We start from the raw sequence: 144,179 nt of genomic DNA, 5'->3' as shown, positions 1-144,179 counted from the left end.
TGAGGTGCATGTGCACAAACTATTGATGTTCTTTCCTTTTTTGCAACTATCTTATTTTAATCTTAATTTGCCTTCAGGGTGTCTGAGACTGAAGAACAAGAAACAAGGGAACCATGTCATTAACAGCTGGTTTGAAAACTGATTTTGAGCGGTTGCTTCTGCGCTTTCAGCAGACTGAAAGTGTGCGCTATGAGGAGTTCTCTGCGATCTGGCGAGACATGAAGTTCTCTACTATCTTTTAGTAAGATTTTTTTAATACAATGCAGTTATTAAGGTGTGCACTTCATAGGTGTTGGTTATCCACCTGTGCCCAAATGGCTAAAGTGATGACAGTTGCAAATATATGTTGCCATGAAATGCATCGCATATGAGACTGATCCAGTCTGTGCCTATTCCTACTGAGCACATTTTAACACTGTGTAGTACAGTAACAACTGGAATAACTCAACTGGCTAGGCAGCATCTCACTGAGTTACCCCTGTCCTTTGTGTTCTATTTAAGATTCCAGCATCTGCAGTTTCCTGTGTCTAGATTTCATTACTGGACTGGCTTTGTGAAAGAGAAATCGGGCATGATCAATTGAAGTTTTAACATGTCTGTGGATAGAAGAGAACAAGTAGAAAGCATTTGATAATGTGTATAAAAAAGAAATGATGCTGGTTTAAATGACCTAAATTGTCACCCATTCATTGTCTCCAGAGATGCTATCTGACCCTCTGAGTTATTCCAGCATTTTTTGCCTGCAATTGATAAGGTGTTCCATCAAAAGCTTTAGGTATGGGAGGTAATAAATTAGCATGGGTAGAAGATTGGCTGGCCAGCAGGAAAGAGAGAATGGGAACCCAGTGGGTCTTTTTCTGGTTGTCAAGATAAAATTAGTGGTGTACTCGATTCGATGCTGTGCCCTTAAATTTTTACAATTTATAGAAGTGACATGGTTAAAAGCGCTGAGGATATGATTGTAAATTTGTCAATGTTATAAAGATAGTTGGGAATATAAGTTGCATCCTGATTGTATTTGTGTCTTTCAGTGGGAAAATGGGCAAAACTGATAGCAGGAAGTTCACCAAGGAAGCACTAGCTATGGCAGGTCGATACTTTTCCCCTCCTTACAGCTTTCAAATCCGATTTGGAGGCTTATACCTCCTTTATGGGCTCTACAATACACAGCTTTGTCAGCCTAAGGAAAAGGTATGTGCCGCACTTTCTTTAATGTCAATGCAGTTTTGTATCTATTGCCCTATCAGCTATTCAATGTGGAGATATTTCCATCTCGAGAGAGCCTTGTATTCTTGTCATTAAATATAAAATAGTCACCAATAAACACTAATAGAAAAGAAAAGAGTTTATTCATAGCAGGAAATAATTGCTATGGTGGGCAACCAAAGAGGATGAATAGAAGAGAATGTAGACACAGTTCAAAGAATGGGGATGCGAGAAGGCTTGTGCGGAGTTTAAATACTGGTGTGTTCCTTTTGGGCATTTTAAAGTTCTATTCATGTTATATATTCAAACCGCTTTATTGGTGTGTTGCTGCAAATAAACTGATTGATGTGCCTTTGTCTCCTCACCATCAAAACGAGGGATAGTGAATGGGATACGTAAGAAATTTGGAGATCAATGCTTTTTTTTCCCCTGAATTTGTTGCCATGATGGAGTTTGAACAAAATGCCTTAAATTACATTTGGATATTGAGCACTTGGGATTGTTTTTTTTAACAGATAAGGATAGCATTGAAGAATTGGGATGAGGTGCTCAGTTGCCAAGAGGAAATGGTGAACGCAGAACATTTTGATGCTGTTTATATTCTGAACAAACTTCTAAATGACAAAGCCTTCCATTTCACAGCAATGCCAGCATTGGTAGGTACCAGTTAAGGGTCTATTGTTTATCAAAGTTTGAACTCTGCAAATTGGTATTGGTTTATTATTGTCATTTGTACAGAGACACATTGAACAGGTCTTGTTTTTAAGTGTTCTCGGAAAATCATACTATATGTGAGTACAATCAATGCACATACAAGTACAACAGTTGTTGCAAAGAGAAAAGAAAGAGAGTGCAAAATAAATTGAAGAAATGTAGATTAATATATTTCTAAAGGTGAGATGAGAAAGATTCAGATATCAGGACTACATCCTTGGCTACTAAGAGGTATTGTATCAGGATTTAAAGAAAGGCAGCAAACTCCTATCTGTTTTAATGGAAACATCAAGCTCATCGACCTCATAGAATCATAGAGGCATACAGCAGGGAAATAGACCCTCAGACAATTCTGTACAAGCTGGTACCGATACTACAGGTGCACAACCTTTTATCCGAAAGCCTTGGGACCAGACACTTGTCGGATTTCGGACATTTTCGGATTTCAGAATGGAAGATTTTTAGCGTAGATTAGGTAGGTAGCGCGGGTGGCTTGAAAAGTCTGGAGCAGCTGCCTCCTCCCCGGAGACCGGGAGAATCATTGCATAAATGTTAGTTAGTTAGTTAGTTTGTTGGAAACGTTTAATCATTTCCCCCCACATGTTTTTTATATTTCTCATACACATTTACAGTCCCATACCTACCTGGTCTCCCAAAGGGGCTCTGTCCGGACGGGCGGCTAGATGCAGCTCCGAAGCAATTGTTCCCGATGCAAAATCCAAGCTCGTACTTCCCACGCGATAATTAGGGAAATCCAGGACAAGCCGGGTCCCCAGCGAGAATGTCGGGAGTCGGCGGCATCGCAGCGCTGGGATATCCGGGGAGCGGGCAATGCCTTACCGAGTCGCCGTGCGGCAAGCTCCGGAGCGCTGTGGCCGCCTTTTCCAACATTCGCGGAGCGTCGCTGGATTTGGAGCCGCGGAGCTGGAACTCGTCGGCCGCGGGCTGCGTAGTTGAGCTCCGACCCGTTCACTCTGGCTGCGCGGCTCCAAATCCAGCGACGCTCCGCGATGTTGTGTGTAGCGGCCACAGCGCTCCGGAGCTGGCCGCACGGCGACCCGGTAAGGCATTGCCCGCACCCCGCTGGTATCCCAGCGCTGCAACGCCGCCCACTCCCGACATTCGCGGAGCTGGGGCGTCCGGGCGCGCGCTGGATTTGGAGCGTCTCGCAGCCATAGAGTTGAATCGGAGCTGCAACCGGCGCGAACCCCGCTGCCCCACCGCCACAGCGCTGCGGAGCTTACTGCCGGCACCCGGTAATTTGACCGCTCCCCGCCTCTCCGTTTTAGGGGACTAAGAATCAAGTTTACCCGTTGACCCCCCTTCACATAAAAGAATCCAAACTACTGACTAACATTTAAGCAATGAGCAGGGAAATCTCCCGGTCTCAGGGAGGAGGCAGCCGCTACTGTAGTACAGACCTGGGTTGACCTTGGGTCGTTTCGGGTCAAGTTTGGCGCCAAACGCGAGCTTTGGTGTGCAGACGACATCTGGAAAAAATGGCCGGTTTTCGGAGCTTTTCGGTTTCTGGAACACCGGATAAAAGGTTGTGCACCTGTATTCCCATTATCCAGCAATTGGCTTTTGTCGTCTTTGCGGTAACTTATCCAAATGCTTCTTAAATTTGTACGAATACTTGACTCCCACTTCAAGCAGATTTCTAGATTTCAAACATCCTCTTGGAGGAAAAGAAATCTTCATATTCTCTAAACTCACGTTGCATTATCTTTAAACCTCAACCCTTCATATATAGACACCTCATTAAAGGTTAGAATAATACAGCACAGATCAGGCCCTTCGGCCCAACTTGCCCATGCTGACTAGGACGCCTGATCTGTACTAGTCCCACCTCCCTGCGTTTGGCTCATATCCCTCTAAACTTTTCCTATCCATGTGCCAAGAGGAATGTACCCAGAAATAGTTTATTTCTAACTTCATGTCTCATATCATTTTGTGCACCTCAATCAAGTTCTGCACTTCAACCTATTCTTCAGTGTCGTTAAAACAAACTCAGCAAATCCAGTTCTCTCTTCAGAACTGATGTGCTACATCCAGGCAACATCTTGGTGAATCTGCAACCTCACCCACGGAGATACTAGAGCAAGAGCAAGATGGTCCACTCGGCGAAAAAGCAGTAGTAGGTCATGGGTAATTTTAGCGCCATCTTGGAAATCGGCTTCCGTCATGGCGTCCACATCTACAAGCATAGCGTGCTGTTCTGCTATAAATTGCTCGAATCGCCAATGTAGGCGACATTACCTCTCTTCAGGTTTCCCACCTGTGATGTGATTGCTGCAATGGGAATCATATCTCACTTTTTGCAGTGAAGAGGAGAGCTACAATTGGCACGGGTTGGACGTTTATTTGTGACATGGTTCTGCTGTATGCGAGAATGTGTCGATTCTGAATTAGAATTCACAATATATCAATTATAAAATGTAACCAAAACGGAAAACTCATGGGCGCAGTCAAAGGGAAGTTTTTATTACTGGCTAGAAAGGGGGGGGGAGCGTGTATTGATGCACGGGGTACCGTCAAACAAATGTTCGTCGATAAGACACAAAAAGCTGAAGTAACTCAACGGGACAGGCAGCATCTCTGGAGAGAAGGAATGGGTGACGTTTCGGTCGAGACCCTTCTTCAGACGAACAAATGATAGTGTCCCCTAAAAGGTTACAATCATTCGCTCATCTGATCGTATCAGATCATCGGTCAAAACAATGAATTTCCTGATGAGGATTTTCTCTTCACCAACATATTGCCCCAACACAGCGAGGAATATCGACACCATAGAGCGACCGTTTTTGTTTTGTCCAGAATTAGTGGAGTTAAAAGGGTTAAAGTTGTTCAGTTCTTGCAATATTTGAAGCGTTTGTGTTAAATTGCTTCCCATTCATTAGAGCAACAGCTGAGATGTATCATACGCACCCGAGTGCCTATTAGATTGGTAGACGGATGAACTAATGTGCTAGACACAAAATGCTGGTGTAACTCAATGGGACAAGCAGCACCTCTGGCAGGGAGAAAAACATTTAAAAAGAAAATTAACAAAATTATGAATTTTGTAGATGAGCGATATCACACACACACACACACACACACACACACACACACACACACACACACACACACTGTCCCCCTATAACACTGATTAAACCAAAGATCATAGAAGGCTAAGATCGACCACTCTTGCGAAATCCAATGGACTGACGCGAATTAAACTGCGAGAGGCTTAACGGAAGTAGGAGTCGAATTCCAAAAATGGCGGAGGTTCCGCTCCGTTGTGTACTACAGTCAGTCCATTGGATCTTAGCCTTCTCCGATCTTTGCTCACCAGTGCCACACTACAGGAAGGGCATGGTTGCATACAATACTTTATTGAGGAATTCGGTCTAGGAATAGTAAGTCTTCATATACTTATCAGGTTCTGGTTATTGCTGCTGATCTTTATCTTCTTTCACTGGTTCTTTTCTCAAACTGGATAATAATACACCAGTATACAACTAGGTAAGATAATTTTAAAATACTCCTTGGGGGAGAAATGCTGAGAAATTGCTTTTCATTCCTATTTTTCAGCTCATTTACAATCGAAAGAGAAAAAAAATTCCCAATGAAGATGTGAATGAGAATTTACGGGAAAAGTCTAATCTGATATCTGAACTCATTAATGCCGAGGCTTTGGAGGTATGACCTTAATGGGGAATGATTTGGGCTGAAACTGGAGATTACAGTTTGTAAAAAAAAAAAATACAAGGCAATAATTGCAGATGCCGGATTACAAAAAATGACACAAGGTGTTGGAGTAACTCAGTGGGTCAGGCAGCATCTCAGGAGAGGAGAACATGGATAGGTGAACTTTCAAGTTGGGACCCTTTTTCATACTGAATGAGGTGGTAGTGGTGGGGGGGGAGGGAAACTGGAAGGGAGACATAGCCTGATGAGTGATAGTTGGATACAGGTGAGCGGGATTTTTGATAGGCAGATGGTTGGACAAAGGCCAGAGATGAAAAGGCAAATCGTGTGAGATAAGGATAGAAGAGGTAGGACTTGCAAAGCCAGAGGGCGGAATATTGGTGGAAGAAGGTAGGGGAGAAACAGACGTAAGTCCAGGTGGGGTTGGGGGCGGGGATGTTTGTAAGTTAGTTAATATAATGTCATTATGGATGCAAGTGATCTGTAGTTTTCATTGCAATGAGAAATGTGGACAGTTGTTGAGAGAAGGAACACAATGACATTTTTCCCTGGACAGGGAAGGGAATTTTTTTAATCTTCTGAACAATGACATGGAAATAATTAATTTTTCCCCTTGTTTCTGTTAAAGGAATTAACAAATGTACATGAACACTATCAAGCCATGAAGCATACGATCTCTGCAAACAAAACACAGCTGGACAAAGCACTAAGTTTAATTCGAGGGAACTTTGTGTCTGATTTGAAGAATATTGCATTGAATTTTCAACAGTGGCAAGAGAATAAGGTAAAATTATTTGTGCAATTGTATGCAGTATATACTTTTTTCAGTACAAGGTACATTAAAACTGTTTAGAATTGAACAAGGTACAACGAAAGCAGAGGTCGATGTTCATAGGCGACTTCTTTGTATCCTTGGCGTATGAAGTGAGAAAACAGAATAATTCTTTATATCTATGCTCCCACCTGAATCACAGAGAGATAAATGCTACAGCACAGAAACTGTTCATCTGGCTGACCAAATGAGTCATTGTCATGTCTGAACCAGAGCAATTAAGCTTGTCGTTCTCTCCTCCCACCCCTTCCCCACTCTCCCTGAGGCTTTAGAAACATTTTTATTTCACAAATTCATTCAGCACTTTTTGAATGTTATAGTTGAATCCTCTTTCACTTCTCAGTGCATTCCAATTTGAAATAAACAACAATTGTTATGCCTTTTGAGAGTTTTTATTGATCATCTGATAATGTTGACCTTTCCAGCAAGAGATCTTTTCTCTCTACTGTGCCAAAACCCCGCATGGTTTTGAATATCTCTTCTCAACCTTCTTTGTTTAAAAGAGAGCAACCAATTTTTCTTGTTAATTCATACACATAAGGTCCTTTATTCCTGGAACCATTCTGATAAGCTGATTCTGCAATTTCTAAGTACTTCACATTTTTCCTAAAGTATGATACAGAGAACTGTACACAATATTCTAGTTATGGTCAAACCTATGTCTTGTAAACGTTTATTATGACTTTGCACTTGTGCTTTGTCTGTTCATGAAACCCACCACTTTTTTTGATTTTAACCTCTTTCTCACTCTGTGCGGCGGCTCCTACATTTTTTGCTATCTTCCTTCCTGTTAGGACTTTCCTTTTTTGTTTAATTTCTTCTTCTAGTTTTCTGTTCCTTAATGCGGTTCATAAGATCCCTGTAAAGATGTGCATGTGAGCATTGATGTACAGAGGTATCTTGGGCAGAAAGTCCTAGACTCTTGAAAGTTGCACAACAAGTAGATAAGGTAGTAAATAAGGCATATGATATCTGTTGAGTATAAAAGTGGAGAAATCATATTCTATCTAAAACATTGGTCAGGCCATATTTGGAGTATTGTGTGCAGTTCTGGTTGCTGCATTAAAATAAAGATATTGGCACCTGGTACAGTGTGCAACAGTCAATTTTGCTTTCACAGTGTGGAAATGCTTTCAAGAGAGAGCTAGATAGGGCTGTTAAAAATAGCGGAGGGGATATGGGGAGAAGGCAGGAACGGGGATGATCAGCCATGATCACATTGAATGGCGGTGCTGGCTTGAAGGGCCGAATGGCCTACTCCTGCACCTATTGTCTATTGAAATATTCAATACTAGAGTGCATTGATTTAAGGTGAGGGGGGCAAGTTTAAAGGAGATTCATGATGAGTTTTTTTTATACACAATGGTAAATGCTTGGAATGCATTGCCAATGAAGGTGGTGAAAGTTGATACAATAACAACATTTGGACAAGCAGGGGGTAAGGGGATAAGGACCATGCACAGATAGATGGGTCAGTTTAATGTTGGCATCATGGTTGACACAGACATCATGAGTCTCAAGGCCTGTTACCGTTCTGTACTGTTCTATCTTCTAAATTTAAAAAATGTGGAATTGTTTAGATTCTGTAGTATTGCCAGTCTGAAAATATGTTGTGCAAAATGCAGCATTCAGTACGACTACTTCTTATCAAACCAAATAAAACTCTTTTCTCTTTGAAATATCGCAGAACATGAACTTGACTGACCAGTCAGGAATCCCAGTCTCAAAATGTGAAGAACCTGAAGAAGAAAAGGTGAGAATGGAACAACTAAATTGAAAACTGTGGTGTTTGCATGGAGATTTTGAATTTCTCTGATTTCTTGTTACCAAAGGGTGATCTTGTATGGTATCAGAAAATTCAAGACTAGAATGTATTAATTTCTGGCCCTGTGGAGTTATGCCAAATTATTGCATTGTCTCTGTCTTGGTAGTAATGTAAATTATTCACAAATCCTTGCTTTGCTGAATAAGTGGAAATCGGATAGGTTGGTTAAAACTACTCGATTCTTTGCATTAGAAAAATGTTCATTGTATAATTGAGTTTCAAATATTCCATCTTTGCCACTCATTAATAGCTTTTTAGTTATAGTTGTGGCTTCTAACCTTACTGTAAGATCAATGATACAGAGGTGATTTGTATAGTAATTAGTGCCCCTTTGTTTACTTGGCAAAAGTATTGCTGATTGATTTTTCATGACCTTCAGTGAACAGTGTATATAGGATTGGCCTGGGCTAAAATTCGTGTCAGTTCTGTGCTTCATATTCGGCACTTGGCATGTAGAGTTTTGTATGAGTTTAAATCTCAATGAAAATTGAGTTCCACGAGTAAATGAAAGACGCTGAGACATTTATTAAAAGAAATTAAACCTGAATTTAAATGAATATTGAATATACTGCATTGGATGTAGCAAGAGAGACAGTTGTGAGAAAAGCCAATCATGCTTACTATTTAATTAATGCTTTTGATTAATGTTTATTATTAACTAATGTTTTTGAATTTGAATCATAAATATAGGCTCATTATCAAAGCAGTTAAGATGCAGAATTGATAAGATCAATCAGTTGGTTGCAATGTGTTAATTTTGGTTTAGTTATGTGGTCCTAGTATTCCTCAAAAACTGCGGATTTTGACCTGAACCACGGTATCCATTGCCCTCCCTGGCCATTGAACAAAGCTGCGACATGCAATCTCGGTGAACTGAGCAACTGTCGAACTCTGACTTTGCTCACACTGCAGCTAGCTGCGTGCAGCTAGCTGCAGTGTATTTCTATAGCAGAAAACCTCAACCCTCATAATTTTGTTGCCTCTTATTTAGCCCTCCATTTGCTTTAACTACTCAAAAATTGCCTCCATATAAGTGTATAAATCCCATTTACCTATCTGCCTTGTAGAGTTTTCACTAAGGATGAAAATCCATGTTATATGATTAATATTAACCACATGGATAAATATTTACACTTGCTCAACGTCCTTTGATTGTTGGGCTACCAATTCTGACTGTCACTGTAGCAGACAGCAGAGTGGCTTGTCCGTAGTGATTACGGTCATATTATCTTCTTTCGTCAAGATAATTAGTAATACACTATCCCTGAGGTCCCCTAGCATGTTCTTCTCATCCATGAGTTCTGACGTTGTAACTCAGGTTTGGCAGTTCAACTGGCTTGCCACCTGTTCCCGGCCAGCAGTTCTTTCCTATACACTTGTTCTCGAGGCCTTCTTTATTAAGTTGACATGGAGTTTTGATCAAGAGTAAATGGGATTTACTTGCATCAAGGACAGAATCACATTGAGAAGTTGTTTGAAACATCATTCTAGCAGGTAGTGACTTTCTCTGTCGTTGATAAACTCTCTTCCATTCCGGACTCTGGATGAACTTAATATCTCTGAACACACAAAATTGACATTCAAATTGGTGGAGTTCTGGACAATGAAGAAAGCTGTCAAATGATACAATAGGAAATAGTTTGTGGGCAGAGAAATGGTGGACTATGGCATGTTGCACTTTGCGATGTCAAATGTTAGGGGAAAGTAAACAGGACCTCTATTGAAGTATAGAGGGATCCATGGATCTGGAAGTCCTTGACTCTCTGAAAGTAGCCACGCAAGTAGATAATGTGGTAAAGGAGAATTATGGTATGCTCGCCTTCATCTGTCGGGACATTGTGTAGAAGAGTCAAGATGTAATGTTGCAACTTTATAAAACTTTGATTATGCAGCATTTGGAGTAGTGTGTGCAATTTTAGTTGCCCCGTTACAGGAAGGATGTGGATGCTTTCGAGAGTGCAGAAGAGGTTCACAATGATGCTACCTGGATTAGAGGATATTAGTTATAGGGAGATGTTGGACAAATTTGGATTATTTTCTTTGGAAGATCAGAAGCTGGGGAGAGATCTGATAGAGGTTCATAAAATTGAGAGGCATAGATAAGGAATCTTTTTTCCAGGGTGGAAATGTTAAATGCTTGAGGGCATAGGGAGAATATTTTAAAGAGATGTGTGGGATTATTTTTTAACGGTTGTGGGTGCCGTACTCGGGTGATATTGGAAGCAGATGCGATAGTGATGTTTAAGAGCCATTTAAATAAGCTCCTGAATGTGCAGAGGTTAGAGGGACATGGATCATGTATTGGCAGAAGGGATTAGTTGTGAAGGGATGTGGCATTGTGTTCAGTACAGGTATTGCGGGCCGAAGGGCTTCCTGTGCTGCACTGTTCTTCATTGTAAGAATTCTAAGACAGTTGTCAGTGAGCAGCTGAACCCCCTACACATTCTTCACCAACCATCTATGTTGAGGTGTCTCCGTCTCCCTTCCCATTTTACATATAAATTCTGTTCTTCAAAAGTATTGACCATTTTTGCCTTAGTAGACGATGTAAGGTGGAAGAACAAGATAATAAATTAATTTGTTAATCTAATCTGTATTTTCATAATTGGTACATGACAGCAAATGATTCATTGATACTTTGGACATTTGATAAATGTGGAGACAAAAGTTTAGTATAAATTTGTAGCAGTTGAGTGCAGGGAATTCCTTGAGTCATAAATGCTCCATCTCTTTCTTCTTGCTAATTTCTTTCTTGCCTACAGTAAATCTAAAAACAAATGACCAGTTTATAGACCATGAACACTCACTGCAGTATTGACTGTCCCAGACTCGCTGTTCATTTACATTGCAAATGTCTTTAAAAACTGGTTCTGGAGCTTTTCTTTTGAACCTTTAGTGCTATTGAAATTGGTTTTATATTGTGTATCAGATACTATGGCAGTTTAGAATTAAAAATGTTAGTTGCTTTCATGTTGTAAGTGTTATTTTATTTACCATTATCAGTGCCTGATATATAAACCAAGGGCTGACAATAACCACGGACTCACTGTGTCTGGCACCTGGTTCAGTCCTGACCTTGGGTGGTATCTGTGTGGAGTTTGCACATTTTCCCTGTGACTGGATGGATTTCCTCTGGGTGCTCCACTACCCCCCCTCCTTTCCATACCAAAGATGCACAGTTTAATTGGTTGCTGTAAATTGCTATGGCAGTGGTTAGTGCTGCTACCTCACAGCTCCAAATGGAGCATGCTGGGATGATGGGTGGGTGTACATGGTTCCTCGAATCAATGCGCAGAATATGCCTTTGGTGGATGCAGTTCTTCACCAATCAGTCCATGTTCCTCTGATCACTTGAGTCACTCTACCGCTCCCTTGCACATCATTGCAGCATCCGTTCATTGATTGGCCATATTGTTTGCTTACATTTTATATTACATGTTTAGTACTGTAAGGTGATAGTTGAAGCGAAGACCTTGTTGCAAATTGTGTTTGGTGAAAAAGAGCAAGGTTGTTCAATACATTGGGTACATTTCCATATCTGAATAAAGTAACTGCTGCAAATCTGTTGGTTTTTCTGTGTGTTTTTACTAGAATAGTGTCAGTGTGGTGTGACCTACAGCAAATCAGTATATTCCTTTTTACAAAGGATGATTGATCTGCTGAAGTACTGGGTGTTACGTAAATCACCTGTACAACAACAGCTTTATATGAACAAAATAGGAGGGGGGGGGAATGCAGGTTTGAGGTTACAGTTAGACCAGCAGATCTGCCAATCTTAATAAATGGCAGAGCAGACATGAGGGGCTAAATTGCCTGTTCCTGCTCTTTGTTCACATTATGTGCATGTAGCTGCAGTAAGTATTATTGACTAAATCTGTGTGGCATATAGTGATATATTTTCTTTGAAGTGAATATGAAAATAATAGTAATTTTAATACTATTTATAATGGAAGGATTTATAACAGAAGGAAAATGCACTCTTCTGATATCAGTGGACAATTGTCTCTTTACTGCCATTAGCATTAGAATGGTGGAAATGTATTAACTTTAGCATTGTTGCAAGTGCGCATGTCTAGTGTGATGCATTTTAGCTGTTTTAACAGATGTATGTACATCATAGACGAATATGGTATTGATGAATAGAAACTAACTAGCAATATTAGCTTGCTGTAATATGCATTCTCTATGTACAATGATTAATTAACGTGATTTTTGTTTCTCAAACAGGGTTTCAAACGTGCACAGACCTTAGCAGAGATAAAGTCAAAATCGTATAATTCCGCAATCAAGGTCTGTGTGCCAGAATCATTTTCTTCACCTACTTATTTATCTCTTATTTAGTAATATTTGCTTTGTAATTGCAAATATAAATATTTAACTTTACTGGATGAAAAACTGATGGTGTATTCTTGGTACAGTCATGATATAGAGTTCACCTAAGAAGACTTGAGATTGAGTTGAGAAATCAGTATTAGAATATATTTCCTTCTAAAGTCACATTTCTTATTAAGGATCTTGGGTAATTAATTTTGTTTAGAATTTTGCTTCTTCATATGAGGTACAAATTGTCTGGATTTAATGTCTTGGTACAGAAATGTTAAAAAAAAAAAACCCATCATGTTGTTGGTTCATGTGATACAAACAAAGTTATTAATTGTTTGAAAATAATATTTTGCATAAAGGTATCCAGATCCAGGCGGCACCGGCAAGTAAAAATAATACCTGACTGCACGAAAGGGAAGAAATCCCCAAAAGTTCATGCCGACAAGAAAGGTAATTTTCAAAGTATTTGAATATGTGTGTTGTCATAGAGTCATACAGCGTGAATTTGCCAACACCAACCAACATGTCCCATCTACACTAGTACCGCTGATCTGCATTCGGCCCATATCCCTCTAAACCTGTCCTATCCATAGTGTTGCAGAGTATACATTCTTTTCAGTACTGCTCTGCAATTGTAGTGACCTCAGTTGTAATATCCAGTGCCCTCCATAATGTTTGGGACAAAGATCCATCATTCATTTATTTGTCTCTGTACTCCACAATTTGAGATTTCTAATAGAAAAAATCACATGTGGTTAAAGTGCACATTTCAGATTTTAATAAAGGCCATTTTTATACATTTTGGTTTCACCATTTCAGGGCACCATAATGTTTGGGACACATGGCTTCACAGGCATTTGTAATTGCTCAGGTGTGTTCAGTGTCCGATTAGAGATGCCACTATAATTTTAGAATTGATCTGTTCCTATGGGTGGTGATTTTTTTTTTCTTGCAACTTTAAAATGATGCCCTGAAAAGATGAGTGGTTCAAAGCAAGCGGGCACTAAGAAGCTAGTATATGCTCAATGAGTTTTGGCGGGATTGCCCTCAGATGCGGTCCCGTGGGTACTTAGAGTTCTTAAGCCATGTCTGTTGTTGACTGCCATAAGTCGTGTAAGGTAGAGAAGGAAACATTATTGCCCATTAGCATGCTTTGTTTTTATAAGGTTTCAGTTGTTTTGTTTCTTCACTTTGGGTCCCGCTGTGTTGAACTTCACCCTTACGGGCACATTGGACACTGAAAATAAATGATCAAGGATGTTTATATTTGTAATTATTTTAATATCTTATTTATCCTAACTAATGTGATATGGTGATTAATTTGAAATGAACTCACAAATAGTAAAAAAGTTTAATGATATTTTATGCTCTTAGTTTCTTCCTGGGAAATGACAAAATTCCATTTAGCGTCAAAGGCTAATTAGACTGAGGCTCTTCAGTCCACCTTGTTCTTGCTGACCAGGTTACATACTGGGCTGGTCCCATTTTACTACATTTGGCCAATAGCTTCTCTTGCTCTTCCTATTCATATCAGTTCAAATGCCTTTTGCATTTCAGTAACTTTTGGGGGGAAAACAGGCCAACTTGTTAGAAAATATTCCACTAAATTTTTTGGAAAGTTTTTACATTGATAGTTGTTTATTGAATTGCGATGAATTTACCTTGAATGTAACATTTTAAAATCCTGTACATTATTGAATAACATAAAATACTGCAGTTTTCTCTTAACTGTTAATTCTAAAGTGGCTCCCAGAAAGATTGATAGCATTTCACAGAGCAGATCAGTTGACTCTATTCCCTGCCATTTGCCCCATCTTTTCTATTAAAAATCAACTTTAAAACTTGAATGGTTTCTGATTGAACCGTTCATGTCCTAACTATACACTGACCTAAACGAAAATGTAATGTCACCTGCTAATCTCTTCCCTTTAATCCTCTGGTGGTAAATTGATAGTGACGGCATTTTACAACGTTGATAGAAATTGCATCCTGATCTCAATCTTGGCATGCTGCTCGAAGAGAGTTCAATATTTTAATCAACAGAGTGCAACACTTTGAGATTTGGTTTTTAAACCTTGTATATTTGTGAAATCCATTCTAGCTTATTAGAATTGGATGGTCAGAATTGTGTACAGTCATGGTCATTGAAGATTCCATCAAATCTATATTATTTGATACAATGCAGTGGAAGAATATTGCACGGTTGCCCTGGAAACTAGGACGAGCAGGCTCAGTATGCCAGTGATAATTCAGACTCAAATAAATATTTTGAATATTAAGTGGGAAGAAGACAAGGAGCAGGAGAACCAGTATTTGCTGCTGATTACATTATCTGCACTCTTGTATCTATTTATTTACTTAGTATCATGGTTTTTTCCAATGTATTCAAAGTGAATTAATTTTCTGGCTACTTCCCATGTTTCATTTATACCGGAGAAAGTGAGTTTAAAGTGATGGTATGCATAACATTTTTAAATATTGATTGGCTGGTAAATTTAGTTATGGCAGATGGAATTTTAATCCCAATAAGTGCAAGGTGATGCACAAGGATAATATATACACTATGAATGGTGGGGCCCGAGAGAATATTGAGGAACAGATGAAGTTTGATGTACAAGTCCATAGATCCCTAAAGGTAGCAGTGTAGGTAAAGCAGTGAAGCAGGCAAGCAAGATGCTGAAGATAGACGCAAAAAGCTGGAGTAAGTCAGCAGGACAGACAGCATCTCTGGAGAGAAGGAATGGGTGAAGTTTTGGGTCGAGACCCTTCTTCAAACAAGATGCTAAACTTCATTAGCCGGTGCATAGAAAATAAGGACACAGAAGTCATGGTACCACCTTTATAAAACTTGTGTATGGTCACAGCTAGAATATTGTGCTGTTGTCGTCGCTACACAATGGGAAGAATGTGAATGCAGTGGGGAGAGTTCAGAGGAGATCCACCAGGACTTTACTTGGAAAGGGGCAACAGTTTAGCTAGGTTTGTTTTCCTTGAGGTGATAGAATGTTTTGGAGTGGAGACACAAATGACTGCTGATGCTGGAATCAAATCCAGAACAAAAAATAAATTGGAAGAATTCAGTAGGTCAAGCAGCTTCTGTGGGGGCAAAAGGAACGTGTTGATGTTTTGGGTGGAGATCATGCATTAGGAAGAGGTTGGGGGAAGATAAAAAATGATCTATATAGAGGAAGTGCAGAGAAGTGATGGGACAGGAACTGATAGGTGACATGAAATTGGAAAATTCAACCATCGACATTGTGCGATACTAGGTGAAATGTGCTTGGCCTTACTTTAGCATTTATTAAATAGGCCTTTGATTGCACAGTAACAGGAAATTGAATGAGATTGGGTAGTTTCCTATAGCTGATGTGCTTCTTTTCCCCATCAAACCATTGCTATTCTTTGTTATCTGTGGTCTTACCATCCCCCTTTTCAACACTTCCCATTTAATGGATGTTCTCTAATAAGTAGATTATTTGTTGTGCTTTGGATTGCAAAGACTGATGCTAAAATTTTGTTTGTATCTAGATACTGCACTATCCAAGAAAAGGCGATAACATTGAAGATAATGGTGAACAATGCATGTCAAATAACCAGAGCTAATACAGTAACCGCTACAGTTTCAGCAACTTCTGCTGAGCAGTCTGGAGAAAAACACTTTCGTAACTGAGTGGTTTAAAACAGCAATCCCATCAGTGCTGGTGGTTTGGATCTAAGTTGCACATTAAAGTGTTATATTGAATTTGTGCTGAAAACAAACAAATATCTTTATCGGCTTTCTAAAACAAATTATAATTAGTATATGGCAAGAAGATGTTTATCGTATCCAAATACTGAATTGTAAGAAGATTCTTGATTTGTTTTCAAGTCTTGCACATGAAATCAATGCTTTTGCCACTCGGGTTAAAGGTATGTAGGTTTTGGGAAATGGTTCACCCTGCCTCCTCTCTCCATCCTATCCCAATTTTAACACACCTATCATTTGCTTGTCAGAGTCACTCAAGTTAGAGTAAAACGTTATATACTGTGTCTCAAGATCCTCTGCACCAGATGAGTATTCTCAGTTTCGCCTGTTGAATTAAATAATAGGTGCAGAATTTCAAATTAAAAAAAAAAAAAAAATTTTAATCTGCATTCTCACTCACACTGAATAAAACCTGTTCCTATTACACATCTTCTCAAATACTCCAACATAGGCTGAATCCTAAAAGTGTGTTTTTTGGCTTTGCATTAATATTTACAACTTAATTTGGCAATGAAATAACAAGCACAGATTAGCTTTTATCACTTGTGAATTAAGTTGTCGACAAACACTCTGAAAAATAAAACGTGGAATTTTACTTTAACTAATTGCCTGTCTATTCCAGCAGTGCATAATAAAGTTGATTTTGTTATTTACCTTTAGCTCATGGTGTGTGAATACTTAGATATGTATTTGTTGATATGTCGAATGACCATATAACCATATAACAATTACAGCACGGAAACAGGCCATCTCGACCCTTCTAGTCCGTACCGAACACATAATCTCCCCTAGTCCCATATACCTGCGCTCAGACCATAACCCTCCATTCCCTTCCCATCCATATAACTATCCAATTTATTTTTAAATGATAAAAACGAACCTGCCTCCACCACCTTCACTGGAAGCTCATTCCACACAGCTACCACTCTCTGAGTAAAGAAGTTCCCCCTCATGTTACCCCTAAACTTCAGTCCCTTAATTCTCATGTCATGTCCCCTTGTTTGAATCTTCCCTACTCTCAGTGGGAAAAGCTTTTCCTCGTCGTCAACTCTGTCTATCCCTCTCATCATTTTAAAAACCTCTATCAAGTCCCCCCTTAACCTTCTGCGCTCCAAAGAATAAAGTCCTAACTTGTTCAACCTTTCTCTGTAACTTAGTTTCTCTGTAACTTAGAATGAGAACCGGCCCAAAGCAAGTATCTCTCAAATATGGCTCTTGTTAGTTGGAATCACAAGCAATTGCAGTAATTAAGATACTGGCAAATTCCCACATCCTAATGAATCCCCTGGTAGCTATGGTTCAATTTGTACTGGAATGTTTAGTGAAGAAGAGACAGTGCTGTTGGTGACAATATAGTGTGGGTGATGATAGAACAGTTTTGCTGCTAATCGTTCCAGGAATTTCAGGGTTGATGGCGATAAAAGCATATCCGTGGTCAGTTTCTCATTCCTTTGTGCAACCTAGGATATGGGCAATGAAGATTTTAGTGAATAGGATGGGAAGCAGACTGGAGAATGAATGGTTATGTTGAATTTTTTTAAAAGGCAATGAAGGTGGTTCATGAAATTGACGGGCGAAATTGATGGGTTTTGTGAATAAGTGGATAGAACATTAGGCTTTGGAAAGTATAAGCCTGTGCAATTATTTCCATTATGTTCAGTGTACGAGAGGAAATATTTACAAATTAAATAACCTTAGTGAAGATGCCCCTGGGTAGCAGTGATCATAATGTGATTGAATAATACATTCAATTTTAGTGAGATAGAAAGAATCCATGATCATAACTTTAAAACAACATGAGGGTAATTATGAGGGCATGACAGCAGAGCCAGAAAAATTGAACTGTTAAATTGAGATAAGGGACATGCAGAATCAATGTGTACATAGAAGAAATAAAAAATTCAAGGAGAATATCCACTGCCCATGTTAAAGATTGTATCACAGTTAAAGAAAAAATACACAATTACACATAACTGGGAAGCAGATCAGTAGATTGGACAGAATATTTTAAAAAAAAAGACAGCTGATAGTGATTTTAAGATTTATAAGGAAAAACACATTTGAACATGAAACAAAGGGTAAAAAATAGTTTCAGTAGATATTTAAGGATTAATTAGAAAAAGTAAGCCTTGGTCTCAAAGAGTGCAGGAATTAAAGATGAAAAATAAAGAGCTGGCAGATAAATATTAAATAGCCATATTTTTTGTCAGTCTTCACGCTAGAGGATACAAGTAACATTGCTAAAATAGCTGTTAATAGGGAATTGGAACAAAGGGAGGACTTGAGAAAATTACAATCACTGGAGAAGTGGCTGGAGCTGTGGGCTAACTCGTCTCAGGGTCTTGGTTGACTTTCTCCTAAGGTCTTAAAAGAGGTGGCCGGTAAGTTTTAATTTTTCTAAGTTTATAGATTTGGAATAGATTAGGTGATAATTAAAAATAATATATGTAACTTTTTTATTCAAAAAGGAATGGAGACAAGGCAATAAACTATAAGGCAATCAGTTATATTAGCAGGTACACAATAAAAAAAAAATCAAGAAAACTCAACATTGTTTTGTGCAAAAGAAACCTTGTTTGACCATATTATTGGAGTTCTTTGAAAAAAACCACACGATGGCTAGAAGATGATATATCGTACTTAAATTTACAGAAGGCATTTGCCACATCCAAGGTTATTAAATGATACAAAGTTAAGTACAAGGGTTGACACATCATGTTAAAACTGGACAAGTCGTTGGTGAGACCACACATGGAGTATTATGTGCAGTTCTGACTGCCTAGCTATAGGAAGGATGTCATTAAGCTTGAAAGGGTACAGAACAGATTCACAATGATGTTTGGGACATTTGAAGGCTTGAATTATAAAGAGAGATTAGATAAGCTGGGTCGAGGTACCTGATAGAGGTACATAAAATCATGAGGGACATGAATAAAGTGAATGGTCACAGTCCTTTTCCCAGCTTTCCCCTACTTTTCAGTTTCCAATTATGATCTGTTGCCTCCCTGGTGCCAGGGTTCAGGATGTCAGGAGCCGAATTCAGAACATCCTCGAGAGAGAAGGTGAACAGCCGGCAGTAGTTGTGCACGTAGGCACAAACGACATTGTGAAGAAGAGGAAGGAGGTTCTCCAACATGAGTTCAGAGAGTTGGGAAGAAGACTGACAAGCAGAACTTCTAGGGTTGTTATCTCTGGATTGCTTCCAGTACCTTGTTCTAATGAGGACAGGAACAGGGAGATAGGGGATCTGAATGTGTGGCTGAGAGGCTGGTGCAGGGAGTAAGGATTTAGATTTATAGACCACTGGGATCTCTTCTGGGGTAGGGGTGACCTGTACAAAAGGGACGGGTTACACCTTAACTGGAGGATGACTGACATTCTGGCAGGCAGACTTTTGCTAGGGCTACACGTGTGGGTTTAAACTAAATAGTGGGGGGAGGGATTGACAAATTGGGAGTATAATGATGGAATTGAAGGGGTAGTGACTACAGGAAAAATTACAAAAGATTCTCAAATTAATGGGAAGGAAAGTTTGAGAAGGGATAAAAGAGTACGGTCAGGGCCAATTGCGAGGGGGGATGTGAATACGGAGGTCAAAGTGTTTTATATGAATGCGCGAAGTATAAGAAATAAAGTGGACGAGCTTGAGGCTTAGAAATTGGCAAGTATGATGTTGTGGGAATTACAGAGACATGGCTGCAACAGTGCCAGGGCTGGGAACTGAATATTTAATGGTATACCTCCTATCAAAAAGACAGACAGGTGGGCAGAGGGTGTGGAGTAGCTCTGTTGGTGAGGAATGAAATTCAGTCCCTTGCAAGGGGTGAAATTGAAACCGGAGATGTGGAGTCAGTATGGATAGAACTAAGGAATTGTGAGGTTAAAAATATCCTAATGGGACTTATCTACAGGCCCCCAAACAGTAGCCTGGACATAGGGTGCAAGTTGAATCAGGAGTTAAAATTGGCATGTAGCAAAGGTAATTCTGATTTGGATGAAGGGATTCAAATTCAACATGCAGGTAGACTGGGAAAATCAGGTTGGTACTGGACCCCAAGAAAGGGACTTTGTAGAGTGCCTTCGTGATGGATTCTTAGAGCAGCTTGTATTGGAGCCTACCAGGCAGAAGGCAATTCTGGATTTAGTGTTATATAATGAACCGGATTTGATAAAGGGAATTGTAGGTAAAGGGATTGAGGTTAATGTGCCATTAGGAGGTAGTGACCATAATATGGTCAGGTTTAATCTACAATTGGAGAGGGAGAAGGCTAGATTTGAGGTGTCAGTGTTGCAGTTGAATAAAGGGAACTATGGGGCTGTGAGGGAGGAACTGATGAAGTTCCTGGAGAAATACTCTAGAAGGGATGACAGTGGAACAACAATGGTAGGTATTTATAGGAATAATACAGAAGGTGCAGGATCAGTTTATTCCTAGAAGGACGAAAGATTCCAAGGGGAGTAAGAGGCGACTGGCTGACAAGGGACATCAGGGACAGTATAAAAATAAAAGAAGAAGTACAACGTAGCAAAGATGAGCGGGAATTAAGAGGATTGGTTAATGTTTAAAGAACACCAGAAGATAACTAAAAAGACAATACGGGGAGAAAAGGTGAGGTACGTAGGTAAGCTAGCCAAGAATATAAAGGAGGATAGTAAAAGCTTCTTTGGGTATGTGAAGAGTAAAAAATTAGTTAAGACCAAAGTTGGACCCTGAAGACCGAAAAAGGTGAATTTATTGTGGGGAGCAAGGAAATGGCAGATGAGTTGAACAGGTACTTTGGATCCGTCTTCACTAAGGAGGACACAAACAATCTTCCTGATATAGTAGTGGCCAGAGGATCTGGGGTGACAAAGGAACTGAAGGAAATCCACATTAGGCAGGAAATGCTGTTTGGTAGACTGATGGGACTGAAGGCTGATAAATCCCCAGGGCCTGATGGTCTGCATCCCAGGGTACTTAAGGAAGTGGCTCTAGAAATTGTGGATGCATTGGTGATAATTATCCAATGTTCTATAGACACAGGATCAGTTCCTGTGTAGTAGGGCACATGGTATTGGGGGTAGCGTGCTGACATGGATAGAAAATTGGTTGGCAGACAAGAAACATAGTAGGGATTAACGGGTCCCTTTCAGGATGGCAGGCAGTGACTAGTGGGATACCCAAGGCTCGGTGCTGAGACCGCAGCTATTTACAATACACATCAATGATTTGGATGACGGGATTCAAAGTAACATTAGCAAATTTGCAGATGACACAAAGCTGGGTGGCAGTGGGAACTGTGAGGAGGATGCTATGAGAATGCAGGGTGACTTGGACAGGTTGGGGGAGTGGGCAGATGAATGGCAGATTAAGTTTAATGTGGATAAATGTGAGGTTATCCACTTTGGTATCAAAAACAGGAATGCAGATTACTATCTAAATGGCGTCAAGTTGGGAAAATGGGAGTACAACGGGATCTGGGGGTCCTGTTCACCGGTCTATGAAAGTCGCATGCAGGTACAGCAGGCAGTGAAGAAAGCGAATGGCACGTTGGCCTTTGTAACACGAGGAGTCGTGTATAGGAGCAAAGAGGTCCTTCTGCAGTTATACAGAGCCCTAGTGAGACCACTACTGGAGTATTGTGTGCAGTTTTAGTCCCCTAATTTGAGGAAGGACATTCTTGCTATTGAGGGAGTGCAGCGTAGGTTTATACGGTTAATTCCCAGGATGGCGGGACTGTCATGCTGAGAGAATGGAGTGGCTGGGCTTGTACACTCGAGTTTAGAAGGATGAGAAGGGATCTTATTGAAACATAAAAGATTGTTAAGGATTTGGACATGCTAGAGGCAGGAAACATGTTCCCGATGTTGGGGGTGTCCAGAACCAGGGGCCACAGTTTAAGAATAAGGGGCAAGCCATTTAGAACAGAGACGAGGAAACACTTTTCTTCACAGAATGTGGAATTCTCTGCCTCAAATTCCCACGGGCGGTAGAAGCCGGTTCTCTGGATACTTTCAAGAGAGAGTGAGATAGGGCTCTTAAAGATAGCAGAATCAGGGGATATGGGGAGAAGGCAGGCATGGGGTACTGATTGTGGATGATCAGCCATGATCACATTGAATGGCAGTGCTGGCTCGAAGGGCTGAATGGCCTACTCCTGCACATATTGTTTATTGTCTCTCCTTCCCTCCCTCTCTCGCTGTGTCTCTGTCTTTCGCTGGACTAACTCAGCGGGTCAGGCAGCATCTCTGGAGAGAAGGAATAGGTGACGTTTTTGGTCGAGACCCTTCTTCGAACCCTCCATAGATCCAGCCTGACCTGCTGAGTTCTCCAGCACTTTGTTTTGCTCTTAAAATAAATCCATGGTCCGCTGAAGAAACAACACGATAGACCACTCTGGAAGTGCCAGTTTTGTTGTACACTTCATACTGTACAACATATCATAATACACCCCGAGTGATTTAATGGGGTTAGATTTTTTTTTAATCTGGTGTCTAGAATTAATCGATACCCACCCTATGAACCTTATATCAGATTTAAATTGGAAATAGATTTTTTTGTTTTCCTATTTGCCAATTTTTTGTGCCCGATTATTTGGTGGCCAATCAAACGCTGTCTCTAAGGAGGTTGCGTCCAATCACCGACGAGCTTCCCTTAAAATTCCCTTCCAATCAACAAATCGGTCTCCTCCCCTCCAATCAGCCGCTGTCTCCAAGGACATTACTTTTTCTATTATCTGCCCCCAATAAAAAAATGCATTTTCAGATTAAGTGTTTCAGTTAAATTAGAATTGTGGGGAGAAAATTAAATAAGTAGTACCGATAGTTTTTTTCCAGCCTAACTCGTGAGAGGTGAATATTTTATTGTGGGTGGTTTTATTTAACAAAACAATAATGCAAGTGGAAATATTTTATTATATATATTATATAGCACTATCAAATATCTATAAATTTCAGATTTGTGTACCCCTGTGAAAATTAGCATTTTGAGATACTTTAAAAGACAGCGGAAAAAGCAGAAAGAAAGAGATGACAGAAAAAAAATGGAGATTATATACCATTATGGAGTGAAGGAAATAGGCAACGTTTCGGGCTTTTAGCCCGAAATGTTGCCTATTTCCTTTGCTCCATAGATGCTGCTGCACCCACTGAGTTTCTCCAGCATTTTTGTGTACCTTCGATTTTCCAGCATCTGCAGTTCCTTCTTAAACAGAGATTATATACCATTATGGAACATTTTGTAATGTAAACAGAGAGAGAGAGAGATGCAAGAAAGCAGCTATGACATATAATTCACAATAAACTATATTGTAAATACACAATAAACAAGTTATGTATTCTTGTACTCTTACATGGGTATGACAGCACATAAATACATTTCCCCCACCCCTTCCTTCCCCTAAGAAAGCATACCATCGCCTATACGTCCTTAGAAGGCTTAGGAAGTTAGGCATGTCCCCAACAAACCTCACAAACTTCCACAGATGTGCAATAGAAAGCATCTTATCAGGATGTGTCACAATGAACAATCGGCAATAACGGACACCATTCACTCCCCATCCCGCCCATGGTCTGCTATAGTCAAGTTAAGTCCATTTTATTTCTATAGCACATTTAAAAACAACTCTTGTTGACCAAAGTGCTTTACATTAGTGCGGGTACTAAAGTGCTATATTATACAATAACCTCGTCCTCAACTCCAAAAAGACGAAGGAGATTATTGTTGACTTCAGGCAGACCAGAGGAGGCAGTCATACCCCCATCCATATAAACGGGACTGAGGTGGAGCGCGTCTCCAGCTATAAATTCCTCAGAGTACATATATCGGAGGATTTGTCCTGGTCCCTCAACACCTCCAAGCTGATCAAAAAGGCACAGCAGCGCCTTTACTTCCTGAGGAGGCTCAAGAAAGCCCACCTGTCCCCCCGGATCCTGACCAACTTTTACCGCTGTACCATAGAGAGTATCCTGACCACCTGCTTCACGGTATGGTACAGCAGCTGCACTGCTGCAGACAGGAAGGCACTACAACGGGTGGTGAAAACCATGCAGCACATCATCGGTGCCCCGCTCCCTGCCATGGATGTCCTCCACCGAAAACGGTGTCTGAGACGGGCTGGGAAGATCATCAAAGACCCCTCACACCCCAACCATGGACTGTTTGCCCTCCTCCCATCAGGGAGGTGGTACAGGAGCCTCAGGTCACGTACTAGTAGAATGAGGAACAGCTTCTACAATAATACAATTACATTGCTGAACTCGGAGTCCCGCCGATAGACTTCTCCAGTCCCCCCGTTCCCATTGTTTAATTATACTGTATTTTTTGATTATTCTGTATCTTCTCTCTTTCTATTTTTTTTTTAAATTATTATTTCTTTATGCACAACTACTATGGACTGATGCAAAACTGCATTTTGTTGTACTCATACTTGTATTTGTGCGATGACATTAAAGTTGAATTGAGGTGCTACAAACAGTGGTACATAGATCAACGATGCATACATATATACAGTGCTCCCTCAGAGGACCTCAAGAAAGGCTTGAGAGTAGAAATGTTTTAAGTCTAGACTTAAAAGAGTTGATGGAGGGGGCAGTTCTGATGGGAAGAGTATAAGGGGGGTTTACTGTATTTCCAAATACACCACGTACATAAACATCCCAACTGCTGGAGAAACTGAGCGGGTCTGGAGAGATGCTGCCTGACCAGCTGAGTTTTTTCCAGCACTGTGTTCTATACAGCATTTGCAGTTCCTTGTGCCTGCATAAACACCCATCTCTCCAATCTATGAGTTGCTTGTTTAATAATATTGAATATCAAATTCCTAAGTCTTCTAAGGAAGTAGAGGTGTTGGTGTGCTTTCTTGGTCATAGCTTCAATGTGGCTGCTCCAAGACAAATTGCTGATGATATTTATTCTTAAGAACTTGAAGCTTTTGACCATCTTTACCTTGGCGCCATCAATGTAGGCAGGAGTGTGTGTACTACTTCACTTCCTGAAGTCACACACAATCTTCTTTGTCTTGCTGACATTGAGGGAGGTTGTCGTTTTGGCACCAGGTTATGAAGTTCTCAATCTCCCTGTACCCCTCTTGTCTTTATTTGAAATCTGACCCACTACAGTCGGCAAACTTGTAAATTTATTTGGATTGATATTTGGCTGCATAGTCGTGAGGAATATAGTAGGGGGTTGAGAACACATCCTTGCAGGGCACCAGTGTTGAGTATTATTATAGAGGATGATCTGTCACCCATCCTCACCGATTGTGGTCTGTTGGTCAGGAAGTCGAGGATCCAGTTGAAGAGGGGGGTGCTGACTCCAATTTCCACCAGTTTGGAGATGAGCTTGGATGAGATTATGGTATTGAAAGCAGAGCTGCAGTCTGTGAATAGGAGTCTGACACGGGTGTTCGTCTTACCCAGGTGTTCCTCTTATCCAGGTTGGGGAGGGGGATGAAGGTAGGGCCAGGGAGACGGCATCAGCGGTTGTTGCGGCGGCAGTTAAATGGTACTTGTTACAAAGACTTTCCCATCTTCTGCAGGGAGGCGAAACGCACTGTGTAAACGCAAGCCTCTCTTCAAGCTCTTGCCGGGGTCCCAGTGAGTGCTTCCCGCGACCCGCCCGAGACGCCCCGTTACATGGCAATAGCAATTGAAGGGTGCAAGAGGAGCGGGATTGGCGGCGAGCGACGTGCGAGGCGGAGCCAGGGAGATTGCGGAGATCGCAGCTCCAACAAGCTGCTGAAAGGCATCCGCCGGTTCCTCGGGATCTGACCGTGGAGTTTCCACCGAGCGAGGAACGGGTGGACCCGCGGGGTCACCCTCCGCCGGGTTATGGCGATTGACAGTAAGTAACCCCGTGCAAACGACCTGAGCTATCAGACAACAGTGGGCTTGGTGCTTTGCAACATCCATCCTCACGGAACCACAAAGACGAGTCTAGGCAGAAGCTTGGTCCGGGCAACACTTTGACAATTGCAGTAACTATCCCAGCAGTGCGTTGTGTCTCCAACCCTGAAGAACGCGGTTGTCTTCATCGTGTGTGTTGGTTTCACTTCCAATGCAGACGAGACGGAGACTGTTGGGACGGACCTGTTGTGGGACCGTTTCTGAAATTGATTAGATGGGCCGACAATTTCGTATAACGCTGTGCAAAGATCGCCACCTGATCCTGATAGGAGGCGTGAAGGGCTTTGGGGTTAATTGAGTTCAAGCCAATTCTGAAATGAACGGCAGAGTTTCTGTTGTGGCGCTGCAGGGACATGGGTTGCAGTTACCGCCCTGTGCCCCGAGCTGAAATCACCCATCGTCTTCCTCTTATGAAGCGTTTTATTCGTAAATTTGAATGCAGTGACACTTAATATCGTTAATGTGTGTGTGTTGAGGGCGGTGGCTGGGAGTTGTTGAGGGTGGGAGATGTTGTGGCGAGAACATACCTGGTGCCGCAAGATCATATCTCCGTCATAGACTGTAATAAACCCAAGGTGATATTTGATACTAGAAAGCCTCTTCTGGTTTTAGTTAAATATGAGGAGTACATTCCTTTACTCAAAAAAGCGTTTTCTTGCAAACTGCCAGTTGCCACCACATGTCGCATTTGTGACAACCAGCAAAGATGCACAGAAACCAGATGGGAGAGAAAGGAACACATGCACATTCTGGGATGATACGGAGGCCTCTTGGAACAAAATCAGATGGACATTTCCTCTGCTGTTAATTCCACATAGTGCGAGTAAGAGGTTCATAGGGAAAGTGAACAGTCTTTGGAGATCAATAAAAGGATGCATCGGGTCCATGTGGCTATGGATGGGCAAAGGACGCTTGCGAGGATCTGGTTCATGTACTGCCTCAGTTGGGTCAATTATGTATTCTGGGGGAGGAAATGCAGAACTGCACACAGCGGCAGAAGGGGCAAATGCTGTTGACAGCAGAACGAATGGGAACAAGTCTCGGGCTAATACAGGAATTGCGGGTTGGAAGAGATAAAGAGTAAATCCAGGCGGTGAATTGAAGTAAAAAGTGCAATTGTAGCCATTTGTCTGGGCCATGTGAGACAATTTGTATGTTCAGAATGGTAGTGGATGGGACATGGTGATCCTGATAACGTGCTTTGTCAGGGTGGGGTAAAAGGTGCCTGACAGAAAAGTGTTATAAATGCCCAAACTCATGATGGTGTGTTATATTCAAATAGTGACTTATAATAATGATAATGTTTCTAGTTTTGCTACTTCAGCAAAGCATACACAAAACTATATACTGTAACATGATCAGTCCAAAGGTTGGCTCACTGGGCCAAAAGAACACAAAGTGCAGTAGTAACTCAACGGGTTAGGCAGCATCTCTGGAGAACATGGACAGGTGACGTTTTGGATTGAGATCCTTCTTCAGACTGTTTGAATGGGGGGGGTAGGGGGGGGGGGAAAAGGGGGGGGGGGGGGGGGGGAGGGGGGGAGAGGGGGGAAGGGAGGGGGGTGGAGAAGGGGTAGGGGGAGGAGTGAGGTGGGGGGGAGGGAGGAGAAAGCTGGGAGAGCTGCAAATTGTGCAGCCAAAGGAGGGAATGTGGAGAAGGGGAGGGGAGAAATGGGTGTATAACCCAATGGGGGCACTGGGGAGGGGAGAAAGGAGGGGTGTGGGGAAGAAAGGGGAGTGGGATGGGGGGTTGTTAGAGTTTGTGTAAAATTGGGGGTTTTCAATGTTCATAGCATTGGGTTTTAAGGTGAATATGAGGTGCTGTCCCTCTACTATGTGTGGACTCACGCTGGCAATGGAGGAGGCCCAGGACGGAAAGGTCAGAATGGGAAGGGGTGTTGAAATGGTTAGCAACCAGGTAATCCAATGGGCCTTGACGAACCGAGTGCAAGCGTGCGGTGAATGGTCACAAAGTCTACGCTTGGTCTCAACAATGTACGGTAGGCCACATCAGGAACACCAGATGCAATAGATGAGGTTAGAGGAGGTGCATGTGAACCCCTATCTCAACTGGAGGATCAGCACCTCATATTCTGCTTGGGTAGCTCACAACAATGGTATGGCCATTCAATTCTCTAATTTTAGGTAACGTCTAACAACCTTACCTTCCCCCTGCTCCCCCCCCCCCCCCCCCCCCCATCCTTTTGCTCCTCCTTCCCTTCCCTGTGCCCCACCTGAACTCGCATCTAATTTTTCCCCTGCCCCTCTTTCTTCCTCTGGCTTCACAATTTGCAACTCTTCAATACAATACAATACAATACAATACCATGTATTTGTCATTTGAACCTCACATGAGGTTCAAACAAAATTTGGTTTCTGCAGCCATACAAGAAAAGAACCAAGGTTACACAAAAAAGCTGGAGAAACTCAGCGGGTGCAGCAGCATCTATGGAGCGAAGGAAATAGGTTGAGGAGAAAAGAACCAAGACTCACACCAACACAATTTACACAAACATCCATCACAGTGAATCTCCTCCTCACTGTGATGGAAGGCAAGGTCTTGTCTCTCCCCTGCTCTCCATTCTTCTCCCGATGTCAAAGTCAAAGCCCCCAGCGGGCGCTAGCAAGTCCCACAGCCACTCAAAGCCACGCGGGGCGATGTAAGGCCCTGCTCCGGGTATTGATGTTGGAGCTCCTGGCAGGCACTAGCAAGTCCGTGGCAATTTAAAGCCGCGCCGGGCGATGTAAGGTCCCACTCCAGGTCACTTTCAACCCCGCAATTCGTTGCCAGTGCCCCGCAAAGCAGTCTCCCACTGGGACCCGCGAGCTCCTGGTGTCACCATCCACCAGAGTCAAGTCGCAGCCGCGCGCCACCGCAGCTCTCCAAGATCCGAACTCCTCACACTCCGAAGCCGGCCAGCTCCACGATGGTAGGTCCGCAGGCTCCATGACTTGAGCCCCCAGGTCGTTGGAGGCCGCTCCACGATGCTAGGCCCCAACGACAACGGAGACCCGACAGAGAAAAGGTCGGGTCTCCGTGCAGGGAAGAGATTTAAAAGTTTCCCCCACCCATCCCCCACACATACACATTTAAAAGCCCACGATGTAATATTCTGCTTGGGTAGCTCACAACAATGGTATGGCCATTCAATTCTCTAATTTTAAATCGGTCTGTCTTACACCTTGCGCTTTAATCTCTGCCCTTTCTTCCTATCAACTCACCCCCCCTCAGTCTGTGTCTGTGTTACACTTTGTCCTGCTTCTCCTCTCTCCTAGCTTTCTCTCCCCCAGCACCCTAACAATGCGTCTGAAGAAGGGCTTCGACACGAAACATCACCTATCCATGTTATCCATGGAGATGCTGCCTGACCCGCTGAGTTACTCTAGCACGTTTATGTAAAACCAGGGTCATAGTTTCTTCTTTCTATGGCTGTTTAGGCCACCTAGATATGGTAGTGTCTATATTCCTCGTGCTTCATCATTGCTGAGTTCTGTATTTACTTTTCCCTCTTGTATTCATCCAGTTTCCTCCCAACCTATTTGCAAATGCCACTCCCCACATCAGCTAGCTCCAACATCTAACCATTTGCTAATATAGATTCATCATTTCCTTACTGGATATTTGTTTACATCAGCTTATTTTTGAATCCTGTCAGAAGAAATAACATTGTTTCCAAAACCTTCCCCTCATCCCATTCCTAGTTTTAAAACTTTTTTTATTATGCATCATTTTAAAATAAAGGAAAGACATCCAACGCATTCAAACTTTCTGAATGCTAGAATTCTTCAGTCCTGACACAATCCTTGTATACCTCTGTTGTACTCCTTCCATTTTGTAGTATGGAGTGTATAGACATACTCCAATTGAGGTTGGATTAAGAGCAGAGATAGTTTGGGAAAAAATCCTGGACTGCTAAAACAAGGGCTAATGCAAACTTGACGAACAACATCTCATTTTTCAAGGAGCCGGATGTAGCCTGCAGGTCTTAAATCTGAATTCTCCAACCTCGAGTAACTCGCTCTTCTTATCGGTTTGCATTCAGGTCCGGCCATTTGCACCTGCCATTTCTTTATTTTTTTCTTTCATTTGTATATTCTGGCCTGCTGGGCATGTACCATTAGACAAGACTTTACAACAATACCTGAACGTTACAATATTTGCAGCACATTGCATGGACAAAAAGCCTGACTGTTCTTATTTGGCTGCATTATTATTTCACACTATCAAAGAAATTCCATTTGTGCCACTTGTTGGCCTACCCCAACTTCTCTGTTGCCCAGCCTAACTTATTTTCTCTGTTGTAGAAACAAGTAATTGCTGATGCTGGTTTACAAAACAAGATACAAAGGGTTGGAGTAACTCAGCATGTCAGGCTGCATACATGGATAGGTGACATTTCAAGTCGGGACCCTTCTTCATATGTCTGAAGTTAAGTCCCGACCCGAAGCTTCATCTATCCATGTTCTCCAGGGATGCTGCTTTACTCCAGTGTCTTATTTTCTCTCTTTCTCAGTGTTGATAAAGGGTCTTTATGTTAACAGTTTCCCCACTGTCCGATCCATTGAGTCATTCTAGTATTTTCTGTATATATTTCAGATGTCTAACAACCATGGTTTTATTTATTTTGTGGTCTGACCAAGGCTCTGTATATTATAAATGTGACATTATTGCTTTGATTTACATCATAGCCCTCTATAAATGAACCACAATTTGTTATTTGTGCCTTTTATGGGTTGAAGCAATTTGTTCTGCTAATTGTAGGTAGCTCTCCATAATGTTTGGGACAAAGACCCATCATTTATTTATTTGTCTCCATACTGCACAATTTGAGATTTGTAATAGAAAAAAATCACTATGGTTAAAGTGCACATTGTGGGGTAGGGGTGACCTGTACAAAAGGGACGGGTTACACCTTAACTGGAGGAAGACATACATTTTGGCAGGCAGGTTTGCTAGGGCTACACGTGTGGGTTTTAAACTAAATAGTGGGGGGGTGTCTTCTCTGGTGATGCGCTGCAAGGCCTGTATTGCCGCCATCTTTAGCTTATGCTTGTTTTGGGGCTAGTCCCCTTCAGTTTTCTCTTCAACATATAAAAGGCATGCTCAATAGGGCTACATGTGTGGGTTTAAACTAAATAGTGGGGGGGAGGGATTGACAAATTGGGAGTATAATGATGGAGTTGAAGGGGTAGTGACTACAGGAAAAATTACAAAAGATTCTCGAATTAATGGGAAGGAAAGCTCGAGAATGGACAACAGAGTAAGGTCAGGGCCAATTGCGAGCGGTGCGAGGGGGGAAGTGAATACGGAGGTCAAAGTGCTGTATATAAATGCGTGAAGTATAAGGAAAAAAGTGGACAAGCTTGAGGCTCAGTTAGAAACTGGCAAGTATGATGTTGTGGGAATTACTGAGACATGGCTGCAAGAGGGCCAAGGCTGGAAACTGAATATTCAAGGGTGTATCTCCTATCGAAAAGACAGACAGGTGGGCAGAAGGGGTGGGGTTGCCCTGTTGGTGAGGAATGAAATTCAGTCCCTTGCAAGGGGTGACATTGAAACGGGAGATGTGGAGTCAGTATGGATAGAACTAAAGAATTGTAAGCGTAAAAATACCCTAATGGGACTAATCTACAAGCCCCCACCCAAACAGTAGCCTGGACATGGGGCGCAAGTTGAATCAGGAGTTAAAATTGACATGTAACAAAAGTAATGCTGTGGTTGTTATGGGAGATTTCAACATGCAGGTGAACTAGGAAAATCAGGTTGGCATTGGACCCCAAGAAAGGGACTTTGTAGAGTGCCTTCATGATGGATTCTTAGAGCAGCTTGTATTGGAGCCTACCAGGCAGAAGGCAATTCTGGATTTAGTGTAATGTAATGATAAATTTGATAAATGACCTCGAGGTTCATGAGCCATTAGGAGGCAGTGACCATAACATGGTCAGGTTTAATCTACAATTGGAGAGGGAAAAGAGTAGATTGGAGGTGTCAGTGTTGCAGTTGAATATAGGGGATTATGGGGCCATGAGGGAGGAGCTGGCCAAAGTTGACTGGAAAAATACACTAGCAGGGATGACAGTGGAACAAAGATGGCAGGTGTTTCTAGGAATAATACAAGAAGGATCAGTTCATTCCTAGGAGGAAGAAAGATTCCAAGGGGAGAAAGGGACGACCATGGCTGACAAGGGACGTCAGGGACAGTATAAAAATTAAAGCGAAGAAGTACAATGTAGCAAAGATGAGCGGGAAATAAGAGGATTGGGTAATGTTTAAAGAACAACAGAAGGTAACCAAAAAGACAATACGGGAAGAAAAGATGAGGTACGAAGGTAAGCTAGCCAAGAATATAAAGCAGGATAGTAAAAGCTTCTTTAGGTATGTGAAGAGGAAAAAATTAGTTAAGACCAAAGTGGGACCCTTGAAAAAACTGAATTTATTATGGGGAACAAGGAAATGGCAGATGAGTTGAACAGGTACTTTGGATCCGTCTTCACTAAGGAGGACACAAACAATCTTCCTGATATAGTAGTGGCCAGAGGATCTGGGGTGATGGAGAAGAACTGAAGGTAATCCACATTAGGCAGGAAATGGTGTTAGATAGACTGATGGGACCGAAGGCTGATAAATCCCCAGGGCCTGATGGTCTGCATCCCAGGGTACTTAAGGAAGTGGCTCTAGAAATCGTGGATGCATTGGTGATAATTTTCCAATGTTCTATAGACTCAGGATCAGTTCCTGTGGATTGGAGGGTAGCTAATGTTATCCCACTTTTTAAGAAAGGCGGGAGAGAGAAAACAGGGTAATATAGACCAGTTAGCCTGACATCGGTGGTGGGTAAGATGCTGGAGTCAATTATAAAAGATGAGAGAGCCGAACATTTGGATAGCAGTAACAGGATCGGTCCGAGTCAGCATGGATTTACGAAGAGGAAATCATGCTTGACTAATCTTCTGGAATTTTTTGAAGATGTAACTAGGAAAATGGATAAGGGAGAGCCAGTGGATGTAGTGTACCTGGACTTTCAGAAAACACTTGATAAGGTCCGACATAGGAGATTAGTGGGGAAAATTAGGGCACATGGTAGTGGGGGTAGAGTGCTGAATGGATAAAGAAGTGGTTGGCAGACAGCAAACAAAGAGTTACGGGTCCCTTTCAGAATGGCAGGCAGTGACTAGTGGGGTACCGCAAGGCTCGGTGCTGGGATCGCAGATATTTACAATATACATCAATGAGGTGGATGAAGGGATTCAAAGTAACATTAGCAAATTTGCAGATGATATAAAGCTAGGTGGCAGTGTGAACTGTGAGGAGGATGCTATGAGAATGCAGGGTGACTTGGACAGGTTGGGGGAGTGGGCAGATGCATGGCAGATGAAGTATAATGCGGATAAATGTGAGGTTATCCACTTTGGTAGCAAAAACAGGAAGGCAGATTACTATCTAAGTGGCGTCAAGTTGGGAAAAGGGGAAGTACAACGGGATTTGGGGAGTCCTTGTACATCAGTCTATGAAAGTAAGCATGCAGGTACAGCAGGCAGTGAAGAAAGCGAATGGCATGTTGGCCTTTATAACAAGAGGAATCGAATATAGGAGCAAAGAGGTCCTTCTGCAGTTGTACAGAGCCCTAGTGAGACCACACCTGGAGTATTGTGTGCAGTTTTGGTCCCCTAATTTGAGGAAGGACATTCTTGCTATTGAGGGAGAGCAGCGTAGGTTTACAAGGTTAATTCCCGGGATGGCAGGACTGTCATATGCTGAGAGAATGGAGCTTGTACACTCTGGAGTTTAGAAGGATGAGAGGCTATCTTATTGAAACATATAAGATTGTTAAGGGTTTGGACATGCTAGAGGGCAGGAAACATGTTCCCGATGTTGGGGGAGTCCTGAACCAGGGGCCAAAGTTTAAGAATAAGGAGTAAGCCATTTAGAACGGAGACAAGGAAACACTTTTTCTCACAGAGAGTGGTGTGTCTGTGGAATTATCTGCCTCAGAGAGCGGTGGAGGCAGGTTCTCTGGATGCTTTCAAGAGAGAGCTAGATAGGGCTCTTAAAAAAAGCGGAGTCAGGGGATATGGTGAGAAGGCAGGAACGGGGTACTGATTGAGGATGATCAGCCATGATCATGTTGAATGGCGGTGCTGGCTCGAAGGGCCGAATGGCCTACTGCTGTCTTTAATTCTGTCATGAGCTGTGGAGGTCTTCCTTGGCCTGCCAGTCCCTTTGCGATTAGTAAGCTCACCACTGCTCTCTTTCTTCTTAATGATGTTCCAAACAGTTGATTTTGGTAAACCTAAGTTTGGCTGATGTCTCGAACAGTTTTATTCTTGTTTCTCAGTCTCATAATGGCTTCTTTGCCTTTCATTGGCACAACTTTGGTCCTCATGTTGATAAACAGCAATAAAAGTTTCCAAAGGTGATGGAAAGACTGGGGGAAAGACTATGTACTGAGAGCTCTCTTATGCCTGCATTATTGAGGCAATTAAACACACCTGAGCAATTACAAACGCCTATGAAGCCATGTGTCCCAACATTATGGTGCCCTGAAATGGGGGAATATGTATAAACACTGCTATAATTTCTACACGGGGAAACTAAAATGTATGAAAATGGGCTTTAATAAAATCTGACAATGTGCACTTTAACCACATGTGATTTTTTTTTATTACAAATCTCAAATTGTGGAGTACAGAGGCAAATAAATAAATGAATGGTCTTTGTCCCAAATATTATCGAGGGCATTGTATATACCTCTATAAGAGAAGTGTCTGGCTTCAATTGCAAATAATGGTGACCTCAACCTGCTTTGAAATGTGAATGTTCAAATCCTGTTGATTAGAGCAACCCATTGTTCAACTGAATGTGTATATCTGCCTGATTGCCATTTAAAACGTAAGTGCCTCCTATTGACAGGACAAAGCATATATAAACAAACATGTTTTGGATATTAATAGTTCAGTTTGTTTTTCAGTGGAGCAGAGGGATTAATTAAGTCCTGTAACCATGCACAATACATGAGCTTCATCTCAAATTCCACAACCAACAATTTGAAGGGTATTAATTGGTTTATTGAATAAACTGCCTTTGAGACGTTTCCAGACTTTACTGCCATTGAACTGGTTGATCGATACTGGTGGCTTGTATAAACCATTATATTTGTTATTAAATGTAGTAGTTAAGCCTAATTCTGTATGTCTGATGTAATCAATCCTCAAGAATTACCCAGTGTCAGATTTACAATAAAAGCTAAGATTATTTGCTTTGTAAGACTCCTCTCATAAGGAATCTAGGTGTAGAAATTATTAGGTGGTAGGTTTGGTTTGAGAATATCAGTTGTGTGTTGCCTTCTCTCCCAGTTTTTGGTTTGATGGATTACAAGAAAGTTAAGTGTCATGAGGGGTAGACAGTATTCTAGTGCCCATTCAGAATTGCAATCACGTGTTGGAGGAACTCAGCAGATAAGGCAGCATCTGTGGAGGCAATGGACAGACTACAGTTTCGGGTCAGGGCCCCTTTTCAGACTGATTGGAGCAGTAGGGAGAAAGATGGGAAAGAGAGGTGGGAATGGGACAAAGCCTAGCAGATTGTAGTGGATACAGGCGAGGGAGGTTTGATTAGCAGATAGGTGAAGTAAAGAGACAAAGGATGGTGGTGAAAGGAGACAAAAGGGTGTCGGGGAGGGAAAGAAGAAGAGGGGGAATGAGATGTAAAGCCAGAGGGGGGAATATGGATGCAGGAGGACAGAGGGGAGAGGAAGGAGGGGGGAATAAACGGAAATGTGCCACTCGAGGAAGGAGGATGAGCATATGATGCAAATGAGCAGTGTTAATTGGGTGATGGGAGAAATGCATGCACACTAAAGCGGGAAGGAGGCAGGGTGACGAAAGCGGGGTGGTGGTATTACTTGAAATTCGTGAATTTAATGTTCACATCTTTGGGTTGCAGTTACCCAAGTGGAATCTCACAAGATCATGTGATAGGAGCAGAATTAGGCCATTCGGCCCATCAAGTCTACTCCGCCATTCAACCGTGGCTGTTCTATCTCTCGCTCCTAACCCCATTCTTCTGCCTTCTCCCCATAACCCCTGACACCTGTACTAATCAAGAATATGTTTATCTCTGCCTTAAAAATATCCATTGACGTGGCCTCCACTGCTTTCTGTGGCAAAGAATTCCACAGATTCACCATCCTCTGACTAAAGAAATTACACCACATCTCATTCTTAAATTACATGCCGAATATGATGTATCATTCTTCCAGCTTGCTTGTGACCTCACTCTGGTAGTGGAGGACCCAAGGACAGAATGGTTGGAATGTGAATGGGTATGGTAGTTACAATTATCAGCAACCGAGACATCCATTGGGCCTCGGCGGACAGAGTGTAAGTGTTTGGTCACAATGTTGCCCAGTCGATGTTTGGTCTTGCCGATGTAAAAGAGGCCACCAAATACAGTAGATGAGGGTGGAAGATGTTTGCCCTGGCAGACCCATTCTTTCTGCCTGCATCTGCCTCACCAGACTCATCTCCAAATACCTTGATTCTATCTTCCGGTCCAGTCCCATCCAACCCTATCCTGAGGTCCCCTCACATGCTCTTCATCACTTCAATGCATTTACAAATTCTAGCCCCACCACAGCCTCTACTTTACCAGTGTCTCTTTCTCCATCACAGATGACAGAAGCCAACTGACATCAGCTACAAACCCATGCAGAAGCTACCTCAACAACATATCCTCTTACCCTGCCTCTTGTAAGGAAGCCATCCTTTACTCTCATCTTTGATGTGCCTTTGACGCATCTACTCCCAAGATGAAGCATTCCACATTAGGACATCTGAAATGTCCTCTTCCCTCAGTAAACATGGTATCCCAGCTGCTGTTGTGGATGAATCCCTTGCCCATGTTTCCACCGTGTCCCGCAGTTCTGCTCTCACTCCAACTCCCCCAGATGGAATAAGGATCAAGTTTCCCTGGTCCTTGCCTTTCACCCCACCTGATTCAATACACCATTCTCTGACATCTGCCACTTGCAATGTGATCGTACCACCAGTCCCATTTTCCCGTTACCACCCCTTTCTATCTTCTGTAGAGACCACTCCTTCCGCAACTCTCTGGTTTGCTCAACCCTTCCCATCCAACTCACCCCCTCTCCAGGCACATTCCCCTGCAACCCCAGGATATGTAACACCAGTCACTATATTTCCTCTCTCACTTGCATGCACCTCTTCCAAACTCATCTACTGCATTCAGTGTAACCAATGTGGCCTCCTTTACGGCGGCAAGACCAATTATAGACTAGGTGACTGTTTTGCCGAACACTTGCACTCCATCCGCCCAGGCCTACTGGAGCTAACCATTTAAACTCCCCTTGCCATTCCCAAACCGGCCTTTCTGTTGTGCCCGCCCCCCCCATTCAAATGACGTGCAGGTTTGTAGGTCAACTGGCTTCTGTAAATTCTTCCTAGTGTGTAGGATAGAACTAGTCTATGGGCGATTGTTGGTCGGTGTGCCTGGACCTGTTTCCACACTTTATCACTAAACTAATCTAAACTATACTAAACTATGTGTTATTACATTGATGGACCCGTTAAACTGCAGCAAATACGAATTTCATTATTTCATATCTTTGTTTTGATCTTTAATTTTGTACCTTTTCATTTCCCATTGCAGTAGATTCTTTAACTCCCTAAGTGGCTTTATTGCCTCTAGGTTATAAAGCTCTGCTTCTGAGTCTGTGACCCAGTCGCTTGAAAGTGAATTGGATTCAATTTTCTTCACTTCAGTCTATATTTTTTAAGAATGTCATGCTTTGAAAACAAAAGCATAATGGTTCGAACACATTCAGTATTGCATCAGTGAAAGCTTGTTTCATGTGGTGAACATAATTTAATTTCTAAATTGAGTACTGTGACCTTAACAGGGAAGATTGCCATAAATATGACAAGTAGTGTTTCAGCGCTGAATGTTTCATAGATTTTTGAATCCATATCGCAGAGAAGCTCTATAGAATGCAGAGCAGTGCAGCATAAGAACAGGTCCTTTTTCCTGAAATGTCTGTGCTGACCATGATGCTGATCTAAACTGATCCCATTCACCTGCACCAGATCCAGATCCCGCTACTCCCTCCCTGTCATGTGTCTGTCTAAACACTGCTTAAATATTGCTATCATATCTGCTTCCACCATTTCCCCAGCAGTGAACAAAACAAAACTCACTCTGTAAATCTCCATTAACCCCCCCCCCCCACTTCTCACTTTAAATCGATGCCACAGAACAGCACAGAAACAGGTCCTTCGGCCCAACTCGTCCATGCCGACCAAGATGCCCCAAGTAAACCACTGTTTCCCTTATTCTAAGAAGCTAAAATAAAAGGGCACCACAGTGATACAGCTGGTAGAGCCTCTGCATCACAGTGCCAGAGACCCGGGTTTGATCTTTACCTTGGGTGCTGTCTGTGTGGAGTTTGCACATTATCACTGTGATCGCATGGGTTTTCCCCGGGTAATTCCAGTTCCCTCCCACATTCCAAAGACATGCAGGTTTGTAGGTTATATGCCCTCCTGCATTTGACATTTCAATCCTGAGGAAAAAAGCTCTGATTGTCTACCTTTCTAAGTCTCTCATAATTTCATGTCAAACTTTGTGCCTGGACTCCATTATAACCATATAACCATATAACAATTACAGCACGGAAACAGGCCATCTCGACCCTTCTAGTCCGTGCCGAACACATAATCTCCCCTAGTCCCATTATAAATGGAATATTCCATTTCCCTTGGCTCGAGGGTCCAGAATTAAAGGAAATACTCAGAGGATGAATGCTCAGCCATTTAGAACTGACATTTGTGAAGCTTGGATCCATTTTGCAGCGGTCAGTGGATGTTGCATCAGTGAGTATGTTCATGGCTAACAAAGCTCCATTGTCACAGAACACGGATTGACTGGGAAAGCAGAATTCAGGTCATAGCCCAGCCATGCATTGATTAAATGGCAGGGTAGGCTTGAAGGGAGCTCTGGTAGCTTAAACTGGCTTCTCTTTCCTAGGTGTTCATTTGATGATAATAATAATAATAATAATAATATATTTTATTGTCATTGCACATAAGCGCAACGAGATTTGGTATGCAACTTCCATCCGATGTCATAACTTAAATAACTAATAAAATTTAGATTTAGATACCCCGAGAACATGGTTTGTTAAAAGACGATTACAACAGTAAACTAGTCAAAACAGTTCAAACAGACTAAAGTGCAGATGTGTCTGTGCGACGTGACCATCCGAGGGAGACAGTCCAGGGGGGGTGGGGGGCACTCAGCAGGGCCGGTTCAGAGCCGCTATAGCTCTGGGAATGAAGCTGTTTCTGGGTCTGGAGGTGCGGGCGTAGAAGGCCTTGTAACGTCTGCCGGAGGGAAGTAGTTCGAACAGTCCATTACAAGGGTGTGAGGAGTCTTTATGGATGCTGGCGGCCTTCCTGAGGCACCGTGTGTGGTAGATGCCCTCCAAGGCTGGTAGCTCTGTCCCAATAATCTTCTGACCTCTGTGGACGACGCGCTGAAGAGCTCTCCTCTCCGCCTCCGTGCAGCTGAGATACCACACAGAGATGCCAAACGTTAATATGCTCTTTGTGGTGCAGGGGTAGAACGTTGTCAGTAGCTGTTGGGGCAGATCAGTCTTTTTTAATGTCCTCAGGAAGAACAGTCGTTGCTGTGCCTTCTTGACCAGCGCAGCGGTGTTGGTGGACCATGTGAGGTCCTCTGAAATGTGAGTGCCCAGAAACTTAAAGCTGGACACTCTCTCCACACTTTCCCCGTAGATGGAAATTGGGGCGTATTCTCCATTATGGGACCTCCTGAAGTCAATAATCAGCTCCTTGGTTTTGGAGGTGTTTAGTGACAAGTTGTTACGTGCGCACCAGTCCGCCAGGTTCTGCACCTCCGCCCTGTATTTTGTTTCATCACCGTTGGTGATCAGCCCGATCACCGTTGTGTCGTCTGCAAACTTGACAATGGTGTTGGTGTCGAATGCGGAACACAGTCGTGTGTGAAGAGGGAGTAGAGCATGGGGCTCAGTACACAGCCCTGTGGTGTGCCAGTGCTCAGAGTGATAGTGGAGGACAGGTGCGGGCCCAGTCTCACTGGATGTAGTGCTGTGGTTGTGATGCATGACCGGCTGTCTTCAGAGACTCCCGTGAGGGCAACAACATGAATCCAGGGGACTACAAGAAGCAGAGAGCTGCAGTTAAAGACTTAAAATAGAGTTACTTAAGTTTCATTAAAACAGAAATAAAAGTAAAGCATCTGCAATAAAGAGAGGGTTAATATTTAATGATCAACATTTGTCATTGAGTTATGGCGCTCCCTGCAACCTGACCATTTCTAGAAATAGCTAGTCTATTGTGCTGCGCCACTAGTCTAAATATAATGTACATTATATAATGATGCGCTGGGAGATTTTCATCGTCTTTTCACATTGTTGGGCCACTTGTTGGTGCTCTGGAATAGCATATTCCATATAGTCCAGGAAGGGTCTAAAATTCTCTAAATGTAGAGTTATAAGCAGGAAAGAGGGAGTCAGCATAGCAATTTAAACAAAATAAGTGATGGTGGATAAGCTGTAATGTGAAGAGGAGAAATTGAATACTTGTTTTAATTATACAGGACCAAGTAAAGTTTCTGTAAAGAGGATTCTTGGTGCATTGGTTTCTTCAGATGCAGCAAATAAACATGCAGTTCGAGCAAGCAATTAGGCCACGAGTTAAAAACAAAAAAACGGTGGGGATGCTCAGCAGGTCAGGCAGCATCTGTAGAGACAAACATGGTTAACATTTCAATTTGAGGACTGATTCATTCAAAGCTGAAAAGTGAGAAAATAAGCATGTTTTAAGTTGCAGAGAGGGGGGCAGTGAAGATTGGGAATATCTTGTTACTTTATTTTGTCTGTTCATTGTGCCTCTGGTCAATAGTTAAATCCAATATAAATTATTTAAAGATTCTAAGTTCCCCACTCTCTGCAGCCCAACAGAATGTAAACATTTTGACAATATATAATCCTTTTTTTTGTACTATCTTATCAGTAATGTCCTTTCACAACAAGACCTTTGCAAAACGTTGTAACACTGTGTAAGCTTAATGCTCCTTCTCCATTTCAAGGCTGTTAATAATGAACAAACAGACCTGCTTTAAGATTTTTTAAGAGTTATGGCATTTACCTCCTGGTGAATTCCTTCTGGACTTAATGTAACGAGAAGCAATCTGTGGTTATTGTCATATTTGTATTGTCAAAATATGAGTGAGATAAAATATCCCTTCCTATTAAACACGTAAACCAACCTGAAAAATAAAGCTGATTCAGATTCAAATTAGTTTATTGTCGCATACTGCAGGGTGTAATGAAATTACTGAAGCACATAAGCAAACAGTATGCATACAGTAATGATAAATGCTATGTGTAAAACAGCAGAATTTTGCAGCATCGAGAGCATCCTTACCAACTGCATCACAGTATGGTATGGCAACTGCTCTGTCTCCGACCGGAAGGCATTGCAGAGGGTGGTGAAAATTGCCCAACGCATCACCGGTTCCTCGCTCCCCTCCATTGAGTCTGTCCAAAGCAAGCGTTGTCTGCGGAGGGCGCTCAGCATCGCCAAGGACTGCTCTCACCCCAACCATGGACTGTTTACCCTCCTACCATCCGGGAGGCGCTACAGGTCTCTCCGTTGCCGAACCAGCAGGTCGAAGGAACGGCTTCTTCCCGGCGGCTGTCACTCTACTCAACAACGTACCTCGGTGACTGCCAATCACCACCCCCCCCCCCCCCCCCCGGACACTTATTATTATTTATTCAAATCATTTGCTATGTCGCTCTTCCAGGGAGATGCTAAATGCATTTCGTTGTCTCTGTACTGTACACTGACAATGACAATTAAAATTGAATCTGAATCAGAATGGTGTCAAGACTATAGTGCAATCTAAAGTAGTGCAATAAGAAGAACTAAAGTACAATACTGGAATAACTGAATGAGGTAGAGTTAAGAGTAAGCATAAGTGGCAACACCCCAGAAAGTGGAAGAGGTAGACAAAAGTGCTAGAGAAACTCAGCAGGTGAGGCAGCATCTATGGAGCGAAGGAAATAGGCAACGTTTCAGGCCAAAACCCTTCTTCAGACTTCAAAATCAATGAAAGCACAAGAGTGATTACAAATTTATTCCAGGTTTAGAGGTGGCTTGAATATCTGTGATTGAGGAAGAGGTGATTGCCTCAGGAGTCTGATAGCAGTGGGGAAGAAGCTGTTCTAAAGTCTGGACATCATTTATCTTCACCACCAAACTCCTTGCCCCACAGTCCAAAGCACTTGGATTTTAGTTTTGAGAAGGTTAGTGCCTGTTGTTGGTGATATGCAGGAAAAATCTCTTTATTTTCCATATGTTATAGAGCGTTGGCATAATGTATTTTAACGTCTTAAATACCTTGTCCATAATGTAATGGCGACACACAGATTCTCTGCTCTTCTGACTCCGAAAACATACTGTGCCTTTTAAGACTGTGTGCTATATCTTGAGCAGCAAAATGCTTTTACAAATCTTGTGGTGGATGTGCACTTTTCATAAAGTGAAGAAAAGTAGATGCAAATCTTCCCCATATGCATTATGCACCATTTAGCTGTGCCTTTTATCCTCCAGGTGAATTGCTCGTTATGTTAACATCTTGTTTTAAAAAAAAATCCTACCATTGCCAATACAACTACATACTTTCATCAAAATTCCTGTATGCTCCAGTGACAGATCTGCTCATCATTGATGATGTGCGTAATATATTTTTAAAACTAAAATGTAATCAACATTGGCTGTCTGAATCTGTTTTAACATACAGGTCAGTTTTGCTGCATTCATTTTGCAATATGTTTCCGTGCACATTTTGTTTCATTGATAACTATACCAAGTGGGTCTTGTTTGTGTAGTAGCCTTACTTAGCATTTATTGAGCACTGACAGACACTTACGACACAAATCTGATCTTGTTCCCATGATAATGACACGCATACCAAACTGTTCATCTAGATTTAGTGTCCATCTGAAACAGGAAACCTATGATTAGAGTCGTTCGCTCGTGTGTCAGACGATGTAGCTCGCTGTTGGCTTTTGTCGTCGTCCAACATGTTGGCAGAATTGTCACCCGACGCGTCACAGAGTGCATCGCGTCGTCGCTTCCAGGGATCGCCACTAGGAGGCTTCTGTCATGATCTCCATGATTAGAATGAAGTACGGTATATCCGATTCAGCAAGGATTTTCACAATGCAAGTTGGTCTCAGTGGCTTCCTGTTCCAAGTGAGAAGCCAGCAGTAACAGAAACCTGCCACTGTCCTGGCTGCAGCAGTTTATTTATTCTTGCATAAGAAAATCTTCAGTCCATACACGGACTCTCGAGCTAGAACCTTTTTGGCAGTATCTTTCATTGTCATTAATAGAGGGAAAAACATATGAGGTTCAATTCATTATGTGATCTGAAAAGTGATTAAATGCTTGCCTTTGGAAGTCCATGGCAAGTATGAAAGGCTTGCGGTTACACTGTTGCCCAATACATACATACTTTGAACTCAATGCATTTAGTTCTTATTGCATGCACTGGACCTTTAGTTTGGATCGACGATATAGCATGGAAACAGTTCTATTGGCCCACTGTGTCCAGACCAACCATCGATCATCTCACTTCTCATCTATTCCCTACAAGTTAGAGGTCAATTACAGAAGTCTATTAACCTACAAATTAACCTGCACGACTTTGGGGCTTGAATTCCAAGAGGCCATTTGATATTTGGAGATCACTGGTTCATCTAAAGGCCAGTAGATCCTGAATGTATTTCTATGCTCAGTGTTGGGTGGAGCACAGATACAAGACTCGTCCCATAACCATCCTGATTACAAAGGAATGGATTATTTTCTCTGTGTTATCAGTGAATCATGTATTTTTTATTGGGCATCTTTTATAATGGGATCTACTTAATAATTTTCATTATAGAAAAAAACATAAATGCCTAAACTATGACAAATGTTCACTGCTCAAGCGAATAAAAAAAACCTTGCAATTTTACTAAGACTTTCATTTTCCTGAGGCTGTACCAAAGTGTTAGTTGGCCAAAAAAGTACTTTTGCCAGTGAAGCCACTGTTTATTGAATTCTCTATGCTGTGCCATAAAGCAATTTAATTTGATTTGGCAGCTTTAATATGTCAGTATCCATAACATTATCCGAGACAGTGTCTTGGACCACAAGAGTTATCAGAAGAGATTGGACAGGCTGGGTCTGTTTTTCCTGAAGTGAAGGAGGATGAGAGGTGACATGATTGAGGTCTATAACATTATGATAGGATAGATAACCAGAGTCTGGTCTCCATGGTCTAAAACATGAGGGCCTAGGTTTGAGGTGAGGGGGAGGGGGTTTAAAGGAGATTTCAAGGGTAGCTTTCCCACACTAGTATTGCTTATTATCTGGAATGAGCTGCCAGAAAGAAATGGTGGAAGCAGGAAGTGTAACAACATAGAAGAGGGATCTGGACAGGAACTTGATTGAGCAAGGCATGGAAGGATTTTGAATTAACACAGGCGATTTAGTATTGATAGGCATAATGTTTGGCATTCAAGTGGTGGCCCTAAGGATCTGTTTTTATGTTGTACAACTCTTTGATACTATGACATAATAAAATGCTTTGGTCCCAGAGTAGATGTCATGACGGAGTGGAGATTGTGCTCCTGCCATGGACCTTTGCACTGTTTGACTGCAGCATCTTGTTTCTAATTCCTGGACATTGTTCTGTGTGTAGCAGTTCTGATGTGGAGGTTGTTTTTTTACACATCTGAATAAGGCAATTGACGGAGAAGTTAGAATCATAGAGTCCTACAGCACAAAAACAGCTCCACCATGTATGTGTCGCTGATCTTTTAATGACATTTCACATTAGGACGGTATCCTTCTTGGTCTTACACCAATGCATGCATATAATGAGTATCTTAAATATAGTGATTATGCCTGATTCCACCATCTCCTGTGGTAGCACCTTGCTGATACCAAACAGTCTCTGAAAAATAACTTTCCCCCCAAATCTCCTTTGCAACTCTTTCCACTTGCCTTTAAATCTATGCTTTCTTGTTTTTAATATCCCTGCAAGAAAGATTCTAGCTATCGACTCCATCCATGCCCCGTACACTTTATACAACTTTATCAGGTCATCAAAGACGCAAAATGCAGAAGTAACTCCGCGGGTCAGGCAGTAACCCTGGAGAACATGAATAGGTGACGTTTCGGGTCAGGATCCTTCCTCAGACTGATTTCAGAGGGACACGGAGAGAAAGCTGGAAGAGAGCAGGAGCAGGGGCACGGCAAGGCAGAGCTTGGTCAGTAATAGCTGAACACAAGTGAGGGTTTATTTTTCGATAGGCAAATTGTTGGACAAAGGCCAGAGAAGACAGGACGGGTGTGACCCCAGACTATCCAATCTTTCCATATAACTAAAGTCCATCATTCCAGGTAAATGGTGACCATCCTCCACACTCTTAACACCACCAAGCATGGCTGTGCAAGAAAAAGGCAATAATAGCAGGGTAAGATTTCACTGGTTTGCTGACAAAGTGATTCCTCAGCTTGGGTCACCCTAGTTTCACCATGTGGAACAATGCTTCTTCTTCTTCTTAGACCTCCTTTGGACGTGGCTGACCATGGGTGTCTCCAGGGTGCTATTCCCTATATGGAGGACACCTGTGTCCTTGACAGATCTGGGTCAGGATCCAGTAGCATGGAGTCCAAGACGACCAAAGACCCTTTTCTGCTGCAGCTTTCATCCGCCTTCCCAGCCGCTGTGAAGCTCCACTAAGGTCAGCCATCGTCCTCCGCCTGTTCCACTGTTGAGGTCTTGGTTGGATTGCTCTTTGGCAGAGACCTCCCCCTCGACCTTACCGGCCATGGGTGGCCCTACCAGGGGCAAAGCTCCAGACGGCATCGCTCTCAGGATCTCAGGTCCACACAAGCTTCTCCACTACGACAACGTGACAATCCACGGCGAACAATGCAAGCAGTTGTTAAATGTTCATTATCATATGCTGCCTGCTGAATAATCTTGCCATTAGGTTACGTTTTTTGTTTGTTATTGTCACATATACCGAAGTACAGTGGAAAGCTTTGTTTTGCTTGCTACCCAAACATCAGGTATGCCATACATAGATGCAATCAGTTCAAATTTAATTTCAATTGATAGAGCAAAAGGGAAGATATAGAGTAGTTTAGTTGAGTGTAGTTTAGAGATACAGAGCGGAAACAGGCCCTTTGGCCCACTGAGTCCACGCCGGGCAACAATCACCCTGCACATTAATGCTATTTTACGCACACTAGGGACAATTTTACACATACACCAAGCCAATTAACCTACATATTTGGAGTGTGGGAGGAAACCGATCCCGGGATCAAACCCGAGTCTCCAGCGCTGCAAGTGCTGTAAGGCAGCAACTCTACTGTTGCGCCACCGTGCCACCCTATAGAAAATAGTTCTCAGCATTATAGCACATTGCAACACATCAGTTCCTTAGACAAAGTCCAAAGTCCTCAATGGGTAGAGGTTAATTGAACAGTACTGCAGCTAATGAAGTACCGTTCAGAAGCCTGATAATGGAGGAGAAGATGTTGTTTCTGGGTTTGGTGATGCGCGCTTTCAAGCTTCTGTACCGTCTGTCGGACAGGAGCAGGGCGAATGACTGGGGTGGGACATGTCTTTGACTGCTTATACAGGGCAGCGTGAAGTGTAGAGCCAATGGTGTGAGGTCTAGTCTGTGTGATGGTCTGGGCTACATCTACAACTCTTTGTCATTTTTTATGGTCTGGGGCAGAGCTGTTCCCAAACCAAGTTGTGATGTATCCTGCAGCATCCTTCCTACAGTGTGGTGATCAGAACTTCAAGTGCAGTTTCATACCACTTCATGCAGGGTGCAAGACCACCAAACTCAAGTGCAGTTTCCTGCCACTTCAAGCAGGGTGCAAGGCCACCAATCTCAAATGCAGTTTCATGCCACCTCAAGCCGGGTGCAAGGCCACCAAATTCAAATGCAGTTTCATACCACTTCAAGCAGGGTGTAACCACCACATAAACACCACACCCACACTTCAGTAGACATTCAGTGTGTTCAGTTGATTCACAGCTCAGACAGAGTCGTGACCTGTCGGTCGCTTGAAATGGTCAGAAACTGCACGAATTTGGTGGCATTGCATCCTGTTTGAAATGATATGAAACTGCACTTGAATTTGGTTGTCTTGCACCCTGCTTGAAATGGCATGAAACTGCACTTGAATTGACAGGAGAGAGATTCTCAACATTTTATAAACACTAATAACACTTTTATTTTTCATGGATGGGAAGAATTCTCTGCACCTGATGAGCGGAGGGGGGCTGAGTAAGATGGCCAAATATCACGGCCGAGAATGGTAGAATTTGATCTAAAATCTATATACAGTTCAAACAGGAAGTTGTTAAGTTTAGACTTTTAATCATTGTTTATTTCATAATAACCACCACCAACCATTTGCTGTACTTTAGTCCAAACCAACCCTTTGCTGTGCTTTAGTTCAAACCAACCACCACCAACCATTTGCTGTGCTTTAGTTCAAACCAACCACCACCAACCATTTGCTGTGCTTTAGTTCAAACCAACCACCTTTTCATTTTCAAACCACATTAAGGGCACTCAAGGTCAGTAAAACCACACTCACAGTTTAGTAGACATTTGCAAAAAGTGTCTCTATTGGTTCTAAATCTTGCAAAAAGTGTCTCTATTGGTTCTAAAGCTTGCAAAAAATGTTTATTGGTTCTAACGCTTGCAAAAATCGTTTCCATTGGTTCTAAAAAGCTTGCAAAAAATGTCTATTGGTTCTAAAGCTTACAAAAAATGTCTATTGGTTCTAAAGCTTGCAAAAAAATGTCTATTGGTTCTAAAGCTTGCAAAAAATGCCTCTATTGGTTCTAAAGCTTGCAAAAAAGTGTCTCTATTGGTTCTAAAGTTTGCAAAAATATGTCTATTGGTTCTAAAGCTTGCAAAAAAATGTCTCTATTGGTTCTAAAGCTTGCAAAAAAATGTCTATTGGTTCTAAAGCTTGCAAAATATGTCTATTGGTTCTAAAGCTTGCAAAAAAATGTCTCTATTGGTTCTAAAGCTGGCAAAAATATGTCTATTGGTTCTAAAGCTGGCAAAAATATGTCTATTTGTTCTAAAGCCCCCCCCCCCCCCTCCCTTGAAGGCACTTGAATTCAGTGGCCTTGCACCCTGCTAGAAGTGATAAGAAACTGCACTTGAATTTGGTGACCTTATACCCTGCTTGAAATAGAATTTCAAGGATTAGCCGTGAGTCAACTACCAGCCCACCAGCCGTGAGTGAGTGAGTTGCCAGCACAACAGGCTTGATTAACTGAGACGCCAGCCCAAGAATCCATTTGGCGCACAATTTGCATACTAGCCCTCTGGAAACCAGTCCCTTCAGCCCACAACGCCCATACTAGCGCTCCAGAAAGCCCCCCCCCCCTATTGGTTTCTAAAGCTGGCCACCAATATTAGAATTGGTGGAAAGCTTGCAAAAAATTGCATTGGATGACCAACCCTCCTGTGTGATGCTGGGACCCAACAGGTCCCACTTAGTCTAGTCTGTAATATATTTGATGGTCTTGCTGATAATGAAACTAGAAAGGATTTAGATTCCCAGCACATAAGCCTTACAGTTGATGAGCCATGGATTGGAACAAATGCACCCGTTGAGCAAATACATTAGCCAAATCGTCTTGTTTTCTCTAAGTTCAAGCATTCCATTACATTAATAAATTAACTGAAAAAACATTTAAAAACTCAATCTCAATAGAAGTCTCTGCTGCACTCTTAACCTGAAAACCATGGAGTCATACAGGATGGATATAGGCCCTTCTGCCCAACTTGCCCATGCCCCACCTAAGCTAGGCCCACCTGACCGCATGTGGCTCCTTTCCCTTTAAACCTGTCCTAAACTATGTCTTTTAACTATTATTATAGTACTTGCCTCAACTACCTCCTCAGGTAACTCATTCCATATACCCACTGTGTGAAAATGTTGCCCCTCGATTCCTATTAAATTGTTCTCCTCTCACCTTAAAACAATGTCCTTTGGTTCTTGATTCCTCTGTTCATGAGCAAAAGACTGTGCATTCACCCTCATGGATTTACATACCTCTATAATATCACCTATCAGCCATCTGCACTGTATGGAATAAAGTCCTCACCTGCCCAACCTGCACAATCGTTTCTGCACTCTTTCCAGCTTAATAACACCCTTCCTGTAGTAGGGTGATCAAAACTGAACACAATACTCCAAATGCAGTCTCACTAACATCATGTACAATAACATAATGTCACAGCTTCAGATTTGCATGGAAGTGGCATGGTGGATGTTAAAAACAAACTGCTGGAGGAACTCAGCATATCAAGAAGCATCTGTGGATGCAAAGGGATAGTTGATCTTTCAGGTCGATACCCTAAATGATGGTTGCTACTGGACTCTCAATCCTGAGTCCAGGACTAATGATCTGGAGACACGAGTTAAATTCCCATCAAGCTTCCTGTAGAACTTGCAAATTGGTAAGTCTCACGTTTCAGAATAAACTGGTATCATGAAATGACTGGATTGTTGTAAAAAATCCATGTGCTTGACTAATATCATTTTAGGAAGAAAATCTGTGCCCTGTGTCTGGTTTGGCCTATGCCATTCTGAACTGAATACTGAAATGGCCAAAGAAGAGACAATGTTCAAAGGTAATTAGGAGTCGGAATGCTGGGGGCATCCGCTGAGGACCATATTCCATGGAGGATCAGACAAATCATAAATGCAGTAATCCCATGGTGGCATGACGATGCTACGATTCTGTGAAAATGTCAGATGTCAGGAAAGGGAGTGAAACTAAAGCAGTATGCCAAAACATACTGTGTGAGACTAATCTGAAAGAAAACTATCTGTTATCGGGAAATTCCTCTGCTACACGAAGCACAACAGTCTTCAATATTATTTCCTCCTCTTGCATCTCCTTGGCGCCTTCCTGGAATTTAGTTTTTTTGTATTGTGCATGTTTAGAGGACTGTCGGTGAATGATGCTTTGCAATATTGCACTCCCTCCACTTTTCACCTGGTCCAAGAACTTGGCCCGATAAGATATTTGTGGTCCCTTCTGCTTTTCCTTTTGAAATGTAGGGCCTCCGTGTCACCAGTTCAATCATGATCAAATGGGTGAAGTAAATGCACTTACTTGAAGCCAGCCTGCGGTCAAAATATGTCTGGGAATTTCAGTCTTATCTCTCATAAGTACTTCCTCTGTCCGGAAGAAAAGGCATTCCTTCCACCTCCTTAGTTGGATAAATAGCACCATAGCTTTCAAGCCAATACATATTTTAGTTAAACCTAGATTGCGTGCTTATTCTTTGCTTTTGCAATGATCTTTCAAGTAGACATTGTTGGTTTATAATCTGCCGTATATGAAATTGATTTATTTCCCATCATCTCGTGCGACTGCATATTCGGTAAGTGAGATTCATCGATGTAAATATATGCTTGGCTAATTTCTGACAAAATTAGTAAACTAGTCCCTGGCACAAGCCTTATGGATAATATTTTGAGCATTCGGTAATTCTGTTGAGTTAGGTTTCCACCAATTCAACAAGTCTACTGCCATTGTAATGTATTTACTTTATCTATATCAAAGCTTTGAGATGTGATAATGGGGCATTTTAATTCTGGCACTATTTCTCTACACTAATCAAAAGTTTAGATTAGAGATACAGCCCTTCAGTCCACCGGGTCCGCACCAACCAGCGATACCTGCACATTAACAATATCTATACACACCAGGGACAATTTTCGGATGAAAACCCACGCAGGTCACGGGGAGAAAATACAAACTCTGTACAGACAGCCCCTGTAGTCAGGATCGAACCTGGGTCCCTGGTGCTGCAAAGCAGTATCTCTACCGCTGCACCACTGTGCCACCCCAAATGTTTGCAGATTTTTATTTTATATTTTCAAAGGGAATATATATTTTAATCTCTTGGCTTCAAGTTAATTTTTCTAATTAAAAATCAGCAAACTTGCTAACTCTTCCACTGTGAGGGGATTGTCAGTGCTCTCAGGCTGGGAACAAAAATTATCATATTGACTTCTCACTTGTACTTGTGTCATATAATAACACGCAAAGCATTTGTTGCCAGCATGATAGATGCTTAGCAGTTGTTTCTCTTGACAGGAAAGCTTAAAACTAAGAGCACAGATAACATTTAAGAATAGATCATTGCTATCTCATTAGAGCTGTTTAGATTCAGTTGGCTGTGGGCATTAAAGATGGAAACCTTTTACTCTCCAGAGAAATTCAGGCAGTACAGAGTTACGGCAAGAAATTAATATTATCGATCAGCCACATTCTTAGTGAATGGCAGATGGAGCTCTAAGGGCCTGTCCTAAAGCACGCACGAGTTAGAACAGTGTGCAAGTTTTTGCTTCATTTCACTTGCTTTCTTTTGCATTGTTCTGCATCACTTCTCATTAGGTTATTCATCAACATTAATCCCCCTCAGGTAAACATTGGGAACAGAATTCCTTTAAATAGCAACAATTACACAGGTCCTGTTTGTCTTTGTCAGTGTAACCTGCAATTTGTTGATTGAGATTGGTGGAAGTTGGCGTGTTGCTGTGGTGATTAGTAAATGTTCATTGTCTTCACTTTCTCAAGCACAAAGCCCACACCTAGATTGTAGGCATGTGTAGGTCAATACTCCATGTTGGGTTTCAGATAAGTGTATGCTCACTCACCCCAGCGCCCGACCCCTGGTCTAGAGTTAAGAGTGTTTAATTGTCATGTGTACCGAACAATTAAATTCTTATTTTCAGCAGGATAACAGGCCTGTAAATGCAATAAACCGAGATAACACATCATACACAAAAATTCAATAAGTTGTAACCTCAATACTTGTGTAAAACGCCTGAAGCCTTTAGTGCAACTAGACAGCCCTTCGTTCACAGTTGGTGTTCCATGACTTGATCTTGAGTAGGTCTTGAAAATCATGCCCATGATAATTTGATTAATATTTCCTTCCCTTAGGATTGTACCATTTTTCATCTTTGTTCAAGATAGCAATATTTGATGTCCAATTATTAGTAGAACAAAGTTCGTTTGCAGAGGAAAATAGATGTTTTTGTGTGTGTGGGGAAGGTTTATCGTGTCTGAAACTTATTAACAAACTTTTCAACTAATGTTCACACCTACGTACGCCAGTGTAAATATTAGTGCAGGCACCTGTCTACATCGGCAGCAATGCCAATGCTTTGCAGGTTGACTTGCTTGATTTGATTCTTAGCTCTGAGTTTATTCAGTTATCTGCCTACCCTTTACAGACTGCAATTCCTGCAAAACAAATGTAGTTTGCATGCCAATTTTGAAGAGCAAGTCTGTGTATTTCATCAATCGTCCATCTCATTTTAATTAAATGTCATACACAATGTGCAGGATTTTAAATTTAGTGATGTCAGTAGAGCCAGCGTCACACAGCATGGAAGCAGGCCCTTCAGCCCAACTTGTCCATGCTGACCTAGAAGCCCATCTACCATCCTAACCCTCCACCTAGAGTCCCTAACCCACCTCCATTCCGGCCCTAACAGTTTGAGTGCTGGTACTGTGGTGTGCATACTTTACCCAGCCGCAGAGCTTCAGTAAGGACTGCCTCTTGCAACATCTATTGGTGTACCCCTCGCATAGTGCAAGGTAACGCTGGGCTCATCTTGTGGGTGTTATATCATGCTTGCCACCAGATGGAAATATAAGTTTGGAGGATGTGCCAAAAGGAGAGAGAGATCAATCTGAACTCCAGCTCTCAAGATGGTGCAGGTTGGACTGTTGACTTCAGGACGGGTAAAGCCTAGAGCCCATGAACCTGTCGGAACCCTTCTTCAAACTTCAGAGTGGAGTGGAGCATATTTTTCTTCAGGGATGCTGCCTGACCCATACTCCAGCATTTTGTGTGCAGTCTGCAGAGGAGTTCCTATCCGAAACATCACCTATTCTTTTTCTCCAGAGATGCTGCCTGACCCGCTGAGTTACTCCAGCATTCTGTGTCTATCTTCGGTATAAACCAGTATCTGCAATTCCTTCCGACACAATTAAGGAACCAGGGTCAATGAGCTGTTTACTCTTCCACTTAGCTTCTTAAACCTCCTGTCAGAATTGCAGACGCAATGTTTTGCTGTTGGATAGAGGCGGATTAAATAATATTAATGATCAGTTTGGCTGACAGGCCACCGTTATGTCAAGTCTGATTTAAATTAGCATTAACACGGAAGAGTTGACAGAATCTGTTTGATCAGGAGATAGTGCCCTTCAGTGTTCCAGTGTACCAACAAGCTAAATTGCTCTGAAATTCTTCCATGCTTCTTTGAATGGGATGTCCACACATGATTGTTATAGCCAAACAACGTGCTTCCTTAAAATAATCCCTTCTGCCTGCAAGTGATCCATATCCCTCCATTCCCTGCATATCATGTGCCTATATAAAAGCCTCTTAAATGGTATTATTAGAGCCAGGATGTTTAGGCACTAAAAAACCATGAAATAGGCAGGCAAAAAGGCATAATAAAATTACAAAAAGGCACGAAAAATGCATTTATTGACAAAAATAGGCATAAAAAGGCTTTTATTTCCACCACCAAAATATGGGTAAAAATGATAGTACACTACATTAAATGACCAAAGTTGCCTGGTTGCCTACTAGCATTTTTTTTTTCAAATTATCTGGTGTTAAACTATGCTGTCTGTCAGACAGAATACGCTTCAGTTGTGAAAAACTTCTTTCCACCTCAGCGGAGGTCACTGGTGCATACCCGAAACAAGCTACAGACTCTATATTCATGTCGATATCTTGTGCATTATCTTTGAGAACTTTAGCTATGTTTTCTATTTCTTCAAGATCTTTGTTAGCTAAAATCACTCTCTCACATTTTCCTTGTATGTCTTTACCTACATCGCCAGAACTTTACGAATATCGTCAGTCACTTTGTTGAAAACCTGCAAGTTATTCACTAATGTTTCGCCATGTTTCTCAAGGGAAATGATAGCTTGTGAGAAGTTTGTAAAATTGGAAGCAATAAACACAAGATTGCAGTGGAGGGACTTTTTCTGCATGATTTCACTGACGATCTTGACTGCAGCAGATTCTTCTTCAAAACAGTTGATGATTTATTTTATCTTTTCAAAATTGCAGCATAGTAGAGTGCAAGAGAGCCATGTACCCCACCTAGTCAAAACGGGCGGAGAAGGTAGCGGAATCTCAGGTGCTATTTCCTTGAACAACTGCACACGTGAAGGTGCTTTGAGGAAGATTTTCTTGACATTGGAAACTAGGCGATCGACATTAGGAAACAAGCTATGTATGTGCTTGGCAATTCTATGAAGTCCTTGAGCTAAGCATGTCAAATGCAACATTTTGGGGAATAAAACTTTAAGTCACAAACAGAAGAACATTCTCGTGTTTTATTCCTTCTGGCCAAAGTACAGCAAGTGAAGATGTAAACAACTGAGCAATAGTTGAGCTGTTTGACTTCTCCAATACTTCCGATGTCAACAAATACTCCTTTGATGGTTGACCTGCCTCCAGTATATGGATGACCACATTGGCAACATATCTCCCCACAGCCTTGGTTGTCTCATCTATTGAGATCCATATTTTGTTGCATGCAACTTCATCTCTAATTTTCTGAACAACAATGTTGAAGTTGCTGTCAACATAATTTTTCTGTAATGATGATTCGCTTGGTCTATGTTCCTCTATGTATTTCTCTAAAAAAACTCTGAGAGGTTTGTTTTCCAATTTCCACAATGGAATTCCAGCATCAATAAATGCCTTGTACAGAAAACTCAGATATGCGACAGATTTGCCAGCAGTAAATGTAGTGAGGAGACAAGCTTGGGTATTTCACTTAGGTAGGCTACACCCCAGCGGTATCAACATTGACTTCTCTAATTTTAGTTAGCCCTTGGCTTCTCCATCCTCCCCCTCCCCAGCTCTCCTTCTAGTCCTATCTCCGCCTCTTCCTTTCTTTTTCCCGTCTCCCCCCACATCAGTCTGAAGAAGGGTCTCGACCGGAAACGTCGCCTATTCTCCTCTCCATAGATGCTGCCTGACCCGCAGAGTTTCTCCAGCATTTTTTGTTTACCTTTGATTTTTCCAGCATTTGCAGTTCTTGGAGAAGACTGAACCAGCGGGCAGCGGCACGGATGAATGAATGACCTACGGTGGAGCCCCCAGTTTCGCCCCAATGGTGGAAGTTTTCTTGTAAGTTATACTATGTTAACACGTTTATAATAACATTAATATTAACTTGTTAACATAGGAAACGTCATTGTAATCACGGTACAACTAGAGAAAATAGCACGACCTTTTAGCAAAATGGCATAAAAAGGCTGATTTAGGCACTTGATCGTGAAAAAGGCATTATCCTGGTAAAATCATCAAAAAAGGCATGAAATGGCATTTATGGCAAAATCCTGGCTCTAGTTATTATCATATGTGCTTCCACTACCACTAACTACCCTCTGGTAAAATAGAAATGTGCTCAATATATCTCCTTTAAACTTTTCCCCCTCTCACCTGCTTTAGTTTAATTTAGAGATGCAGCGCAGAAACAGGTCCGCGCTGACCAGTGATCCCCACACATTAACACTATCCTACACCCACCAGGGACAATTTTACATTCATCAATTAATCAATCAATCGGTTTTATTCATCACATACACACATAAGTGCAGTGAAATGAATTTGCCAGCAGCGGTACAATCAAAAAAGAACACACAATACACAATAAAATTTAACACAAACATCCACCACAGCATTCTTCATTGTGGTGGAAGGCACAAAGTACAGTCAGTCCTCCTCCATTGTTCACCTGCGGTCGGCCCATAAACCTCCGCAGTCGCCGTTACGGATGGCCCGATGTACAGGCCCTCTTGTCAGGACGGTCGAACACATTCCGCGGCTTGGAGGACCAGAATCGGCGCTTTCCTACCGGAGACTGTGGCTCCAGGATGTTGTAGGCCGCAGGCTGGCAGTCGGAGCTCTTCTCTGGTTGACCCCGGCGAGGGAACCCAGGCTCCAGATGGTAAGTCCACGCTGTGCCCGCAGCTAGAAGCTCCGCAGACCGCAGCTTCAGGATGTTATAGGCTGCGGGCCAGTGATCGGAGCTCTTCTCCGGGGATCCCCACTGAGGGACCCCCATGCTCCGGATGCCGCGCCTGCGGCTAGAAGCTCCGCAGACCGCAGCTTCCGGGTGTAAAAGTCCGCGGGCCAGCGATCGGAGCACTTCCTTCTGGCGACCCCGGCGAGGGCTCGCCCGCTCCGCGATGAAAAGTCCACGCTGCGCCCGCTGCTGAAACTCTGCGCCCGACTCCAGGAAAGGCCGTTCCAATCCATGGTGTTAGGCCGCGAGGGACGCAACATGGAAAAAGTTGCCACTCCGTGGAGGAGGCGACTGAAAGCGGGTTCCTCCCCTCACCACCCCCCACACAAGACGCACCAAGAGACATTAAAACAAACATTTGGACACACTAAAAAAAAACAAAAAAGTAGAAATAACTAACACGCTGCTGGCAGGGCATCCACCTCGCAGCGCCTACACCGACCACTTTACCAAGCCAATTAACCTACAAACCTTCAGATCAATGGCATGGACAGCTTCAAATAAAGTAAGTCAACCCAAACATTTTCCTACAATGCTGTTGAAAAGTTGTTGTTACAGGTAAGTACGATTAACATTTGAACACAAGCTAAATTGAAAAGCATAATTTTATGGTGGTTCATGTGATGGCAGTAGATGGAGCTGTTACACAATCATTCTCTGTTTGATGTGAAATAAGGAAAGATGTGAACAGAGAGGCACCAAGCTTCTAAATGTTGATAGATTTTGTAATCTCTGTTTATAGATTTGCTTGGAGCTAGGACTTGTTCTTCCCTCACATGGATTCCTAATGTTTTCTCTGTGAAAGGAACAATTTGGAACAAGAGGGGCTGGAGGCAATGATAAGCTTGCAATTACCCAGCACCTTATTGTATCCTCTGGACATCTAGTTAATAGAGAGAGTGTTAATACAGTTATTGGTTCTAGCTTATTATTGCCACGTGTACTGAGATACAATAAAAAAACTTTGTGTACTATCCTGGCAGGACATGCCACACATAAGTGCAATCAGGGCCAGATTTAGATGAAGAGAGGCCCTAAGCTGTTCTACTTGTGAGGCCCCCTCCGCGTTGGTTTTCAGCGCTGGTGGCGAGGCAGCGACCGGACAGCCATGGCGGCCAAATCTCCCACAATTCAAAGCGAGGGAGAAAGTGCCCAGCGCCGACCAGTTGCCATTGCAGTGCGCATGCGCAGGGCGGCCGATGATGTGCTGGCCGTGGTTGTGCGCATTTGCAGGAGGGAGGACGTGCAGGCCGCTATAGGATCTTTGGGGGGGTGGACGTGCAGGCCGCGGCAATGCGCATGTGCAAGACGGCCTGCCGTGCCGGCGGATGAGGAGCGAGTGGAGCCCGGCGGCCCGGACACGGATAGCGGGGGGGGGGGAGAAGGAGAGAGAGGGAGAGAGAGATAGAGAGGGGGGCCCGCACAGAGTTGAACGGTACGTGTCCTGCCTTGGCCGGAGGCCCCCCTAGACCTCGAGGCCCTAAGCTTAAGCTTGTCTAGTTTATAGGTAAATCCGGCCCTGAGTGCAATCATACCATGAATGAGTACACCAGTTAGTGGAAAGAGAGAAAATAAACTTGTGTGACCCTTCCCGTACACTGTGCTTTCACCGTCTTACTTACAGCGCCAACCTTCCTGTTCATCATGGTGTGTGCCTGTATCATATTGGCTTTGCACCATGTTAATTTCACTCAGACAGCGCTCCCCCTGCTTACCCTATCCCCCGCCTGCATAACGGGCTGGTGAAGGAAGCGATGTGTGTGTGTGTGTGGGTTCCACTCTGACAGTCGCCTGAGAAATCGCCTAAGTGGGACAGGCCCATTAGTGTGTGGGGATCGCAGGTCAGCGAGTCGGAAGGCCTGTTTCGGCGCTGTATCTCTGAACTAAACTAAATCTCAGTAGAAGTCACAGCGACCATAATCAGTCTTTCATATTTTACAAGGTATTGATTTACAGATAAATGTTGGCTGGGATACAGAATTAAATGATCCACTTGACCTTATGAAGTTTTTTTACTTTTACCACAAGGGACAGATGGGGTCTCTGCACAATGTCCCAACTGAAAGGGCAACACCATGGCGCAGCTTGTAGAGCCACTGCCTCACACCACCAAAAACCTGGGTTTGATCCGATTCAACAGAGCGGTACAGTGGTGCAAAGGTAGAGTTGCTGCCTCACCGCACTAGGGACCCAGGTTCAATCCTGACTACGGCTGCTGTTTGTGCAAAATTTGTACCTTCCCCCCCCGTGGGGTTTTTTCCAGATGCTCCGGTTTCCTCCCACATTAGAAAGATGTGCAGGTTTGTAGGCTAATTGACCTGTAAATTTTCCCTAGGGTGTAGGATAGAACTAGTGTATGGGGATCGCTGGTCAAAGCGGACTGGGTTGGCTGAAGTGCCTATTTCTATCCTGTATCTCGAAACTAAACTGAAAGGTGAACGCCTCTGCAATATTAGCGATGTTACAAAACCTACCTTCAGCGGCGCTGCAGTTCTGCCACTGGCCGTGTGCATGACTTTGGCGGCTTTGAGGGAGGGGGGGGGGGCGGGATTAAAATGCAGGTTTGTCTCGCTTGTCGGAGAGGGATTTCCTCAGGCTGCTAGTCCATGAAGAAAAATGGATCGGACTTCCGTTCCCGGCTTTTTTAATTAAAAAATCGCTGGACAATTTAATAGTTGGATTAAAAGTAAAAAGCGACTTTGAATGCCATCAACGCCTACAATGTGACGGATCATAATATCAGGACAAAACAAAAGGTAAGTCGTGTATTTCACATATAAGGGCAAGAAGGGCAAAGACAAGCACCTCGCCGATGCCCTCTCTCGCACCCCACGGGCTTCCTGCGAACAACACCCACACGAGCGAGAAAGCTTCACGGTCCTTGGTGTCGACTTCGTCTCCAGCAGACAGCTGCGAACCCTGGCTACACACACTGCTGCCGATGAAACACTTCAAGTCCTATCGTCCGTTATCAAGACAGGGTGGCCTGACAAGATATCCAACACGCCCATGGCGGTGCAGCCATTCTTCCTCGTCCGTGATGAACTGGTTGTGCAAGATGGTGTCATCGTCAAGGGCCACAAAGTGGTGGTGCCCTCGTCGCTAAGAGACGAGTATTTTGTGAAGGCACATAGCGGACACCCCGGAGCTGACGTCACGCGAGCTCTTTTACTGGCCAGGGATGACGAAATATATCCAGGATCGCGTAGCCTCATGCTCCGCCTGCAACAGCCTTGCCCCACATCCGCAGCGACAACCGCTCCGACAACAACCCCCGCCAGCACTGCCCTGGACGTCGCTGGCGGCAGACATCTTCGAGTGGTGCGGCAAACACTATCTCGTTCTCGTCGACTCTTTCTCCAATTGGTTAGAGATCGACCAGCTGCATTTCCTCACGTCCGAGTCTGTCATACGGAAGATGAAACGACACTTCTCTGCCTATGGGGCTCCGGTATGCTTGCAAACCGACAATGGCCCCCAGTTCAGCAGCCACACGCTCAAGCTTTTTGCTGATCGATGGAACTTTCAGCACATCACAAGCAGTCCCGTGTATCCACAGAGCAACGGACTCGCTGAACGCGCCGTCAGAAGCGCAAAGCACTCGCTGAACGCGCCGTCAGAAGCGCAAAGCACTTGCTGGAGCATGCACGTATTTCACATTCGGACATTTACCTGGACCTGCTGAATCTTCGGAACATTGCCCGGGATGGTGCCCTGGGCTCGCCGGCTCAACGCTTGATGTCTCGCTTGACAAGATCTCCGATTCCCATTGCACAACAACAGCTGATCCTCCCGAGTGCTCAAACCCGCTAACGTCTAGAGACACCTCCAGGAGAAGAAAGACATACAGGAGCGGTCCCATGACCGTTCTAGCAAACCGCTCCAGCCTCTACTGCCTGGGCAGGTCATCCACCTTCACACCACGACTGGTCACTCCCGCTTGGCCACTGTGATAAACTCGACTGACGAGCCACGGTCGTACATTGTTGATTGTGATGGAACTGTTTACCGCAGAAGCAGACAACATCTTCTTGCTGTGAAAGAGCCGCGACCATCATCCACTGGTCCATATACTCTTCCACTCCAGTTCCAGTCGCCATCTCCTGCGTCCTCCCCTTGCTCCCGCATGTCTCCCACCCCTCCGCGGCTCAAATTTACTACTAACAACAGGGCTTCGCCCGTAAACTCTTCTCCTTTTCGGTCTCCACAGACGGGTTCGGCGGCGTCCTCGCCTCCTGGTCTTCATTCTCCTTTTCTCGATGAGGGGGGGAGGAATTGGTTCGCACGCGCTCAGGCCGTGTGAGTCGACCCCCGGACAGATATGGGGAATGCCACCCCATTGTTTGATGAGTGTGTTTCTTTCTAAAAGGGGAAGGATGTAGATTGATGCTGTTCAGCCACTAACCACATGTTGCTAGCTTTACTAACTCCACCCCATCACCAGAGCTATAACAGCACTCTCCTCCTCCTACAGTCAGCAGATGTTGCACGAGGTCCCAACGGCTGACAGCTTCCATGCTGTGCTTGTACAACAGTGATTAAAGCTATGTTTGATCTAATGATCTATTGTCATCAGTCACACGTCATTTACAGCTTTAATCTAATTTTATGATGCGGAAATGTTATTTGGGCCCCAAGCGATTCGGCCATTTCTTTCCTGCCGATATGGGGTTAAAATTCAAGGCAAAGGCAATGTTACAATCGATCGCATTCCAGAAACACCCACTCGCAAGATGATTTAAATCCTCAGTTTTTTTGGACAATCATGTCGTAAGAGCATCTAAATCGTCTATATTTTGTGTAATTGTCTATCCATAGTCAATATTTTTATACTAGATATTCACAACAATTTTAGCCACAAGTATTGTGCAAAAAATAATGATTTTGTTTATATTGAGGATGTTTCTAGATTAATTTATGGGAATTAAACATTAAATTCCTTCCATCTGGCATATAAGTTCATGACAGTGAGATTTAAAAATCATGTTATATTGTGAATTCTTGTGTGAATGGGATTAGTTTGTTATTTGGATACTTAGGCTATTTAAAAAAATATATCCTTTTCTTAAGAAATGGATAAATGTTTAGATCTAGTAATTGAATTTAGATTAATTTAATTGATTAGATGAATTTAATTGATTTGATGTAACTGATGAATATGAATTTTTTGTTGGGTATTTACTATTTGTTTTAGCGTTTAACTTTATAATTTCTACCTTTTTTCTAAAACTGCAAATAATAACTTGTTTCTGTTAATGCTGTTCAGTGTTTTTTTTCCTTTACATTTTAAACAGATGTCTCAGAAGAAAAAATGCAAAATTGTCAATCCAAATGCCCAGCAAAAGAGTCTGATTTAGACGGCATTCGCAGAGATTATCTGAATTTGGACTACTCCAAACTTCTACAGGACATTCTTAATGGGGAAAGTAGTTGGGCAGAAAGGCATGTCATGCGTGGTTTGAAGAGCAAAATCTTGTAGTTCACAATGCCAACATTGAAAAGTTGAGGAAAATGGCCATAACTTTTTTAATACTGAAGATATGAAAGTGAATTAGGTGTCAAATTAAACTTCTTTTTATGCTTTATCTGATGGGATAAATTGCAGACTCGATTTTTAAAATCTCAAAATGTTGTAACATTGCTAGCAGTATAGTAGTCCCTCAGTAGAGGGGCTTCCTGAGTCTAGATCACTCATGGCTTGAACCCGCAGCTTTCTGATTCAGGAGATTAGTGTGATAGAAGAGAGCCACCGGTTTAAAATCCAGCCATATCGGCACTTCATACCAATAAGATCCCAGAGAACGATTTGAGTAAGTTTAACATAAGAGCACAGTCCCTGCAGAGGGAGCATTAGTCTGTACATTACTGTGCTCATACTTAGCCTGGGCAGTTTATCTGTAACTAATGCATGTAACAAGCTTGTGCAAAAGGAACTTCATTGAGCCTGACTTCATTTTGAACTCTGACATTTCTGGGAGTGTGGAGATCTGGTCTGGATTCATACCCAGGTCCCACTGTTCCAGCCCACTGTGTAATATAATCCAATTGCATCACAAATTAGAAGTCTTGCAGAGTTGTCTTTATGGTTTTAACATTTGGATGTAGCTGCACTAAGTGTGTGGTTGAAGGCTGTGGTGTGAATGACAAAGCAAAGTAGTACAAATTGATTTTTTTTTAAAGGAACTATGGAAAAATCATATTCTGTGGTTTTATTTCCAAAATGTGTTCTTGTTGCCAAGGGAACCGTTTGCTTATCTCAGTTGCCTGGCAATTTGTAATACACTTAGTTTCAAGGCCATTTATTTTAAAGGAATGATGACAGTCTTATTTGGCATTTGGAGAGCGAACACGTGACAATGTTTTTTACTGAGGTCAACAATTGGAAACACTTTTATCATTCACTGTGCGGAACCGATTATTGATTGGCTGAGCTTTGTCCCTGAATGCAGTCCCTCAATAAAGCAAAGCAATCATGTTTCACAGAACTGCACAGCACTGTCAAAGCCATTCAGCCCATCATAACCTGAACAACTCTCTGAATGGCTACCCCATATCAGTCCCATTCTCTCTCTCCCCTGTCCTCGCATAGTTTTTCTTATTCAGCAGTTTATTCACTTCCTTTTCATCCAACCTTTGTTTCTGATATTTTAATAATCCCCCATATGGGAAAATTCACACCTTGCCCATGGCTCTTGCACTGATGTTCTTAAAGTTGCCTCCTCCATTGCCAGTGTGAGATTACATGTACCTCGCATTCCGCTTCGGCAGCTTACAACCTAACAATATAAATATTGAATTTTCCAATTTCAAGTAATATCTGTTTATCCCTCCTCCTTTCTTGTGACTACCGCCTTCCCCACACCGTTTGTGCTCCTCCTCTTGACTCAGTGGTGAATTCAACGGGCAGTACAGAGAGGTGCATCAGTTAGACCTCCAGTTCATCTCTGACTTAAGTCATGCTTGGTCAGAGATCAGAGAGGGGCTGAGTCACAAGTAGGATTTCAACAGCAGTCGTTTGTGGAACAGCTGAATGATGCTGTGTGCTTTGACCTATTGCAAAATCAAGCATAAATGGGTGGCTGACCATGTGAAAGACCCAAAGCAAAATGCTTTCACATTAAAATCAAATAACATTCAGGAAATTAAAGAAGGGTTCAGGGCTCAGTAGAGGGCATCAGAAGCTACAGTGCTGTCAATGCTGTTTCCATGCTGTATCTCTAGAAAAAAAGTTGGTTTGAAATATCATCTTTCACATCCCTATTAAGCACTTTACAGTCAATGAAGTACTTCTGAAACATAGTCACTGTTGGGAAGACTTTCAGATAAATTCAGCACCAGTTTAGTTTAGAAATACGGCGTGGAAACAGGCCCTTGGTCCACCAAGTCCACGCCGAGCAGCTATCACCCCGTGCACCAGCATCATCCTACACTGGTGGCAATTTGCAATCTTTACTGAAGCCAATTAACCTACAAACCTGTATGATTTTGGAGTGTGGGAGTAAACTAGAGCACCCTGAGAAAACCCACTGAGAGAACGTACAAACTCCATACAGACAGCACCCATAGTCAGTATCGAACCCGGGACTCTGGTGCTGTAATGCAGAAACTCTACCACTGCGCCACTGTGGTGTCCCAATACTAATGTATTTTATAACAATGATAAAAATCCAAGGAGAATTGCGCATGGCATTTGAATGATACTTTAGGGTAGATAAGCTCCCAGAATGGTGGAGGGGATTCCAATAACAATTGCAAGTTTTGACTTGTCTTTCGTTACAATGAATGTAATTAATGATCTGTAAGTGTCAAAGGGACATACTATGTCTTGCGAAGAATCAAGGGCCCTTAAAACAGAATGGACTAGCGATCCTCATAGAGTTCAGTCTAAAGGGGTTAAGAGAGATAGATCAGCCATGATTGAATGGCAGAGAAGACATGATGGGCCAAAAGGACCTATCACGACCTTAAAAGGAGTTCAAAGAAATTTGAGGTTTGGTTGACAAATCTAGCAGAACGATTGGGTTAGAAATTGTTTTCTGTGTCTCAAGGGAGGGTCATTATGTACCGATGTTTAAAAATGACAAGGAGTTAGGAACAGGCAATTAGAGGCCATTAGCATGATTATGATTGTAAACAAGTTGCCAGGATGATTCATTAGTGATGATCTGTGGCACCGTTTTGACAGCGATCAGTTTATTAGTATCATAATCATAATCGTAATGTATTAATCAAGTATGTTTTGCAATGTATGACAAATTTGGTTTGCTTTGGGGAAATGAGGTTCATGGCATAGCAGACTGGTCAGCACTTATAGAGAGACAGTGAGGTTAGTGGCTGAAGTGGGAAAAGGGGAATCGAATCAAAAGTCAAAGCAAAAAGAAATAAGTTTTTGATATTTCTGTTCAATTAACAATCTGCGTGTCTGTTAAGATTGTTTCAAAATATCCCCAGTGCTGTTCAAAGTACAAGGTGTTCTCAGAACAAATAAAAACTGAATGCTGGAAGAACTTAATATCACATCGTTTAAAAAACATTTGGACACATACAAAGGATTAGTTTAGAGGGATATGGGCCAACGGCAGGTAGGTGGGTGGGTGGGAGATAGATAGATAGATAGATAGATAGATAGATAGATAGATAGATAGATAGATAGATAGATAGATAGATAGATAGATAGATAGATAGATAGATAGATAGATAGATAGATAGATAGATAGATAGATAGATAGATAGATAGATAGATAGATAGATAGATAGATAGATAGATAGATAGATAGATAGATAGATAGATAGATGCAGGAGTAGGCCATTCGGCCCTTCGAGCCTGCACCGCCATTCAACATGATCATGGCTGATCATTGGCAGGTGATGCATGTTGGTCGGCGTGGGCAAGTTGGGCTGACAGGCCTGATCCCATGCTGTATGACTGACAGTATGAACTCAGTTTGTCAAGCAGAACCTGTGCAGGCAAAAGATGTAAGTCAGTGATTCTAGTGAAGACCCTGAATCAGGCCAGGCTGTTCGCCCTGTTATCTCCCAATCAATGCCACCAACTTCAATGGTCATTAATCTCAGTTCTGTCTGTGGGACAATGACCTAAGTAAGCAAAGTAACTGCTAATGTTTGAAAATGTTGGAAAAATTCAGCTGGTCAAGCTGAAAGTAAAAATGGTCAACATTTCAGGTCTGCAACCTTCTGTCAGAGTTGCAATGTTAACAATATATCTTTCCGCAGATGCTGCCTGATCTAGTGAATCCCAACATTGTCTGTTTTTTATTTCAGTTTTCCCGCACCTGCAGTATTGTGGATTTTCATTTTAGCTGCTGATTTTGCCAATGCAAAAAAACTGTTAAAAAGAATCTGTCAATTTTAGATAGTTCATAAAAGAACAGCATTTTGCTGAAAGCCAGAACTCTTGCTCGATTCAATCTTCACTCTTGCCAGGTTTTGAAACCAGAGAGTCCTATATTAGAACAGCAGTGTTAGTCACACATCATACAGGTTGTATGATTAGTTGCACTGTGTTGGTGTTCCATCTCACTATCCTCATCTTTCGGACTGAGCTAATTCCACAGGCTGCTTCAGCAGCATAGCAGCATCTTGTAAGTAGCAGGATGGTGACTGTAAATACAGTATATGATCAGATCCAAGTTTTACAAGCTGCACACAACAGTGTATCAGAGGTCGTTACCAATTACAGCAACAACATAATTAAACATTTCAAACTACCCTGGGAAGAATCTGGCAGACGTGAATTAGAAACAGATTGATAAAGTTCCGACAGAGAATCGTAACATTTTTACTTCCTCGGCATCTTGTAATATCAGATACCCTTTTATTCACACACTCGCGAGTAGTCCCCGTGTACTCGAGGACTCAGCTAGGTAACATGTTGAAAAATGCCGGCGAGTAAAAAAAGGTCGCCATGGAAAAAAATCGTTACTTTTTTTTTACTCGTAGGTTTATACGTAGTAGGTCGGCATGTTAGTCGTAGGTAATCGAGGGCAGTCGAAGGTAGTCGTAGATAGTCTTCATCATAGTCGAAGGGAGGTTGAAAGAAATCGAAGCAGGTCATCTTCACTCTCCACTATTCGGCGTCCAATTTTCCCGAAGTTAGTCGTAGCTAGTCTTCTACATAGTCGAAGGAGGTCTTCAATATGACATTTTTTCAAACTCTCCTAAACTCTTCTAAACTCGCCAATTGGGTCGCCACAGTGGGACAGGCCCTTAAGAATGTTGCAGGTTCAATGGCAGTACAGGAGATGCCTCATGCTCAGTTATTTAGATATCGTTTAATGTGTGAGTCCCTTTTCTTGATTCTGTTTAGCTCTGTGCAGTATATATTTCTAAGGACATTGCACAGCCTCCCAAAGCAGTGTTCCTGCTCTCCATCTCTGTTCTCAATCTTGCCCTGGTAATTGCAATCTTAACTCTAGTTTGGAAAAATAAAATAATTATTTGACTTTGTTACTATATATCCCAGGGTGTTTCTACCCTTTTATGTAGTTTTTGAAGAACAGTAACTTTCCCAATGAAGATAACACTCCAATTAATTATACACATTACCGAGCAAATAATCCTATTACATAAATTGGAGGATAAATATTGACCATGACTTTGAGGATTAGTTTTGTATATTACCTCTGCAATCTAAACAATGAAAGTCACAAAGCACTGAGTTAACTTAGTGGGTCAAGCAGCATCTCTGGAGAGCATGGATTGGTGATGTTGCGGGTTGGGACCCTTGTTCAGACTGATTCTGCAATGGGATGTGTTCAGATTCAGATTCAATTTTAATTGTCATTGTCAGTGTACAGTACAGAGACAACGAAATGCAATGTGTTCTTTCCATCAGAGGGAAATTGGATTAATTTCTCAACTGAGACTCAGCATCTCTGGCAATGCAGCACCTCATCAGCGTTTGGGGCTTAAATGAGAAATAGAATGAACCGGTCAACCATCAAAACCGGCAAACGATAACTTAGTTACCCATTCCCACAGACACTTGCAGTGTCCATGTCATTCCTGAGAGAGGTACGGTCAGGTGAAAAGGTGCAGGTTTAGTGGTCTGAGAAAGGACTACTGGAGTTTCCAACAAATCTTTATTCAAAAGTTCGATATCCGGCATACAGGCTTTTCAGACACGTCTGCCCACAACGGTGGTCAGCGCTGAACTAACGCGCGCAAAGTAAAAACCGCGGTAAAACAACAGCCCCTCCCGAGTCACGTGACTGCGGCTTCCGAACGCCGGGTTCGATATCTGCGTGTGCTAGCAGGCGCCGCTACACAGGAATGTTGAGCTAAATCCCAGGAAAATGAATTCTGAGAAATCCCACCTCGTTCCTAGATATGACCTGAAACAAAAAAAAAAAAACAGCTTCCAGTTGACAACACTAGCCAGGAACTAAATTTCCAACGAGTTTTAGTGTGATGTGATATCATCTTCCTTCAACGAAGTGTTGATTTCCCTGTTGATTTCTGCTTTCACTGACGGAGCCAAGAATTTCTCCAAAGGTCAGTGACCCTGTGTGAAAAGAGAAACCCCTTGATGCCTAATTATGCGATCACAACACTTCTATCCACGTCATGTCCTTATTTCAAATTGCTTAATTGAAACGATCAACTCACAAGTCTCCTTGAACGTAAATAACTTGCTCATTTGCCTGAAAATCTTATGTTTTTCTAAAATCTCATCTTCACCCCCAAGACACGGATCTTCATATAATCTTCATCTATGATCCACTGGTCTGTACTGTAGTATAATAATGTTGAGTTCATACAGTGGTGGTAAAATTGAGTTCAGTGAATGGTTTAAAACTGGTGACAATGATTCAGTTGCTTATTATCTCCAGCTCTCCATGTTGAAATGAAAATGGAGAGAATTGTAAGCCTGATAAGGAAATTGCAACGAGAACGATGGTGGGCCAACACTGATCAATATTATGGTAGAGAAAATTAGGCTACAACTTCCAGTCCTGATGCCATTAATGAGTGGGTTCGCATATGATGAGTGCTTGACAGCATTAGGCCTTTACTCTTTGGAGTTTAGAAGGTTGAGGGGGGACCTCATTGAAACTTACAGAATATAGAAAGGCATAGATGTGGTGGATGTGGAAAAGATGTTTCCACTGGTGGGAGAGTCCAGGACCAGAGGTCATAGCCTCAGAATTAAAGGGCGCTCTTTTAGAAAGGAGTTGAGGAGGAACTTCTTTAGTCAGAGGATAGTTAATTTGTGGAACTCATTGTCACAGAGGGCTGTGAAGGCCAAGTGAGTGGATATTTTTAATGCAGAGATAGACAAATTCTTGATTAGAACGGGTGTCAAGGATTATGGGGAGAAGGCAGGAAAATGGGACTAGGTGGCCGAGATCAGCCATGGTATAATGGTGGAGTAAACTCAATGGACTAATTCTACTCCTATAACTTGTGAATTGTGAACTTCCAGATTGCACATGTGTGTAGATAATGGCAGGCGTTAACTCTGGAGGTCACTTTCCAGTAGAATCAAAAGAATCAACAAAATGATTAGCACCGAAATAAATCAACTGAAAATGTTGCACTTTGTGTTTTTGAGTCGGAATAAGTTTTGAATGGTCACCTCTTTCTTCACAGCCTGTGTGGCTAAAAATGTCAATTTAACAAGTATAATTGCCTCAGAAATTTGTTTTAAAATTCAATATCAGTTTAGAGTAGTATGGAAAAATTGAATTCACCAACTTTAGGTAACAACCTCTTCCCCCCCCCCCCCCCACCCCCCCCCCCCCCCCCCCCCCCCCCCCTCTTTCCTGTGTCTCATCTCTACCCCAGTGCAGGATTACAGCATCTGTGTAACTTGCTGCTTATGGGCACTGCTCGATTGTATCCTTGACGAGAAGTGTTGCATTTGGCAGCCACCAAAGCAACTGAGTGTCAGAGGATCAGTTTCATTGTTGTTTGTAAACTGTTGTCATTGGGGAGTAACCAGGGGGATTATTGTGCACCGTCACTCATTGGCGTAACGGGACATGAGGATCTGGGGGCACGTGGCAACACAAACAATGTTGGTCTGTCCTGAGTGTAACATGAAACTAATCGTAGCCAGGGCTTTCACTCGTGCAATAATACAATGACTTTATCTACCTTTGTGGGGGGTGGGGGTTGAGAGGGGAGGGAACGCTTTCATTTGTGATCAGCTCCACAAAACTTGAAACTCCTGAAATGATAGAGGTCGACTTAAACTTACTTAAGGGCCTGTCCCACTTACGTGTCCTTGGCACGCAGATTACGGTACCTCATGGTCGCGTTGAGGCGCACGGGCATCGTATGGCTGCGCGTGGCCGGTCCCACTGAGAAACGTGGAGGGGTACGTAGTTGTGCGCGACATCGCGCGGGGCTCCAAAATTATTGTAGCGAACGGAATCTTCGCGCGCCAAAGGCCTGTCGCGGAATTGACGGCCAAAGTGAGACAGGCCCAAGACCCTGGCACGACGCAAGGTCTCACCTTCAACAGCAGCAGAAGCAGGCAAACGATCGCCGAACTCGGCCTGGGGCTCACGGCTGTTGCGGTCCGGATCCGCCCCCACTTCTACTCCCAGAGCGGGGCCAAGAAAATTGAAGATAGACACAAAATGCAGGAGTAAATCAGCGGGACCGGCAGCATCTCTGGAGAGAAGCAATGGGTGAAGTTTCAGGTCAAGACCCTTCTTTTTAGACTGAAGAAGAGTCTCGACACGCAACCACACCCATTGCTTCTCTCCAGAGATGCTGCCGGTCCCGCTGAGTTACTCCATCTTCAAATGACGTCACGCGCTCCAGATGGCTGTGCGTACGCATGAAATCGCGCCCGACCTTCGCGGGACCGTCGCGGCTCAACGTGACCATGAGGTCGCTTCATTTGCGTGCCAAGGACACATAAGTGGGACAGGCCCTTTAATTACTGCCTATTATGCCTCCTGGCATGTAGGGCAGCAACAAATGTCCTCCACTCCATCAGAGGCGGAAGTAGGGGGGTGGGACTGAGGATAGAGTGGGGCGATTGGAGGAGGGAGACATGCCCAGGTCATAGGGTCACAACCGCACATCCTCACACCCTGCTTCTTGCAAATACTCTATCCCCCTACTCTCAATTTCTGAAATGTCCTCTTTAATAAATATTATTCCCCCTGTTGTCATAGATGGATCTCTCACCTGCATCTCCTCAGTGGCCTGTAGTCCTGTTCTCGTTTTCCCCTCCCCCCCAATAAAGATAGAGTTCCCCTGGTCCTTACTTTCCACCCCACAAGTTTCCGCATTCAATGCATCATTCTCCGTCGTTTCCACGGCCTTCAACATGATCCCACCACCAGTCACTACCCTTCCCCACACCTTCCGCTTTCTTCTGAGACTGCTCTCTCCGCAACTCCTCAGTACATTCATCCCTTCCCACCCAAACCATCCCTCCCCAGGTACTTTCCCCTGCATCCACATGTGTTGGAACACCTGTCCTGATACCTCTTACCTCACATCATCCAGGGACACCAGTAGTCCTTCCATATGAGACCAAGGTTTGTGCACACCTCTTCTAACTCCATCTACTGTATCCAGTGTTTCTGATGTGGCCTACTTTTCATCAGCGAGAGTAAGCGTAAACTTGGCGACGTTTCGCTGGACACTTGTGGTCGGTCTGCCGAGGTCTACTGGATCTCGCGGTTACTAACCATTTTAACTCCCCTTCACATTCCAAAACTAAACTCCCATGAACCATTTGAGGTGCATGGATGTGATTCCCTAAGTCGTATTTTTGGAAAGAAACAGGGCATGATGGTCAAGCCATCTTTACCATTGGGAGTGTCACCCTAACTCGATGATCAGATGCTCATCTCTTGCTCAGAAGGTTGTAGATTGAAGTAGCTTCCAGATTCTTGGAAAGTATCCAGTGTAATCCTCAAGGGATGTACCCTTTGTTATAGGACCTGTTCTTTGAATTGGTTATTAAATGTACATTCCATCCACTCTCGCCAGAGACACGAGGCACCATTTGCATTCATTCAGAGGAGAGCAGTTCGCTTATTCCAATAAAAATGTTTATTCCTCTTTTAACATTACAAAAACAGATTTTCTGGTGATTATCACATTTTTGGGAGCTTGCTGTGTGCAAATTGGTTGCCAGGTCTCCTACGTTCCATGAGACTACAGATGGCATACATACAACATTGGCATTGAAGTGTTGTAACACAACTTGAAGCCTCGAGAGACGTGATATCAATAGAAGTCTTGTTTTTGTGCAGAGAAGTGATTAACCTGGGAGATTAATCCAATATACTCTGAGGCACTGTTAGTGATAATTGGAAAGCATATTATGAAAAGTTGGGGGTAAGCATTTTGCTGAGCAATTAAGCTCAGAAGTCGCTCTTCGGAACTGAGGAACAGTCTCAGAACATAGGAGGAATATGAACAGGAGAACAATTTGAATCATTTTAGATAGCCATACAACACGGAAACAGACCCTTCACCCCATCCTGCCAACACCCGCTGACCAGCCTACGTTTGTCCCATATCCCTCTAAGCCTGTCCAATCCTTAAGTACTTGAATGTTTCTTAAATGTTGTGATAGTACCTGCCTCAACTATCTCCTCCAGCAGCTCATTCCATAAACCCGCCTCCCTTTGCTGAAAAGGTTCCTATGAAATCTTTTCCCCTCCTAACTTTAAACCTATGGTCTCTGGTTCTCGATTCCATTTGCTCTGGGCAAGGGACTTTGTGCACCTATTCCTCTCATGATTTTGTGCATCATTCATCCACCTATCCAAATATGCAAGCTCTTCTTCCCGAGGAAACGCCAAATGCTGCGTTTAACAATAAAGCTATCTGCTTTCTACTTTAGTCACCTCCCATCACCAGTGCAAGGTCTAAAACTTCACATCGAGTTCATGAATAGCCTAATATTGGGTTTAGCCTTGGCGAGCTCTATGTTGCCAAAGCAACAGAGTATTTTACAATCAACTGCCGCAGCATTTGATCTACGAAAAGTACAAAAGCCTCTATGTCGCGCACACACCCACAAGCCGACAATGGTGGGATGGTATTTCCAGGAACAAAGGCATCATGCACCCTCTGTCTTCCAGCAACAAAACTGAGATAAAGGTGCTTTCAATGGGAAGCCTGTAAATTCTAGTGCCAAGCATTCTAAGCAGAACAATGCAAAGGCAGCTTTGAACTACCTCTGGTTTTTGAGGCTTAAATGGAAACAAATTGTTGTAGTAACACAGCAGGTCAGGAAGCATCTCTGGAGAATCATTGAAGGGTCTTGAACTGAAATGTCACTCTTCCACGATCTCCAGAGATGTTGCCTGACCTATTGATTTACTCCAGAACTTTGTGTCCTTTTGTGTATTGTCTGGCATCTTTGTCTCTGCTTTTTTTTGTTCTTAGGTTGTTTTGCCCCATTTATGCAAGGAGTCCAGTGTTGACAACCTGGACTAGCCTTGTTATCACTTTGAGGCATGGACTGTATCTCCTGCAAATTTAAACTGAAACCAAAAATACGAGGTACATTTTTTAATTTTACCTTCTCACCTTCTGAGAGCAGAAATTTAAAAAAAAAATACAGGAGCAGAAGTAGTAGTCATCCATGCTTTGCACTCATGCACACAATGGTGATATTGTAGACACAAAATGCTGGAGTAACTCAGTGGGTCAGCCAGCATCTCAGGAGAATAGGAAAAGTAAAGGAATAGGTGATGTTTCAGTCACAACCCAAAACGTCACCTATTCCTTCTCTCCAGAGATGCTGCCGGACCCGCTGAGTTATTTCGTCATTTTGTGACCACCTATGGTGTAAACCAGCATCTGCAGTTTCTTGCTGAAGGTCTGACGATGTTAGTTTCCATTTTTAAAACACTTTATATTTAATGTGGAAGCTGTTAGAACATATTGTCCTGTTGCCCCATTTTACCAACAGAACCTCATCTGCCCCAGCAGGACCAAAACCAGAGATGGTGGAAGAACTCACCCAGTCATGCAGCATCTGTGGAAAAAGAAATCAGTTAACTCTGCAATAATGAACAATGAATAATGGAGACTAGCCAATGTTGTTCCTTTACTTAAGTAGGAAAAAAGGGATGATGCTGGAAATTATTGGTTGGTGAGGCTCACCTCAATGGTATGGAAGCTCTAGAGAGGATCCTTAGGGATAGGGTCTGAAGAAGAGTTGTGACCCAAAACGTCACCTGTTCCTTTTTCCAGAGATGTTCCCCGACCCGCAGAGTTACTTCAACATGCTGTGTCTATCCTTAGGAATAGAATTTACTCGTATTGTGTACTCAGGAGTTTTTCTTCTTTACACTGCCTATGGAACTTGTGTATGGGTTGGTTGGCCACGTGTATAGTGTAGAGACTCATGCTTCCAGTGCTGGTATCTTAAGCAAAACACAAAGTGCTGGAGGAACTCAGCAGGTCCAACATTTATGAAGGAAATGAGCAGATGATGTTTCAGGTCAGGGCCCCTTTTTTTACTCAAAATGGGGTCCAACACAAAACATGTGTCTGTCCATTTCCTCTCCAGATGCTTTCTGACCCGCTGAGTTCCTCCAGCATTTTATGTTTAGCATACGTATAGTATTTGACTGGATAGCACACAGACTTGGTTTCTCATTGTATCTTGGTGCACATGACAATAATGCAGCAAAATTCACAAGCATGGCTGCTCCTGTCACCCCTTCATGAACATAAAACAGAATGATGAACAGAAGATCCAGCTGACAAGCTTGACAGGTTGGGTTACCAGTCTGAACAAGCGTCTCGACCCAAAATGCCACCTGTTCCTTTTCTCCAGTTGCTGCCTAACAAACTTTTTGTGTCTACCTTCAGTGTAAACCAGCATCTGCAGTTCCTGCCTACAAAGTTGGGTTACAAGATGGGTTTTGGAATTGAATAAATTGTTTTGGATTTGCAACACACAGAAATAAGCCATTCTAACCAACCTCATCAGCTGATTCACGTTTCCCTTCCATCCTCTTCTGTTTATCCAGCTAGCCCATGATCCACCCTTTAGCAGAAACAATAAACTGCAGATGCTGGTGAATACACAAAAGGACACAAAGTACTGGAGTAACTAAGCAGGTCTGGGGCAGCATTTCTGGGGAACGTCACTGAAGTAGATTCTCGACCTAAAATGTCATCTATCCATGTTCCCCAGAACTTACCAAGTAATACCTAGGAATATTGCAAATCACTGGTTGTCCTAAAATGCACATTTCGTATGTGTATGTGACAAATAAACTTGACTTGACTTGACTTGAATAATCAGTGGCATAATTGAGTCCTAGTGTGGGATTCCATCATATTTCCAGGTCCTACTGATATTCTGCTATCAAATCTGTATTTAGAAAAAAAATTTCAAAATAAGAAATTAGCTGGATTGCTGTAACGTGCAAGAGTTTTCATCTGCTGATTAGTATTTCGATTTAACTAGAAAAGAGTGTGGATGGTTCAGTGCTCCTGTTTAAAGTCAGGAGGCTTTGGATTTTGCAATCTGGGCTCTTGTGTAAACCCTCTCATTCTGTGAGCGAATAAAAGCTACAAGGAACTGAGCCACACCTAAAGTTTCAGGAAGTTTATTTTTTTTCTCTAAAGAGCGAGGAACATCTTGGGCTGGAAACAAATCCCACCAGCACAGTGAGGGAAGACCATGTTTACTATGTGTTCCTCTCACTCTGTGAGCTGAGGGCCGAGGGGGCTGTGTGAATGGAGTCCAGCTTTACTTTAAGGTAGGGCTGTAAGCACACGGGCCTGGAATGCACCTCTGCTGTTTCATGCGATGGAATTTGTCCACAGTAAGGGGAGTCGTGCAGTAAGCTGACACTGTGTCTGTGCTTTGCTTCATTTAAAAAGCACGATTTAAACACAGTGTAGGTGTGTAAATATGAGAGTGTGTGTGTGAGCATGTGTGTGTGTGTGAGAGTGGCTGTGAGAGAGTGTGTGTGTGAGAGTGTGTGTGTGTGAGAGAGTGTGTGTGTGAGAGAGTGTGTTTGTGAGAGAGAGTGTGTGTGTAAGATATCCTGGCCCACTGCACGGCCCCAATATCGGCTGGTACCTGCTCTGGCCACAATCCATACCCATTCCCAACATTAAGAGCTGGCTTTGAGCCGTGCAGATCCACCTAACTGGTGGTAGCCATTCATAGTGTAGGACTGAATGTGACATTTTATACAATGGAGTTTGTCCCCAGTGTGGGTAGCCGTGCAGTAAGCTGACACCGTGTCTGCGCTTTGCTTCATTTAAACAGCCCCCCTACATGACTTGGTACAAAGTATGAATTCTTCTTTAGCGTTTGTGCAAGTTATGAGAGTTTGTGCTTCCCCTTTGACTGAACCTCAGGACAATATCTTGAAGCTTGAAAAGCGTGTTGTTGTATTGTAGAGTGGTTTGTGCTTGGGTAAATCAGCGGTGCTGCCTGCTCAAATCGATTTTGTTAATTTCTTCTTGTAATTTAGAAGATGAGGAATGGTGCAAGCTTCTTCTCTTGTATCCGATTGCTTCGGGCCTGCATTGTTTACTGTGGAATTTTACAAATTTCATTTTTAAAGCTGTATTCCTGAAAGTATTTTTGACACAAACTGGAGGCAGGTGAGATTTGCTTTGCTGAGTCTTGCATGGTGGCATTTTGTTTGAATTTCCTGGCAGCACCATTAACAAGGCCCCCCCCACCCCCACGGACTGTCTCCCTCGGATGGTCACATCACACAGACACATCTGCACTTTAGTCTGCTTTTACATAACGTTCTTTGTACAAACCATGTTCCCGGGGTATCTAAACCTAAATTTTAGTAGTTACTTAAGTTATGATGTCGGATGGAAGCTGCATACCCAAATCGCGTTGTACTTATGTGCAATGACAATAAAATATAATATTATTATTATTATTATTATTATTATTATTATAACCGAGTTATCAGTTTCTGTTTGTAGTTTAATGTTGTGAGCACATTGCAATCATTTGTTTAGTCATTTTGTTAGACACCTTAAAATGTTGTGACTCAGAGACGTGGAATTCAGATTTCTCAAGGTGCGGTTTGTGTGGTTTGTTAAGCACATTCATGAGATGGAGTCAAGAGTTAATGGGTGAACCTGCCTAAAAATAGATTTCATTCCATGCGGAACATGATCGAGTTAAATTACTAAAGCAGTTTGCAGACAAACTGCAGAAGAACACATGCCGAGCTATATTTTAATTAAACACAATAAAAACACAGGAGGAACTCAGCAGGTCAGGCAGCATCTGAGGAGGGAAATGGACAGTCCACATTTCCGAGCCGGGACCCATCTTCAGACTGATGGAGAAAGCTGGTAAAGAGAGGGTGAGAAACAAGGAACCTCAGATGCTGGTTTACCAAGGAAAGGCGCAAAATGCTGGAGTAACTCAGCGGGTCAGGCAGCATATTTGGAGAACATGGACAGGTGACGTTGCAGGTCGGGACTCTTCTCCCAGCCTGAAACATCACCTATCCATGTTCTCTAGATATGCTGCCTGATCTGCTAGGTTACTCCAGCTTTTTGTTGCTTTCAAAAGAGAGGTGGAGTTGGGGAAAAGCCTGGTGAGCGGGAGGCGGGGGGGGGGGGGGGGGGCATGACTGGCAGATGGATGGAATTAATGACAAAGGCCAGAATTGAAAAAGATATAAAAGGGCGTGAGTTAAGGAATGAAGAGGAGGAGTGAAAATAAAGCCTGAGGGAGTGATATGGATGAATGGGACCGGGGAGGGTAAAGTGGGGGGGATTAAAGGGAAACGGGGGAACCAGTTGATAGGACTCTGTGGGTATGGTTGAACATACATGTGAGAGTGTAGCCTCTAACTTGAACTTGCTGGGAATTAGTGCATTTCAACATGCTGAGTAGGTATTCGATCTGCTTGTGTTCTGTGTGTATGAGCTACAAACTCTAGTCATTTCACCACTGAAACTACAATCTCGTTCCAATAACTTGCAGTTGCAATGAACCCATGTCGAATAAACTATTTGTTTATCTACTTGGGCCCTTTGAGTCATTGGCTTTCATTGATTTCAGAACTTGGAATCGCACAGTTCCTAGATTTTCCCACCAGTAGAGGGATTGAGAACCTGAGAACACAGATGTAAGAGGACTGAGGACCAAGATTTCATACGGGGAATAGTTTCTTACACACAGCATGGTCTTTGCCTGATGGAATAGTGGAGGAAGATTCCGAAAATAAATGTGATCAGTTCTGTCAAGAAGAAAAAGTCTGCTAGAAAGAACCAAGGAATACAAAGCAAACTGTTGATGGAGGAGAAAGGAGATAGCTGGTGGAATGCGTTGAGGGGAAGGAGCGGGGCAAGAGCTAATGTTAGATGGATCCAGGTAAAGAAGGGTTGATTGGAAGATAAGTTAGGTGGGGGAAGGAAAGAAGGTGAGGGATGAAACGTACAACCATGGAGAGATGGTGGGTGGATGGGAACAGGAGGGGGGTTGGGGAGAAAAATTAAGGTTGAGGCAGTAGTAGGGAGAGGGCTTTGGAATGAGTGCGTGGAAGAGGAGAAAGGATCTGGATGATGTTGGGAGAGTGGAAAGGAAGGTGTGTGTGTGTTGGGATAGGGAATGCTGGGTCATAGAACGATGGGTAGGGGGTATAGTGGTTACCTGACCTTAGAGAAGTCAATGTTCATACTTAAGCAGAAGCTTCCAGTTTGTATTGTGGCCTCACTCTGGTAATGGTGGAGGCCAAGGACAAATAGGCCAGTGTGGGAATGGGAAGGGCCAGGGAGTAACACTCATCCTCACAGTGCCAGTATAGCTTTGAAGGACCAACTTGCTTCTGTAGTATTACTATTTATCATTAAACATTATTATTATAACTACTATTTGTCCATGATTTTGCAGGCATCCTCCTTCAACATAAACCTCAATGTCTTCCATAAGTGTGGCCCAAACCAAGATATGTCCTTATTTTATGAGGTCTTTACAGTTGTAACAGGAGGGGGATACTATATCAGGAAAAACGTGTGAAGTCAAACAGATTGAAAATCTGTTTAATTAACCTCCAGATATTATGTTAGTTTGAAGTTTTCTTCTTGGCTCCTTTAGAAAAATGTCAAACAACTTTTAAATCCAATGACAATACAATACAATACAAATTTATTATCATTTGAGCCCCAGTGAGACTCAAACGAAATGTTGTTTCCACAGCCATACAAACAAAGACACTGTCTTACAGACATACACATAATTAAATTCACACAAACATCCATCACAGTGAAGCCACTGTGATGGAAGGCAAGTCTTTTCTCTCCCCTGTTCTCCGTGTCTCTCCCGATGTCCAAGCCCCAGGCGGGCGATGATGAGTCCCACGGCCATTTTAGGCCGCGCGGGGCGATTTACGGCCCCGCTCCCGGTCTGAAAGTCCAAGGTTGGAACCCCCACGGGCGATGGTGAGTCCCACGGCCATGAAGCCGTGCCGGGTGATGTACGGTCCCGGTCCGGGTTGTTCCAACCCCGTGACACCGGCTGGAGAAGTCGCGTTGCGGGAGCTCCGGGAAGCGGTCTCTCTCTCTCCTCCCAGACCCGCGAGCTCCCGATGTCCCAGTCCACCGGACCTGCGGCTGCGTTGCTGGAGCCTCCGAGCCCCAGGAGTCGAGTCGCAGCAGCGAGTCACCGCCGCTCCCCACGCTCCGAGGCCGGCCAGCCCCACGATGGTGAGTCCGCAGATCCGCAGCTCCGCAGCTACGCAGTCTCCCGAGCCCCCGGGTCGTTCAGGCTGGAGGCCGCTCCACGGTGCTAGGCCCCAACGACAGCCGAGACCCGACAGGGAAAAAGTCGGGTCTCCCGGACAGGGAAGAGATTTAAACAGTTTCCCCCCCCCCCCCCCCCTCCCCGCCCCCCACATTTACACATTTAAAAATACTATTAAAAAACACCAAACACTACATTTAACTAGACAAAAAATAAAAAAAAGACAGACAGGCTGTAGGGGCCGCTGCAACGGGTGAGTCGCGCCGCCGCATTTAATTTTGAATATAATTATTTGAATTATTTTGGAAATAATTTTGTGGCAAATACATTTCAGAGTAACTGTGCCAGCATCCCATGGTGTACATGTAGGGTCCAGTCTGTTATGTTGTCATGAGAGACATTATGGCCCGATGACCAATGGAAATTTGAAATTCTGAAATTTTACAAGAATTTAGTGAGTGATTTTTGGAGGACTCATGAGTTACCAAATGTTCTAAATGTCCTAATTTCTTGTCTTGCACTCAACTAGAGCATTGTATTTTTCATTAAGCATTAGATAGCGGGCACAAAACAATGTGTGAAGGGAGATATCAATTGCAAGTCCACTGTTAATACTTGTGCAGTAACAGACCCCAGAACTCTCTCCATGAAGCCAGCTCCAATGCTCTGGATTTGGACAATAAATTGGAAGTGGTATTTTACACTGTAAACTGATTAGGACTTGCATGTAACTTTGCCCAAGTTTGAAGTTGTAAACAGAAGTTGGGAGACGACAAACAAAAACAGGAAATGTTGGAAAAACTCAGTAAGTTGGGCAGCATCTATAGAGAGAGAAACAGAGTTAATGTTTCAGGCCAGGATCATTTTGTCACTTTCTGTTTTTATTTCCGGCATCTGTAGGACTTTGATTTTCATCTGGGTAGAAGAGCAAGCCTGATTTCAAGTTTCAACCAGTCGTCAAGGGTCTTTTTGGAGCAAGGGCTTAATTACGTTCCTCGGATGTTCCTCTCTGCAAAAATAGAAATAAATTGTTTATGGCAAGACTTTTCCTAATTTAATACATCTCATTGAAATCTCTACCTGAACTACCTTTGTCCCAAAGAAAACAATGCAGCCTAGTCAATCTTTCCTTAAACCAAACTTCCATTCCTAGCAGAATTCTCATAGCTCTTCTTGTACCCACTCCAGTGCTATCACGTCTTTCCTGTAAGCAGGTGAGCAAATCAGTACATGTAAGCCAAGCACACTTCCAATATGAACTACCATGCTACAGCTAATTAAGGCATTACGAATTCTGCTGAATAGTAGGCCACATCAGTGATGTGTAGTAAAATGCTTTACTGAATAATGCCAGACCTCCAAATGCAGCATTGGATAGTATTACTGCACAATGGACAAATGTGCAATAATACTTGTCCAACACATTGCCTGCACCACCTCCTCTGCTAACCTGCGAGCTTCATGAAGATGTGGAAAGGCACTCTGTTTCTCTGCAATATTTGGTATTGCACCCTTAATTGTGATGGAAATGAAATAAATGATGGAAAAGCAAGTGAATATTTGTAATTATTCCTCCTTTAATTTCTAGCCACAATTTGTTAATTTGATCAATTTTAATTATTTCTCGCTTGGGCCTAGTAGGTTGCATGGTTTTGCAAAAAGTCTGAATCTCCTCATTAGGATGATACCTGCACTACGAAGTACTGTCCTTGTCATTGCAGGGAAAATTTAATGGGCAATTAATGTGCAAATGAAGCAGTGTGTTGAAAGCCAGGCTGAGGTGAGCTGGTTTTTGTGTGAGACTAATGCTGATAACATATTGAGCATTATAGGAGTTCAATAAAATAGATGTAATTTAGGCAGTAAAATCAAGACCAATGTATGGCAAATGATAAACATGAAAGGCTATATTTACCTTTTGGTTTGGAGTGAGCATGTGTAAAGCAAACATTATTTAATGCTGCAAATTATTAGAGATAAATTATAACAGGAAGACAAGTTTGAACTCTTTGACATGCATTGAGATTTATGTGGTTATATTTCCTCTGATTTGCAGTATAGGCATTGTTGGCATGGCTCGAATTTATTGCCAATACACAATTTCCCATAAACATATAAACGCAGAAAATAGGTGCAGGAGTAGGCCATTTGGCCCTTCGAGCCAGTACCGTCATGGATGATCATCCTAAATCAGTACCCAGTTCCTGCTTTCTCCCCATATCCCTTGATTCCGTTGGCCTTAAGAGCTATATCTAACTCTCTTGAATATATCCAGTGAATTGGTCTCCACTGCCTTCTGCGGCAGGGAATTCCACAGATTCTGGGTGAAAAAGGTTTTCCTCATCTCAGTCCTAAATGGCCTACCCCTTATTCATAAACTGTGACCCCTGGTTCTGGACTCCCCCAACATCGAGAACATTTTCCATGCATCTAGCCTGTCCAATCCCTTAAGAATTTTATAAGGACTGGCCCAAATGGGACCCGGTGGGCCCCGTTCCCCCAACGCAATAATCCACCACTCCCCCATTCCCCCAACGCAACCCCTTTCCACCGCTCACCCTTTCCTCCAACCCAACCCGTTCTCCCAATGCAATTTTCCACTACTCACCCAGAGACCCCAACTGCGCAGACGCGGCTCATTTCCCCTCATCCCCCAACACTCCCTCCCCCTCCTCTTCCCCCTCCCTCTTCTCTCCAATCTCCTCATCCCCTCCTCCACACCATCCCTCACCTCTCCCTCCCTCTCCTTTCCTCTACCCTCAGTCACTCCCTACCCTCAGTCACTCCCTCCCCACCCTCCATAACCCTTCTCCCCTCCCTACCCCCCTGACCCGTTGGGCCCTGTTCCCCCAACGCATATTCCACCACTAACCCGTTTCCCCCACGCAACCCGTTTCCAACACTCACCCATTCCCCCAATGCAACCCATTCCCCCAACGCAATTATCCACCACTCACCCATAGCTACCAACTGCGCAGGCGTGGCTCATACACTCCCTCCCCTCGTTTTCTCCCTCCTTCTCTCCCCTCTCCTCCTCCCATCCTCCACTCCCTCCCTCACCTCTCCCTCCATCTCCTTTTTCCCTACCCTCAGTCACTCCCTCCCTCACCTCTCCCCCTGAACACCTATAGAAGGCAAATAGTAAAGTTATCCTTGAAATTGACCCCCCCCTCCAAAAATAAATACCAGACTGATCTAATCTTATTCATGGTTTTTTAGAGATACAGTGTGAAAACGGGCCCTGTGGCCCAACATGTCCGCACTGACCATCGACCACCCATTCACACCAGTTCAATGCTATCCAAGTTTCTTATCCACTCCCTGCATATTCATGGCAATTTTACAGTGGCTAATTCACCTACAAACCTGCACGATATTGGGATGTAGGGGGTGATCCACGTGGTCACAGGTAGAACGTGCAAACTCCACACAGACAGCACCCAAGGACAGAAAAAAACCCTGCATCTCTGGCACTGTGAGGCAGCAACTGTATCAGCTGAGCCACTGTGCAAATAGGAGGGGAATAATTGTGATAACAAACTCCCTCGGATAAATCAATGCCAAAAATATTTCCCAAGCTGCAATTGATCCATAACAACGCACAAATAACCACCCAACAGGTACCACAGTGTTGTTTAGCATTGGCTAGTGAGGAATGAGAGGGATCTTCAAGCACTGACTGAGAATGTTGATTTTAAAGTTATGCAATATCATTTACTTAATATATATGGATTGTTCATCCTCAGTTAAACTGCAGCTGCTCCCTTGTGGATTTTTCCAGCATTGATTCATGATACTACAGAATCTTAATTGGCTGGAATCCATGCAGATGGTGAGAAAGCAGCCCTGCTTGCACTTCATGGCCGCGCTCTGACAGGTGATCAAACGTACATAGTCATAGAGTTCCTTCCCTCCTGGCTAATAAAGTTGGCTGTGTCTAAATGATTTAGCAACAGTCGCTGGAGAAACTGTGTGCTTTGGGATGTTATTCCAGTAAAGCTGTGACTGTTTAACCAAAGGACCCAGTGCTATAAATCGCTTATTGATTGCTGTAACACTGGACTCCACTGAATTTCTTTGCAATTATGTTACTGCACTTAACATATTGCTAAATGATCGCTTGGGGAAATTGGGAAGCGGGCTGCAGGGAATGCCAGAATCTTAGTAAAATAGTCAAAATTACATATTTTACAAACATATAAAACCTTCTTCTTTTTTGTTTTCATTGCTCCTTTAGTAGTTCATGTTTGGATTGTTGAAACCTTGTGTACTAATGTTGCTCCTTCCCTCTGCAAAGTCAATTTTTAGACTCTTTTACACCGTCTATCATTTCTGACATACCAGATTCTTTGTCAGAACTAGTAAGGTGAGAAACAAGTTGGTGTTAAGTTACAGGGAGGGTGGCGGTGGGTTGGAGGGACATAGGTTCTCCTGGGGATAAGCTGTGAGCAAGGTTGTCACGGTGATGGGTCCATGGGGGTAGTCCGGTTGGGAGAACATGGTCCCTTGATCATCAAACTTAAATAATGGTGGTTAGAGAGGGAGAATGCAGACAAAGGAATGTAGAACATGTCCAGCAGGTTAGTTTGTACGAAAACAAAGAAAAACTCAGCCTGGGTGGTGGATGGAACTGAAACGCAGACCATAGAACAGTAGAGCACAAGGACAGGCCCTTCAGCCCACAATGCCCTTGCCGAGCATGATGCCAAGGGCAAAATGGAAACTAGAGGTAGGGGTGGGGTAAACCCTGGCAAGTGATAGGTGGATACAGGTGAAAGGGGGTGATTGGCGGATGGGTGGAGATAGTGATAAAGGCTAGAGGTGAAAAGGAGACAGAAGGGTGTCAGATGAGGAAAGAAGAGGAGGAATGAAATGTGAAGTTGGAGTGGTGCAGGACAAAGAAAATTAGCTATTTCTTTAAACTGGAGAAATAGACTATGAGGTGCTGTTCTCGTGTTCATGTGTCCTGACCCAGGCAATGAAGAATTTCAAGGGCAGAAAGGTCAGGAAGGGTCATCTTATTCCTTTCCACATGATTTCTTGGACAAGAACACTGATGTGGATGACGGACAATGACGTGAAGGAGTGAAGTTATTATACAAGCTCCACTCTACTATCTCTCTGTTAATATTGTTGTATCAAGAGTGTAGCTGCTCTGTAACCTGGTTAACAATCAAGATACAAAAGAATAAATCCCGGGTGCAGCTTCTCTCTGTATTCAATATAAATAACGTGGACCACATCAGCAGGAAATTGTTTTCAATGCATGTGTCAGCTTCGTGTGAGAACATTCACCTGGGGCATTTTCATAAATATACTTTGGGGAGAGGGAGTGGTAAATTGTATTTAAATTGGAAATTGGATTTAAATTGATTTATCAATAATCGTTCACCAGGCAGGTTCCAGCACTTTCCCAAATATCTTTGTTTACGGGAGGTAGTGCAACAAAGGTTGCGTCAATCTGAATATTCAACTTTAAGTGTGAGAGTGGCAAATTTCAGAGGCCTGCTTTAGTTCATTCCCAGTATATTTGCATTGCTAAGGCCATTGGTAAGACCAGCATTTATTGTGCAAGTGGCCTTGTGAAGGTAGGAGTGGGACACCTTCTTGAACTGTCGCCAGCGTCTGTTATTGCTGATGAATGGGAATTACAGCATTTTAAACCAGTGAGGACAGAGTGATGCCGTCTGTACAAGTCAGGATGCTCTGCGATTTAGTTTTAGTTGAGTTTAGTTTATTGTCATGTGTATCGAGGTACAGTGTAAAGCTTTTTGCTGCATGATATCCAGTTAAAGAAAAGACTTTCTACGATTACAATCAAACCGTCCACAGTGTACAGGTGAAAGGTGCAACACTTCTTGCAAGATAAACTCCGATTAAAGATAGTTCAAAGGTCTCCAATGAGGTTGGTGGGAGGTCAGGAACGCACTCTAGCTGGTGAGAGGATGGTTTGGTTGCCTGATAATAGCTGGGAAGAAACTGTCCTGAATCTGGAGGTGTGTTTTTTCAAACATCTTACCTGATGGAAAGAGGGGAGAAGAGGGAGTGATCGGAATGAGACTGGTCCTTGATTATGCTGGTGGCCTTGCCCAGGTTCTTGTTCAAGTGGTTTAGCGATACAGTTGAAGGAAGTTGATGCGCAGTGACTTTTAGCTGGAGTACACTGCAGCCATAGTGTGCCCATGATAAAGGGGACAAATGTTTAAGATTGTGGTTAGGTGACCACAGGAAACTTTAAGGTTGGGTCCCAATTTGGCCATGCATTCTTTAATAAGTCTTATGCTCAGCTTGAGCTTTCCAGGCCTCTCCATCATTGCCTTTGCTTGAATGAGCCCCTTGACCCCACATAAGTGAATGATCCTGGCTTCATTGCTTGAAATGCATGTTGTTGTGTGTGCAGGTTGCTGTTGCATGACCTAACTAACCGGTGTGCAAAGACATAAGCTGCTGGAGTAACTCAGCGGGTCAGACAGCATCTCTGCCGAAAATGGATAGTGATGTATCAGGTCCCTTTATATCTGGTACAAACTAGCATCTGCAGTTTATTTTTTATTATATCTAACCTCCATGCAATTCAGCTGGTCAGGGGAAGGAGCTAAAATCTTTAGACGTCCTACCTTCAGTATTCAAAGGGGGTTAAGTTGCACGCACTATTGCATCCTTGAGCAATGAGCATAATGTCACGGCGCTCATATAATTGGGAACTTAAGTGGGCAATTAATCATTTCATAATCGTTATCAAGATACACAATATAATTTGAGTTTCCACCTACACACCAGTCTACAACATAATCCTAAATCTGGCAGGTTAGCATTTAACAATTAACTGTAACGTTCAGTGCCTGATGAGTAAATAGTAGTTTAGTATGAAAAGGAAAATGTCATCAGTCTCTTTAGGAGCTGGAAGGACCTGGAAATATTTGAAGAGCTTTTTATGGGAGGGAACCGTAATTTTACTCCCACGCTGTTCTCATTTCACACAGGGTGAAAATTCAAATTGCCAGTGATCAGAATCAGAAGATTTGTTTGATATTGTCAAGTCAAGTCAAGTTTATTTGTCACATACACATACGAGGTGTGCAGTGAAATGAAAAGTGGCAATGCTCGCGGACTTTGTGCAAAAAGACAAACAAACAAACAACCAAACAAACTACAAACAGAATGTAACAGAATCACATATTCTTTTCCATATTAAATATTGTGGGCGGAAGGAAAAAGGGAAAAAACAGCAATTAAAAAAAAAAAAAAGCAATAGAGTGGTATAGTAAAGTTAGTCCCTGGTGAGATTGGAGTTTACAGTCCGAATGGCCTCTGGGAAGAAACACCTTCTCAACCTCTCCGTTCTCACAGCATAGCAACGGAGGCGTTTGCCTGACCGTAGAAGCTGGAACAGTCCGTTGCAGGGGTGGATTTGTACCATTAGTATCAAAGCTAAATCATCGGACATGGATGGATGTTTGTGTACAGTCTTCTCACAAATTCAGCTTTTAAGCCCTTACTCCACACAAATAAGCATCCTGTGTTTGAGTAAAGGTTCTAACTGTCTACCTCATCTGTGCCTCTCATAGTTTAGAGAAATAGCCTGGGAACAGGCTCTACAACCCACCATGTCCAAGCTGGACATTGATCACCAATTCACAGTAGTTCTGTGTTATCCCACTTTTACATCCACTGCCTACACAATAGACAATAGGTGCAGGAGTGGGCCATTCAATGTGATCATGGCTGACCATCCACAATCAGTACACATGCGGGGGCAATTTACAGAGGCCAAATAAACTACCAACCCGCACACCTTTGGGATGTGGTAGGAAACTAGAGCACCGGGAGAAAACACGCTGTCACAGGGCGACCAAACTCCATGCAGAAAGCGCCTGAGGTCAGGATTGAACCCACATCTCTGGCGCTGTGAGACAGCAGCTCTACATCCTGCTCCCCTGTGCCACCTTTGTATACTTCTATATGGTATCCACTCAACCTCCTACGTCCTAGAGAAAACAGTCAAAGTTTGTCCAGCCTCTCATTATAGCTAACATTTATTCAGATTTTGATTTTGTACAGTGTTAAACTATTTTAGAATTGTCATATTTTCATGGCACATTACATTGTGCTTTCCAGGTCTAGGCACTGGGAACTGATGGCAAATGAGTCGTTGCTCATAATTCCTAATGACTGCTCTTACTGGGAGATGCCAGAGGCAAGTCATGTTCAGCCAGAAAACTGACTAGCTCTGGGTCACGTCAATCCAAATGGTTGGTTTATAAGACACCAGTGGGCTCAGATGAAAGTTAACCGCTTCTCCATTTAGAGGATGAGGTTAGATGTAAGGAGAAGGAGAAATAGAAACATAGAAATTAGGTGCAGGAGTAGGCCATTCGGCCCTTCGAGCCTGCACCGCCATTCAATATGATCATGGCTGATCATCCAACTCAGTATCCCGTACCTGCCTTCTCTCCGTACCCTCTGATCCCCTTAGCCACAAGGGCCACATCTAACTCCCTCTTAAATATAGCCAATGAACTGGCCTCAACTACCCTCTGTGGCAGAGAGTAGATAAGGAGAAGCAGCAAAAACTGGATCGTATTGAAATATCTTCATCTTCAATTGATTAATTTTACTCTTGTTCTCTCTGTAGTCACACCAGAAGCCATTGGGTTTTTGTCTGCAGTTGGAGTCTTTGTTGTCTTGTTGGCAGTTCTGTTCCTCTTCATCAACAAAAAACTGTGCTTTGAGAAAATTGGAGGCCTCCCATGCCTTGAACTGAAGCGAGAAAGGAAGCGAGTACGCGAGAAAGCTGGAATCCACAAGGGCCTCGGTGAGTCTTGTGCTTATTTCTTAACGTGGTGCTGAACATCTGTGGGCTTCCTTTTAACTAGAGGACGGAGGTTAAAGGTCAAGAGGGAATTTATTTAAAGGAAATCTGAGAGGGAGGAATTTCAATGGGAGATGGGTATTTGGAACAAGCTACGAGAGAAGATGGGAGAGGCAGGTACAATCTCAGTAGTTCAAAAGCATTTGGACAGGTATGGATCGGATAAGATTAGAGAGATTTCAGCTAAATGCCGGACAAAATGAGCTCATTAGGCATCTCGATTGGCTTGGACAAGTAGGCCCGAAGGTTAATGTAAGTTACACCCAACGTTTCGGTGAGGGGCAGTGTCTTGGGTTAGAATAAAATAGGATTGTTATAAAATGGCTGTTTGATATACTGTGTGGACTGAAGAGATTATCTGCAGTTAAGATGCTTTGTGATCTATGACTAACAACATTGGCATTGTTATTGAGAGAGCTGTCAATTGATTAGCTATAACAAGCTGCTAATTATTTGTAATATGGAAATTAATGGCTTGAAATTTAGAGATGGCATTTTATAAAGAGTAATACTGAGTCATAATATCCTCTCCTGTCTCTGGTTGAATATTATTCCAAGTAACTAGCGAATGAATAGTTCAGCCTGTTTAAGAAGGAACTGCAGATGCTGGAAAATCGAAGGTACACAAAAATGCTGGAGAAACTCAGCGGATGCAGCAGCATCTATGGAGCCAAGCAGATAGGCAACGTTTCGGGCCAAAACGCTGCCTATTTCCTTCGCTCCATAGATGCTGCCGCACCCGCTGAGTTTCTCCAGAATGGTTCAGCCTGTTATTTCAATCAAGGTGCTTATCATTTAAATGGCTTAACATCTCTGTCAAGATAGATGTTATGGTAGCAAGACTGATTGAGAGTTTTCATTGGTTGTTCCCTGTTATCAATGGCAAAAGTTTTCTTAGGCAGCAATATAGATATTTGGGTACTGGAAGATAAGTCATGATGAGCCTGTCCACTGGAACACCAGTTGCATGTGTGATCCGTACTTTGTTATGAAATAGTTAACATTTATTTCCATTATGAGTCTGCCATTGATTTGTTTGTGTCTGGGGCTCCTTAGATTGCATGCAGGTATTAACTTTCAACTGTTGCAATTTTTAAAAAACATTTTAAATAAGGCTCATTGATTTGTATTTATATCCAATCATGACATGAGCCGGCAGATCCTGGCTGCAGATCAATTTTTTTGTCAAGATTTTAATCGCCGATGAATGATTTTAGTGTCATTTTTGAATGACCTACTCTGAGATGAGCATTGGACACTGGGCCAGGTTTATCTCTGTAGCATCAGTGCACAATAGCACCAGCAGCACAATTATTAGAGTTATTTTTGCGATACGGTAAAATTGTACTTTAATAATTCTGCGCTGTTATGCATTGCTGCCAGGTTAGAATAATTGCACTAATTCACATCTCAGCTGCCGTCAAGTACAAAGGTTTATTTTTTAAAGCTGTCATGCCTTGAAATCTGCAGTTGAAATAAGCCAGAATATCATTGTCAAATTCAATATTTAAACAAAGCAAATAACCCGACAAATATTAATTCCAAGTTGTGCTAGTCTGCAAAGCAAGCCTCGCTGTAATTTACAGTAGTGTGTGTGTGTGTGTGTGTGTGTGTGTGTATGTATGTGTGCGCGTGTGTGTTTACAGTATATTTCTGTAACCCCTCCCACCCCACCAGTTCTCTTTGTCTGCGCCCCCCCCCCCCCCCCCCCCCCCCCCCCCTGCAGATGATGATTCATCCTTAAGCTGCCAGAAGATGTCCTGTAGCCAATAAATCTGCCCACTCGCTTCTCTGAGTATTGCACCTTCGAAGATTGATGGAAATCATTGCCCAGTTCGAGACTATTTGTCTGTTGTGTGTCAGCACAGTTTTTGACATCTTGGTTGAAGTTGATGAAACCCTTTCTCCTGTTCTCAAGTAGCCATATGATGGAGCGATCTGCATTCTAATTGTATCTTAAAACCTCTTCTCAATAATCCTTTCCTTCAAGTTTATAATTGTCGTTGCAACTTCTCCAGTCATTTCTTAGTTTTGGAAACATCCTCCCTTAACCTTATCTAACTCGGAGAGGGAAATATCCCATGTTAAAGATTTTCCAAATCTACTGTTTGTATTCCTGATATTGTAGAGGTCCACGCGTTGTGCAAACACTCTGTTTAATAATTAACCAACACAGCCCCGTCGCTCATCCCATCATTATTTTACTGCTACTGTGCCGTTGCTCATGAGCACACTCGAGTTCCACTCCAACTGCCAATCCTTCGGATTCCAACTGCCGCTTTTGAATTCCAACCACCTGTGACCTGCCCCCCTGACCGCGTGATTGATTGGCCCAGGTCACGCCCGGTCCATGCGAGAGTTCGAGCCCGACCAACTGGCTCAATACCAAACTGGCTCAGGCCGCCACAATATCATGCTCAGGAATTCTTCCTGTGTCTTTTGACTGGCCCAATGGCCTCGAGCTATTCCCAGTATGCCTGCCAGAAATTCTTATTTTGTAGATGGGAATTAAAATTGAGAACTCAAAGGATTTAGATTAGCAACTGGGGCAGGTTCACTCATTGCTTGTCATACTGACAGAGTAAAACCGGTGAGAGAATGTCGCCCCTTCCAGAGCAGCAGCACTAGTGCATATCTGATGGGCGGGCAGTGACGGCATGGTGGCCCAGCGGTAGAGTTGCTGACTTATAGCACCAGAGACCCTGGTTTGGTCCTGACCACAGGTGCTTGTCTGTACGGAGTTTGTACGTTCACACTATGACCGGCATGGGTTTTCCCCGGGTGCTCCGGTTTCCTCCCACACTCCAAAGATGTACAGGTTTGTAGGTTAATTGGTTCCGGTAAAATTGTAAATTGTCCCTAGTGTTTGTAAGACAGTGTTAGTGTACGGTGATCGCTGGTCGGCATGGACTCAGTGGACCGAAGGGCCTGTTTCAGAGCCATATCTGTCAACCAAACTAAAAAAGCTGATGGAGTATTATTGGTGTAAAGAAAGCTTATTGCCAAAGACGTCACCACTTGCAGTTTTACTGATCCTGAAAACTGTTGTCAATGGCCTGGAAAATGCAGGTCTGTTTCCTGCTCGCCCTCCCTGAGACCCAACAGAAACCAGTGGGTCTTGCCAAAGAAAACAAATGGCGTGTTTGTGCTCGAACACAGCTTTCCCAACACTCCATTGAACAGCATAAATATACTCTTTGACCACCAAAAGTATTTGCTTTGGTGTTTGGTGGTTAAGGTTATGCAATCAATCAACAAAGGACAACTCCCAAGGACGTGATTCTTGAGTGGTAGGCAAAATGGTAAAGATGTCAATTTCTGTTTCAGCACTGGAATTTCATTGTCGACATCTCATTTCAAAGAACAAGGTTCTATTTTTTACATCCCACAGGAATCTCAGCGAGCAGCCACTGTCTTTAAATCCCACTGTCACTCAGAAAGAGTTTCTCCAGCATTTTTGTCTACCTGCAAAATCTAATGTTCTTTCCTCCACAAAATCTAATGGTTGGAAGGAATAGTAATTGAGAACTAAGAGAGGAACATCTGGTCATGTTGTCCTACTCAATGTTTTCCTGATAAAATCTTATTCAAATTGTCATTGACGTGTTCAAAGCTCAAGGTCTCTTCACACAAGTACTTTAGTTTCCTGTAGTTAAAAACCTCGTCTGGAGAGGCAAATGTTTCCTTTTTACCTTCTTTATCATTGATCCTTCCCCTTATAGAGTCACAGTCATACAGCATGGAAATAGACCCTCCAAACCTACAAACCTGTCCTACCCATGTACCTGCCTAATTGTTTTTTAAATATTGCAATAGTCCCTGCCCCAACAACCTCCTCTGGCAGCTCGTTCCATACACCCACTACCCTTTGTATGATAAAGTTGCCCCTCAGATTCCTGTTAAACTTTTCCCCCTTCACCTTAAACCTATGTCCTCTGGTTTGCGATTCTCCTACTCTGGGGAAGAGACTCTGTGCGTTTACCTAGTCTACTCCACTCATGATTTTATACACCTCTATCATCCCCCTGCCATCCAAGGAAGTCCCTGCTTGCTCAACCTCTCCCTATAGCTCAGACCCTCGAATCCTAGCAACATCCTCACCCTCCTTCCATAAACTCTTAGAACAAAAACCCAATGGCTTTCCTCCTGCTGTGTGTTTGCTGATCTTTACAAACCAATAATCACGTTAAATTAAACTTATTTTAAGTTCATGCAACATTGTCCACTTCTCTTTATGTCATCAATTCATTTTTTTAATGTCCGAACACTAAAGTTTGTACATCGTACCGGGGGACAAAAAGGGATGGCATTCTATTGGGTGGTAGAATTATACAGCAAAAGCATAATTTGAAACTAACAGTCTTCGGATAAGACTAGAAGCAAGTTTATCTTGATCCAATGAGTTTGTCCAGTAGTTTGTTTTGGTTTACTCAAGACTCCTGCATCTACAGTCTATTGTGTCTTCTTAAGTCTCTTAGAAAATGTTGATTAGTCCTGAACCATGTTGCCTCTATTGTCTATTGTTTGCGCATTTTGGGATGGATGCGAAGGTATTAGAAAGGTCCTACGAAACTTACTAGAATGGTTCTTGGAGTGAGGGATGCCAAGTACAAGATTAGAGCAGATGACCTTGTTCTGTCTCCCTGTACCTGGCCTGGCATCTGGTGGACTCTAGGGTCTGGTTGACAGTGAGTTGGTCCAGGACGAACTGCAATCAGCCCCAGGTTCAGGCTGAGTGTGGCTGAGACCCCACGCAGGGCAGCTGTCCCCAACAGTAGATGGTTCAAGGACCAAGGAGCACAGATTTAAAGTCATCATTAAATATGTAGTGAGGGCTGTGAGGCAAAACACCGAATATGGTGATGACATGTAACTGAAATGGTTGTCAGTGTGATGGGAACTGACAACCATTTACCACTTACAGAGTCAGTCAAGGGTCCCAATTGAGAGAAAACAATTTGCAAAGCCTTGGGGAAACGATGGAATCGAACAAAATGCTGGTAAAGGCTTGATGGACTGAATGGTCTCCCACATCATAAGGACTCTACGATTCTGTCTGTGCATAAAGATAATCTCATGATTATTGCATTAATAATGATACAAACATCAATTATGCTGCCTGTACAGCGCTTGGACTCTGTGCATTCAATCATTAGTTTTGTGCCAATTAATAAGGACCCAGATGCTGCAGTTGGAATGATGATAAAACAGGCACCCTCCAATGTCATCACACTGTGAAATTGTCAACATCTTGTGGAATACGCATGTGTTCGGTTGGAGACATTGAGAAGGTGCCATCACAGTTTTCTGCCCCTTCACAGATTGTGTTGTTTCACAGTTTTCTCCACCATAATCTCCACACGTCTTCTAATTGATGAAAATTTCAGATCCTGAAAAATTATTTTTGCAAGAATTATGGACGTTTAAAGTCTTGTTAAGGTAAAATGACAGGTCAGCAAATCATCTGGACCTAAATAAACCAATTTATGTTTATGGATTGTGATTCCCTTAGATATATCTTTCAGAATATTACAGATTTTTACAATAATAGATATTTTATTGCTTTTAAAGAAACTTTTGATACTTTAGCCTCTGTTGTAAAATTGTGTTCTAAATATTACTTTGCAATCTGTGCAACATGTTAGCCAAATAATATGCATCATGTTTCTTGGCTTGCTGCCTGTGTGAATTCCTCAGTGTTTGACTGCTTAAATGGATCACGCTTGCTACTTGCTAGGGACCTCAGTCTCAACCATCTGATGGTAACCTACACCAGAAGGGGAAGCTCACGTTACCGAGATCACTGGATCTTTGTGGGCAGAATTGCCTCAAGCCAACACAAACTCTTGTCATCACTATAGCTGATGGCAACTTTGTTGTAAATGCTATTAATTTCTCTGCCCAGGTAATATGGTGATGAGGGGAAATGTACCGTTTGATAAGTGTTTTTATAGCTGTCTTGGTGGATTGGGGTGGATGTACAGTGAAAATACTGACCATTTCTTTTGATTGTTGCTACTGAAGTTGCCCACAATATTTTCAGTATTTTTACTAAATAAAGAAAAGTATTCAAATAAAGTGAAAAAGAAGCAGTCAATTCTTCTGGTGAGTAAGAATCTTTGCTCGATTTGCTGAGACCGGGGTCCAGAAGAGCAAACTATGACTCTTGGAGACTACTGGTTAGTTTGTAGTGGGGGTGGGGGTGGGGGGGGGACAGTTATGAGGCCTATTATGCCATGAAGATAGATACAATGTTCTGGAGTAACTCAGCGGGAAAGGTAGCATCTCTGGAGAAAAAAGGGTGATGATTTGGATCAGGACCTTTCTTCAGACTAAGTAAAGGGGAGCCCAAGTAAAGTGTAGCCCATCATGGCCTATTGTTGGCCCGGGAAGAGTTGATGATGGAGGGATAGCAAGATGGCAAAAGTGGAACCAGTAGGGCGACTAGGGTGGGGGAGGGGTGGAGAGAGAGCAAATGCAGAGGTTACTTGAAATTAGAGAGATCAACGTTCATATGTTGTGTGCCATTATGGGCTTTAGCCTTCGTTGGTCATCTGTTGCTGACCCTGCTTTGTTCTGGCCTTTTCCTACAATACAATACAATACAATACAATACAATACCATTTGTTGTCATTTGAGCCTCAGTGAGGCTCAAACGAAATTCCGTTTCCACAGCCATACAAACAAAAACAGTTTCCTACAGACATACACACAATTTAATTCACACAAACATCCATCACAGTGAACCCACTGTGATGGAAGGCAAAGTCTTTTCTCTCCCCTGTTCTCCATTTCTCTCCCGATATCCAAGCCCCAGGCGGGCGATGCTAAGTCCCACGGCCATTTTAGGCCATGCCGGGCGATTTACAGCCCCGCTCCCGGTCTAAAGTAACAAGGTTGGAGGTCCCGGCGGACGCTGGCATGTCGCACGGCAATGAAGCCGCACCGGGCGATATACGGCCCCGCTCCGGGTCTTCCAACCCTGCGACACGGGCTGGAGAAGTCGCGTTGCGGGAGCTCCGGGAAGTGGTCTCTCCCCCCGGACCCGCGAGCTCCCAATGTCCCAGTCCACCAGACCTGCGGCTGCGTTGCTGGAGCTTCCGAGCCCCAGGAGTCGTATCGCAGCAGCGAGTCACCACCGCTCCCCACACTCCGAGGCCGGCCAGCCCCACGATGGTGAGTAGTCCGCAGCTCTGCAGTTTCCCGAGCCCCCGGGTCGTTCAAGTTGGAGGCCGCTCCACGGTGTTAGGCCCCAACGACAACGGAGACCCGACAGGGAAAAGGTTGGGTCTCCCGGACAGGGAAGAGATTTTAAACAGTTTCCCCCTCCACCCCCGCCCCCCACATAAACACAATTAAAGACATGATAAAAAAATACACATCAATTACATTTAACTAGACAAATATATTAAAATAAAAACGATAGGCAGGCTGTAGGGGCCGCTGCAACGGGTGAGTCGTGCCGCCACCGCCAGTTCCCACAGTGGAAGAGGGTTGTCTGCTGCAAAGACCAACCAGAAAGTGCTGGATTGTGTAGACTGGGGAATTCACCAATGCTGTACACTTAGAAATTCTAGAGCAAAGATTTTTATGTAAGATAACAGCTAATTTATCCATCCTCTAAGGCAAGTGAAGCTCACCTTTGCTAACTCATTGGTTGGATCTGAAGCCTCTCTTTCAGTTCTTTAATGGGATTACATTTATTGGAATCTATCTGCAGAATTCATATTTATTCCATTTACCTTCTACTTGGGAAATTATTTGAACTGAGTAAAGCAGGCCTCTCGAATTAATACTTTCTATGTCAATCGATCTGAAGTTGGTGTATGTTGGTGAGGATCACTATTTTTCTAATTCTGGCTCTTGACTGATGTGTATTGGCTTTTCTTATTTCTCTTTTGGCCCGGCCTTCCCTGGTTTGTTTTCCCACTTGGTGGACTGGTGGTTGTTTCTCGGTGGTGATCGTGTGTTAATTGATTATGATCCTCATTCTGTAGTTGACACACATTAAAACATTGGGACCACTGGTGATGAAGGAGTGTGCTTTTTACTAGTTATGGCTTCGGAAGAAATTTCAAAGAAGGATCCCACCACACAGACTCTCTCATCATGGATGTCTCAGATGTCTGAATCATTCCAACAAGCTGGGAGCTCCATTTCCTCTGCATTTCTAAAGCTAAATCTTCACCAAGGTGCACCTAATCAGACATTGAACACTGGGCCACCAGGCTCCTCAACAAAAGCAGAGCAAGAGAGTCAGGAGCATCATTCTGTCCAGGTAACGGATCCAGTTTTAAGTGCTGCTGACAATGAACAAAAATGTGCAGAAGGTGATTTACACGCAGCGTTGAGCGATGAGTTGCAAACTTTGGATTACCAGAACACTGAGGTAGGAACATATTCTATTGATGTTGCGACAAATCAAAATTTGCAAGATGAAAACTTAAGGTTATGCAATGGATTAGATTCAACGGCTGGAAAGGACATTGCGTATACCGAAATGGATGCTTATGACTCAGAATCTTCTAGTGATCTGGCTGCCATTCCAGAAGAAATTGGGAAGGTAAATGATCAGGATGGATCCAGTCACATCTATGTCGATATTATACCTGAACCAGTATATGATGATGTTGGAAATTCTATGGAAAATAAGCCAGGTAAGATGGAAAGGAGAAGCTCCCACTTAAGACATGAAATAATTGTATAAATGACACTTTCTGCTATCTTTAATTCTTTCACCAGTTTATTTAAACTACAGGAGTCCATTATTGCTTATGATATAATCAGAGTGGAGTATGCTTTAAAATCCATGTTACTGTCGGTAAAGAATAGAATTGAATCTTGTTTTGTACTTATTTTAATTTAGATTAGTTACATAAAATGTATTGCAAGTAATTGTTAAATTGGAGTGGGAATTATTATTTTAATTCCTGTTGTTCTAATGCTGTTGGCATTTGAAGCTCATCTGTTGGTGGGAGATGGTGGAATCATTGAGGGTGTGAAATTCTGTTGATATTGTAAATTGTACAGCAACTAAAATGTTGCCATTTCTATAATTGCATTACTTGTTTGCATAACAAGAATTTTTTTTGGTATGTAATTAAGAAAAACGCCTCCAATTATTGTAATAGGGCTTCCTAACAGTGTTGGGAAGTACTTTAGTTCACATCCTCTTTTCCATTATCACCTGCCAACGTAATAACATAGCGCCTGCCTCAATGGTTCCTTGCTGTCTCTTGTCCTAGGTTAAGGAAGGAAAACCGTCTCAATAAAGCCTGGAGCAAAACAATCTGATTGATTTCCTCAAAAGATGGGGTTTTTTTTAAAGATTTTGTGAATGTGGTTAACCTTTTAAAATATCCATCAGTCCTTACTGAATAGTTATATCTAGTTCCATTCCTTGATTATGTGCTAACCCAGTAACTCCTGACCAACAGACATACACATTACCTTCCTTAGCCACACAAAGATAAAGAGTAGCTGAATGGCTTGCTGTTGCTCGTGGATTTTATCTTTATAATACCTCCTTCCAAATGCGTGTTCAGGCTAAAGAGGCCCATTTGCCTTTAAAGATGGAAGGATTGGCTGGCATACATTCTTCAGATGTATCACACATTATCTGTGGCCAGAGCTCCAGTCTTCACCTATTAGAATTGTTAGGTGATCACTATTACCAAGCCTCCGTCCCTCAGAGGTGGGGATAGAAACATAGAACCATAGGTGCAGGAGTAGGGCATTCGGCCCTTCGAGCCAGCACTGCCATTCAATATGATCATGGCTGATCATCTAAAATCAGACCAACATCAGGATGCTGCCACTGAGCCAATGGCTCCTTTATCCGGATGAGAATACTCCATTGGATGTCAACCTAGTTCTGAGATTGTAAATCTTGAATGATTACATGGATTGAAACTCAAATCTTTCAACTCAGTTTTGAAAATGCCACCACTAAACCAAATCTCGGGCTTTTGCCCATCAGTAATAAAGTAACCTTGCTGAGCCTGGAAGTGGGATTCCAATAAGAATGACTTTAATGCCAGTGATAACTCATTAAAATTAAATCGGCTAGATTTAAATCACACAAATTCAAAAATCCAATCGGGCTTTGACTCACCTTCATTTTAGCTTAAATAATCTAATACATTGAAATTAAAGTTGATCTCTTCCTTAATATAGACCTGCAAAATCAACTTTCAAGTAAACTTGCAGTTTGTCTTTAAATCACTGATGGGTTTTCTTTGTTAATGCATTTCAGCTAATTCATAATATTTATTCTTTGCACTTTTTATTATCTGCAGTCATTGCTTGCTAATGAATCTTGTTCATGTTTTTTGCCGATAGCTTTTATCATTGCTTCTATGTGGTGTATTTTAAGTGCAGCTGATTTTCCTTTAACATTTTTTTGTTACGAAAAACACATTCAAGTATTGCAAGACAGAAAGGAAACTTAAATCAAAATCAGATTCCTGAAACCAGTGCCTGAAAACATCACTATTTATATCAAGCAGTTTGATTGAACATTTACGAATTGTGGAACCACCAGTAGATTGTTGGACCTGCTCGCTTTGTAGTGTAAGCTTCATTGAAATTAATTTGGGTGCATAACAGATTACATTAGATGGGGAAATTACATGCAAGCTGTATGTAACAGAAAGTTGAGCTAAATGGGTGAAATGGGAAGTAGCATTTTGCGAGGCATAGTGGCCGGTTGACTAAAATAGAGGGAAACAAGTAATCCTACTGCCAAGTGACGGTGTTGCAAAGTGCTAACTTCATTGTTTATGGGCTGCCACCATTAATATGATGCGGGGGAGGGTAACTTTGTTTGACATTCCCTGCTCATTGGAATATTGAGAATTGCAACATTCCAGAAGGATGCAGGCGATAGAGTTATATGTGCAGCCATGATACAAGACTAGGACTAACGGAATCAAGGGATATGGGGAGAAAGCAGGAATGGGGTACTGGATTTTAGATGATCAGCGATGATCATATTGAATGGCTGGCTCGAAGGGCCGAATGGCCTACACCTGCACCAATGTTTCTAGGTTTAAGAGTACATTTGCCACTGCAGTACCTATGGATGTGAGGGCTCTGACAACTGACGTTTATCAATGGAGACTGGACATGTCTGGGACCCCTCTATTACCCCGTCGCTTTCCCCCCTCGAAGCTATAGAATTCCCTTTGGGGACGTCTCAAATATTGGACCCTTTTGAAGAAGAAAATTCCAAGGACTTGCTTTGGCATGTTTAGCAGTGAAAAGATGTCTTTACAATGCCGCTGAAATCTACATTGTGAGATAAAATAGAGGGCAGAAAGAAAAGCACCAAATACAATTTAGAGCACCAGTAAATATCTTACCGTGGGATTATTTTACACGTAAAGGGTGCATTCAGATTGCCTTGGTAATTGTCTTTTTCAGGTACATGTGGGACCATGCAATGTTAGCCGAAATGCTGATGACCTGTATGACCTGAACGATATCAGCCATTCAATCAGCCATGATTGAATGGCCATGCAGACTTGATGGGCCGAATGGCCCAATTCTGCTCCAATCACTTATTAACTTATATCATTGGGACTTGACAATAAATTAGTAGTAATAATAATAATAATAATGTTTATTTATATAGCACTTTTCAACAAAACCAGTATTTGAACCAAATTGCTTTACAGAGATTGATTAAATTAATTGAACAGATCAAATGTCAATAAATCCATACAAAACAAAAAAAAGAGAAAAAGAAAAAAAGACACAGAACAGTACACTATAGAAATCAACATGAAACGTCCCCCCCACAGCAGAATTCACTGTGAGGGAAGGCACTAAAAATATCCAGTTCTCCCCCTCATAGTCCACCCGAGGTCGGGGTCTATATGTGGCCTCCTAGGCCAACTCGATGTTCTCAGGCCCTCTGCCGCGAAGCTGGATCATCGGCGTCGGGTGAACATGTATGCAGTATTAAAACTCAGCTAATATCTGCAAGGGGCTCAGCGGCCATATATTTGGTTTGACAAAGCTTACTTGCATTTTCCTCTGCTCAGCTATAACTATTAATCAGAATCAACTGATTGATTTAATTCTACAATGTATTTTGTAGGTCTGATTTTTTTTTTGTGTACTCATTGAATGACGGAGTTACCATGCCACCGAGTGGTAATTATAGAAGGGTAATGTGTACACAGCGTCTGGCGATTACTGAAAGTGCAGCCACCCAAGGAGCAGTGTTTTATTGCACACATCTGGTCACTTGCATTGCAGGGTGTAGACCTATTTCAAATGGGCTAAATTTGATTCAAGTCCGCATGCCAGTGATTACAATCTTGTTATTTTGGCGAGAACGCAATAAGGCGTTGCCGGTAGAAGGCAGAATATATGGGGTCCGTCTGTTAATAGGTGCTAGTTTCAAATCACTGCATGTGGTGCAAAGCAACATTTTGTGTCATTTTCACACCAATATATTTTGAAAATAACCAGCCATCGGTACGACTGAAAACTAATATTGTTTTATATCTTAAATTGAGAGAAAATGGGGATGTGGGAGTATTGATTAAGTTCCAGAAAATAGTTACATTTGTCTCATTAAAATAGTCTTTGGCGATTTATAGTTTTGTGAGTCCTTCTGGATTAAAAATTCAGTGCAAGAGCTTGTGAACTCACCTAAAAGGTTTTAAAAAATCTAAACCAGATGCTAATTCTCTCTTATTTATGGGTTGTTGAATATCCAGTCACATTTTTGAATTGGGACAGAGATGAGATAAGGACTGAAGTTTTGACGGTTGTGATATAATATGAATGGAAATGTATAATTGCAATGAAAGTAGTAAATCAAAGCCGGAAATAGTTGCAGTCTGATCGCAAAATCTTAACTCAGAGGAAAAATCTGTCAAGGTGACACCTACGCATAGTGAGGAGAAAGCACAGAACTAAGAAGGTTATGCCCCAAGTTTACTAAACCTTCATCAGACCTCAATTGGAGTACTGTGTACAGTGCTGGTCACCGTGCGTGATATTAGAGAGGATGCGACAATGCTGGACAGGGTGTAGAGGAAATTGACGAGGTTGGTGCCTGGGATGGCACTGATCAGTTCAGAGATACAGCATAGAAACAGGACCTTCGCTCACCAACTCAACGCCATCCATTGAACACTCCAGTTCTACATTATCACACTTTCTCATCCACTCCATACACATTTTATTTACAGAGGCTACTTATCCTACAGACCCACATGTCTTTACCATGTGGAAGGAAACCAGAGCACCTGGAGGAAACCCATGTGGCCATGTTATCCCACTTCTTAAGAAAGGCGGGAGAGAGAAAACAGGGAATTATAGACCAGTTAGCCTGACATCGGTGGTGGCGAAGATGCTGGAGTCAATTATAAAAGATGAAATAGCGGCACATTTGGATAGCAGAAACAGGATCGGTCCGAGTCAGCATGAATTTACGAAGGGGAAATCATCTTTAACTAATCTTATGGAATTCTTTGAGGATGTAACTAGGAGAATGGACAAGGGAGAGCCAGTGGATGCAGTGTACCTGGACTTTCAGAAAGCATTTGATAAGGTCCCACATAGGAGATTAGTGGGCAAAATTAGGGCACATGGTATTGGGGTAGAGTGCTGACAAGGATAGAAAATTGGTTGGCAGACAGGAAACAAATAGTAGGGATTAACGGGTCCATTTCAGAATGGCAGGCAGTGACTAGTGGGGTACCGCAAGGGTTGGTGCTGGGACCGCAGCTATTTCCAATATACATCAATGATTTAGATGAAGGGATTCAAAGTAACATTAGCAAATTTGCAGATGACACAAAGCTGGGTGACAGTGTGAACTGTGTGGAGGATGCAATGAGAATGGAGAGTGACTTGGACAGATTGGGTGAGTGGGCAGATGCATGGCAGATGCAGTTTAATGTGGATAAATGTGAGGTTATCCACTTTGCTACCAAAAACAGGAAGGCAGATTAGTATCTAAATGGTGTCAAGTTGGAAAAAGGAAAAATACAACGGGATCTGGGGGTCCTTGTTCTTCAGTCAATTAATGTAAGCATGCAGGTCCAGCAGGCTGTGAAGAAAGCGAATGGCATGTTGGCCTTCATAACAAGAGGAGTTGAGTATAGGAGCAAGGAGGTCCTTCTGCAGTTGTATAGGGCCCTAGTGAGACCACACCTGGAGTATTGTGTGCAGTTTTGGTCTCCAAATATGAGGAAGGACATTCTTGCTATTTAGGGAGTGCAGTATAGGTTTACAAGGTTAATTCCCGCTTTGGTGGGACTCATAGGCTGAGAGAATGGAGCAGCTGGGCTTGTACACTCTGGAGTTTAGAAGGAAAAGAGGGTATCTTATTGAAACATATAAGATTATTAAGGGTTTGGACATGCTAGCGGCAGGAAACATGTTTCCGATGTTGGGGGAGTCCAGAGCCAGGAGCCACAGTTTAAGAATAAGATGTAAGCCATTTAGAATGAAGACGAGGAAACACTTTTTCACACAGAGAGTTGTGAGTCTGTGGAATTCTCTGCCTCAGAGGGCGGTGGAGGCCGGTTCTCTGGATACTTTCAAGAGAGCTAGAAAGGGCTCTTAAAGATAGCGGAGTCAGGGGATATGGGGAGAAGGTAGGAATGGGGTACTGATTGGGGATGATCAGCCATGATCACATTGAATGGTGGTGCTGGCTCTACTCCTGCACCTATTGTCAATTGTCTATTGGTCATAGGGAGAACATGCAAACTCCACAAAGATAGCTCACGAGGTCAGGTCTCAGGTCTGGCACTGTGAGGCAGCAACCCTATCACTGTGCTGCCCAGTTGTGAGCAGAGGTTAGATCTAACCTCCAAGGACGTTAAGAAGGGACATGATTGAAGTGAATAAAATTATGAAGGGCATACAGGGTAGACTGCAAGAGACATTTCCCCATATCAGAGGTAGACAAAATTAGGGGACATATTTAGGGGATATGAGGGCAATCTTCTTCAGCCAGAGTGTGGTAACTTTTGGAGCGCACTGCATAGCAGTGTGTTTGAAGCAGAGTTACTGACAACATTTTAAATGTGTATAGGTAAGCGCTTGAAACGTTGAGGTATACACGGATTACTGAAGTGCTGAACAATGGAGTTGCCATGGAAAGCTTGAACTGGTTAGCATGGACAAGTTGGGCCAAATAGCCTGTTTGGTTCTATGAAAACTATTCTGCAGAGAGCGATTGTGGAGTGTTTCGTGGAGGGCTGGATTTTGCAATTATAAAACTACCAACAGTTGCTGTCATTACACCATGAAACAAAGTGCAACTTCTGGAGACTGCAGCTTATGCTGCCGTCTGCGAGTCCCTTCCCCAGGGAAGACTATTTGGCAGCTCCACTACAGTGTATTCTCAGGAAACCAGTAAACTGATGATAACTGTGTGCATATAAATCCTCCTCATTGTAAAATATTATAACGATTATGCCAAAGGTGTGAGTGAAAGTTTAATGGAATACGTAATCATAACTATGGCCCCAATGTGTGCAGCGGCTCAGTCCCCTTTAGCATCACTGTTGTTGTGTGCCACAGATCCTCCTGGATCTGATGTCTAATAGGACCCAAAAATGTGAAACCCTACCTTTTTATAGATAGCTTTCATCACGTCCGGCAGCAGGTGCTGTCGTGGGGCAGTAGGTGCCATATACATGGATTTTAGTCAAGCTTTTGATAAGGTCCCTCATGTTGGGCTGATCCAGAAGATTAAGATGCATGGGATTCAAGATGACTTGGTGGTGTGGATTCAGATCTGGCTTATTCATGGCTTGGGAGTGGCGGCGCCTAATGGCAGCGGCTCGACTACAGTCGTCTGTCTTTTTTTATTTTTGTCTTGTTAAATGTATGTCTTTGAGTCAGTTTTTATTTATTTTTTTAGCTGTGTATATGTGGGGGGCTGTGGGGGAAAGCGTTAATCTCTTCCCTGTGCGGGGACCCGACTATTCCCTGTCGTTGGGCCTAACATCGTGGAGCCGGCGGCGACCTCCGGCCGGGACTAACCTGAGGGCTGCAGTTGCAGAGCCTGCGGAACTGACATCGCGGAGCTGGCCAACTTCGGAGCGGGAAGAGCTGTGGTAGCGCGCGGCTGCGACCCGACTTTTGAAGTTCGGAGGCACTGGCCGCAGACCCGGTGGACGGGAACATTGGGAGCTCGCAGGTCCCTGGTGGGAGACCGCTTTTCCGAGCTCCGCAACGGCGACTTCTCCCGCTGGAATCGCGGGTTTAAGGACCTGGAGCCGGGGCCTAACATCGCCCGGCGTGGCTTAAACGGCCTCAGGACTTACCATCGCCCGCTGGGGGCTTTAACATCGGAGCTCCAGTTCGCCTCGACATTGCAGTTGGACTGCTGGACCGTGGGAGAAGGAACAAAGGGAAGAGATAAAGACTTTGCCTTCCATCACAGTGAGGAGTGTTGGAGACTCACTGTGATGGATGTTTATGTAAAACTGTGTTAAGTGTGGGTCTTGGATTGTTTTGTAATGTAAAAAAAACTGTAGAAATGGAATTTCGTTCAAACCTAGGTTTGAATGACAATAAATAGCATTCTATTCTATTCTATTCTACTCATAGGAAACAGTGGGTTGTGGTGGAAGGAAGCTGTTCTGGCTGGAGGTCTGTGACCAGTGGAATTCCACAGGGATCTGTGTTGTTTGGGATATATGTAATGACTTGGACGTAAATGCAGTTGAATAACTTTGCTGATGACCCCAAAATTGGAGAAGTTGTAGACAGTGAGGAAAGCTGTCAGAAGATATAGCGGGATATTGATCAGCCCTAGAAATGGGTGGAGAAATGGAAGCTGGAGTTTAATCCAAGTGTGAGTGTGAGGTATTGCACTTTGGGAGGTTGAATGTAAGGGGAGAGTATACAGTTAATCGCAAGACCCTTAACAGCAATGACCCACAGAGGGATCTAGGAGTCCCATGTTCATAGCTCACTGAAGGTGGCAGCACAAGTAGTTAGGATGGTGAAGAAGGCTTATGGTATGCTTGCCTTCATTGCTAGGGGCATTGAGTGTAAGAGTCAGGAAGTCATGATGTAGCTTTGTAAGAGTTAGGCCACATTATGGAGTATCATGTGCAGTTCTGGTTGCCCCATTCCAGGAAGGATGTGGAGGTTGTGGAGAGGGTGCAGAGGACGTTTACCGGAATGCTGCCTGGCCGAGAGGGTTTCTGCGACAAGGATAGGTTGGATAGACTTGGATTGTTTCCTCTGGAACGTTGGAGGTTGAGGAGAGACTTGATAAAAGTATATAAAATTATGAGAGGCATATGTAGGGGTGGACAGTGAGACCTTTTCCCGCAGGTGGGAATGTCCAACACTAGAGGGCATAGCTGTAAGGTGAGAGAGGGAAAGTTTCATGGAGATGTGTTGGCCAAGTATTTTTCCCACACAGAGTGGTGGGGGGTCTGGGATTTATTGCCAGGGGTGGTGGTGGAGGCAGATACAACAGTGGGGTTTAAGACTTTTAGTCGCGCACATGGAAATGCAAGGAATAGAGGGATTATGGATCATGTGCACGCAGATGTGATCAGTTTAACTTGGCATCATGTTTGGATCAAACATTGTGGGTTGAAGGGCTTGTTCCTGTGCTGTAGTGTTCTATGTAATAGGATGAAACTACAGATGCTGGTTTATACCAAAGACACAATATGCTGGAGTAACTCAGTGGGCCAAGCAGCATCCACGGAGAGAAAGAATAGGTGACATATTGGGTCAGGACCCTTCTTCAGACTGAAAGTGGGGGGAGAGGTGCGGGAGAACTAGAGGTGAGAAACTCTTTTAATTCATTGCTGCTCACAATCTCATTGATTGATCATTTCAGTGCTGCCACCCTATCATGAGCTATCTATTTGCATTGTTATCACAGTGAGACTGATCTGAACTCTGAGGTCCCAATACATTGTGTGATCTTCTGCCTCGTCTCTGCACATTATAAACACCCAGCGAATACTTGTGAGTGTTAACAGATGTTTTATTATTGTTTTATAGTATTGGTACCCTGCCCAAAATTGTTGATTTACAAGTAATGTGAAAGATTCCATTCAAACTGATAGTCCTTTCATTGAAATTGGTAAAAGATAGACTGGAGATATCTGGAGCTACCCCCCACCCCCCACTGTTATTGTTCCATGGTTGTGGTCCATTTGTCACTTTAAATCATGTGACATTTTATCTTTGACTGTAAACTATACAAAGACATGGAAAGAGGGAGCTGCTGTTACAGGAGTTCAGTACAAAATTTGAATTGCAAATACTGTATGACACAATTTCAAACTCAAACATTGTACTATTTTCAACCACTGCTGCGGGCTCTGTATTCTTCCTCCAGGGAATATCCCAGGTGCTCATTTGGATATAAAGGTGCTGCAGCAGTTAGTGAAAAACCGTCTAGGCGCGGCCATGCTCAAATACTCTCTGATGTTTCTCCCTAATTTTCCTACCTTCAACTGATCATATTCCATTGTGCTATTATCTTAAGTCTTGCCAAAAATTAAGGAGGTAGCCCATACAGATAGGAACAGGAAGAGGCCACTCTGCCCTTTAAGCCTACTCTACTATTTATGTAGGGGATGGCTAATTTGATTCTCACCTTAACCCTCTATTCCTGTATATCCATGGTGGTCTTTCACCCCTTGACTATTAAGAACCAATTTACCTCTGCCTTAAAAATATGAAAAGATTCTTCTTCCCCAGCTATTTAAGAAAACAGCTTCAAAGACTCATGACTTTCTCAGAGAATTCTATTTTCCTCCATTTTAGATTGGGATCCCCGTACTTTTCAAAGAGAGACCCCACTTCCTCCCCCCCACCCCACACCTTGTTTTAGATTGTCATATAAGAGGAAACATCTTCGCTGTCAATTTTAAACAGCTGAATCATGTTTTATTCCTTCCTGATTTTCATATGATTTTATGACATTGCTTTTAAATTTAGGTTATGCATGGAGTAATAATTGCACTAAATTGCACTATGAATGGCACTAAAATCTGTGGATTTTATTACAAACTGAAATGCTCTCTTATTGAGACTAATTTAAATAAACTGGAATTCTGCTAATAATTATGGAGAACTTTGAAATAATTGGGTCTTTTGAATGGAAAGGACAGTAATCAGGGAGAAAATGATGGTACTGATGCAGGTCAGGCGTAAAGAATAGATTATAATGTAGGAAAATTAGACAGACAAATTAAGTGTATATGTAAACCCCAAAGTAAATCAAAATACATCCTTTCAAATTATTGTGCTCTGGGAAGGAGAGAAGTTGGAATGAAAAATAATGACAAATAAAGAAATGCTGTTAAAGTATTGACCTAGACTTTCTGACCTATTGAGGTCAATTAATAGTGACTAAAATATCTAAAATAGAATGCAACATTTTAGTCATGGTCTGGGCTTATACTGTGTGAGTATTAGCCGAAATAAGGTCGTCAGTTCAGTTCCATTCAGTGTCACCTGTATAGTGAAAAGCTTTTTGTTGCATGCCAACCAGTCAGCAGAAAGACGATACATAATTACAATCGATCCATTTACGGTGTATAGATACATGATAAGGTTATAACGTTTAGTTAATAATAATAATAATAATAACTTTATTTATAAAGCGCTTTTAGACAACATCAGTTACCACAAAGTGCTGTACATGGGAAGTCAACAAAAAGTTATTACAAACTACTAAAACCATTAAGACGACAGGACTATAAAAACAGTAAAAATTAAAAGACATTAAAAGCACTAAAAACAGGAACAAAGTCTCAGCCAGTGTCGAAAGTCAGTGAATAAAAGTGAGTTTTTAGGGAGGATTTAAAGATGGACAGTGAAGGGGCCTGTCTGATCTGCAGCGGCAAGGTGTTCCAAAGTGCCGGGGCAGCAACAGAAAAGGCTCTATCCCCTCTGAGCTTCCGCTTAGACCTTGGTACCTCAAGGAGCAGCTGATCCGCTGACCTGAGGCACCGGGCAGGAGCATATAGGTGGAGCAGCTCAGAGAGGTAAGGCGGGGCGAGGCCATTCAATGATTTAAAAACAAATAAAATAATTTTAAAATGAACTCGAAAGTGCACTAGTTGAAGGCAAAGCCAGCAGAGTCTGATCAAGGATAGTCCGAGGATCATCAAAGAGGTAGATAGTAGTTCGGCACTGCTCTCTGCTTGTGGTTGGATGATTCAGTTGCCTGATAACAGCTGGGATGAAACTGTCCACGAATCTGGTAGTGTGTGTTGTCAATCTTCCTGATAAAACATGCAATTGAGTACTAACCAAATGTCTAACTGAATATATAATTCATGATTTAACAATGAATCTGGAATCCTTTACAAGACGATTACAAAGTTCTGATCAAATTTATCAGTTCCTGATAAAATTATTTTTTACTTAAATGCAACCTTTGCAGCTTACATTTTAAAATGTTAGCTTTGGAAGACTTTGTAATTTGACATGTGTTCATAAGTTTTTGACCTAGAATGCCTATCAACCATTTTGGATTTATTTCAACGAACGTCTATTGCATCCTGCAATTGTTTTGCAGCAACGTGCAGAGGTTTGATTTTGTGTGATTTTTAGAAAAGATATTTACTCTGTACAGTAAATTCACAATTGGTTATGTGGTTCTTTCATTGTGGGAGGCAATGCTGCAAAATTAATAGAACTTCTGTTACTCAGTCAACTTTCCTGATGGTTTCTTAGCCACAAGAATATTGCTTAAGATGCTATCTTTCCAGATAAGCTAAGCAACAGGTGCTCTAATGAAAAAAAAACCCACTTGAATTCAGCATTTAATTGGCAGCTTAGACTCTAGAATTGCAGAGTTATTTATAGGAATATAAAAAAAAGAATTACAAAATGTACTGGAACTGTTATTTGGTGCCGTTATTGTCTTGTTTGTCACCAACATTACAAAGGAATAAGGGATCAAAGGTGTACAGGGAGCAGTGCAATAATGTGGTGGATGTTCAGTGGGAATACAAGTGAAATAACAAGGAACGATTCCAGGAAACCAGCAGGGATTCATTGGCAAGACCATTAAATAGATGAAAATTAATGAAAAAGGAAAGAAAGATGAGAGAATGGTAGAACAAAAGTAGAATTGAACTGTGATTATCTTGTAAAGGATTCCAGATTCATTGTTAAATCACTAATTGTATATTCAGTTAGACATTTGTTTGATACTCAATTGCATGTTTTAAAATATTTTTTTATTGTTTCGATATATATATTGCAGTACAAATTGCCTAGAAAATCGACCACATCATACTTTTATCTGTACATGCGGGATTGAGATTTGGCGTCACAGAGGCCGAAAGGTGATAGCTTTAATTTTCAGGATATTTAATGTATCTCTGGGATTCTAATTGGCACCTTCTGGAGCAAATCGGTGAAGGCCTACCCAATATCGTTTCAGCACCAGTTGTCAATGAGATAACCATATAACCATATAACCATATAACAATTACCGCACGGAAACAGGCCATCTCGACCCTTCTGTCCGTGCCGAACACATAATCCCCTAGTCCCATATACCTGCGCTAGACCAACCCTGCATTCCCTTTCCATATAGCATCCAATTTATTTGTAAATGATACCAACCAACCTGCCTCCACCACTTCCACTGGAAGCTCATTCCACACCGCTACCACTCTCTGAGTAATGGTCCCCCTCATGTTAAAACTTCAGTCCCTTAATTCTGCCTGTCCCCTTGCTGAATCTTCCCTACTCCAGTGGGAAAAGCACATCAACTTGTCTCATCATTTTTAAAAACCTCTCAAGATCCCAGCAGCTGCAAAGAATTCCTAACTTGTGTCTCTTCAGTTGTGAAATTGCCTTCTAGTAAATCTCCTCTGTACTCTCCAGTCTTTCACTTTAGGCGACAAAATTGTACACCATATTGGCCATCTTACTTAAATCAGTACCATGTACGTCCTATTTTGATTGGTCCTGCCTTCCACTTTCAATACTCATGGTCCCTCAAAAGATGCAACTGTCGGGCAGTAAAAAATTGTACCAATATCAACGTGCCCAGACTCCGTTCACTTTTTAATGGGGATTTCCAGAAGCTCACAATCTGCCAACTTTGATACCTCCACTGGTGGATAAAGATTTTTATGATCAATCATATTTATCCCACTCAAACATTTATGTGACTCCAGGAGGTCACCCCCCTCAGCCTCCTCCAACGCAGGCAAAGATAAATAGAAAAAAGAAAAAGAAAAGCAAAAGTTAAAGCAAAAGGAATCATAATGGCGATAGGAATATGTTTAGGAATAGATAGGGTGAACACAGAGAGTCTTTTACCCAGGGGAGGGGAATCAAGAGCCAGAGGACATAGGATTAAGGTGAGGGGGGAAAGGATTTAAGAGGAACCTGAGGGGCAACTTTTTCACACAGAGGATGGTGGGTATATGGATTGAGCTGTCAGAGAATGGTTTAGAGGGATTATGGGCCAAAGGCAGGCAGGTGAGACTAGTGTAGATGGGGCACCTTGGTCGGCATGGACAGGTTGGGCCGAAGGGCCTGTTTCTGTGTTCTATGACTCTGTAACTTGTTAGGTGACCTCTCTGAGCTCTACAGAATGTTGAAAACTAAACATTCCAATATTTTTTTTAAAGGTTGAGACCCTTTTTCAGCCTGAAGAAGGGTCTCGACCCGAAACGCCACCCACTCCAGCTCTCCAGAGATGCTGCCTGTCCCATTGAGTTACTCCAGCTTTTTGTGTCTGGCTCCGATTTAAACCAGCATCTGCAGTTCTTTCCTGTACATCATTTTTTTTTAAATCCTGTGTTGGAGACAAAAAGAACTAATTGCTTGCGTTGTCTAGTTCAGTTAAAATCATAATCTCTGTGGGATATTACATTCAAAATTCAAAGGATTTATGAATTTCTTTTGGAAGGAAATTGTTAGATCAACTCTCATGGGCAGCATTGTGTTCCACGCACCAGTTGATGTATGATAAGGGTTCATAAAAAGCAATTTTGTTTGAAATCATCTGCATACTTGAACACAGACGTGCAACTTATGGAGAGGCTACAGGGCTTCAAAATGTTTCACTCACTGTCAGAAAGACAAAAGAATGAAGGATAATAATAATCCTTATTCAGGTGTTGCCGTGGCAACCACAAATGCAAGTCGTTCAAGTCTTTCTAGCACTGTCTCATATTTCTGCTTCTGGTATCTTAATAGAAATGTAACCATGTCGGAGCAATTTTGTGTTATGTAAGGAATAATAGTCAGGCAATAAATGGGCTTCAAGGCAATAAAGGATTCCAAGAATGTGGAGACCTCACAAATAGGCAACGTTTAAGTAGTTTATTTACATTTCAAGTCTTAATTTTCGTCTTGTTATACAACAGACGTGGCCCCACTGGTAAATATAGATGGCCAAGAAACTGAGCCGCACGATGGACTAGTATTGCCATGTGTTGTCCATGGGCCCTTTGCTGCGATATTCTATTGAACAAATTTCCCAAGCACAGCGGGATTAGTCTTGTATTGTATATCTTTATTGTAATTTCCTGAGTATTCACATACCCAGAGGAAACAAAAAAACGTTGCTCAACCAGTGTCCATTCAGTGTGCATTAAAAATAAATAGAAATAAAATACATGTATCATGAACAAATTTAACACTCTACTAAACATTCAACAGGCGTTGAAGGCGTTGATTTTATTTGTGCTTGCACGCAAAGCACAAATAAAATCCTTTCCTCGGGTTTTACCATTGCAGAATTAGATCAGGTTGCAAGTGGTGAAGAGGGGAGTATGGCATGGGGGACGGGTATGTTTGCGGGAGGATCATGTGAAAGGGTGGGGTGACGGGGAAGGCTGGTGCACTTAGCAAAGGAAACTCCATGTGTTGGAGATGATCTATTTCTTCCAGCTTCCCGAGCCATGGTACCCGGCTCTCAAGTTACCGTGAAATATTTATCTTGGGGATATCCTGTGGACAGATGCTCAATGAAGCATCATTTTGTGCAGATGTTTCTAAATAACAATTTCCATGGAGAAAAGAAGATGATTGTGAGGGAGAAAAGGATTGGTTCAGTAAAACCCGAGGCACTAACTCATGGCAAGAACAACATGCTGAGTTTGGCAGCAGCAATAGAACACAGAAATCACATTGCTGATTGATACCCAAATGCAAGCAACATTCAGCGGAGTCCAGTGGCAGAAAGTGAGATGGCCTAATGATCTGTAGGCCAGTGGTTCGGTATCCCAGAGAGTCACCAGCTCTGCTGTTACTCCTTCAGATGTAATGCTGAAAACATAAGAATTTCATCTCAACATCATTATAGGAAATGACCCATGATTTCCTAATGTGGAAGGCAAAGCATGTGCAGGGCAGTATCCTTGCATTCTCACCAAAGCAAACATGGACACTATTGCTCGCTTCTCGAAGAAGAGAATGGAACTATCCCAGTGTCCAGGCCAATTTTCGTCCCTTATTCAGATTAACTAATACTGCAAATTGGCTATTGGTGGGATTGCAGTGTTTGTCTAGACAACATCAGTGACTACAGTTCAAGCCAGTGTCATCCATTGACTATGATATGCATAATCTTTTCACTGGAAAGAAATAGTGATGATAGGAAGGATCAAAAGCATAGAACGTAAAACAGTATAGCACAGGATCGGGGCCTTCGGCCAACAATGTCTGTGCCGAACATGATGTCAAGTTATCATACTGAACTGTACATGATCCATATCCCTCTATTCCCTGCACATATCCCTCTATTCCCTGCACTTCCATGTGCCTATCTAAAAGCCTGTTATAAGTCACTATCATATTTGCCTCGACTGCAACCTTTGACAAAAAGTTCCAGGCCGCCACTACTTTCTGTTAAAAAACTTGCCTTGCATATCTCCATTAAACTTTCCCCCTCACACCTTATAGCTATGCCCTCTAGTGTTGGACATTTCCTCCCTGGGAAAAAGGTTTTGACTGTCTACCCTATCTGTCCCTCTCAAAATGTTATATACTTCTATCAAGTCTCTCCCGAACCTCCAAAAATCCAGAGAAAACAATCCAAATCTATCCAAACTATTCCTGCAGCCGAAACCCTCTAATCCAGGCAGAATTCTGGTAAGCTGCCTCTACAACCCCTGCATTGCCTCCACATCTTTCCTGTAATAGGGTGACTGGAACTGCACATGATACGCCAAATGCGACCAAACTAAAGTCCTATAGAGCTGCATCATGAACACATCAATTACTTAAACACTCTGTAGGACAAAATAGTGTCGACAGGGACTCAGTAGTTCTATCAATACTCATAGAATCATTTTGCTACTTGATCCTGATTGAGCTTATCCATCTGAAGCATGGGTCAGGTTGGTTAACTTCTTTCTGTACGTCTGAGTGGGTGTTTGCAACATGGTGTAAACTCAGCAAGTAATGTCCAGAATCACCAGCTGTCCTGCAGTGAAGTTGCACCTAAATTTGATGTTATTCCACGAATGTGAGGCAGGTTTAAAAAAAAATTATCATACAGTATTGTAACATTGTTAAATTGAAGGTTGCAAAGGGAATGTGAATGAATTTGAAAATAAAACCGATGAAAGCAAAGGCTGCAAACAATTTAACTTACAAAAATAGAAAAGAAAAAGATAAAACCAGTGTGATTGGGGCAAATTAAGGAAATATTAAATAGAAAATATTCCTTGTGATTAGATGTTTCCTCCCACATTCCAAAGACGTGCAGGTTTGTAGGTTAATTGGTTTTGGTAAAGATTGTAAATTGTCCCTAGTGTGCAGGGTCGTGTTGGTATACGGGAATCGCTGGTCAGTGCGGACTCGGTGGGCCAAAGGGCCTGTTTCCGTGCTCTATCTTTAAACTAAAGATGGAAACGTCCTGGAAATGTGGGGCAATAAACGTGGCTTGAAGACTTGAGTTGGCTATCTTGAATGGGAGTGGGCTTCTGGCTTTGAGCAACAATGAACGAGGTTACGGATGGAAAAGTTAAATAAGCCCAATGATCCCGCCTCTCAGTTGACGGAGGAAGTTGGCAGTCAGCTGATATTTTCCAGCACTTGTTGGACACAAAGCAGCTGTCATAGGACTGAAACATAGCAAGCATAACCCTTGTGTTCACAAGGTGATCTTCAATCTACAAGTCCCACATTGAATGCAAGGGAATGATTTGAGAGTACAGTGAGAGTCTGGAGGATATAGATTAATGGGATGCTATGAGCAGGGTGTTATATGTACAACGTCATTTTTGGCAGCTCTTAAATTCATTATTTTGAAGCATAACATGTGATCCAGTTGTTAAGGTTGAAATAGCATGTGTTGTTTATTTAGATTTAAAGAAAGAGATTGGCACAATTAAATGTTTGGGAATTATTGGCCAGTTTCCAGGCAGTGTGATGATGAGGTTATGGGAATACCTAGCAGGAAACCCTAAGGAATCATGTGGCTTGGGAGGCGTCTGTTTGAATGTCATCACAGGGATAGCTACTGAGATGGTTACAATTTAATTTTGACTTCAATGAGGAAACAAACCCGAAACTCATTTTGCACAATAAACAATAATTTATTAGCTATTAATTAACCATGGAGTAAATACGAAGGCACTTGAATTTTTTAGAGGATATCCAAATGCAAGTGATGTCAATGAGGAAGCACCTGCTTACTTCAAAGGACCGGTGGCCCCGGTCTTGTAGGCCGATTATAGTTTAATGAAGGTAAAGTATGGGAACTAGGGAGTTGCAGTACAAGCTATGAACTTAGTCAGAGCCCAGGATTGCAATTGAGTATTGGTGGCTCAGTTGCTAATTCATTAACCTCATAACTATATATGGTCTAAGAAGGAAATAAATATTAGGGTGAATATCAGATCAATGGGAATTTGCCAATCTTGGTTCTCCAATCTACCTCTTTACCAGAAGTGATATGAGGGCAAACATAATTCCTGGTAAGGCAGTTGCTTGCCAAAAGAAATGAAATGTTTCCTAACATCGGCAAGAGCAACATGGATGTTGGACTTTAGAGGCCATGTTGGTTTGAAACTGGGTAGATTGTGAGGAAGATGCACAGAGGCTAAAAATAATTCATTGCCATAGACAGCTGTGGAGGCCAAGTCAATTAATATTTTTAAGGCGGATATTGACAGTCTTGATTAGTGACGGTGTCAGGGGTTATGAGGAGAAGGGAGGAGAATGGGGTTGAGGGGGAAAGATAGATCAGCCATGATTCAATGGCGGAGTTGACTTGATTGGTCGAATGGTCTAATTCTGCCCCTAGAGCTTATGAGAATGGGGTAAATGCATGGCATATGCAGTACAATGTTAATATATGTGAAAAAATCTTAAACAATTGTTTTTATTAACCAATTTAGTTAAGAGTCTCAAAAAGGCAGTGAAGGTGGTGTTAGATTGGGAAACATTGATAAACGGAGTTTGGATGCCCTTGTACTGCAGTCATGAAAGATCAAACAATGAAGAAGACATATAATACATTGACCTGCACAAGACGTTTTGGGTGTAGGATGTCATGATACAATTATACAGGGCCATGGTGAGGCCACACCTGGAGTATTATCTGGAGTTGTGGAGCCCTTACCAAATAAAGGATGTACTTGCTATTGAGAAATGCAACAAAGGCTCACCAGATTGATTCATGTGATGCCAGGATTGCCACAAGAGGAGAGAATGGGTTCGCTCTGCTGTACTCATGGGGTTTAGAAGAGTGAGAGGGTATGTCATTGGACCGTGAACAATCCTAACAATTTAATGATGTTATAGTATGGGAACTGGGGGGGATAGACTGAATGCAGGGAGGATGTTTCCTTTGGGCAAGAATCGCAGAACCCTTTGTGTAAAGTATCACAAGAAGCATCAAATGTTGTGAGATTGCAGTGGCCTCTCTTAGTTTAGTTTAGTTTTTATTTTGATGTTTACTGAGGCACAGTGAAAAGCTTTTGTACTGTGTGCCTAACTATCAACAGGAAAAAAAGTCCTTCTATTGCAAAGATGTCCAAGGGCTATATTCTCTTTCTCTCCCCAGTGGACAGTTATGGGGATGATCAGGAGCTGACGACATCCACAGACAGCGATGACGATGTGATCAAGCAGTTTGAATTCTCTGTGTCGAGGTCCCAGAGTTTCCGATCGACAGTGTCAGAGAAGGTGACACGGGCGGGTTTAGAGCGTAGGCAGAAATTTAATCGTTTACCTTCAAATCGTGAAGAGTTCAGCAGCGAGGCCTCTGACGTTGAAGGTACCACGCATGACGTAATATCATCACAAAGCCGCACCATTTTCTCGATACTTTGCTAGTTTCTTTTGCAGCTTGCAAACTTGAATGTGTTTTCATGGTTTTTTTTAAGTTATTCCAGTGGTTTTCAGTAATGACCCTATTTAACTTTACAAAAGGACACAAATAAAGGATGGACTGCGTGAAATATAACCAGTAATATTAAGCATCAAGAGTAATAGTCCCATTTATGTATGGTAACAAATTCTTCTGTCTAAATGCATTGTGCCTTGAGATAAAATACCTTGTTGAATAATTGGAACTTCCTACAAATGTTTAAGCAAGGTCTTTATTAACTTTCATTCTCCATGTTTTTTATCAGCTGTAAGTGATTGAGAGCTATATTCTTATATATGTTAGTGTTCACAGACCTTTGCCTTCTCCACGCAGATAAACAGAATCAGCTTAGCTTCCAAGATAATTGCTCTAATGAAGAAGATGCATTGTCTATGATCTCAGCCGCTGGATTTGAGGATGGAGCCGAACATCCAAAGACCTCTGATGAAGCAGCTGGATTTCCAGTCAATAACGACAGGGTGCAGCAAACAGAGCCTCCTCCGGATCAAGAGTCCAACTTTGATAACCAGGCCTATGACGGAAAGGACCAGTCTGATAGTTCCTCAGCTTGGACTCCAGAGGTAATACCTCAACATTGTACTCTCTTTGGGGAATAATCATATCTCGTATCTCATACGTGGGTGACACGGTGATGCAGCAGCAGAGTTGCTGTCTTACAGCGCCAGAGACCCGGGTTCGATCCAGACTACAGGTGCTGTCTTTGCGTAATTTGTACATTCTCCCCGCGTGGGTTTTTTTTTCGGGTGCTCCAGTTTCCTCACACACTCCAAAGACGTGCAGGTTTGTAATTTAGTTGGCTTCTGTAAATTGCCCCTAGTGTGTAGGATGATACATAGATACATAGAATTAGCAGTGATACATAGAACTAGTATACGGATGATCAATGGTCGGCATGGACACGGCGGGTTGATGTGCCTGTGTCCACGCTGTATCTCTAAACTAAACTAAATTAAATTTCATTGTCAGTGACCACTTTCATTATTTGGACAAAGCAAATTAGAGGGTTGCATTAACTTAATTGGCTTTAAGCCAGTGTGTTCTTTTTTAACAATTTAATTTATTTCTTCTTTATTTTGTTTGTGTTTCTTCAGCCAGAACACCGGTAATGACTATCTGCACTGACGCAATGATAAATGACAAGGTTGAATATTCTGGTAGTCTGTCACACTATTACCAGTTTAGTTTAGAAATACAGAATGGAAACAGGCCCTTCGGCCCACCAAGTCCACACACACCCATTCGCACAGTCCTAATCTTTGGTATTATCCCACTGTTGGTTATCTGAAGAAACCAAGTGGGTGTGCAATGCAAAACAACTGTGCTGAAAGAGAATACAATAAATCAGATAGGGATACAGAAATATCCCATGAAATTCTGGAATTAAAATTAACATTTTTTAAATTGTCATTTTCCTCTTGTCCATATGGGATACAGAAATATCCATGAAATTCTGGAAAACATTTTTTAAATTGTGTTTTCTTGTTCCACATGGAGGAATATCAACTGAGATGGTAAATACAAGTGTGAGAGGCAAAGATTGGGTAGATAGTCAGAACCTTTTTCCCAGAGTGAAAATGTCCAAGACTCGAGGGCATAGAGATATGTTGAGAGGGGAAAAGTTTAATGAAATATTTTACACAGAGGGCGATGATGAATGCATTGCCAGGGGTGGTGGTGGAGGCAGATATGATAGTTAACTTAAATGCTTTAGATAGGGACATGGAACTGCAGTGAATATAGGGATATGGATCATGTACAGGCAGATGAGATCAGTTCATCCTGGCACCTTGTCCAACATAAACATGTGGGCTGTTCCTGTGCTATATTCCATCGATCACCCGTGCACTAGTTCTAGATGACACCAGTTTGCATCCTACACACTAGGGGCAATTTACAGAAGGAGATTAAGCTACAAACCTACATGTCTTTGGAATGTGGGACGAAACCGGAGCATCCAGAGAAAACCCACAGTGTCACAGGGAGAATGTGCAAACTCAAAACAGACAGCACCCGTAGTCAGGATCGAACCTGGGTCTCTGGCGCTGTAAGGCAGCAAATCTACTGCTGTGCCACTGTGCTGCTCTACTGTGCACTACTCATGCACAGTGTCTGCATTGTATATCATGCACCAAATGCAGTCTGTAACTCACCTAGGCTACTCTGACAGCAGCTGCCAAACCAATAACCCCTCCACCATAGGGCTAGGGCAATAGGTACAACAGCCTGGAGGTTTCTCTCCAAATCGCAAACTACCTTAATTTGGTCTAATCCTGGAACTACCTCTCCAACTACAATGTGGCAGTATCTTCACCAAGTGTAATGCAGTGGTTTATGAAGGTGGCTTGACACCATATTGTTAAGGGAAGGTCATTAAACGCTGGCCTTTGCAGTAGTGTCCTGATCCCACAATGCTTTTGTAAATACCGGTAAATAAAGACTATCAATTCACCTCCAGTATTCGGCAGCTTCTACAGGTGGCATTGCCCTGTGGGGATGTGATTGAGAGTAGAGACAAAACTATCTTGATTTTGTGTTTTGCCTTTTCATAGTTCTGTTATTCCACCATCTCCCTTAATATAATAGATATTGAAAATGTAAAGATCAAATATTTATTTTTAGCCATAAAAATCAATTGAATTATAGTATGAATTTTACTGCCAACGATACTACATAAATGTACATTAAATATGTTGAGAGAATGTATTTAACTCCTATGGCGTGAACTTGTGCCTGCAAGGCAATCTCTATTAGTCGCACCCTACTCTAAAGCTTAGTCTCAGCAGGGTATGAGGATCTCTCCATATCTCCGTGCTGCGTCTTTCCTGAAAGGATGAGCTCATTATTTACAGAGGGAGGCCGTTTCGCCTGTGGCACTTGTGCTGGTTCATTGCAAAAGCAAACCAGTTGCCTGAATTCCAATTTGCAAGTCAGAACCCTTCCCCCTCTCTAACATGGTGGCTCTGGGATCTGGGATCAAGTGGGGAGCCGACTGACTTGCTGCACCACTGCAGCCAAAGGCAGGCTCCCTGTAACATATTGACCAAAGAAGGCAGTAGATCACAATGGTCCCAATGGGAAAGGAGACTGGGTGGCCAAAAGGTGGCCACTGCAGCAGCTCCAAATGTCAGGTGTGTGGGCATTACTTGACCACTGTTTATAACTGTATTCAAATAGCATTCTCTTTAAATTTTTTGACTTGAAGAATATTATGTCCTTTTCCCCGTCTCCAGCTTCAAAGAAAGGGGCTGGGAATGAATCTGTGTGAGAACTGGTGAACAAAGTAATACTTAATCTAACAGTTCTAAAATGTGTTGGAAAGCTATATACTGACTATATTATAGGTTGAGTCTTGATGGTTATAAAAGCTAAAAAAGGCTGGCGCCAAAACGGAAAATTACCGTGCGGGCTGTCTCTGCCTAAGCATCCGAAGATCGAGAGGGGGAAGAAAGGACTAGGGGGGGTGGGGGGTATGTGGGGGGCGTGACGGAGCGGGCGGGTGGTGGGAGCGGGTGTAGTAGCAGGTGGTGGTGGGTGGTCTGGAAATGGGGGTGAGCGTGGGAGAGCAGAATAAAAAGGCGTACGGAAAATGGGGACTCTCCGCGTAGCCGGGGGGGGTGGGGGGCTTTCGAGTGTGGGGGTTCGTGGGGGGGGGTGATGCGGTCGTGGGGACCGCGGGCGTGGGGAGGAAATGTGACCGTTGGGGCTAGGTCATGGGTCAGGGTCGCCGTTGCGGTGCGCGTTGCGGTGGGCTTGTGGCGCGGGGGGAAGTTCTAACCGACGTGTGTTGAGTGGTGCACTGTACGAAGGTTGGCAAGCTCGTAGCTACCACTCAGGTCGTGGGCCTTTGACAGAAGAGCCCCACAAGGTATGGTGTGATCATGCATAGCTAGCTGTTACCTCGCTAGGGTGGACGCTGATCCATTTGGCAATGCTACAGTAAGCCGTGCACAGAGTGCAACGTCAGCTGGTAAAGGGAGAAAAAAAATGAAGTGAATAATCAGGGGGTAGTGGACACGGAGGGGGGGGGGGAAGCCAAGGGCTGAGGAGTGAAAAGAAACGTTGGCCTAAGGGGCATACAGTGCGGGGGGGTTGGGGCGAAGGGGTGGTTGGGTGGGAGACGCCGTAAGGCAATGGGGAGGAATGGATAAGAGGGGGGAGAGTAAGGGTGGAGGAACAAGATGGAGACAGGGGGTAGAAGGGGCTGGAGGGTTCGGGTGGGTGGAAGAAAACGGCCGCAGTGTGTATGTGATGAGAATGGGGATAGAGAAGATAAGGGTGGGGAGTGTGAGTCGAAATACAGGGTAGAGCTAAAGAAAGGAAAAAAGAGGTCAGGGCGTCGAAGAATGAGGAGAAAGCTGTAAAGAAGAGGGAGGGGAACAGACAAAGTGGAGGAGTCAAGCTCACGTTAAGAAAATAGATATTGACGACAAGTGGGGAAGTGGGTACTAGCGTAACCAACAAATTGGGAAAACGTGAGCATGGAAGGACGTACGGTTTGGGTCATAACGAAGGCTCACAACAGCGAGGACACATAGGCCAAACTGGAGTGGCCGTGAGGCGGAAAGAACAAACAGAGAAGAGACACCAAGGGAAAAGGGAAGGCGCGAAAGAGGCAGAAAAGAAATACCAAAAAGAAGGGGGAGATAGCGAAAAAAGGAAAAAGTGAGCGGAAAATAACAGGGAAAGAGCAGGAAGGGGAGAGGGAAGAATAAGGAGAACGGCAAAAGCAGCTCGACACAACTGATACCAGATCCCCACCCAACATGTTAGAGCAGGGATTCGGAGGCAAGGGGAAGGAAAAAATGTGGCGATGGTGGAAAGGACAACAAAGTGCCACAGCGAACGGCATCACTATGTAAATAATAGCTCATCAGGGCAGGGAAGAGAAGCACAAGGGCTAGATGGAGATAAAAATACCCAGGGCAGACAATTTAGAGTAATGCAGCTAATATAGAGGAGTGACAGAGGAGCACGACAGAGTCTAAGTGCAGGTAGGAAATATGTGGGTCTTGGGATAGTATTCGCTCATATACTATAATTCATTGTTCTTATGCTAGAAGAACTATTTGAGCAGGGAAAAAGGGTCACAATCACTATATATTAGGAAGTGGTAGAATAACATATTATGAAACGGCAAAAAACAAAATCACAGATGTCTTAGCCATAGCTCTCACAATAACCCACAGGGCAATGACAACCTGTGAAGCTGCCCAGATATCGGAGTAATTTTCTAGGCTTTATTTCCCGGTATTTACAAAGCAATATTTGCGTGGGAGAAAAAAACTTGGGGGGGGAAACGGGAAGGGGGTGACAAGGAAAGGAAAGGGGGAAAAAGGAAAGGGGGAGACAAGGGAAAAAGAAAAACGGGGGGGGGGTGGGAGGAAAAACCGGGGGTAAGAATATGAAAGGGGGGGAAAAGAGGCCACCATAACCCCATAACCCCTGACACCCACACCTAATCAAGGAACGAAGGTCAATGCTCTAAACAATTTTAAAAATCTTTAATTGACCTTAGGCTCCACCGCCGTCTGCGGAAAATTAAATTCCACTGGCTGATATCAAACAACCACCCTACGTGATGAAAATACTTCACCTTCTGCCTGCTCCTTTCGTAGGAAAGGCTAACGTCCTTTTATTCTTGACAGATATGGTCTCCTGATTTCCTACAAACATCCCTCGGAGAGGATATGCGCAAGGTAAACAATCACACTGGTATTGGTGATAAAGGGAAACACTTAATACGACATAAAGTGAAAAGCAGGGAATGAAAAGCCAGGTTTACAAGAGAGAGAGATGGGAAATGTGGGGGCCAAATGCGGAGGAAACAGCGGGAAGTGGAACATATTATAGCGACAAAGGTTGAGGGTTCTGGGGTGGGGAAATGGGCAAGCAAAGGAAAGTAGTTTAGACGAAGAGAAGGGGGGGGGGAAGGGGAAGAAGACCAGACGAGCACAAAAAGAGTAGAAAAAAAATCGAGAAAATGAAGGGAGAAGGAGAAGATATGGCGAATAGGTGGTGTGGATGGCAAGCGAACAGAACTGAGGGTAGTGGACAACAGTCAAAGAAGAAGATAAGGAATTGAAATCGGTTTGGAAGGAAAGGATAAGGAAAATATGGAGGGGTGATAGGGCGAAGGGGATGCGGAATTGTATGTCGGTTTAGACTGGCAAGAGGCAGTACTAGGGCATACATTAAATAAGTGGAAGCTTCAGGGTCTGGCAACCATCGAACCCACCACCGTCACCTGCCTGTTAGGGACGCAGATAAACAGAAAGTTGTGAGATAGAAACATGTGATTCGTCTTCAACATTATGCCATGGTACTGGCTACGAGCCTGCTTTACCCCATGCTCCAACTCATGAAGCTCTATGAGGCATGGACGGTAGGAAGCTAACTGTAGTTCTAGAGCTCTCAATCTCGACGTCAGCATCTTGTTCAGCAGCGCTTGACTCAAGGGGGTTCCATCTCTATCAGTGTACAGGGAACCACAAAATGTACTTATAATCAATGTGTGGATCAATGCCACTCGAGCAGAAGTAGAGCTCCTCAGCAAACACTGGAGACCATAGTAGCCCGGACCACTTACAGTCAGAGGCTGTCTGACTCTATATTCCTCCGTAATAATGAGTGAGGCACAGAGGTGCAAAGTCATAAACAATGGGGAATCTCATACACTGTGTGTTTAATTCAGGCAAACTGCGGTTTCACACAGCGTTGCGCTGTGAATGACAACAACTGGGCTGCGACAATAGTGTGTAAAAGCGAACGAAATAGTGGTGCAAAACAGACAGATGTGTGACTGGATAATTGAGTAGGCAAGGTATTTGGAACAGGTACGGCGATAAAAATAAAAAGGTGACCTTATAGGGTTGGATAACACTGTGAATAGAATTAGGGTCACGGCGGCTGTTAAAGAAAAAAGCGACAAGTTATAAAGGATAGGGTAAATTGATTCAATATAATTCCTGATACTCGTTGTACCTGGTGGCTAGGATAGGCATTACAGCACAAGGTTTATGTCACCAGTGGTTGTGGAATGGTAGATACTGAGTATTAGGCAACGGATAATCATTGTGGGTCAAAAATTTAACTAGAGGGGCTGTGGTCGATCGATGCTAGTGATGTAGGAGAGAGAAGCCTAATTCATAGAGAATAAGGAGAGGAGAAATGAGTAAGGTAAAAGGGGGGAGGGTGCGAAGCAGAAAAAAGGGATATGGAGGGAACAGGAGGGGACATAAGCCAGGGGGCAGGGTCACAGAGTAGGACAAGAGACTTGATGGAATTTAGGTGATCCAATATTGCTGATAGATGGGAAATGGATAGTACTCGTATGCTCATCTACATGCAGCCGTTTCCGCTAAAGAGCAATAGCACGATCGCGTGATGGGTCTCTGTGACTGAAAAAATTAGAATGCGAGGGTGGGGGGCACTCAGCAGCGCATAGTGCAGCATTGTAACTCGTGACTGGAGCTATCTGCTCCTTTGCATGCAGTCCCCTTCTCATTCACTACCGGGGCAATGTACTAGATCAGCCTCCCCCATATGCACATATTCCGACATAAGCAGGGTATGCAGTGTGCTAACGGATGCAATCACTACCCTGAATCCTAATGAGAGCGGATATGGTGTTAAGATAGTGGCCTTTACACTCATCGGCGAACAGACTAACAGTTTAATATATTTCGTTGTCCTGTATCTGTCCTGAATGTGGGACGGAAATGAAATAATAACCAGGATAGAGGGGGAACTATGAAACAAGGGGCGGTGGGTCAAACAAGGTGCCCGTTCGTGCACAGCCACTGGTCGACAGTGAGGTGAGGGGAAGGACAACAAACAAAATAGGCATATTGCTATGGATCAAAAAAAAGAATCGGGAATAGCAGAACAGCATAGGAGATTGTAGATCAAAGTACTAAAAAAAACTCGTCGCTATCGATACCCTCTCTAATCCTACAATCCTGTATGTCTGTACGTCAGGGGGGGTAAGGGGGAAGGGGAATGAAAATGATCCAATATGGGACTACACACAACAAGGAGGGGGAGCTACAGGCGTCGGACAAGCAAGGCACGATAACTGGGGGGATAAACGAAGGGTGCGAAACGTGAATGACAGCGCACATGACTGAAACCAAGTCACTAACTGACCTGGAGCAGCCCCCTGGTGTGACATGGACAGTGCAAGTCGGGGGTGACAGCCGTTGAGTACTGCTGACGCTGTACAAGAATGCAAGTACTAACCAGCACTGCACCACTGTGTGCTAGCCCTATATGTCAACAGGCATATATGCGCTACACTGCAGATGCTCCACAGCTTTGAATACAATAGGAGGCAAAACGAGATGGAAATGAGGATACAACATGGCTAGGGTAATTCATTCATGAGCGCTATGATACATTGGTGAATGTGGAGATTGGTAAACGGCAGTCATACCTACAATGTAAAGTGGGGTGACACAACGGGAACTAGTATAAAATGTGAGACAACATGGAGAAATAGTGCAAGTTAACCAGGGCTATAATAATCACGGGCAAGTAGGATAAATAGGTAAGGGAGAAAGACAGGGCGGGGAGTGGAGGTGACAGCCATCCAAAAAGCACAAGCCCTCCAACAGGCTTGCAGAAGGTGGAAGCCGCATCTTGGAACCAGATGTTTCTAACACAAAGATGTAGTGGGGGATACGGTCGGAGGGGAGGTCGGGGGTATCGTGTGTGCGAGTTTGTGCTGCGTAAATACAAGACAGAGAAGGGAACAGGCCGGTCCGTGGGCCAATACAGCACTCTGGACGGAAATCGCGAGAATAGAGGTACAGACAGGGGCGCAAGAGGGTACGTGCAACAAGCGAGTCCAAGGGAGCATGGTGGAGGGTACAGAAGCAGTCAAGAGGACAAGGTGAAGAGTGCATGAATAACAACGTGCCTGCCGCGATGGCGAAAGAACGCATGACAGCTAGGAAGGAAAGAGGGTGGTTCCAAAGTCGCAGCGATCCAGCTGTATAGGCGCAAGAGGAGCTTCCACAATGCTCTTCAAAAAGAAGACTAAAGCTAATGAACGGTTGAAATGCAACCAAGTGTGGCGTCGCAACGAAAAGAACAGGAAACGCGTCCAGGAATGGTAAGTAGAAGTAGCAGGAAGGACGGCGTCATGGAAGGGCGTGGTTCCCAGTTCTGATAATGCCGGAGGAAGAGTGACCGGGCCGAAAAAGAAGGGGGTATTAGAATGAATAGCAGAAGTCTGTTTCACACTCTAAGAAATCTGAGTCACGAGGGGGGAAAGGTGGAAGGGTAAGCGCCCTACTGTACCTGGAGCGGGGGGAGTAACTGAGTGGTAAGTACAGTATATTACCACGGACAAGGATGTCCCAATCGGTGTACTTAATCAGAGATGTTGGTGACATAGTGAACTACGCCAGCAAGTTATCGGTCCTATTTTTTGTAGGACCCACGTGCCATGTCACTCTTTAAAAGGAAGGGCCTCCACAGGTGGCTAGTGCGTCAGGTAGGAAGTGACTGCCCAACAGGAAAATCGCATAGGGCTTGCAAGTTTGCATTTAAATGGCCACACCCTTGCAGTGGGTCTAGATGAGGCGCCTTTGTAGGGCTGTATGCTGTTGAGAGTACATAAGTGTTTAGCGCAGTAACTCCGTGTCTCGGGGAGATTCAAGTCGGGCGAATGCGGTGACAGAGTATATGGCAACTAGCTGAAAGTGTTAAACAGTGGCGGCGTAGAAAATAGAGCTTCCGCCTTAGATCACACGTTCACATAGGGATAGGAATTGAATGAATGGCGCATGTCGTCCCAATGGCGTGAAGTCTCCTCCAGCACGTTCAAGTCATGGTGCTGATGCTCTGCACAAACCTATGTTGCCATTTTCGCTGCCTTCTACCCCCAGGTAACCATTGGGACACGCCCAGTGTCGATCAAGCATCTCTATAGGTGAAAACTATTGTGCATGGTTTAGTGCTATAGGTAATTCTGTAATGCATAAACCTGGCGATAGGCGTCAATTAACAGACGTATAGAGAGGTCCGCTTAACTTTCCCATTTACGGGGCACTGTCGGGATATGTAAAAGCATGGGTAGTAAAACGAAAAGAGTGCTTAGTAGACGAGGACATTCCTAGGTTCCAGATTCTGTATTCTGGAGATACGCCACTAGTTGGATTTCGGAATGTTTATGTTTATGTGTTGTGCATTAAGTAATGGTACCAAAGAGCTGGTGTCAGGATGTATCAAAACATACGAGTTGCAACCTATCATAAAGTACAATCGATCCAACTGAGAGTAGGCTGTAGATTAGGTAATACTAGAGCTGGCACAAGTGGAAAGGGTCCAATGCGGTTCCTTGAATTGTTGACACTGATCCTCCAAGGAGTAGGGGGCGGCAGCAGGCAGGAAGGGGAAGTAGATTCAAGGTAGAGCTTAAAGCTCGAAGTGTGGGTCACTATCATGAGAGGAGAGGGATCATCGTTTTTAGTAAAGGGGCAGGAAAAGCAACTTTTATTTGAGGGAGGGGGTAGAGCGGGAGACGGAGGGGGGAGGTGTAAAAGGCCAGGGAGGAGTGCCAGTAGACGCGTTGAGGACACAAGTCCGGAGGCTTGGAAAGATAGGGTAGGGGCACTGGGAGGAGGGGGAAGGAAAAGCGGGATAACGCAGAGAGGGTTGCTCCCAGTAGACGGATAGGTTATAGTGAGGGAAGGAGCAGCTTAGGGTGTAGAAAGAGAGGGACTGGCCTGCGTCCTACCTCTGGTAGAGCGGGAGGGCGGTTGAGAGGGAGGGCTATAGCCAACAGGTCCCCGGGGGTCCAGAGAGGGAGGAGCTATAGAAACCCATAGGGACTGAGCTGTGAATGCAAATCCAATAATAATGAGAAACCAAATCTAAAACGATGCCGTCGCTCACCCTAAATCATCCGCACAGCACCCCCAACTTGCTGCCCTAAATGTGCCTGACTGATAAACCGTGGTTGCTTCGGGGAATTCATGGTCAACTGGACCCACATAGTGACATCCGCGGCGGCAGTAAATATACTACAGAGAGGAAGTTTTTTGACAACGTTCTCTAAGAGTACAGTTTGGGGAACAGAGCCAAGGACTGGCCCATATATAGTGGGAAATAATCTAGGGAGCGTGCAGAGAGTGAGGAGTGGCACGTTGGAGGGAGCAGAGAGGGAGGGGAGAAGAGAGGAGGAGTGTTCCATTTTAGTGAGGGAAAAGGGGGGAGGGTGAATAAAAGGGGAGATAGGCAGGGCAATGAAGATTGGAAGGTGGTAGAGGGGGGAGGGGTTGACTGGAGGGGAGGGGAAGCAGGGGAGGAGAGGGGGGGAGGGAGGAAACAGAGAAGGAAGTGGCAAGAAAAGAGGTCTAAGATCAGGCAAAGAAAAGAGGGGAGAAGGGAAGGGGGGAAAGAGGGAGGAGGGCAGAGAGAAGGACGAATCAGAAGGGAAGGGGGCTTGGGACGGAGGGGAGGTGAGAGAGGGAGGGGTGCTGCGAGTCGGATGCTGAGAGGGATGGGGGCCAGAGGAGGGAAAGGAGCAAGAGCGAGGGAAGATTGGGACGAGGAGAAGAAAGGAAATAGGGGACGCAGAGAGGAGGGAGGCTGAGAGGGAGGGTAAATATAGGCGACATGAAAACGGGAAATAAAAAAGAGAACGGGGAAGGCAAGAGGATGGAAAGCGGCGAGGGAAAAGAGATAGCGAGGAGAGGAAAGAAAAGATAGAGGGAAGGCGAGGATATAGGCGGGGAGTAGGAAGTCGAGAGACTGAAAGAAAGGAGGGGAGAAGGAGAGCGGGATCAAAAGGGAAAGGAAAGAGGAGGAGAGAAAGAATCGGGCAATGATAGGGGGGGAGAAGGAAAGGAAAGGAAAGAATGAGAAAAGAAAGAAGGGAGAAGAGAAAGGAAGGAGGAAAGCGGGGGAAAAGAATAAGGAGGGGGAGAAGGAGACGGGGGAAAAAAAAAGGAGGAAGAAAAGGGGGGAAGGGGTAAGGAGGGAAGAAGAAAAAAAAAAGAAGAAAAGAGGATGGGAGGGGGGAAAAAAAAAAGAGGAAAAAGGAAAGAAGTCCCTGGGATTGATAAATTTGTAATAACACACGAACGTGAAAATAGCAGATTAAATTAGTAGGAATGTCATCAAAATAATAGTGTACAGTCGATTATAGGACAACGTAACATGTACCACACAGAGAATATAATTCGCACAAAGGAGGACTGGTGGAGGGATAGGTATAATGGATAAAAAGATTCGTTGACAGCACTTTCAGTACAGATCACTGCTCCGAATTTTTTTTGCATAAAATAAAGATTAATAAACGAACAAGAAGAAAAGGCTGAGGGTATCAATAGGTGTCAAAAGGACAATATTTTCTCATGGAACGATGGGGAAGAATACACAGTAGTGTATTGATGTCAGTCCCAAAGAAAGGGCCCCCACCAACACGTGGATGATTAGAAGATGAGAAATAGATATAGGTGACGCGCAGGACGCAACAGGGTGGGCCATAACTGGCTGTAGAGGGTTGAGCGCTGTTTTGGGTGCAGTGATGAGCGTAGATTAGGGGAAAGGGTGGGCGTTGGAGAAAGAAGGAGAAGAAAATATGGTAGGTACAGAGTTGTCGCCCATTACTCTGCGTACGCCACTCACTTGTAGTTCGATGTTCAGACGTGTCAGAATTAAAATTTATATTGAAACAAAATTGCGATTAATCCAACTTATGCAGGGGGATTGCGGGGGTGGCGCGCTGCGAGGCAGGGGTATAAGCGGCCGGACCGGGGGCAGCGGGGGGTGAGAGAATGACTGTCGAATGAGAGTGCCGAATGCCCACACAGAAAGATTAATTGGAGGGTTGTTGATCACTCGAAATGAAAATGGGATAAGCTTGGCTGAAAGTAAACAAAGACTGCTAGCTTATATGTAAACAAGGTATTAGGCTGTGGGGTAACGCAGGGAACTAAGTCCAAGGTAGAGCCCGAGAGGTCCAGTAAATACACCTCGCACGTGGAAAGAACACGATAAGGGAAATAGGGGCATCACGGTAAAAAAAAATATCGTGTCGAGACCCTATCTTCTGAGCTTTCTACAAGATCCGACTCTTAACTGCCATGGGCCAGTTCAGTTTTTAGTCTCTACAAGTTACTACCACTGTAAACATGGAATGAATATAGATAAGCAGGGGAGGATGGGACATATAAATGGGCGGGGAACGTATGGACTAAAGCAACCATAGAACGGAAGCATAAGATGGGCGAGGAAAGTCTGAAGTGGGTGCTAAACAAAAAAATCCAAAGCGAGATAATATTGGGTATCGGAACACAGAAGAGAACAAATGTGAAAGTAAAACAATGACTGCGGTAATGAAAACAGGTGCAAGAGAAAAAAATTGCTGGGTTTAAACTGAATATGGAGACCGACAGTGAGTGAGGTGTAAAGTGGCCCTAGGGACGAATAGCAGAGCGAGTCGTGGCTGGAGAAAAAAAGTGGAAGATGGAAGGATGGTGTGTGGGTCATGTGCGAAAGGCCGGGCCTTCTTCAAAGACGCTTCATGTAGAAAGGTATTACGAGGTAAAGGAAATAAGAAACAAAGGGCAGCACATATTTGAAATGGAAAAGTAGGAGATAGAACTCGTCGTGCGTGAGGTCAGGGAAAATACAAGGAACGAATAGTTGAAAGAATGGTGAAAAAAAAATGGGTCAAAAAAAAGGAAAATAGAAGGAACCTACAAGGCGGGGAAGGGGGAGGACGTGGTGAGGAAACAAAAGGTATCGATAGGAAAAGACGATGGACTGATAATGAAAAAAAAGAGGAGGGAAAGACGCCAAATGAAAAAAACATGACCAAAGCTACGCCACCATATCAGACAGAAACATAATGATCGATGCGAGGAGAGCCCGCCAAAGGAAAATTTTTCTCAACTGGCCAAAAAAATGAGTTTCTCATAGGGACAACACGATGAAAATGTGCTGGGAGGCCAGCATCTGGGGGAAAAGTCACCTAAGGTAAAACTAAAACGCGACTCAATTCACTGTATTAAAGAAAGGTGGGAAAGCAAAAAGAATTTTAAAATAAATGCAGCAGGGAGGGCAATGTGAGGTAGGATGTGTGAGCGTGGTGAGAGTCTCGCGGGACTGCAGAATGGGGTGGTGGCGGTGGCGCATGGGGGGGGTTCGGTCGGGATATGAATACTTAATTCAAAAGGGAGAGAGAAAAGGCTAAGACATGAATAAAAAAGGAGGGGGAAAAACGAATCATCAAAATATAAAGATCAGAGCGAGTTCTGGGGAGTATGAATGTGAGGAAGGACAAGGAACCGGGGATCCGTTAGGTTGAGGGTTAAGATGTTCAGCACATGACACTGCCAGGGAATTTGCAATCACCTTTTTCAAAGGGTCGGACTTAGTGATTTTAGAACATTTTAGTTTCCTGATTTGTTGGTCTCTGGAAACATCAGAGGTTGAAGGGAGACGTGATGGAAGTAAATGGTAGACAGTCAGAACCTTTTTCCCAGAGAGGAAATGTTTAACACTGGAGGGCATAACTATAAGATGAAAAGTTTATTGGAGATGTGTGAGGCATGTTTTTTACACAGAGTGGTGGGAGTTTGTGACATACTGCCAGTGATGGTGGTGGAGTCAGATACAATTGTGATGTTTAAGAGGCTTTGAACTGGCACATGGAAGTGCAGAGTAAAGAGCGATGTGGATTATGTACTTGCGGATGAGATCAATTTAACTAGGCAGCATGTTCACCACAAACATTACGGGATAATGGGTCTGTTTATATGCTGTACTGTTCTATGTTCTATCGTAGGTTAAAGAAAAATAACATTTTGATGTTTGCACAGGGTGGAGATTCACAGATCAGCCTGTCTGCCTTCTCTCACAGCGACAGTGCTTCATCAACACAATCTCTCTCACATGGTGGAGTTCCAGAACTACTTGTTGGCTTATCGTACAACGCCACAACAGGACGGCTCTCTGTCGAAGTGATCAAAGGTAGTCACTTTCGAAACTTGGCTCTCAACAGGCCGCCCGGTGAGTGAGATATATGTTTATTGGAGCAGACTAGTTGTGATGTATCAAGCTAATGTAAAAAAAAAAATCATACTTGTCACATTTCCCTTTCTCTCCGCACAAGCAGTCACGGGTTTGTCATAACACCCCATCTGGTGCAGTTCTATTGGAAACCTGCCATCCCATCCAGTCTGGCCTCATTGTAATTCCAGACACATCCATGTGTTTTGGGATTGCCACTCATTTTATGGGGTGTTTGGGAATTGGGAGCTTTGCCAATGTCACCCACATATTGTGTGCAAATATATAAAACATTCACAATGGCTAGTTTCCGTACATATAATATCACTGTAGGAGGCCATTTGGCCCTTAGAGTCCATGCTGGCTCTCAAAGCAATTATTTCAATCCTTTATTTCCTAATTTCCTGATAACCTACACTCTTTGACTGAACTTCAACTCTCCCTGATTCTCCAGCCACTGCATCCCTTCTATATCAGGGCCGACCTAAAGTGGCCAGTTGATCTATCGACCAGCATATCTTTAGGAGGTGGGAGAAATCTGGAGCAGTTAATCATTGACGTTCTGCAACACAGCACTGTCTGCTGCACCACTGACCTGCCCAGACAGAGAGACCAGTTGGCTAGTCCTACATAGTTTTGTAGTCAATCACTGCCCACATTGTAATATCCTGGGAGAGGCTGAAAAATGTGACATAACATTGCAAGATGCCACGGTGAAAGATGGAAGCTGCCGTGTATGATCCTCCTCCATGGGGCAGGTGTGTCTAGAACTGGAGAACACTTTGGATCCACGTTCGTTTCAGAGATACAGCGCAGAAACAGGCCCTTCGGCCCACCGAGTCCATGCTGACCAGCAATCCTCGTACACAAGCATTATCCTACATACTAGGGGCAATTTACTTTTTTTTTAACCCAAGCCAATTAACCTGCAAACCTGTAAGCCTTTGTGGGAGCAAACCAGAGAAAACCCACACAGGTAACGGGGAGAATGTATAAATTCCGTAGAGACAGCATCCGTAGTCGGGATCGACCTGTGTTTCTGGCGCTGTAAGGCAGCAACTCTACCGCTGTCCCACCATACTCCTGGAACAGCTTTGATAGGCATCTTGGTCAGCATGGATGAGTTGGGCTGAAGGGACAGTTTTCGTGTTGTATGGCTCCATGACTCTAGCAGCGTAACTAGGCTAAGCATTTGACCTGCCAACATGCAAGATGCTACAGTTTACTGTGTTGTCCACCAAACATGTGACCAATCCCCTGTATAGTTCTTCTTCTATCACTTGGGAATGTTCTATTTTTTGCACTAGTTAACGTCCACAAAATGTCACGTCAGTATGTAACATCTATAAAACGACACAAAGTGCTTGAGTACCTCAGCAGGTCAGGCAGCATCTCTGGAGATGGGTAGGTGGTGTTTTGGGATGAGACCCTTCTGTAACATCTATATCCAGTCAGTAAAGAAAATAGGAAGTTGCAAAAACTCATTTGACACCTTTCAGAATTGATCTGTGATAATTGGGTCTCAAATCAGATCCACGGCCACTTTCTACTGATGGAGGCTCCAATCAATTCTCAGTGCTCGATTTTCTAATTCTCTATTCACCGTGCCTGCAAGAAATTGTTGTTTTCTTAAAAACTGGGAAGTACCTAACCGTACTATCAATCATACTCAATATGCAAGTGGGTGGGATTCTCATTTAGGAGGGATTTTATTAAAAAATAATGTAAATCTAAAACTACAGCATCAACAAAGAACAAAGCTTTTGCCAAGTGTGTGGATGGATGACCAAGAATATACAATATACAAGTTTGGAGGCCCCTGCTCTAAACTAAACTAAATCATCAGCAAGCTTTGTTACATTGCAATCGGTCCCCTCATCCAAGTCATTCAGACTGACTTTGAGCACCTGGGACCAGCACTAATTCCTGTAACATCTTGTTAATTACAAGTTGTCAACCCTAAATGTACTATATTGTGTATTTTAACCAGTCCTCAATCTATGCCACTTCATACCCATATGTTTTAATTTTGTGTAATCTCATCAAAAACCTTCCGAAAATCCAAATATATCCATCCAGTGTTCTTTCAGCTCCATGCATCCTCAAAACGCTCTCAGGAATTTATCAAACTTGATTTTCCTTTCATAAGTCCACGTTCTCTCTACCTAATCTCATTATTTAAGTGCCTGGTGAAGTACAGATTTGTTTCAATGTTTGGCTGACTGATGGTGTGCTAGTTTTATTTCCTCGAGGAGAAATATCTCCTGGTTTGAAGATTGCCTCCTGAATGCTGCAGAGAAGTTGGGCAAATTATTCTTTCATTGTTCACAGTTGTAAATATTTTACTTAACTTCCTTCCAGATTGCACAAATTATTATTATTTAGTCAATGCATTATATCGACACTTACTGGTAATAGATTATAGACTTTAGACTTGGCCCTTTGCCCCGACCAGCGATCATCTTGTACACTCGCACTATCCTACACACCAGGGAGAACTTACAATTTTTTTACTAAAGCCAATTAACCTACAACCTGCATGTCTTTGGAGTGTGGAAGGAATCCAGAGCACCCGGAGAAAACCCACATGGTCACAGGCAGAATGTACAAACTGTACAGACAGCACCAAAAAAAATGATTGAACTTGGATCTCTGGCACTCCAACCGCAGCGCCACCGTGCTGCCCTAGATAGAGTCATAGATTGATACAGTGTGGAAACAGGCCCTTCGGCCTAACTTGCTCACACCGGCTAACATGTCCCAGCTACACTGGTCCCATCTGCCCACGTTTGGTCCATATTCCTTCAAACCTTTCCTATCCATGTACCTGTTTAAATGTTCGGATAGATTCTTAAATGGTGGAAATCACCTTTTGTGTGAAAAAGTTACCCCTCAGATTCCTATTAAATCTTCACCGTAAACCTATGTACTATGGTCCTTGATTCACCTACTCTGGGCAAGAGACTCTGTGTATCTACCCGATCTAGTCCTCTCATTATGCAGTGCAGTTGTACTTAAAATCAACAAACTATGGATCTGCTGCCTTGATGATATAACATCAAATGAATAGTAGAAACTAGTGCAAAAAGAAAAAATTGTCGGTGGAAATCAGCAGGTCGAACAGTATCTGTGTAGTCAAAGGGATTGTTGATGTTTTGAATCAAGTCTCCGCATCAGGTCCTGATGCAGGGTCTCGACTCGACACATCAAGTATCCATTTGCATCCACACTTGCCGGACTGCCTGATTTCCTCCAGCCGTCTGTTTTTGGTTCCAGACTACAGCGTGTGCAGCCTCTTGCGTCTCCCAACAGCAGAAACTAATTGGTTATTTGGCTGCCGTGCATAAAGCCAATTTTCTGAACAATAACTGACTTTGATGAATTTTGAAGCTGAGAATATTTGAAAGCCACTCTTAGGAAGGCTGGATAGTAAAATTAAAAAAATAATTATTGAGGCACTATTATGACGTCAGAATGTTGCCTTCGTGAGTGTTCATTCTTTTTTCCCAGCAGACGGGGCCATGGAAACTAAAGTCATCTTTTGTTTAACTTAACCCTCCCTCCTTCCCTCACTTCCTCCCTCCTTCCCTTCATTCTCTTTTTATCGATTTCAGCGAAACTGAGTTTGGAAGCTGAATAAAATATACGGTTACTCCTTGCTGAATCTTTAGTGCTGATGTGTGGGGCGGTTAAACTTATTTTATCATAAAAATGTTACTCTTCTGTCATAGAAACATAGAAAATAGGTGCAGGAGTAGGACATTCAGCCCTTCGAGCCTGCACCGCCATTCAATATGATCATGGCTGATCTTCCAACTCAGTATCCCGTACCTGCCTTCTCTCCATACTCCCTGATTCCTTTAGCCACAAGGGCCACATCTAACTCCCTCTTAAATATAGCCAATGAACTGGCCATCATGGAGACTCCCTGATAACACACAGAGAGTTGTGAGTCTGTGGAATTCCCTGCCTCAGAGGGCAGTGGAGGCCGGTTCTCTGGATACTAATCAAGAGAGAGCTAGACAGGGCTCTTAAAGATAGCGGATATGGGGAGAAGGCAGAAATGGGGTACTGATTGTGGATGATCAGCCATGATCACATTGAATGGCAGTGCTGGCTCGAAGGGCCGAATGGCCTACTCCTGCACCTATTGTCTATTGTCTATAATAGTAATTACCGGGAAGTTTCCAGAGCAGTGTCAGATTAAGTGACAGGGTCCTCATCTCAGCTGCTTGTGAGAAATTCTGATACTTTGGAAACAACTCACTGTATTTTGGGCAATTTCTAGGCTTTAGAGATGCAGCGTGGAACAGGCCCTTCGGCCCACTCGTGATTGCCCCGGTAGACCAACACAATCCGACACACTAGGGACAATTTACAATTTACAAAAGCTACAATTTACAATTTACAAACCTGTACATAACCATATAACCATATAACAATTACAGCACGGAAACAGGCCATCTCGACCCTTCTAGTCCGTGCCGAACACATAATCTCCCCTAGTCCCATATACCTGCGCTCAGACCATAACCCTCCATTCCCTTCCCATCCATATAACTATCCAATTTATTTTTAAATGATAAAAACGAACCTGCCTCCACCACCTTCACTGGAAGCTCATTCCACACAGCTACCACTCTCTGAGTAAAGAAGTTCCCCCTCATGTTACCCCTAAACTTCAGTCCCTTAATTCTCATGTCATGTCCCCTTGTTTGAATCTTCCCTACTCTCAGTGGGAAAAGCTTTTCCACGTCAACTCTGTCTATCCCTCGCATCATTTTAAAAACCTCTATCAAGTCCCCCCTTAACCTTCTGCGCTCCAAAGAATAAAGCCCTATCTTTGGAGTGTGGGAGGAAACCGGTGCATCCGTTGATAAACCCAAGCGAATCAGGGAGAACATCGAAAACACTGCAAACAGCACCCGTATCAAACTCGGGTCTCTGGCGCTGTACGGCAGCAACTTTACTGCTGCGCCACCGTGCCGCCCATCCACTGTGCCGTTTTCTTTGGGTCTTTTTTGGAAAAAGCCTTGAGGGAGTGTGAAAGTTTGTGGTACTTTTTTTTCCCAGGGCTCCTCCTTGCAATTAAAGTCACTGTTATGGCTGAAAGCAGAGGGAAATTTCACGCCGGGGAGCCCAAGTTAGGAAGAACTCTGGTTTTCCTGGTAGAAGGAATGTCCAGGGGTAAACATTGAGGGTAAAATAAACCCATTCGATTCCCTCTGACTGGGGGCAAGATATGGAGGCAGAATATGAAAACGGTGACACAGTCAGCATCCTGCAAAGTAGAGTATAACCTTGGATCAAAATTGATACTTTTTCGCTTTACAATCATCTCAAAGAAATGTAATACTTTAGATAGTGTTCATTTGATCAATCACAGTTAGAATGACACTGACATGCTGCAAAATAACACTGAAGGAAAGGTCAGCTGGAAAGATTCCAAGGTATTGTCTGTGGAGATTTTATTACTGCAACATGAAATTTGCTTTACCATTGAACCATTCTGTCTGCCTGAATCTGCTTCACTGCCTGCAAATCCTGCATTGCAATTATTCAATACAAAGCTTCATTGCTTTTGGAAGCCCCGGTGTAGTGGAACATTGTGGGCGTGCTGCACAATACGATATAACAGAAGGACACCAATTCCCAACGTGAGCGCACCAGAGAAAGGCATTAGCTGGAACACACGGTACGAACTTCTGAAAGAAGCAAAGAGACACTGGGAGGAAAGTCATCAATGAGTCATCAATCACATAGGAGGCATTGACCGACTGAGATCCATGGGCACAGCCGAGGCTGTTGAGAACAAATTGTACGGTAGCGTTGGGAAATAAGCAGAGCATGGATGGAAATAAACTTACTCTCCCTGCCAGATTGTTGCCCAGGGCAGTGGAGACTGAAACCTATTATCCTGACTCAAAATGGTGTCACGGTCATTTTCACCACCGATGGCGTAATCCAGATGAACAAGCAAAGACCTTCACTCTGGCAATGATGCACTTGTCAACCTTTTAGCCTGAATATTCCAAGCACAAACATTCTGGCAGTGTCCCAGAATATTCAAAAACTGAACGTTTCTGGAAGGTCCGATAGGGTCTACAAACATCTTTACACCAGAAAAAGGTAGAAAACCTGCTCGGGGGAAGCAGTATTGAGGACCATAGGTTTAAGACGATGGGGGAAACATTTAATAGGAATCTATGGGGTAGCTATTTCACACAAAGGGTGGTGGGTGTATGGGACAAGCTGCCAGAGGAGGTAGTTGAGGCAGGGACTATCCCAACATTTAAGAAACAGTTAGACAAGTAGGCACCTGAATAGTTTATTGTCACATGTGATTAGGCACAGTGAGATTTGTTGCTTGCATATACCAGTAGCAGCCACCTACTGCACTGACAAAGTTACAAAACACACTGGCTCCTCCTTTCTTCTGACTCAATTCTGCCGAGAGTCTGGAATGAATGTGAATGGCAGAGAATACATTGAGGTATATAACACCTGCTGAGTTTTAGGCTGGAGTTTGGGCAACCACCGCTTACTGCTGCACAGATAGGCCTGCTTCAACTGATGTCTGTGTATGTCTCCCACATGACACTGAGGTCTTTCCGCTGATCGCAAGGGTCCGTCCTGTAGGAAAACATTGAAAATGTTCCCAGCCCTTACCCCTTCCACCTATATTCCTCCCTCTGGCTTCACATTTTACTCCTCTTCTCTCCCCTATTGAGTCATAGTCATGCAGGACAGAAACAGGCCCTTCAGCCCAGCTTGCCCATACTGACCAAAATGCCCCATCTGTACTAATCCGACGTCCCTGGCAATCAAAACCCCCACTCCACCTGTATCCAGCTATCACTTGACAGGCTTTGTCCTGCCCCCACCTTTTCTCCAGCTTTCTCCCCCCACTACAATTAGTCAGAGCTGTCCAAATTAGTTTAGTTTAAACATTCAGTGAGTAAACAGGCTCTTTGAGTCCATGTCAACCAGCGATCCCTGCACACTAACGCTATCCTAAACACACTATGGACAATTTACAATTTTTTTACCAAGCCAATTAGTCTACAAAACTATGTCTTTAAGTGTGGGGCAAACTGGAGAAAACCTGCACCCGGAGAAAACCCGCCCAGGTCACGGGGAGAACGTACAAACTCGCTACAGACAGCATCTGTAGTCAGATCGATCTCGGGCCTCTGGCGCGTTAAAGCAGCAACTTACCTCCTTGTGACAGTGCCGATTCGAAACGTCGCCTATCCATGTCATCCAGAAATGCTGCTGGACCCACTGAGTTACTCCACTTTGTGTTATGGTTTGTAAGCCAGCATCTGCAGGTCCTTGTGTGTTCCCAGCTTAACTACTGGGGTCACAACCTGAGGAACTTAAGGGTCAATGTCTGTTATTAAGAGGATTATTGAAGAGCTGATCCAAGGGGGAGTTGATCAATGTCATACCTTCAGGAACTGAAAGGTAAGGTTTCAGTTTGCCCACAGTGATGCAGAATATTGATACTGAGCAGGCTTTATCCAACCCTGACAACAGGAAACTATACTTTCTGCTTAAAATGTCAGAAATTTGATCCGACAGAGAAGGGCTTAAATTCTACATTTTCAGAGCACAGCTTCACATTTTTGGGGATTGTGGTAACATTGGGCTCCAGGCTTTCTGACATTGTGAAGAGAAGATCTCTGGTTACCATGATGTATACAATGTCTTGATGCAGTCTAGGGCCACCACACCCATCTGTGGGAGCAATTCATTGCATCCTGAAACCTGAACTAGAAAAATAAAACCTTCATTTCTCCATGTATTCTTCTGCCAAGAGGACATTTTACTTCAGGAGGAGAAGGAGAAATGTTAGGCCCAGAGGTCAGGCAAGATCTCACATTGAACCATTCCCAAAATAGTCATAGAATCTTCCAGCGTGGAAACGTCCTTCAGCCCAATTTGCCCACACCGGCCAACATGCTCCATCTACACTAGTTCCATCTGCCTGCACTGAGATGTAAGTGTTGTTAGTTCCACAGCATCATTTCCCAGTCCTACCTGCCCTTTGTTTAGGTGTTTTGGGGCCAACTTCTCAAACTGTTTAGGTTTATTATACTCACATGTACTGAGGTATAGTAAAAAGCTTTGTTTTGCATGCTATCCAAACATATCAGATATACCATACATCAGGTGTAGAAAGGACCTGCAGATGATGGTATATACCGAAAATGGACACATCGTGCTGGAGTAACTCAGTGGGTCAGGCAGCATCTCTGGAGACTGGATCAGACTGCGTTCTTCAGTCTTCTTCAGACAGGGTCTCGATCCGAAACGTCACCCATCATTTTTCTCCAGAGAAACCGTTCTCAAGTACAATTAAGTCAAACTCAACGACAATAGATAGAGCAAAGGGGAAGATATAAAGTGCAGAATATAAGTCTCAACATTATAGCGCATCAGTTCCATAGGCGTTGTCGTCTGCATGGGGAGGATGGGCTTTGTGGGAATGGATGAGTTTGGGTGTTTGGGAGATTGGTAAATGAGATTGCAAAGAAACAAAGCAGTCAAACAGTAGCTTCATCAAACTGCCCTACCCACATTTTTTGGTCTTGTTACCACTGCCACGGGCACAATACCTTCTTTTGGCTGAACAGTCAGCATTTCAAAGTGAAGTTTGACAGCCTTTCATCCCATGTGCCAATGGTTTGCTCAGGGGATCTTGTGGCTCAGGAAAGCTATTCAGTTGTAGCGGTCTCTCTGCTGCACTCACTGCACATGCAGGCTATGAACTGAGCCAACCACACTTGCTGGCCTCTGATAGCTCTGGGCCCTCTTCACAGCCCATTGTTCATTCTGTTTTCCTCGCCTCTCCTGATCCCCTCCTGTGCACTCCAGGCAGTTGGCGACTGGACCCCAGCATCAATTTCTGCCATCTACATCTTTGGCTTTTAAATGTCATTGTAGTAGAGGTTTTAGAGTTTAGAGATACAGCGTGGAAACAGGCCCTTCGGCCCACCACGTCGAACACTGATCACTCACACAGTAGACCTATATTATCCCACTTTTTGCCTGATACACACTGGGAGCAATTTACAGAAACAAATTACAAGCTACAAACCTGCACGTCTTTGGAATGTGGGAGAAACCTGGAGCACCCGGTGAAAACTCATTCGGTCGCAGGGGGAGCATGCAAACTCCACACAGACAGCACCTGTGGGTCAGGATCGAACCCGGGTCTGTGGTACTGTGAGGCAGCAGTTCCACCGCTGGGCCACCCAGGTATGAATAGATGCCCACTGACGGTGACCAGGGACCCAGTTCACCACATACAAGGTACATGGAGATGCAGCTGTCACCCATCTGATAAACATGAATCATCTACTGTAGATGCACACTGACAGACTCTAGTGTGCTCCAGGACCTATAAGTTAGAGATCATGCCTCACCAGGAGATGTCTAGGATGCATCTGAGGCAAAATAAGGTAGAAGCTTGTGTCCAGTGTCTGGGGAGGCGGCCTAGTTTGTGTGATAGCCTGGTCTACATCCACAACTCCCTGCAATTTCTTGCGGCCTTGGGCAGACGTGTTCCCAAACCAAGTTCTGACCAATACAAAAAAATGTTTTCTCTGGTCCATCTGTAGAAATTGGGAAGAGCCACTGGAGACTTCTGAAACTGATAATGTGGGACTTTAGGCCTCCGTATTTCCTGCCCAATGGCATTGACAATACCATTCCATTGATTTCCCGTTAATTCTTCACCTGGTATTAAGATATTACCATATCTAATCTGCTTCTTTAGTGTGTGCACATTTCTCTATTTATAAATATAATTTTGTAGCTAATGAATGACATAATCTATGTAATATTTTATCTGTGATATCTGCCCATCCAATTCCTCTCCTTTCCCTCAGCTATATGATGTCATTGCCAAAATAAGGTAATCAGGAGAACTTCCTGTTAATCATCAGCCACTGCCTATAATTCTGTTTTTATTTGCAGCAATTTGGCTGGTTTGTATGACATCTGACTAATTTTCACATCTATGATTTTTGCCTTCTAATGAGAGTGCTAAGTGGCTTGGAATCTGAAAATGGACCATAACACTTCTAAACCTTTGAAATCCAGGTTCCAAGTTGTGGCTTTAATCAAATTGCAGATTTTTTTTTTCAAATTCTGATTCCTGTACAAAGCACATTTCGAACACGTACTTGCTTTGTTGGGTATAAGCTGGAGAAAGTCTAGATTTCAGTTTCAATATTGCAGTGTGAATGATTCGATTTGTGTGCCACTGTTCCAGTCTTGGTCAAGGTTTATAGAAAATCCTACCAGTCTGGATTATCTTCTGGAACATAGAAGGTTAATTCTTTTGGAATATGAGGGTGGTGCAGAGTTGTGGTGAGAGGGTAGGTGTTGATAGTGTGGTGCAGTGGTGGTGAGTGAGAGAGAGGTTGCAGGTTTCATGTTGAAAACCCAAAAAGGATGAATTTAAAAAATGGCCACTTTAAAAGCCCGGAGAATAAAATGGTCAGTTTACTTTAATGCCACACTGTTTTAAAAAACAGAAAAATATATACTGTTAATTATATATTATTTACGTCTAATTTGTAGTGCTGTGATCTATTTATTATTGTGTGCGACCACAGAATTTGACATAAACAAACTTAACTTTGGCTTTCTTCTCTGCTTGACTTTCTAGACACTTATGCAAAACTCTCTCTCCTCAACTCAGCTGGGCAGGAGATGTCCCGGTGCAAGACCTCAATTCGACGTGGTCAGCCTAACCCAGTCTACAAGGAGACTTTCATCTTTCAGGTCGCCCTTTTCCAGCTCTCGGAAGTCACGTTGATGGTCTCGATTTACAACCGGCGCAGTATGAAGCGCAAGGAAATGATCGGATGGATTTCCATGGGTCAGAACAGCAGCGGGGAAGAGGAACAAAATCACTGGCTGGAGATGAAGGAATGTCAGAGCCACCAGGTGTGCAGATGGCACACACTACTGGAATCTTAAACCTGTTTCAGTTCAATAACGGACAGCTTTCGAGACCTTTTACCTGTGCAACAGGGGTCTGTTGCGTTGCAATGTTCAAACTCATTGCTCAAACCATAACTTTGCGAATAATCCAAGAATTTATTATGTATAGCAGATTGCTTTCCAAGCATGAGAAATTCTTACAGAGATTTAAAAGCTATTTACGAGAGTTAAGTGCCTGTGGAGGAGCTATGTCACTGAAATATAATAACATTAACAAATCAGTATTTAGGATGAACATGTAGTACAGAGGAACTGTTGCTATAGATGTAAGTGCATGTTACATTAACTCTTTAATTGATCATTAGTTATTGCCAAGCCATGCATGCAAAAATAACCTGGTTCTTTATTTTCTTCCAGTGAAAGATAAGCAATCTATAATTTGTTGACAAATGCAAATACTAAATAACACTGATTTTATTTTAAAAGAAAAAAAAAAATGCTTTACAATAATAAAAACAAACAATGCAGAATGAAGCATTTGTTAAATGAAATATCCCACTAGGAATACTGTATCAGAGCCTAGAATACCCAAATCAGGCATGATGAAAACTGGCTGTGATGCAGCTTTGAATCATTACAGTGTTTACAGATCACTATACATCACTACTTGTCACCTGAAGCAGCTCTCTGCAAATTGTATGTTATTTGCTGTTGTCTCCAGTGCTAAACATTAGATTATCACATTTTTATGGCTTTTGATGATTCAACTCCCAGTACTGCATAAATAAACACTGTTGTGCTTGCCATCAGACTCATTTGAAAGTAAAACACACGGCTCTTTCTGAGATGAATGTCAAGATGAGATAAATCCAAAAGGCGTTTCTATTTTATGTAGATTCAACCAACAACGCATAAATTTACTCCTCTACTTTGCAATTTTCTTCAGTCTGACTGGAGATGACAAAAGACTTTGCCTATGCAAAACTATGGTAGGAATACAATACTACTGTAGGAATGGTGTCCTTGAGTCAGCGTGAAAACAGACCCTTCGGCACAAATTTCTCATGCCGAACAATATGCTCCATCTGCATTTGGTCCATATCCCTTTAAACCTATCCTATCCATGTACCTTAACCCCGATACTTTATGTGTGGCCACACCAATATCTTGTACAACTGTAATATGACCTCCCAATATGTGTAGGAAGGAACTGCAGATGCTGGTTTACTCAATACTTTATACACAATGCTCTGACTGATGACTTTCAAGGAACTATGTGCCTGCACTCCTAGATCTCTCTGCTTCACAACACTCCCCAGAGCACTGCCACTCACTGTGTAGTTCCAGCCCTAGTTTGACTTTCCAAATTGTAGCACCTTGCACTTCTCTGTATTAAGCTCCATTAACCATTATTCAGCCCGGCTGTTCAACCGATCAAGATCCTGTTGTTATTTTTCACAACAAACTTTGCTATCTACTATACCACCCATTTTAGTGTCATCTGCAAACTTAGTAATCATGCCTTGTACATTCTCATCTAAATCATTAACATTGATGACAAACAGCAATGGACCCAGCACTGAACCATGAGGCACATCACTAGTCACAGGCCCCCAGACCATAAATCAATCATCCACCATCATCCCCTGCTTCCTTCCATGAAGCCAATTTTCTATCCAGTCAGCTAGCTCTCATTGGATCCCATGCAATCTAACCTTCCAGAACAGAACATTGTCAAATGTCTTGCTGAAATCCATATATATGATGTCTATGGCACTGCCCTCATCAACTGTTTTGGT

General features: G+C 43.1%; 2 protein-coding genes across 2 annotated transcripts in view; both read left to right on the top strand.

The window, feature by feature from the left end:
* The window catches only part of LOC129700110 (snRNA-activating protein complex subunit 1-like), a 21,477-nt gene extending 4,480 nt beyond the window's left edge, over positions 1 to 16,997 (top strand). The window contains exons 2-10 of the mRNA XM_055640310.1: positions 78 to 241; positions 1,032 to 1,191; positions 1,722 to 1,862; positions 5,497 to 5,604; positions 6,242 to 6,397; positions 8,133 to 8,198; positions 12,498 to 12,560; positions 12,953 to 13,043; positions 16,122 to 16,997. Of these exons, the coding sequence (XP_055496285.1) occupies positions 114 to 241; positions 1,032 to 1,191; positions 1,722 to 1,862; positions 5,497 to 5,604; positions 6,242 to 6,397; positions 8,133 to 8,198; positions 12,498 to 12,560; positions 12,953 to 13,043; positions 16,122 to 16,150 (942 nt within the window). The 5' untranslated portion in view covers positions 78 to 113 and the 3' untranslated portion in view covers positions 16,151 to 16,997. The remainder of the gene's footprint in view (positions 1 to 77; positions 242 to 1,031; positions 1,192 to 1,721; positions 1,863 to 5,496; positions 5,605 to 6,241; positions 6,398 to 8,132; positions 8,199 to 12,497; positions 12,561 to 12,952; positions 13,044 to 16,121) is intronic.
* A 9,009-nt stretch (positions 16,998 to 26,006) lies between these two features.
* LOC129700597 (synaptotagmin-16-like) lies at positions 26,007 to 143,196 on the top strand. Its single transcript, XM_055641216.1, has 7 exons — positions 26,007 to 26,161; positions 87,819 to 87,998; positions 96,110 to 96,712; positions 116,071 to 116,283; positions 116,710 to 116,990; positions 131,124 to 131,421; positions 142,103 to 143,196. Exons 1-7 carry the CDS (start codon positions 26,149 to 26,151, stop codon positions 142,414 to 142,416), a joined length of 1,902 nt encoding a protein of 633 aa, XP_055497191.1. The 5' UTR covers positions 26,007 to 26,148; the 3' UTR covers positions 142,417 to 143,196.
* The last annotated feature ends 983 nt before the right edge of the window (positions 143,197 to 144,179 follow it).

This window comes from Leucoraja erinacea, chromosome 9 (assembly GCF_028641065.1).
Source record: "Leucoraja erinacea ecotype New England chromosome 9, Leri_hhj_1, whole genome shotgun sequence".
NCBI lineage: Eukaryota > Metazoa > Chordata > Chondrichthyes > Rajiformes > Rajidae > Leucoraja > Leucoraja erinaceus.
Note: the sequence above shows the minus strand (reverse complement) of the source record. Positions and strands in the feature narration are given on the sequence as shown.

What these genes read in the sequence shown, in the direction of transcription:
- LOC129700597 (XM_055641216.1), top strand. An exon ending in CGAGGCCTCTGACGTTGAAG is followed by an intron (nt 116,284 to 116,709) that starts GTACCACGCATG and finishes TTCTCCACGCAG; the next exon opens with ATAAACAGAATCAGCTTAGC. An exon ending in ATTGTACTCTCTTTGGGGAA is followed by an intron (nt 116,991 to 131,123) that starts TAATCATATCTC and finishes CAATTTAACTAG; the next exon opens with GCAGCATGTTCACCACAAAC.